Source organism: Micromys minutus (genome assembly GCF_963924665.1).
Source record: "Micromys minutus genome assembly, chromosome: 33".
Lineage (NCBI taxonomy): Eukaryota > Metazoa > Chordata > Mammalia > Rodentia > Muridae > Micromys > Micromys minutus.
This window is the reverse complement of record NC_137968.1, coordinates 10,203,876-10,348,054: the sequence shown is the minus strand read 5'-3', so window position 1 is coordinate 10,348,054 and position 144,179 is coordinate 10,203,876. Positions and strand designations below refer to the sequence as shown.

Here is a 144,179-nt window from a genome sequence, read left to right as displayed (position 1 = left end):
ATAATTAAACTAGGCAATCTCTACTGGTTTTCTGGGTTTACCAGAGAAAGGGAGTGGGGAGAGGATATAGAAAGGGACAGGGAGAAGAAAAAAAGGAAAAGGAGGAAGAAGAGGAGGAGGAGGAGAAGGAGAAGGAGAGGAAGGGGAAGAGGAAGCCTTTCTCATTCTCAAATACATGTTTTCACTCTTTTAACCCCAACTGCTCTCACCCAAAAAGGTATACTCTTAAAATAAACACATTCCTTAAACCACTACATAAAAGCTTACCTCCTGGTACATGGATCTAATCTATTTGAAGACTAATTTTCAGTTAATATTTTGGCTTAAGCATCCAAATCATGCCTGAATTTTTTTTTCAACACCAGCATTTGGAAACAAAGTGCCAGAGCAACAGCATTATACTAGGGTCACAACATCTCAAGTGTGTAAAACCATCCCATTGTGCTCCATGTATACACGCAATCATGATTTGTTAATGTATCATAAGATACCAAGAAAGAAAATATAGAATGAATCCTTAGGAAAGGTCTGTCCTGGAGTTCTAAAATTAAACCACAAGAGGGCGGGCTTGACTCAGTTCTGGAGTTCATGTCTTTCACACCTCTGGAAGGGACACAGACGCATAACAGATGGGAGTATAAATTAGTAAAAAGGAAAAAAACCGAAAAACTAACATGAGGTTTGTTTACAGAAATAATCAAAATGCTCACCGCACTTTGACTTGTGTTCAACCAGATAAAACGCTTTGTAACAGGAGCCTTAGACTCATATACAAATACACTCAAGAAATGTACAACCCTTGAAAATACCTTATAAAAGAGAGAATGACCAAAATATCAATGTCACCTATTTAATTAAATAAATAAATTGACTATTCGGCAAGCAGGATAGTTTGGTAGCAATCAACTTAAATATGATGTATTAATCAAAAAAAGAAAGAAAGAAAAGAAAAGAAAAGGATGTGACACCTAACTTATTCCAGATTGAAAGCAAGCAAAAATCACATCCAGACATAAGTGTACAAAATGAAAACAGGCTTATAGATAGGTGGAGTTTTCAATTATTTCTTATATCTAGTGTCATTAGAGAGCCTTATTTGCACCAGGCATGTCTAGAATAAAATGTGCATTAAATATTGTAGAGACATGACTTGCTTCAGTAAACTTGGCTGCATCTTTAATGTTATAAATCAATGTGAGTGTGACCCACGCAGGCTGCTCAGCACTGGGAAGAGGCTCAGCAGCCAAGGGCATACACACTTTTTGATCAGCTGCCACGGAGATCAAGGGTGTCATCTATCTGCACAAGCAGGGTAGAAGGGTTGAGATTCAAATACAGGCAAAGCACAGAGCTTGTTTCTGGACAGTTTGTGGTTCATCAGGACCAGAGTCACGGGGAAAATGTGAGGGTCGTACATTTTACTTCTTCGATATGGGAATTTCCAAAGGACCTTTGCACTCACCAGATTTCTGTCACTGTAACAAATAGCGGGATTTGGGAACAATTATTTTTTCTTATGTAGAGGAAGATGGTTTAGGAACAACATTTGGGAAAGTCGATTCTACTCACAGGTTTAGCCTTGAAACCCGCTATGGCAGGAGAATGCGGCAGAACCAGTCCCATCTATGTCATAGCTGGGAGGAAAAGCAGGACAGACCAGAAAAGACATGCAATCCCTTTAATGGCACCTAAAGACTTCCCACTGGAATATATGGATCTGTTTCACCCTCTTCCTAGACTTTGGCCTCTTGTTCCACTCCCAAGAACTTGATTATGATATTTTATGTGTGTTCTGGTATGAAGGTGATGTTTCCTCCTCTGGGATTGCAGGTTTAATTATTCATTCTCTGATTGGTGAGCTGTGGGGGGAAATCTTGTGGGTACATTTAGGAGATGCAGTCTAACTGGAGAATGGAAATAAAACTTGGGGAGTAGGGTTGGAGATGATAACCCACCTCTGGTGTCCATTCTCAGCCCCATAAAACTTCAAGAAATGAATATGACATGACCAGTTTATGCTCCCAACATGCCCTGCTTCCCTTGGCAGGACAGGCTATGGCCTCTGAATTGTGAGCCAAACTAGTCCTTCCTCCACTAAGTTGTTTCTGTTAGGCATTTGATCAAATCTCTGAGAAAGGCAACTCAAACAGTATACCTGGCTCTGCTCCTGTTTTTTTGAACTGAATTATTTTTGTGCTCTCCTAAAATTCTTGCAGAAGAGCTTGGGCAGTGAGGAGGGGGGCTGCTATGTGTTCGTTTCTACCTGGTCTATAAGAAACGCCCAGCTCTATCCTGTAGCAAGTGAGTGCACCAAGGAATATTGATCGAGATGATGTCGTATTGGGGGGAGGGGGATCCTCATGAAACTGTCTTCAAGGCACTGAGATTCTTATCCAGTTGTCAGTTCAGTAAATATTAGTTGATATCTACTGAAGGCCACAATGAAATGGAGGCCATGTAGAAAGTGAAAGACAGCTCTTGTTCTGTAGAAACCAGAGGTTTATGCTCACTACAATCAAGCAACCATAGAGAGGCAGCATACAAGAGTAATGAGGGAGCTTATAGATTGAGAGTGATGAACAAAGCAGATCCTGTATTATCCTGGGACAGAAGAAGAAGAGAAAAGTTCTTACAAAATGGGCCACATGAGAAACTGTGGATACTTAACCATTGCTGAGGACAAATAATAGCAGAGTCAAAGATGGCAGTTAGTGGCAACCAAGATCAATGAAATGCTATGACAATTCGCCCAAATGTTCCTAAATGTCCTCATGGTGATCAGATGATGTCAACACATCTCAAGTATGAAAATAGTGTAGCCAAACAGCTATTCTAAAGTGATTTCTCAAATCTTATTTTGGAGAACAGGTTGAAATTTTGTTATGGTACATTAACATCGATGCTAAGATACCTACAGGAATGGGTGGTGTAAGACTTGCATTGCGTGAACCTGTGATAGTGTTATGAAGATAATACACTACCGTATCGAGGGTAGGAAGGCAGCCATGCAATTACAGGAGCACATAAACCCTATTTTAGTTCATCAGTACACCAATTATGCAGAGTGTTTACTGGGATTGTGTTATAGAAGGAAAGAATGAGGGTGTGAAAGTTATGTGATTTATTAAAGACTCATACATAGCTAGCAAGGGGCAGAATCTAAAATCAGAGCTGAATTGCTCTGAATTTGAAATCAGGGGACCCTGAACCCTGACTCTCTGTAGCCCACTTTCTCTGGAAAATTTACTTGGTATCTAGCTTCCTACTTAGCAAAGATGCAGACAAAATTCAGAGACATGAATGCAAGTACCATTTAAACGTTCACCTCTCTGACTCCATTGCTGTTCAGCCATTGGGCAGCGTAGAGGACCAGAGCTAATCCACACAAGATTGGCAGCAGGAGGCAAAAGAAGTCATGTGGCCTGAAGCTCTCCGAGATTGCTTGATTTCCATTCCTATTAACTAGCAGTCTGAGCCACAGTATTTGGAATAATTAACTATATGTCTCTAAGGAATATGTCCATTCCTCCCCTCTGCCTTTCTCATAGAAGAATGAGTCTAGGAGAAAGGACAAAATATGTCCATAGAAATGAACCTTCTGTCTCATTTCCAACAGTGAGGCCATCTTTAATTTTTTCCTGCTCATTCTCCTACACCTTGATAATGTCATCGTTTTTATATGATTTCTGAGGATAAGGAGCTCTGAGGAACTTGTAATAAGCAATTACCCCAGGGATCAGCAAGTACAAGCCCCGTGATATTTACTTAAAATTCTCAATTTAGTGGATATGTCAAGGTCTTTATAAACAACGCTGACTTTTTCCACGTTAGCAAATTAGTACCGTGTCCAGAATAATCATTCCCACAAGGAGAATGACATGTCCTTATATCCCATCTTCATCACTGGTGACAAGTGCTTTTTCAAGCAATTTGTGAGATAAATTCTTAAGGTTGCATGGGAATAATGCCTAGGTTGCTTTGCCTTAAGATAACAAGCAATACAAAACGGAAAAATAATGAGAGCATGGTGTGAATGCTAAAAGAGAAAAGAGAGGGTCTATCCTGGAAGCGTGAAGTACAGGGGTATCTAAGTCCTTGTCTGCTTATGAAAGCATTTTACAAGACATGCAAAGGAACTTGAGAAAGCTTAGTGACCACACAGACATTTGGAGCTCTATCAAAGGAGCTACAGACAATAAAAAATCTAGGAACCAAGAATTTGAGTGTGCACATGGCGAGTGATTTTCTCAATAAACAAAAGACACCAGTGTAACATTTTAATCTAATAAAAAGAGAACTTCCCCAGAAAGTCTGCTTAGTTGTATTTCGTTTTATATCCGGAATGGTTAAAAGGAGCAATTTAAATAGCAATATTAAACCAATGCTTACGATAATATTATTCATGATAGCTAAAATAGTAGAAGCATTCAATTACCTATCTCTAGATAAATACATAGAAATATGGTGTGAACTGTGATGGCTTAGCTCACAGACATAAAAAGGAAAATAATTTTCTTATACATTAGACAATATAGATGGGTATTGAAGTAATATACCACTGAAATAAAATCAAACAAAATCAAACACAGAACAAATGCTATGTCCAATAGAAGAGGCAAGGCCACAGAGAGACAACAGAACAGATGCTTCTCTGGGGCTGGAGAAAAATCCACTGGTTACTGGGTTCAGAAATTTTTATTGGGGATGAAGAAAGTTTGGGATGTAGATAATAGCGGTGCTTACACACCACCGTGATTGTATATAAGACCACTCGAGTGTACGGTCTCGAGTGGCTGCTACATATTTTACCACAGTATTCTCTAGTAAGAAGTCTATCTAGTTTTAAACTAAAAACGCTTACAGTCTCCATACTGTGGTTATTGTGTGCACAGGACTCTGAACCACAACAAAATGAAGTATTACAAAAATTGTTTTCAAACAGCTCTCAATTAGTGGGCTCCTGAAGAATTTTCAAGAAACATAAATCCTCTTTCTGGGGAAAGCAGTATGAAGAAAACAAAAAAAAAAATGCTGTTATAGTAAATCTGGGGGCAAATTTTACTATATCCAGAAGCCCCATCACTTAGTTTGATTTGGGGGAGTCACTCATTTGCAACAACGCCACAGCTGTTCTTTCGGTTGATCAATTAAGGTCACCCTGGGCAACGCATCCCTTAGGCTCCTGCATTTGGAGACATAGTTCCCAGTGGTGGTAATATTTTGCGGGGAGGTCTGTAGAGTCTTTTGGCCTTGAGCAGGGGGTATGAAAAATATAAACCATGGCTGTAGGAACGGGGATAGAAGGCTATAACCCACCCTCGTTCTAGCTCAGTCTTTCTGCTCCTTGATCCACTGAGATGTGGGAAGTTCTAACCGTAAGCTTCTGCTGCTGTGACCTTCCCCACCAGGATAGACTTACACCATCTCAAACCAGGAGCCAAGTTCCCTGTGCTATTCCTGTTCGATCCTTTCTCATAGAGGTGAGAAAAGTACCAAATAGCTAAAGGAAGAGGATTCATCTCACTGACAGGTGATGTTCAAGTTTAGCTGACGTCCTCAAGAAACAAAGCAAAACAAACAGCTAACAAACCAAACAAAGTCACAGATGGGGTCACAGAACAAAAGGGACACCTGTCCTTATTCCCAAAGTGCATGCGTGAGCTCTGAGCTTTGCTATGCTGAGTCTTGCAGTCCACATCAGGCATGGGGAAGGAGAATAAAGTCAGAATAAATGATATGGCATCAAACACCATGGCTCATCTCATTCCAATATAACCCTGTTTAATAAGCTATTACATTCAACTTTAGGGCTATTTTGAGACTTTCCTACACACAGCTGTCTTCTCCCTGCCCCTCCCCCAAGGAAGACTTAATAATACGCTTTCTGTGTGAAAAGAGGATTTTGTTTTTTTTTTTTTTTTAATCCTGCTATAAATTGAAAAGGAACAACTAAAATTACACATGTTGAAATAATATAGGGAAGGCACTCCCCTTTATTACTGGTTACAAAGTTCTATTTTTACACTACTCTGTGGTGTGTAGTATTTTCTTCTGGTCTCTAAGACTGGTAGCATTTCTACAGAGTTCATACAAACTGGTATTTGTTAATCCTGGTTTTAAGAATTCGTCAAATGTAAAATAGTTTAAGTAATAATTTTCTTTTTCTCTAGCTTCCAACATATAAGCTGGTGTGTTCTTAGCAAATCAAGTAGTGAAAACATCTAAACACAAACTATTTCTATTGCATCTCTACTAAGTGTACTAAGATACAAGAGAGGCTATTGAGAAGTATTTTGAACTGTGTATTTTTTTTAACTTTTTCAATAAAAATTCCCTTAGAGTTTTCTAACTCTAAGCACCACAAAACTAAATGTCACATATAAGTTTGTCCAGTCAGGTGTCAGTACTTGAAGCATCCCCAACTCTACCGATGACAGTGTGTTTTATTCTGAGGGCATGGACTTTGTACCCCATAATCTAACAAATCTCACCTAACCGTTGAATTTTCCATGATGACATCTGCCTCATCAGGGCAACATTCCATTTTGACTGCCCTGAGGACACCACCGTCCGTTCTGTGTTTGATACTTCCCTTTCTAAGTTAAGACAAACACCACAGGGATGATGGCTAAGGACCACGTTTATCTGTTCATCATGTAGCCACTGCAGAGCCAACCTGCTTCCCTAGCACACTGTTAGGACCGACACCATTCACTGAAACTAAATGAGATAGATTACCAAAAGGCACAGCCAATCTTTCATAAACTTTACATTTCCATAACTACGATTATATGATGGTCTGGAAGCATTTGCTAGGACTTTTCTCTGTAACTGGGATTTTCAGTGATCTGATCAATAGTGCTGGTGGGTGGTATTGTCAAGTCACCAATATGCCAGTGTTGTTCTGTAAGATGATATAAAAAAAATGTTTGGTACAGACAGATTTTTATAGCAACATTTTAATTTTGATGGGTTTCTTGTATCTATTGCAAGTCACATTGAATTTCCATTTAGTGCAGAAATACAAAGGGTCTTTTTAAGGCAGTGTTATTTAAGTTAATAATTGTCTATATATTAGCAAACGCAATTAAGTAAATAAGACATATTTACTTTGCTATAGCAAACATGAGGAAATGGTGAAAAGGTGTACTCTATAATTTTCTAGTAAAAATAAATGGCTGTATTTGAAGCGCGAAAGATGGGCAAGAACTTCGAAGAAGACAACGAAAACAGAAATTCATCCCAGACAGACAACTAGAATGAATTAAAATGGCTAGCGAATACTGGGCGGGTGAATAAGAGAAAATGGAGATCAGATTACCAACAGCTTTACTAGGCTAAAGTATTATCAATAATGAAAGACCAAAGGAAGCTATGAGAACTTTGCAAGCCAGAATCAACAGGGCTGACAGAGGTTGGAATGAGGTGCTTGAGAAAGGGCAAGGAGACCATGAGATTAAGTATGAAGATTATGAAAATATAAAGGGAAAGACCAGGAGGTGTTATTTCATTTAAATAAAAATTTTCAAAAATAAAAATAAAAAATTTAAAAATTGAATTTTTAAAAGATACCAGCATCGCTAATTTAATAGAAATATTTAAATGTATTATTTCTGTAGTAATTCATGAAAATCATGGGCAGTTCTTACTGTAAGTGGCTGAGAACGCAAAAATGCCATTTTCATGACATAACAATTTGTTGATGTTCAGAAAGAGATACATTAAAACAAAAAGGCATGGCCATTATGCATTGAGCATCAGACCACTGGAAGCTGAGGTGAATCAAAAGTTTCTCTTGTAACAGTAGTGAGAGTCTAAGCTGATATGAAGAACATGTGGTCATTAGGGAAAAACTGCTACCAGCGAGGCTCAGGTTTGTCTTTGAACTTGAACTAATACATTTCAACATATGTTACTGACAAAGGGTTTGTAAGAAGATGGCAAATGGAGCTGTGTGTTCAGTGGTTAATTGTGCCCAATAAAATGCCTATAAGACATACCTAGAGAATAAACCACTCACTTCCCTGTGCCTTCAACTCCCCTTCTCTATAAAGCAATAACTGAGCTTGCAGCCTGAATGAATGTACAAGAGACCACAGAAAACGGAGAAGCGATCTGATAGGTGTGTGCACCGTTAAGTACCTATACATATTTATTAAATCAATATTTATGTAGTAACACCTATACCTATACATATTAAGGTACAACCGGCACAAGATAAAAAGCAGTCATTCTTTGAAATTTTCCAAAGGTGTGTAGCATGAATAAAGGAGAAGCTTTTAGAAAACCAACATGATAATTTAAAAAGGAGGGAGGACCCACACCATGTGGGATCTCCTTGACCACCTTGACTTAGACAAAGAATACTGTTCTTCCCTCAACCAGCTGGTCCAGGAATCCACATCTGGTCACAGCTGTGGCCAGGTGAGAATCTTTCTTTGTCTGCACTTACATGACATTCACCACTACTGGGAAAAAAAAGTGTGAGTGTAGGTGAGCCAACACATCTGCCTTGTCTGTATCAGAGAGTGTACCCTCATTTACAAAGGGGCACCACACATACAAAAAAAGTGAGTCTTGGTGGCCATATGGGTTCTTAGCCCAGAAATCTTGCTCTCCAGATCCATGCAAAGAAATTATCAGGAGACCTCGTCTCTTTTCTCATGTATTATTGAAGAGCCTACCCCATTCTGCATACACACAAAAATAATCATATTAGTCCAATTGGATTAGTTCAATGCATATCATTTGTAAAGCCCTTGGGGAGAAATGGTGGATACTTTCCTTTGTTTTGAGAAAATCTGATTGAAGCAGATCATACATATGTTTGCAAAGGATAAAGAACCAGATTAATTTAAATAGGGAAAGCTACAGGGAGCATTAGTCACAGGCATTATTTTGCTAACAAAGGCGACCAGAAAAAAAATTAAAATAAAAGTCATTGACGGGTAGCTATGATGCATTAAAATATAACCTAATTGACAGTCCTGACATAATAAATCCTAAAGTAAATTTATTTATAAAATCAAATTCTATTCTAGCATCTACTAATACTAAATCCCATGGTAAATTTAGTCATAAAATGAAGCTCTAATGTGAGAAAAATATAAAGCAGAATAAAATAAAGGATAAAATTAACCCAATGAATTATATAAAATATTCTGATTATCCTGGTATATCTTTTGTTTGCAAATTCTTCAAATTAAATCTTAAATTTTGTATTTGATATTAAGTTAACCTCTAAAAATAAAATATTGTTACCAAAGCTGTGTAAGAACTATAGAATATTTATTTGCTGAGTCATGATCCAAGTCTGACCTCTCCTACTACACAGAAATGTTTGTTATAATGCTTTTATTATAACTGCATTTGCTATTAAGTTAACCTCTAAAAATAAAATGTTGTTACCAAAGCTGTGTAAGAACTATAGAATATGTATTTGCTGAGTCATGATCCAAGTCTGACCTCTCCTACTATATAGAAATGTTTGTTATAATGCTTTTATAATAACTGCATTCATGGACATTTCAATAAAAGTATTATTTATCAAAGCTCCATGCCCCATTATACATTATCTTCCCCAAAATGCAGATAAAAAAGCTTTTCACCCTATTTAACCAGGAAATAAAATATTGCTATGTCTCAAGAGGGGAAGACAATGGATTTCCATCTACACTGAATGGCATTTTAAAAATCTCTGCTCCCTGTGCCTTCCAAATAAACATTGCTCACAACATGAAAGAAAGGGATCAGAGGGAAATAAAGGACTGAAGGGGGAAATTTGAGGCAGGGTGACAGGTTCATTAAAATGTGCAGAAAGCATCTCCAACTCCCTTGAGATGCTGCCTTCATGAAATCATCGCAGATAATGTGGGAAGAGTGGGCTGCGGCAGGGGCCTTAGATTGCGCCCAAGAAGTTGGTGATTATATCCTGGAAATGTGACCCCATGAAAGGCCAGCTTCTTTGTTGCTTAATAGAGTTCACAGAAAATGCTTGTCTCCAAAATGAGATTTCTCCCATATTCACTGTGCAGCGTGGGCGTCTTGACAGGATGAGAAGGGGGCCATTTCTCCTAATCAAGGGGGGCACGTGAACCCCTGGGGGTGGAAGATTTCAAGCAATCAAGAGCAACAGTTACAGAAAAAGCCATCATCTTCTGCTCCATTGTCAAGTGGGCATAAAGCAAGGGTGAGAGAGGCTTCTGGAACTTGGTACAATGAGGAATAATAGGTCAGATGGAGCCATTTGTCTTAGTAATCATCCCGTTGTAGTCACCAAGGATCTGGGAAGTATTCCCTGGATGCCCGGGTAGCCTATTTGTGTAGCATGTTTAACTCTTAATTAAAAATCCCCATTTTCTCATCCAGTTGGTTCAAAAATCATATGAATATTTTATTATGAAGCCACAATCAAGGGTTTCTAAATTGTATGGAATATAGTGTCTTGCCTTTTTACGCAGCTGAAGAATAGCAATACAGGTGAAACTAGCCAGCCCAAGGCTGCACCTTAAGAGGCCTTTGGAAAACCATCTCTAATACGGTTTCCAGTGGGGATATATCCCAAGCCTTGGGACCTCTGATTTAAATGTTGCTTACTTATACTTTTAAATAAAACTAAAATAGTAAAAAAATCAGACTTTGTAATTTCTTTACATTTGGTAAATTACATATTTGAATGTGTATGTACAACCATACACACACACACACACACACACACACACACACAAACACTCGCCAAGTAATAGAGCACCTTGCATTTATGAGGCCCTAACTTCAATTCCAAGCATGTGTGTTTGTGTGTGTGTGTGTGTGTGTGTGTGTGTGTGTGTGTCTGTGTGCATGTGTGTGTATAATACATGCATATGTGTACTCACTAATTACTAGATAGGTTAAATAGTTTTTAAGTTATATATTTATATTTATTTATATATTATATAAACAGTGGTTAGAATAGTACTTCAGTATTAATACCGGCTACATTTATAACAGGGTCAGTAAGTGTAGAATTTGAAGGAAGAATGAAAGGAGGCTATCTTTTTATTTGAATATTTCCCCCCAAAAAAATGTATTCATCAGGAGCACAGCTAAATAGTAGACTATTTACCTTGCATTTATGAGGCCCTAAATTCAATTCCAAGTGTGTGTGTGTGTGTGTGTGTGTGTGTGTAAAATAGATACATATGTCTATGTATTAGGCTAACTAATCTTTGAAATATGCTTTATCCATGGCGATCCCAGAGCTGGACTTGCCTAAGGCTGTAGAACACAATTAAATGGCAAACAAGCTAAATAAAAGTGATTGGAAGATGAATTTTTTTCAGTGAGGGCTCTACCATCCAATGGTACTCTGAAGCTAGGTAAGGCATGCTGAAAGACTGCCGGGAATGTCTGTCCCTTAAGGTAATCAGTGCATATTCTATGTTGTAGTTTGTGTGTGAAAGTTCACGTGCTAATGGCTCAGCCTCTGGCTTGACAGCAGTATCTGGGAAGTGATGGAACTCTTTAAGAAGTGGGGTTCAAATGCCCCTCTCTCTCAAGGATCACACATCTCTCTTTCTTTTGATGTGGCTTACTTTCTTCTGATGGCCTTGTCTTCTTCTAATCTTTATACCTAAGCCTATATTAAAATAAACTTACTAGTATCAAGAGAGAGAGAGAGAGAGAGAGAGAGAGAGAGAGAGAGGTACTCTCCTTGTGAGAGGTCTTAAGCTCTTACTACATGACCTCAAAAATAATTATGAGATGAAACACCTGTTCATCCTTCTTCCCTTCTTTCCTAGCCACCATGAAGTGAGCTCTATCCTGATCTCCTACTGTGATGTGCCTCATCACAGGAACAAGGAAATGGTACCAGCTTGCCAAGGCCTTAAGTTTCCAAACTGTAAGCAAAACCAACCCTTCCTGTTATCTCTCAGGTGTCTCCTTGCAGTAATACAAAGCAGAAAAACGTACTTTTGTCTCCCCCAAATATTTCTGAGGTGAAATTGAAAAGTGATCTCCAAATGATCCTTAACTCTGTTTATGATAAGCCAGTCTTATCAAGCTGTGAAAATCGGGACCCAATATTGTCATAATGATAACCGTTGTGGCTTCTAAATGTACTTAAAAAAGCTCCCCTATTTATAAGATTTCAGGGGAAAATACTGTGTTTCTTAAAGTAAACGTTCCACAATTGTAGCTACTAAAAGTCTATGCTAGACAGTTCAGAATGTAAGAACTGAGACCAACTCACTTCCTAGCCGTATTAGCTACTTCTTTTGTTGTATAGAAAATCCTGACAAAAAACAACTTAGAGGTAAAGGAATTCCAGACAGGATAGTCCTTCTTGGTAGGAAAGGCAGGCAAAGAAGGCTGGTCTACCAGTCAGGAAGCTGGCTGATATTTTACTGACAAACAAGAGGCAGAAAATGAACAGAAAGTAGAGAAAAAATCTGTTACACCTGAAAATTCACCACCTCCTAAAGGCTCAGCAACTTACCCAAATAGCATTTTCAAGTTGAGACCAGGAATTCAAATACTTGAACCTGTGAGGGACAATTCTCATTCAGATTACAATACTACTGTAAGACCTAACAAAACTCATACAACACTTGCAGAAAAGGCTAAGAGACTAAGTAAAACTATTTACGATTATGGTTTTACCTTGGTTGTTGTTATTTGTTTCTTTGTTTTTCCTTCTGACAATAATTCTGGACTTCATAAATCATCAGGTCAGAGAGCAGTCATTGGCTAAAGGTAGGCATTCCCTAGTTATCCCTCCGGTATTTCTCTTATTTCTCTGGCATTGACCTTAATCAACTTATTCCTTGTGTATTGGCCCTTAAATCAAGAAGGTTCTGGGTAGCAAATAGGTCATAAAGTATTATAAACTAAAGTCAGGCATCCAAGCATTGATATGATTCTCTAATTTCAAGAATCAAGTTCATCCAAAACACCATGTGCTGGTTCTAAAGAAGGCTAAATTGCCCCAAGTGTCTAAAGAATCCTTTTAAGGGAATCCATTATACTAATACCTGACAATTAGAAACTGAGTCTCATTTAACATGCCTGATGCCCTCACTTAAAGGCAATAATTACTAAAAGGAGCGAGTTGTGTGAACCTGTTCCCAGCAAGTAGGTTGATCCGACACCCCACTGGTTCTAATGCAACCCTCAGACAGAGCTTTTTACATTTAATGGTGAACAAATCATCCATTGTAAAAGCAGACTAAGGACTGTGGCTGTCAATCTTCTTTGCCAAACTGCTACATTTCCATTTCATAGAACATCCTGGAAATCTAAACCAAAGGAAGCAAGGCTCCCTAAAATCCCACAGCAAGAAGAAATCCAAAGAGAAAGGGAAGAATACAAGGAGCCCCATACTGAGCCCGTGGCAGGAAAATGCCCTGTAAGTCATCAGTCCCTCAAAGATTGACATCCAAATCCCAAAGGTGGGACTTTCTGTGCCCAGGGCAAGAATCTCAAGAGAATTAAGGTTAGGAGGGTTTTACAAACAAGGAGAGAATGGTACCCACAATATATGGGAAGCTTTACATCGCAAAGCAGGATGGGATGAAAGCTGAAGATACTGGAAGGGGTTATATCTGGTGACCTCACTGTGGAAATTTCCATCAGATGAATATGCCAACTGCATGTGATTATCTTTAATATTGGGCCAGGCAGCTTTCTAAACCAAGGCTTATGTTTTGCAGCTTTCTCCCCATATCTTCCCAATAACGAACTACAACCTATAGTCTTTCAATTTCACTAAATTTGACCCTCAGGGCAACAGATTCCAATGGACTGTGAACCATAAACCTGTTTTGTGAAGGCACAGAATTTCATAATCTGCATTACAATGTTTAAACCATCACTTTAGGAAGAATAACGTAAAGTAATAATCTCTTCCTTTTACATGAAACTAGAATTAAATAACCTATCAGAAAGTAGGTTTCTTTAAATATTTTCACCTTTTTCATTTATTATTTATTTTTTTAGTGAGACATAATATTATATAGGCTAACACTAAAGTTGCTATGTACCTGAAGATGACATGGAACTTCTGATTCTTTTTACTGTCTCGTCCTAAGTGTTGGAATCATGTGTTATACCATCGAGCTTAGTTTTTCCAACAGTGGGTCAACCCCAGGGATTTCTTTGCATAAAGCACTCAACTGAACTAAATAGCCTCTTAAAAATATTTATTATAATTACACAGTAAACCTATAAAGACTTTTAAGATTTTTTTTATGTCTGCAAGTACTCTATCTACATATGCAACTGCGTGCCAGAAGAAGGCATTGGGTCACATTGAAGCTTCATGTGACCGCTAGGAATCAAACTCAGAACCTCTGGAAGAGCAGCCAGTGCTCTTAACTGCTGAGCCATCTCTTCAACCTCCAAAGACAAGTGTTTATTTCTCCCCACTTATTCGTTTCTACTAATGGTTTTGGCCATTCAACTCGATGCTTTAAATGTATATTACATGTAATTTTTTGGGAAAAAAAGAATTTTGAAAAATTTAAAAAAAATCAGTTTCAATATTAAGAAAATGACTTAAAAGGCACTGAGAATTAAATAATAAACAGTATCTATAGCCAGCTTCCACCTCTCGTTCTGCTAATTAGAAGGGAATTTCTAGGACAGGAGTGTATCATACACCAGACCTGCACCTATAGGGACAGACCTGCCCATGTGGTTTAAACTTCAGACTTCTCAGGTTAAATCTGCTGACAATGACAAATTTTATAATGCCTTCACCTGACAAAGGGACTGTATTAGAACACATGAATAACTGCTACAGCACACACACACACACACACACAGAGAGAGAGAGAGAGAGAGAGAGAGAGAGAGAGAGAGAGAGAGAGAGAGAGAGAGAGAGAGAGCAAATTAGGAACAGGAACTTCACAAGAGCACATATTCAAGTATAAGATAGATTCTCGTCATTATTAGTCATGATACAGATGCAAAGAACCGTGTTCTGTCATTTCACAACACAGTCCACAGCATGTCCAACATGAAATCTAATGTCTCCCATAAAGACGAGGTGAACTCTCAGCTCCTGCAGGTGGAGATGGGGGTAAGAATATTGCAGAACACTGATGGCGGGATTTGCTAACCTTCTGTATTTGAGCTTTGCTGGAACCCCCATTTCTAGACATTTGTGCTTATAATCTCCAAATGATAGGTGAAACTTGTCTACTGTACTATTAGCAATGCCCACAGATTAAAAAATAATAAACCTTAATGTTCCTCTACAGTAGAAATGGTAAATTATAGTATATTTATATGAAGAAATCCTAATCAGCAATCTCTATGGATGAATAATATCTACATCCTTCCACATGAATTGATTCCACATGGCTCATATGGCAGCAGTGAGCCACAAAGAGTGTGCCTTTACCAGTTCCATTTCTTTAAACAGAGAAACGAATGTCTAGAGATATAAGTCAAAATAGTAGTTAATTTTGAAAAAAAAAAAAAAAAAAAAAAAAAAAAAAAAAAAACTTACCGGGAGAAGGCCAACAGAAAAGCTCTGTCTGCTGGTAAGAACTTTGTTTGGGAGGTGGTGGCATCCCTTCCTCATCTTGTCACACTTCAAAATTAGCAAACACCCAGCACAGTAAGTGAAATAACCCCTTTCATCAGAATGGGTTTTTAAAATTCAAAGCTATCTTCATATATGAGGTCCTGTCACTGTTGTGTGAGTCACCAGCTTTATCACTCATTAGCCAGAGCTTAAAATGTATCATCCATATGGGGGACTGTGTCTGATATTGTAAGACACAAAGAACAAAATACCTAAACACTGACTCAGCATATAGTTGTGCCCACGACACGACCTCATTCTCTTGTGTCCCAAGCATAGTAGTTTACCAAGTGCTCATGCCCTTACATCAGGAAAAGAAGGATTTTTGTGGCATGATTCTCATCCTCTTAGCACATTATGCCTTACACAAAGAGAAACATAATGACATTTGTGGAGGGAAAAAAAATCACAATTCTATCCCCAATTCTGAAGATAACAGGGAAGATTGTGCAGGAAGGACAGCAACCTAATCCCCAGTGATCGCCTTGGCTACTCCAAGAAGTAGATAAATTTACAAGTGAAAAAATAAACAAACATGCCAATTCCAAACCAATGTGTGCTTGGATTTCATCATGTCAAACATTAATACCTAATAGGAACTATGTGATAATTTAAGTGTATTCCTAAAGTTCAAGGGATTTGAACTTTTAATATAAGGTATCAATCTGAGAAACTATGGGAGAATCTATACAATAACCGTGAAGGTTAAAATAGGTGTTTCTGAAAATAAAATGGTATGCTTCCATTGATTAAAATATTGGTTTTATAAATGTATTATTTTCCTTTGAGCTAATGCCTTCTAATACATGTGACTATATCACTGGTTAAGCTTTTTATATTGGTGACATTTTCAAAAGCATATAAATATATTTTGTAAGACTAATCCTCTATAGCCCACAGGATTTTTACTGATTCCAAATGTAGTAATTTTTGTTTGACATTTAGGTGTTTTTTTTCTATTCTATTTCTATGTTGACCTTGCATTGATTTTTTCCAGGCTGGTCCTATTCTTAACACACATGTATCTTCCACTGAAAGTTTAATACAAACCCTTGAAACAAAATGGCAGTCTATAATCACCATTATATGAAATAATCAGCTTTAACTCAATCCTTCTACATCCTGGGCTAATTCTAGATGGAGATTGAACACCTGTGGGCTCCATCTAGAACAGACATCTAAGACAGACTTCTGGAAATGTAATGCTTCGGAGAGACACACTTCAGGCTCCTGAGACTGGGCTTTAAACTTTGCAAGAACAAATGAGATGATGTTTCTGCTTCAGAAAAGTTTAGGCATCAGATAGTACACAATGATGTGTGTGTGGAGTATGGGTGTGTATGCGTTTTATTTAATTCTAGTTTGTTTGTCTGTTTGAGAGGGGGAGGAGGGAGGAAGGGAGGGAGAGCAGAGAGAAGTCATAGAGTTGGGTTGATGGGGAGGATCTGGGAAAAGTTAGTGAAGGGCAGAACATGATCAGATTATATTGTATGAAAAATATTTTCAATAAGTAAAGAGCTTACAAGAATCTGAATAAGTATGTACGGATAACATGTCAGAGCTCTATGAACTGAATGCCTTGGGTAAAGAGTGCCAAAACCTTTACATTTCCAGGACGTGACCCTGAGGCTGGTGATGAAATCAAAGCAGTGTAAACTGAGTAGAAAAAAAGTGTGGGAGAAGACATCTACTCCCTCCCAGACACAAGGCTGGACTTCCTTACTACTCCTTCCCTCCAACCCACAGACTGACAGCTCTCGGGATCTGGACCATCTCAGTACCAGCCTGTGCTCACTAGCCATTTGTCTGAACACTTTTGTTTACAAGAGTTCCAGGGCACAGGACCACTGGAGCACACGCTCCTTCAGGTGTCACACCTGGGTCTGGGTGGTAAAGCTCATAGTCCCAGACACTTGATTCAAGCTCATCTCTGGATCCATGGCTTGCACAAGTCTTTTGCAGCTGAGAAAGTCTGGAAAAATGGCATAGTGTTGAACACCAATTACCTTCAAATGGTAATGCAAAGACATTTCATTATTCCAGCTCGCTTCCTGGGGTGGTTTGGATAAGAAAACTCCCTTCCATAGGTTCATGCATTTCAGTGCTTACGAATAATGCTATTTGAAAGTAGGATTAGGAGGCATGGCCTTATTGGCATAGGTGTGCCTTTGTTGGAGGAAGTTGTCACTGGAGGTCCCAAAAAGCCCAAGCCAGGTTCAGTGCCCTTACTCCATGTCCCCCTCTCTCCCATATCCCTTGCCTGGGAGCCAAGATAATGGGATGAATCGCTCAGCTAAGGTTCCAGTGATGTGTGTGCTGCCATGCTTCCTGACATAACACAATAGGCCTCTGGAAGTGTAAGCCCCCAACCCCAGTCAATTGCGAGTGTGTGTGTGTGTGTGTGTGTGTGTGTGAGAGAGAGAGAGAGAGAGAGAGAGAGAGAGAGAGAGAGAGAGAGAGAGAGAGAGAATGTATGTGTTTGTGTGTGTGAGAGGGTGGGGGAGGTAGGGAAAGAGAGAAGAGGGAGAAAGGGAGCGTAAGAGTGAGAGAGCTCACTGGATCCGCAGCTGGAAAACAGCTGGAAGACAAATTTAAGAGATACGAGGAAAATTCACTTTATCTTATAGGCTAATAATGAAACTATAAGAATCCTCAACTGTGATAATGTGATGATCATATTAACTCTACTCATAAAATTATATGTTGATACTTACAACACACTGTGTGTTTTGATACATGGCTATTGGGATATTCATGTGGACTATATACAGTACACTTAAGTATAAAACCTATTTGGATTTAAATTCCTATTGGGCAATGAACTGTCACTTTTAGTTGGTAACTGGAGCTTTTTCTGATGAAATCACATTTGTTTTTTGTGTGCACAGTAGACAGCTGGTATTGACTCAAACGTTAATTAAGTGAGAAACTAAATGTAAAGAATTTACCATTTGGTGCACAGGTAGCAACGACTATTAGCATTTTTAGTGAGATTCACTGTCATCATTGGCAGTGTTCAATCAAAGTCCAAGCTTTATTTCAAGATGCATCAAGAATTTGTCTGAAAATACATGTACTAAGACCCCATCTAAATATTCTAATTCAGTGTCTCTGCAGCAAGCCTCTATATTTACTTCAGTTTCCAGGATAACTTGGACACACAGTCACAGTCAAGAACACTTTATTAAATGCTACTGTTCGACTCATTACGATAAGCTTTGCTGAAGAAGCACAGCAGCTGAGCTGGATGTGGTCATTTCTCCACTTCAGCATTGACCATCCTTGAGGGAGTAGGAACAGTGTCCCCGTGCAAAGGAAATGATCATAAAAGGCCTGGTTCACAATCAAAGAGAATGATACACAAAACGAATTCTGATGGAGGGGAACCAGACAAAGGGATCAAAAGTGACAATATTACATAGCCCACATTTCAAGCACTCGGAGGAGTTAAAGGTCATGATGTTGCAGTCAGTTAAAAACTAACACACAAGGAAGAAAAAAAAAATCAGTGACTATGTGGGTGATCAGAGAAACAGCTGGTGAGTGGGGAAGGGTAGCAGAGACGAACTGGAGGCTCCCAGAGCTGTAAGGCAAGGCAGGTGGTCAAAAGCTGAGGCAGGGCAGTGGGAGTCAGGTGATCTGCAAGTAAGGAGACCAGGTACCAGGTACCAGCATAAGGGAGAGCTTGATTCCAAGGCAATCTTCAGTTCCTGGAAGGAAGTTCTTACAGCCTTCCTGCTGTAGCAGAAACCATTCTAGGCCTGCAGGTGGAAGGAAGAAAATGCATGAAAATGGAGAAGGCAAAGCTAATGATATGAGAGCAGGAATCGTATGAGGTCTCTGTCAAAATGTAGACGCCTATGCCAAGACGCAAAGCCACAAAGGAATCATAGCTAATGCTCAAACAGAAGCCTATAAGCAAGAAAGCATAATTCATGCCTAAAATATATCTCCATAGTGTATATTGTAGGAAAAAAAATGGAAACATTAACTACATTCATGATTTCATCTGTGCGTTTTGGTGAAATGGCAAAACGACTGAATTTTTTTGATTGTCAAGCCCAAAACAGAGTCCTTAGTGGCCATATGATCTAGTAAAGGCAACAAGGATAAGATATATCCCCATCTGAACATGATGCAGAAGTCTGAAGATATAGTTAATACTAGGTTACCGGGAAGACGTTTCACTGAAAGTAAAGCATTAAATAGCTCACCAGAGATAACAAGGACATAATTAGATCCCCTTTGGATAAATATCAATGGTGGGGTCGGAACACAATGATTGTGGAGACGTAGTTCAGTGGGGCTTCCATATGTGTTGCACAGTAGAGAAGAATGGGGAGTACAGACCGAAGACAAAGGAACACACATGGCAGACCTCATTAAAATGCAGAGTATTAAATGAAAAAGAAGGGACATGAAGTTAGATGAAAAGGTGGCAGGAGGGAGCCTAAGAGAATAAAGCAGGAGGAGGGGGTGATTATGACTGAAATTCGGTGTATACAGCATATTAAGTTGTCAAGGAATAAATAAAATTCTGCAATGGAGAATAAAAAGTTAAATATACATGGATTTTAAGTAGCATACATAAATTCAAACATACACATATCATGCAAGCTGGAGCAATATAATTAAAAATAAACTGGTTTAAAAACTTCAGAGTATAGGATATAGACAAAAAATTTCTGAGTAGAGCCTATTTCTGAGTGAAATCTCTGGCACAGGCAGTAGGCCCAAGATTGACAAATGGAATTACATTAAATTATAAAACTTAAAAGCAACAAAAGAAAAAAAAAACTATCAATAGAATAAAGAGAAAGAGAGAATAAATTGTCTGCCTTACCTCAGGCAGGAGATTGACATTTAGACTTTACAAAGAACAGCAGAAATTAAACAACAAACAAAACTTCCAATCAATAAAAGGGCCAGTTGTCAGAACAGATAGTTCTCCAAAGAAAAACTACAAACAGCTAGTGAGCATGCTCAAAGGTGTCCTGTAAAGATAACCATCAAACAAATGCAAATTCAAATGATTTTAAGATCTTGTCACATCCCAGCAAAAATGGCCACCACCAAGAAAATAGCAACAAATGATGCTGTGGCTACAGGAAGAAAAGAACCCTTATCTCTGTGGATGGATGTATAAACTTTGCAGCCACTATGCAACTCAAAGTGGAGGGTTCTCCAAAATCTAATAACTGAACTGACATATAACAGAGCTTTATCTCTCCTGGGCATACACCCAAAGGGCTATATGACCTGTCACGGAGATACTTGCATAACCATGTTTGTTGCTATTCCTTCAAAGTAGCAAGTACATATTCACAATGGAATCTTATCTAACCACAAAGAAAAGGAATTTTTGGTAAAAACTAAATGGAACTGGAAAATGTTGTATCAATCAATCAGTCAATCAATCAATTGATGTAACCAGGGCTAAGAAAGACAGATACTGCCTTTTCCCCACATATATGTGGAACATAGCCCCAAGCTGTTAAATGTGCATATCCAGGTGAATGCAGACATGGATACAGGATGGAAATCTATAAAGGGACCCAAATGACTGGGGACATGTGAAGCTTCAAGGGAGGGAGAGGAAGTCACCATAACAAGGCAGAGGGTTAAAGGACAGAACAGGAAAAGAAAAGACAAGGAAATAAAGGGGAACTGGGGAAGGACTAAGCAAAATGAAAGACATGTGGAAACCCATTACTTTGGAAGCAAATCTTAAAAATAAGAATATTCAAGGAAGTAAGTTAGTTGGCACGTGCTGCTTGGAGTTTGAGCTGATGAACAAGTCTAGCCACGAGTAACCCCTTCCATAATTGCATTCTTTCCGTTTTAGTGGAGGTAGTCTATGCTGGGAAAAGGACTTCTGCTCAGTCTTGCTGTGTTATTTGCTAATCTGAAATAAGTATCTTGGCTAGCATTTCTATTCTCACTTTAATTCCATGTTAAATGAAATGGTGGTGCATCGATGAGTTCTACTGATAATTTCTCTCATCGAATAATATACCAAGTCTCTTAAATGTAAAAAAAAAAAAAAAAAAAAAAAAAAGTCGGTTTGGACCAATGATGTAGAAAATACAGGGGAGTTATTTCTGTCATCACTTACACCGCTGCCTGCTCTGAGTCCAACTCTACCATCATCTCTGCCACCTCCATTCCCTCTCCTCTGTCTCTACCACCTGAGGACCACCACCACTCCCAGCACATTTGAAACCTCCACCATCACCTCTTCTACGTCCTCCCCCAACTTTGCCACCATCATTAAATGGCTGTAGTGGTGGTTGGAGTCGGTGTAAGTGTGGTGATCAACGGGATGAGTGATGTGCTGATGGCTAGGGTTGCAATAGCAACAATGAAGGGACTAGTTTCAAGTATTGGACACATGAGTGGTTTACCTACTAAGGTAAAGCGAGAGATAAGAGATAAGAAGGATGACTCTGCTGGTCCTAGGTTAAAACAGACAAGAACATTAGAATACCAGAACAGGAATTGGCTGCAGTACTTCCTTCTGTCACTATAACTTCCATACCCTGCCTATCTGCAGTTCTCTACGTGGATTGTGCAGTCCTGTGTTTGCCTCTATGGTTTTGTATTTAGCAATACACCATCAGCCAGCAGAACCTTCTCTCTCTAATCCCAACCATATAACCTCTCGTTCTTCTGCAGAGATTCAGAATTTGATTTATTCTGGAAACCTTTGCGAGTCCTCACTTCTTCTAAGAGAAGGGTGATGTTCTTTGGACTTTGAAATCAGTGCCCAGGGTCTTTCCCAGCATTTTCCCAGACTCTATTTTAGTTATTACGTCTCCAAAAAAAAAAAAAAAAAAAAAAAAAAAAAAAAAAAAAAAAAAAAAAGTCAAAAGTTCCTAGACTGCATAATGCTTTCACTTATTCATTCAAAAAAAAAAAAAAAAAAAAAAACTAAAATACAACTATTAATAATAACATTTTTGGCCTTAAAAATCATTTCACTTTTAATGAGTGCATGCACCACCCATTCTCAAGATGGGTTCCCACCTGTGGCTTGCACAGACAAATGACAACCGGCCCTCCCCCTAGAGAAGATCCTGCAGTAGGAAGGCTTTTGTTTGTGAGCAAGAGCCTCCCTGACATTTTTTTATTCAAGTTACAACTCCTTCCTGAGCCTGCCTTCTCCATTTCGAAAATGTATCATCGTTAAGAAAAAGCCAGTCCTGTGTCTGGGGTCCACTGAGGAGCTTCCTGATTTGAAGGCACAGGCAGACTTTGACTGTTTGTTCTTTCTTCACATGGAATAGGATGCAAGCAGTTAGGGCCAGAATTCAGGGAAGGGAGTGATTACTGTTTGCTACAGGAATAAGGAGCGCCGCTTTCCAATTCTCCTTGCCCTAGGTGTGGGTTACAGGTTCATTTTTATTCAGGTGTAGAGCCTCTTGATTTATGTCACTAATAAGTATGGTCTTTGTGTTGCAGCCAGTGTGAGCTGCTCAGAATACATGATGTGCCAGGTTGTAAATTGATAACCATATGTTGTAGAAAGAGACAACCCTGCGAATCAAATAAGTAATATATGGCCCAGCTTCAGGGTGCACAGCCCAGTCATAGTGGTCACTGCATCTTAACTGGGTCCGAATCACCTCTTCAGTCTGCTCTTGATGTTTCTAAGAGCCAGTACTCTGTGGTCTTTCAACCTCAGCTTAAGATTCAAACTGAACAGGACCGGTCCAAAGGCAGCCATCTTTCCCTTTTAACTGCAGCAGATGCCAGAAGCCAGTAACCTGGGCCCAGCTGGTCCTTGGGAAACTCCATGTTACCACGATCTGATCCCTAACCTCCATCCTCTCATAACATTATTTTTTAGAAACTACCAAAGGTAGGTTTGGAATCCCAGTATAAATGAGTCTAAGTAAGAAGATGGTGAGTTCCAGATTAATCTGAGCCACACAGCAAAACTATGTCTCAAAATCAAAAAAAAAAAAAAAAAAAAAAAAAAATCTATTGAACATTTTCATGTCAACGAATGGTAGGAAAGGTTTGACCTACTGATTTGTTTGGTAAATGGAAATGTTTGGAACGCAGACACATGTATTTGTTTTTCTATCATCTATGGCCACTTTCACATTTTAATCAAATCTTAGCATCTGGGGCAGAGACAGATTGGCCCATCGGTCCTAAAATGTCTATCATCCCACGTCTTTACAGAAAAGGTTTGCCAAGCCCTACTTTAACCTATAGAAATAGAGATTCAATCCTACCCGATAGGGCTCTACTTCAGTGAGATATAGTAATAGTTAAAGCACATAAATTCTTAAGGTGGGGTATAAAGCCATGTAGGAGCATGTAGGAGAAGTGCTTGATGCAAGCTTTGAGACAGTAGGGGTTCTACATGTAGCACTCACTACTCTCTAGAATATCGGTGTGTTCTACATAAAAGCCATCTTGTTGCGAAGGCAGAATTCTTTTAGGACATAAAATACTTGAGGGAGACTCTGATGTATATGTCTGGGCCACCATTCCAAAGCAGTAAAGAGATCTCCATCAGTAGGAACAAAATTAAGATCAATTATAATGGTCAAGATATTATAAAGTTAAGATATCCAAATAGCTCAGACTATTATCCAGCTCCCAAGAAATGTGATTCCAAGTTGGGACTCTGTATAAATAAAACAGCAACTCTGAATCTGGTGATTGGCCCGAGAGGCTAGCTTTTAAAATTGGCTGTAACTAGAAAGTCTGTATAATGCATATTACTCTTTAAAATCTTTTCAGAATTTATTGTCAATTTTAATACCAAAGCCAGGCCTAAAATATGACATTAATACTCCTTTGGCTTTTCTTTTATCACACATACCTAAATATATAAAGGCACACTACAAACACATGAGAACATACAACCTGTAAACAAATACATGTATCCAAACACATACATAGCCTACACACACACACACACACACACACACATCTTTGGCAAATATACAATTAAATCTAATGCATGCATGCTTACAAATTAGTCATTATTGAAGCTGGCTAGCTCGTTCTACTAAAGTATTGATTCAGTTGGCCATGGAGACTTCCCATGGAACTCTGTAAATTAAGCAAACACTTGATACCATCGCTGAGCTCATAAGAAATAGCAATAATATTTTCTGGCTTCCTCTGAGTTACCAGAGATAGAGGGGATGGAACTAAGGTATTTGCTATCCTGACCTTAGAGGTTCCATATGCTAACAGATATAAGAATACTCAAAATTCTACAGCTTACAGGATAGTTATTGGCTCTTCCATGAACGGAAGCACAGATTTGTGAATGAAAAATTAGTTTTCTCCAAGGAAGATACAAACAGGGTAGGTTCCATGCCCAGCAGTAGATGGCCAACACAAAATGAAGTCAGTGGCATCTTTAGAGGTTTTTTGTCTCATAATGTTGAGCCAGGGCATTTTCTGTTTTCTTTTTTAACTTGTGCATCCTTTGTGTATATATTATGGCTTTTAGTTTTGTGATTTTGAGGAATTCCTGTGTGAATATATGTGTTTCTGAGATCTATATGTGTTTCCTGTGCCTTTTCCTGTTTGTTTCGTCCTAGTCTGATTTGCTTGTTTTGTTTTTGCTTATAGTATTTTATTATTACTCCTTAGTTGCCTATTTTCTCCCCCAAGGAGAGACAAAATAGATGTGAATTCAGATGGGAGGGGATTCACGGAAGAACTAGGAAGGAGAGGAAAGATCATAACAAGAATATATTGTATTTAAAATATCTGCTTTCTATGATAAAATCTATTACTATATATCTACATTTTATGTAAAATCCTATTTCCTATAATAAAAACCAACCAAGATAGATGACAAAGTTCTTGATGCAGATGAGCTGGATGGAAAGGGTAAAAATAATATCTTAGATCTGCAAAGCGCTGGAGTGATTTCAACATATCTCCAGGGGTTTCGTCTTACTGACATCCATAACTCCCTTTAAGCCTCAGCTACTCTACCATGGTCCTCCATAATTTTTGCAGAGATTACGACTGTGCTAGCTTCAGGAACAGGCACCTTCCCAGGAATTTCAGGAAGACCTCTGCTCTCAGATAACATGGTATCCCATTTTAAGACACACTGAGGGAATCGGTTTTCATAACCTACCTACTGTATTGGAGAGAAAATAATAAAGTATATTAGGATTGTCTGAAGGTTGTTCTATGATTGGAAACTATGATGCAAGAATTTACTGCATGAGAGGGTCACGTAGGCAATGTGACACAGATACAACCATTTCTTTCTGTCCCAGGCACTGTGCAAGGTAGCAGAGACAGGACACAAAGAAAAAGAAATGCCTAATGGTAAAAACTCCCAAACATTTTTTTTAATTTCTCAATTCTTAGCCTCTGTATAAATTGAGTATCCAAATTAGTCACAGGAGAAGTGTACTAAATTTCTAAACATGCTGCCAGGCAGTAGCGGCCCCGGGGAGGCTGAGGCAGGGGGGTCTCTTTCAGTTCAAGCATGACAGACAGGGCCCCACAGAGAAACCCTTTCTTGGAAAACTAAAGAGTTTAAACTTTTAATTTGCACATTTTGAAGCCATGGCACTAGCTGAGCCTCCTTTACAATGGTTTACTTTCAGAAATTTAATCCAAGTAGGCACTTGCCCGGATCTCCCTCATATTTGGCATCGGTGTCACCTGTGGTGGCCTTGCATCTGTCTCTATCTCTGTCACACTGAGAAGGGAACTGGCTTTCTGCAGCATGCAACACTTTCTGAACAATTTTTATAACTATGGTTAACCTGCCAAATAACGTCCTGAGCACGACCTTTGACCTCCACGGATGCAGCACCTTGGCCACCACCATCATCTCCTGTATGTATAATGTAGAAACTCGCACAGCCAACATTAAAATTAACTGTGGGAAACTTTAAGCATTCCCACTAAAATCAGGGACTCGACAAGGCTGCCTACTCTCCCCCTACCTATTCAACATAGTACTGGAAGTCCTGGCTGGAGCAATTAGACAACAAAAGGAAAGGATACAAATTGGAAAGGAAGAAGTAAAAACATCACTATTTGCAGATGACATGATACTGTACTTAAGTAACCCCAAAAATAATACCAGAAAACTCCTACAGCTGATAGACAAGTTCAGCAAAGTGGCTGGATATAACATTAACTCAAACAAATCAGTAGCCTTCCTCTATGCAAAGGACAAACATGTGGAGAAAGAAATTAGGGGAAAGATACCCTTCACAGTAGTCACAAAAACTATGAAATACCTAGGTGTGACTCTAACTAAGCAAGTGAAGGACCTGTATGACAAGAACTTCAAACCTCTACAGAAGGAAATTAAGGAAGATCTCAGAAAATGGAAAGATCTCCCATGCTCATAGATTGGAAAGATCAACATCTTAAAAATGGCCATCCTACCAAAAGCAATCTACAGATTCAATGCTATCACCATCAAAATTCCAACCCAGATCTTCATTGAGTTGGAAAGAGCAATGTACAATTTCATCTGGAATAACAAAGGAACTAGAATAGCAAAATCCATCCTCAACAACAAGAAAACATCCACGGGAATCACTATCCCTGACCTCAAGCTATATTACAGGCAATTGTGCTAAAAACTGCATGGTACTGGTACAGAGATAGGCACATAGAATAGAATAGAAGATCCAGAAATGAACCCTCACATATGTGGTCACCTGATTTTTAACAAAGGAGCTGTAAACATTCAATGGAAAAAGGACAGCCTATTCAAAAAATGGTGTTGGTCCAACTGGCACTCAGCATGCAGAAGAATGAAAATAGACCCTTTCTTATCTCCTTGTACAAAGCTCAAGTGTAAGTGGATCAAAGATCTCCACATTAAACCAGGTACATTGAAACTATTAGATGAGAAAGTAGGGAAAACCTTAGAACACATAGGCACAGGGGAAAATTTCCTGAACAAAACACCAATGGCTCAAGCTCTAAGGTCAAAGATTGGCAAATGGGACTTAATGAGATTGCAAAGTTTCTTTAAGGTTAAGGACACTGTCAAGAAAACAAAACGGCAGCCAACAGAGTGGGAGAAGATCTTTACCAACCCCACATCAGATAGAGGCCTAATATCCAAGGTATACAAAGAACTCAAGAAGCTAGACACCAGAGAACCAAACAACCCTATTAAAAAATGGGGTACAGAGCTAAATAAAAAGTTCTCAATTGAGGAATAGCAAATGGCTGAGAAGCATCTAAGGAAGTGCTCAACATCATTAGCCATCAGGGAAATGCAAATTAAAACAACCCTGAGATTCCACCTTACACCAGTCAGATTGGCCAAGATCAAAAATTCAGATGACAGCAGATGCTGGCAAGGATGTGGAGAAAGAGGAACATTTCTCCACTGTTGGTGGGGTTGTAAACTCGTACAACCACTCTGGAAATCAGTCTGGCTATTCCTCAGAAAATTGGACATAGTACCACCTGAAGACCCAGTTATTCCACTTCTGGGCATATACCCCAGAGATGCTACAACATACAACAAAGATACATGTACCACAATGTTCATAGCAGCTCTATTTATAATAGCCAGAAGCTGGAAAGAACCCAGATGTCCTTCAGTAGATGAATGGATACAAAAAATGTGGTATAGTTACACAATGGAGTACTACTCAGCTTTCAGAAGCAATGACTTTACGAAATTCTTAAGAAAATGGATGCATCTAGAGAATATCATCCTGAGTGAGATAACCCAGTCACAAAAAGCAGACATAATATGCAGTCACTGATAATGGGATACTAACCCCAGAAAGCTCTGAACACTCCAGAAACAACTCACAGACTATATGAAGTTCAAGAAAAGAAAAAGAAAAAAGAAAGAAAACCATTATGCTTAATCCTTACACACCAAGAAAAACTTTGACTAATTCCAGGTTACATCCTGTTTTACATGTAATTTATGCTCATTGTAACTAGTAAGATCTTAATGCACACTATCAAACCTTAAAAAAAAAAAAAAACAAGCACTGACAAAAATGTATTTGTATACTTTTATGCAAAAAATGCATAAAATTTGTATATTTATCTTTGTTTTTTAAAGTAAAGTTGTTTTAAAAAGTGATTAAAATTAAATAGCACCACTAAAAGCAATGTTTTTCAACAATGTGATATTTTTAAATAAAAAAAAAATCAGCTCTCAAGTCATATAACAAAATTTTGCGGAAAGCAAGTTCATAAGATGCCAAAAAACAATTGATACACAAAAAATATTCACAGATAGTTATTGAGTTAGTTACATCACAAAATTCTGTCACAACATAATTATATCGTGGTGTCTTCTAATGAACTTTGTCACAGTGTACAGGCAGCACACTGTGATAAATTGCCCATTGTCTTTTCTTCACAAGAATGATAAATAGCTCACTATTTAAACAGCCATACATAGAATTTAAATACTAAGAAGAACAGCTAGTAGTGCATAAAGGAATGAGGTATTTCCTTTTAGTTTTAAAGTATGATTTGAAACAATTGTGCCAACTTATTAAAAAGATAAATGGATCAAAATGCCTCATAAGAAGAAAAATGTTACTGGATACTTAAAATGATATGTTTGTCTTGGTATAAATTATTTGTGTGTGTATGTATGTATATGCATGTGGTATTAATATTAAAACATATTTTAAGCATTTAAAAAAAAGAAACTCGCTAGTGTTCTGACTCGTCCCTCAACAGTCACCTCAGTGCACGACTAGCCTTCCATGTCCTGCATAAAATTATTAAAGACAATTCCAATTTGATGAGAGTCTGTTTCTCCTTTACATGAAACTACCACACTGTCTACACCCACCTTTTTGCCCAAAACTTCACAGGATGGCCAAATACGATAACAGGAAACAGTTACAATTACATGGCAGAACCAATGATCAATAATGGAGTTTCATATTTAAACACAGTTCTCAAGTATTGATTCCCAGTCTGGCTGAGTCTCTTCTGGACTCCAGATTCCAGCTCAAATTTCCTTTTCTGAGTTTGACTATTCTTTCACATATTGTACAAACAAACTAATCATGTCTCCTAACCCCATCCCGACCATCATATCTAAGGAAGCTGCCTATGGAATCGTTCAGTTGTTCAGGCCAAATAGTCTGACATTGTTGACTCTTTCTCCCCATAGACCTTTTTATGCAAACCACTGGTAAATCCTGTCAGCTTGACATCTAACCAGTCTGAAATGTTTTCATGTCTTATTCCTGTTAGCCTCTGAGCTCATGACTACATCTCCAGTTCTAAGAACGTTAAGATACTTACTGGCTAAGATGGCTGCTCTTTCCATTAGTGTTGGAGTTTTAGAAGGCAGGAATGATAACTGTTCTGTGCTTTGCTGAATTTCTAGCCAATGGCCTACCATGTAATAGTCACTCAACAAAACCTGACTCTGACGCCTTCCATGGTACCACCTTTCTGACAAAATATTTGATATTATATTTAATGACAATACATCTCTCTTTTTTACTCTTCCTCCAAACCCTACAAAATTCCACTCTCAAATCTGTGGCCTTATTTTTTTTAATTGGAGGAGCCACCTTTTTTATTAAAAAATTTTCAACAGTATTCTTAGGTGTAGGGATATCACAAAAGACTATTTATGGATATTTGTGCCTTCACATATAAAATGAGGCAAATTAAACAATCCATAATATTTATAATAGCCAGATGCTGGAAAGAACCCAGATGTCATTCAACAGAGTATGGATTCAGAAATTGTGGTACATAAACACAATGGAGTACTACTCAGCTATAAAAACAAGGAGTTCATGGAATTTCTAAGCAAATGGATGAAACTTGAAGCTATCATCCTGTGTGAGGTAACCCAGTCACAAAAGAAAACTCATAATATGTATTCACTTATAAGCAGAGACTAGCACCCATCCACCCCCAAAAAAAGAGCTTGGAATACCCAAGAAACAATCCACAGAACTTACAAAGCTCAAAGAGAAGGAAGACCAGAATGTGGATGCCTCAGTTCTTTTTAAAATGAAGAACAAAACAGGGGAGGAAATACAAGGTTTAATAGAGAAGCAGGGATTGAAGAAAAGATCTACAGAGACTGCCTCACCTGGTGAACCACCCCATATGCAGCCACCAAACCCAAGCACTATTGTGATGCTAAGAAGTGTTTCCTGGCAGGAACCAGACATGGATGTCTCCTCAGAGGCTCTCCCAGAGTCATACAGATACAGATGAGGATGCTTCAGCTAACCATCAGACTGAAAACCACGGGGACCCCAATGAAAGAGCTAGAGAAAGAACTGAAGGAGCTGAAAGGTTTGCAACCTCATGGGAGGAACAACATCATCATCAGCCAAGGCACTGAGGTGGAGAGGGTGATTGGGAGAAGGAGCACCTTCATGGAAGCAAGTTGAGGGGGAGGGAGGAGGGGAGTAGGGGGGAAGGGCATAGCATTTGAAATGTAAATACGGAGAATATCCAATAAAATTGAAAAAAAGGCATAAATTCCCTACCCATGCCCCCCCCCAAATCAGCAATTATAGATACATGCAGAGCTGATTTAAATTATAAAATATTCCTTTTCAACTCAACCCAATGTGCGATGTCCACGGGGCTTCCTTTTCTTGTTATGTCTGATACTATACCTGCTGTCCCTGTTCACAGGACACTTTCATTTCTGTTGCTTCCTTACAGCTGGAGGTCTGTAGACTGAGAAGTTATGAGATTTTTTTTCAACCTTACCCTGTATCTCATTTCAGTTGACATATCCATTATGAATAAAGCATATTATCTAATGCTTGAAGTTTTTATAATCTAATCATAGTGCATACCAGGAAGTGTCCAAAATGTTATTTTAACTAATATTGATTGCTATATATGTGACTTAAGGAATTCTAACACCATTTTTTCAGTCCCTGTGAGAGTGTCATAAGATGCTAGCCTAACGTACCTTTACGAGAACTTCTGCCAATTTACACACTATGAGGGATAACTTATGAGCCAATTTGAGTGCACTTGGAGTCATCTAGGAAACAGACACCTGACCAAGTCCATGCGATAGTTTCCAGAAACATTTAACTAAGGAGAGACTTACCCTGAATATGAGCAGCGCCTTTTTATGGGCTGGGTTGCAAAACCTAATGAAAAGGAGAAAGCGATCTGACAACAAGCGCTCATGTCTCTGCTTGCTAGCTGCCGTCACAGTGTCACCAGCCACCTAGCGTGCTTATCCATGTGCTCGCTCTGTTATTCTGGTACCTTCTCAAAACATGAGCCCAAACACATCCTCCCTTCTTTGAGTTTTCTCCTTGGGTATTTTATCATAGGAATGCGTCCTGAAAAGACCCAAACTACCCCCTTCTCACTACAAGAGCTCTATTTCTCCTACTTGTGTATTACGCTGAATGCATGAGTGCCTCCAGAAAGCTGCTGGAGAAAGGAGGTGCAGAGGACAATTGTAAAGGTTTAACTACCAGTTAGCATCCTCGTACAGACAAGGGAACTTCTACACATTCCCACCTATAGGTGGGATGCTATAGGAATTCAGTGGCTGCTGAGAAGAGAATCAGTTTCTCCCCCAGATGACCTCCTACATAGATTCTCCAATCTCAAGTGGTCAGCCCTAGACATACATATAAACAACACTAAATTGACTTAGGGCATATACACATGTACACACACATATATATATTCTATATAATATATTTGTATATATGCATTAATAATAATAAAGAAGAGACCATGAATTGGAGAGAGACAGACAGGACAGGAGTGGCCAGCTACTGTGCTCATGTGTGAAATGTTCCAAAATTAAAGTTAAATAAAAATAATTTAGCTCCAAGTTGGGTGATACGGATTTGTTATATCCTCAGTTTCAAAAGACATTTTAATATCTATGCACTACACTTCGAAGGAATGAGGAACAATACTCCTGTTGGGAACCAATCCTTCCTGAATCCACAGCATAATCAGCCCTGTGCCCATTCTGCTGAAAAGCACCTGGACCACGATTTCTCTTCTTATCTTTTCATCTCTAGTCTGGATGGTCTGGTCTGCAGTTGCTTATGAGCACACATGCGCCTCCCCAATCCTTCACACTGGGGCTTGCACCCCACCTCTCACACCCAATGTACCATACATTTTCAAGGTTTCAATTTTCTGTATAAGAATATGGTGATATTTCCTTCCAAGCAGGTAGAATCTATGTTATAAGGGCCGAGCTGGTTCGTTTAAAACCAAGCACCTGAATTTCTATTGTACTGTTCTTCTAGCTCCACAGAGATACATAAAGGACTCCCAGGCAGTTCAAGGGACACGATATCTGATGCAGACACTCCGGAAGTCTGGAATGTAGACAGAGGAAACCGAATTCCAAGGGCACAGTACCAAGAGAACCTAAACCAATGAAAAGCAAATTAAAAAAAAAAAAAAAAAATACAGGACAACCAACAATTTTAATCAAAAGCCATAGTGGGAACTTGCGTCCATCTATTAAAAGCCAATAGAAGCTTAAATTCAAAGGTCGGAACCTGAACAGAAGTGGAGGGGATGGGGGCAAAGTGCATTTATTAGTGTCAAGAAAGGGAAAGAAATTGAGGGAGGGAGGGAGGGAGGGAGAGAGTGAGAGAGAGGGAGGGAGGGAGGGAGGGAGGGAGGGAGGGAGGGAGAGAAAGAGGGAGGGAGGGAGAGTGAGAGGGAGGGAGGGAGGGAGGAAGAGAGGGAGGGAGGGAGGGAGGAAGGGAGGAAGGGAGGGAGGGAGGGAGGTTGGGAGGGAGGGAGGAGAGGGCAGGTAAGTGGTGTAGGGGGCGTTATCCAGGGAAGTAGGGGAGGAGATAGGCCTTTCTTGCAAACTGTGTCCTGCCAGGAAACAAATACAATGTATAAAATCAGGAAGAAATTGGCCTGGAAGTATTTAACCTGCTGTGGCATCCCCTACCTCATGGGAAGAAGAGCTAGTTCTGAATCGTTCTAGAAGACTTGGACTTTTTTTTAATGGACTCCCTGGAACTGCATTTTTGAGGAAAGCAAAGATCCTTCTAACGGCTCTCTTCAAAATCTCCCCTTTCCAGACGAGCAGGTGGAGAAGTTGATGCTTAGTTCTGTGTCTGCGCTAACAAATTAAAACGCTCTTTCTCTCCAGCCTCCCGAGAGAAAACCAGCTTCTTCGAAAACCAGCACAAATTCTGTCTGCGTCTCACTAGCTGTCCAAGAACGTGTTATTTTTGTTGCCAATCCTATTGTCCCCTAAGAGCCAGAAAGGAAATGGCTATGTTTGCCTCCAGATCAGAAATCAGAACAGCTAGACAGACATCTTGCTTGGGGGAGGTGGGCAAGGCAGTTGATGAACTTGGAAAGGGCTTACAGATGCATAAATGTTTGCCCCCAGTTGGGAGTGCTGTCTCCTTAAGTGAACCCAAGCAACCTTGGATGGTGAGAAGAATTTTTCCAAGGGCAGGCTGTTCTAAAGGCCCCCTTAGGTCCATGCTGCGGTTTCCAGGGTTTTAAATCTCCAGCTGCAAGATCGGAATACCCCTGCCTCAGGCCCACGGTCACTACCCCCCCCCCATGTTGGCCCTGCAATACAGACAACCCATCTCCCGCCCTAGATGGGGCTCCCCCAACTGGTGGGAAACGGAGGCACTGCAGTGCGACACCCTGCCAGGAGCTGAATCTGAAGCCCAAGCTCATGAGCCACACAGGCCCTGGTGACAGCGGCCTGACGTTGGGTTTGTGAGCCCCAGAATAGGACCCTGGGGGCAATCGGGTCTCTGGTCGCCAGCGTCTTTGCGCCCCCACCTACCCGTACAGAGTCTCCGGCCTCCAGCGCCTGTCCCCACGTGTTCCGAAGCCCCGGGTGTTGCGCCGCGCTGGCTCCAGAAGCCAAGAGGCCGAGGGGACCGGAGCGCGCTGGCGGCTGCCGCACCACGTGTGCTAACCGGGCTGGCGCGGGCGGAGCGGGTCAGGGCTGGCTCCTCCAGCCCCAGCGCAAACCCGTTGCCAAGTGCCGTGTCGCCAGCCGGCGGCCCAGACAAGCAGAAGCCTCTAGGGCATTCGGGGACTCTGTCTGGACAGCGCAATGGACATGGTCTGTAAAGGAAACGGTAAGATGCACGCTTTGGTGTCAATGTCTGCGGGCACCGCAACCAATTCCTTGGGTTCATTGAGGGCAGAGAGGACTGCTGACACCAAAATGTCCCCTTCCATTGAAGGAGGCACCCAGGGTGCTCTGGACAAACTCAAGGAGGTCATGGGAAATTGAACACAAGGGTGAGACACCAAGGTGAAAATAGCCCCGTCTGATTGGTTATTGAAAGGATCTAACTGGAATCCGAAACACTCAGGTTGGCTAGACCAGCATGTTGGCCATCATTTTTGCATGTCCCTTGCCTGGTGTTTCTCAGAAGCCAGGCTTAGAAATGGCGCCTTTAGAAAGGGAAGGTTCAGTAAAGAGGTGTCTCCAAAAGGCCTCCAGGGGATGGATTGTTCCCAAGTCTGCAGTCTTCCTAGGGAATGTTTCATAAAGATTATCCGAGGTGGAAAGATTAATAAGGATTTCATTGTTGTGTTATCGAAGAGGTTGAACATCTCATAATGGGTTGTGTAAACAGCTTACAACATATAATGGAGTTGTAGAAACAACCAAACGAAGGAATATGGAACCTGAAATTGGTGCGAGAGGAGACGCCTAAAATTTCAAATGAAGGAGGCACTTGGGAGAACTCTTCTTCTCTGGTGTGTTTTCATCTTCTCTGGTGTGGTGGAACAAATTGAGAGGTTCTCCTGCTGGTTTTCAGTGACCACAGAGCACGGTAATTCAACTCCTAAAAGTCTTTCCAAAAAAGAGCCAAACTTGAACCCAGTGCAGTTCAGAATCTGCATTTTAGGTTCTGCTGTAGCATTTCCTTCCAGTTCAGTGTTGGGTCAGGTGAGTTGGGGCAATGGTGTCTTTCCTACCGCCAAAGGAAACCCCTGGGGCAAAAGAAACTAAACAGGCTGTCCCAAAATTTCTCCATGTGGCATTTGAGAGAATAGTACATTTATCTCTTGGAAAGCAGCATATTACTATAATGCATATTTCGGTTACTTTTAAATACAAATCCATGTAAAGCACACTGTTCAGCACTTTATGTTGTGTTTCATGAACTTGTTGTGGACTTTATACTTTCCGTCCTTAGGGTAATATCTTGATAAAACTAAACAACCAGATATATTAAGTGTGCCACTCTGAAAACCATTGGATTCCAATTCCATATTTATTTATCTATTTTTCTGTGCACATGCATGTGTACTTGTGTGCATGTGTTTCCTGGGACCTGTGTAGAGTTCCTAGGGTCACTTTTAGGAGTTGGCTCTTATCTTCTACCTTATGGGTTTGTGGGTGCAGCTTTGGTTAGTGGGCTTAGAGGCATGCAACTGTATCTGCTGAAACATATAACAATCCCCAGGCTTTGATTTTGTAGAGGAACAACTGAGGCTGATCAAAAAAGTCAAAAGGGGTGTGAATAATTGGCCAATGGCAAGTTTCAATCCAGCATGCCATGAAGTCTAGACGTGGGACTTGTGTTGATTTCTGTGAGTGAGTGATTTTACCAAGTAGGAGTGAGTGTTGGGCTTCACTACATTGTTAGAGAAGAATGACTAAGGAACAGCATGAGGGTAAGCCCTGAGATGATGGTGTGTTGGTGATCTTGACTGTCACAGTTTCACACACCTACACACATGACAAAATGTCAGATCTTTAGACACACTACAAATGTCTGTTTCCTGATGATGTCGTGCTATAGCTCTAGAAAATATAGTTGCTGGGGGGAGGGGACTGGATGAAAGGTACATGGGGCCTCTTCCTGTTCAACTTCCTATGAAATTATAACTATTTCACAATAAAAGCCTTTCCTTAAGGTCATTTTACAAGTAGACAAAATTCTTAAAAAAATGCCTATTTTTATAAATCCAAGCAGTAACAAAATGTCACACACACACACACACACATGCACACACATACACACACACAAACATACACACACTATGGCATTTACTACATACTTAAAATATTTATGATATAAACTAATGTTTGTATACTTCTTTACTGGTGTTTTTCAAGACCAACTTTTGTATATAAGCTGTTGAATTATAGCATACACATTTTTTTGGTCTTAGTACTCATACAGGATACCAGCATAGCATAATTCAACAGTATCTTAGCAGTTTATTCAGTGGTTGGGGGAATTTTTTTTCTTCATCTTGGGGACATAGAGAGCAAATAATCTCAGAAATTATTCCTGTGTTAAATTAACAGCCCCACACTCCCAGAAATAAGTCTCAGTCTGAAAATATATTTACAAATGCCTTGGCCATTTAGATAGGCTCTTCTCTGAGTAGGTCATAATTTAACTCATTTATTTTAATCTACATTCTGCCGCACAGCTGGTTACTTGTGCTCAAGTACCATAGGTCTATCTTCTGACATCTTCCACGGGCAAATCTCCTGAGCCTGCCTCAATCTCAGAATTCTTTCTGCCTTCCAGGATGTTCCTCCACCTTTCATTCCTCCTTTTCATATATGGCATATTGTTTTGTTTTGCTTTGATTTGCTTTTGCTTTTTTTTTTTTTTTTTTTTTTTTTTTTTTTTTTTTTTTTTTTTTTGACATGTAAGATATCCATACAGGCACAAAGTATTCTCTCTCCAAATCTATAATTTTCCTTTTATCCTCACCAAGCATTCTCTGTGCTTTGGGCACCTGACCACACAGCCACCTCTGTAAAGAAATGGTAGGATAGAGTATATTTTCTGCAGAAAGAAACTGTGCTCATAAATGCTTCCCGTTTTACAAAGACATCAGGAATATAAATTGAATTTGGATTTTCAGACCTGTACTTTTCAAAAGTCTCTACTTTTAAGGTTGACAACCAATGGAAGAAGCCTGACAGTATACTGATGTAATTTTAAAGCAGTCCTATAGACTAAGTTCTTAGCAATTCTAGACAAGTCTCCATTATAGGCATAGGGAATACGGGACTCTGAGAGTGTCAGTTTTACTGGTGTAATTATTTCTATTACATTGTATTATCATTTCTATGATTTCTAAATATAAGCTACTGTATATGCTTAATATTAGTTAAATATATTGTGTTTTATTCAACTTTATATATGTACTAAAACACACAAAATACCAGGTTTTATATGTTATGATTGTAGAAAATGCATATATAACTTTTTTAAAGATTCATCTGAGGGTCACCTAAAATCATCTGTGTACCTCCAGTTGTACAGTTGGCATGCTGGAAAAAAACACAGCTTGAGACATGCTCTAAGGAATGAGAGCGAGAGAAACCTCTCAACACACAACAACAGGAGAATGCATTGATACGAAGGCACACAACTGACTCCTAACCATTTTTCAACTGTTCCTGCAAGCAGCCTGGTTGTAACTGGAAGAGTTCTGTGCTAGAGCAGCTCTTTCCAGCAATAGAAAAAAAAAGTGAGAATCTTTATACTGAAATTAACTCAGAACTCACACAATCACAGTATATCTACTGGCACCCAGTCAGAAGTTCTCAGTAATAGTATCGAGTGAATCTTTCCAGATGCTTTACTGTAGCGTATGCTTCCCACATGTCCCAAGATAACTGTCTGTAAGCCAGCTTCATGTCCCAAACGTATATACTTCATTTAAAAACCAGGAAGACATTCACTTGGAAAAGATTGAAGTTAACATCTTTATAAAGATCGAGAGTACTTGTTTTAGAAATCAAAATTTCTAGCTTTATCAGGCCTGGCACATTCTGGTGAGGGTGCAGGCTTTTCTGCTGAGGGGGCCTATGTTGTTCTGCAGATGGTACACTGACCACAAGATCACCTGTATTGACTGCCTTGAACAAAAGTGTCTAAGCTTTGTGATGTATGCCCTATATCACCTTTCAGATGGCCTATTCCCATTCCATCTTTAGATATAGGAGTAAAAATAAAGTGAGTTACTTATGGCCCAGACTTTTCTTTGAACCAAAGCTGAGCTCTAAGCACCAATGCATTTCTTTTCTAAGTGTTCAGAATGCACTGCTGTGTTGTTCAGCTACAATGTTAAATATTTAAAACATTTAAACACCACAGGTAAATATTTAAATTAGAATGTAAACAAAAATCAAATATGTAGAGTATTCGAATATTACTAAAATAAACAAATTTAAGGCTTTACAGTTCTAGAAGCTCTCGCTTCTGTAGTTTAGGAAACAGAAAAATTAGATGTTTTCTTTCTGTCTGATTTTTTTAAAGGTGTAGGGAGGTGTCTTTTTTCTTCTCCGAGGTTCTTTAGATGTTCACAGTGGTGCCATAGTTCTGTTCTGTTGGTTAGAGATGCTACTATAAAGCCCGGCCACATTATTTGGCTGTCAAATGAACTAAGTGCTTCCACAGGAGAGTCCAGTCTAAGTCTTACTTCCCACTTATAAGCTCTGTTCTGCAGCTTTTACTTTTGGAGTTACTTTATTACCTTCAAATATAATTAAAATGAACAGCGTTTTTGTTGTTTGTTTCTTAATATTTCTGCAAGACAGAGTTAAAATTCATTTCTAATCTCCTTGACACTCTGAAATTAAGTGTTACTGTATCACGTGTTTCTGAAATCAAAGCTCTGGACTTTTCAATTATTCACAGTTATATTAGTAGTTATAACATTTGTTATCATAATGTTTAGCTCAAATATTTAATCAGCTAAACACTGCTATTGGTTTAACAATTGGTAATAGAATTAAGTAGATAATGTAAAGTAACGATATCTTGAATGGTCCTTTAAGCTAAGATAGAGAAGGAAAAGACAATAATTAGTTATCTATTTTTCAAAAGATATAAATATACAAGATATGAATTCAATCTCAAAACAGAACATTCTATCTTATTCCCCAAAGAAAATGATGAACCTTTGATGATCCAACCAAAGACAGTTTCTTGAGTTAAAACCATAAAAATCATGTTAGGTTCAATCTACTAATAGTGCATTTTCTTTCCCTGGGGCAAAATGACATAATTTTGTAGTATGAATGAAGAGACTGGTAGAGGGTGATATTAACCAGTCTTTCCTCTACGTTCTTGGTTTAACTTGTGCCCAGGGAAACCCAATTTGTAATTTCATCAATTTCACATCATTAATACACATTAAACTAACTTAGAAGGAGCAGAATAATGGTCTGAGTGAGTAGGTGCTATTAAAGCCAATGACATTTTAATGTATTTATTAAAATGATGCATGCCTTTGAAAGAGCCATTATGTTTCCATACAATAGCGAGGGATAGACCTGTAAACTTTATATCATCTAGATGAACATTATTCCATATTTATTTGGTTCCTGGCATATTAAAAAGAAAGGTGGCTACTACAAAGTTATTTCTTTTTTTATTCATTTCCTTTATATTCTGAGATTACAATATAATTACATCATTTGTTTTTCCCTCCCTGCCCCAAGCAATCCTGTGAGCCCCTTCTTGTTCTCTTTCAAATTCATGGCTTGTTTTCTCACTAGTCATTGTTACACACACACACACACACACACACACACACACACACACACACGTACTCTTAAATACATAAATACAACCTTCTCAGTCTGTATAATTTTACTTGTATATATATTTCAAGACCAATCATTCATTATTGGCTAATCAAATAGAGTCCTCTTCCCTGGGAAGAGCTTTCTCCCTTCCTTAGTTGCCTATAGTTCTTCATGTTAGGTTAAAGATTGGGATGTTTATTGATGTTGTCCTTGTTTAGCTCAAGATATGGCAGTCATGTTGGTGAGACGGGTGAAGTTTGTAACATTCTTAACAGACGCAAACACCAAACTCTCTGATCCTCTTGCTTTCTGTTTTTTTATACAGTCTTTTCACCTTCTCCTCTGTAATGATCCCTAAAATTCCCTTATCTGAGCAAACAACGCTCCCTCTAAAAGCTAAAGACCACATAACAAAAATCACAGTGCCAGGCATGAGAAGTCTTCTTTTGAATTGTTTGATCAGGATTGTTCAAGAAAGCCTGCAAAACATTATAAGTATTGCTATTGCCCTTGGTTTTCTCACCCCTCTAGAGCAGGCAAGATAAGTTCCTATTGATGAAGACACCATGTATTTCAGATACAGGACCCAGAGGGTCTTGAGCTGAAACTGACCTTTATACTCCTACATGAGGAATAGCTTTCATGGTGCCAGAGGGCATCAGGTATGCTTCCAAAGTAGGGAGGCAACCAACTGTTCTACACATCTACAATGCTTATGAAGCATAACAACCACCATCATGGTATGATAACATAAAGAAAGTTTATAATAGTGACACAAATATCCTGGAAGTAACCAACAACTCTCTAATTGGAAGTAGAACTCACCCAACAAGGAGAAAACCACTCCTGGTGCTGGAAAACCTAGGAAAGCTAATCAAGTCCTGGATCTTTATAGATTACCCACAAATGCCACTTTACCAAACCAACACAGTCCTTAACTACATTCTAAATATTTGTCCTTATACACACAGATAACTGTAGTCCACAGCCCACATTGAGGAAACGACTCTTTGCAACGGATGGAGCCTTCTACAGAAAACCATAACCAATCAAAACGCAGAGTTTTGGAATCCAGTTCAAACACATATATCTACAGAACAGCTCACACCTAAGTCTATTTTTTTTTATTACTGAAAATATTTTAATTGCACAATACATTCTGATCATGGCTTCTTCCCATTGCTCATCTCAGGTTATCCCCACCTCCTCACTAACCCACATTCTTTGTTTAATGGGTTTTGTTTTGTGTTTGTGTGTATGTGTTTCTTGTTGGTTTTTTTTTGTTGTTGTTGTTGTTGTTGTCTTTTGTTTGTCATTCTGGTTTCTTTGTTTGTCTTTATTTTCTAAGTTTATATCTTAACTCTAACCTAAGGAAATGGTTCTAGTAGCTGCTGTAGTGTCTTGGGTGTTCTATCCATGGTGCTGAATTGCTCTCTTTGGTTGAGACACCTCCCACACCTGCTACAAAAGTGAACAATGAAGAAGGGAAGACTGGTGTTTCTCTTGATCAACAACATTCTTTAAAAAATGAATATATGGCCAGAAGATGGTGCTGCATACCTTTAATCCCAGAACTCGGGAGGCAGAGGCAGGGTGAACTCTGAGTTTAAGGACAACCTGGTCACAGAGTGTGTTCCAGGACCACCAAAACTACACAGAAAAACAAAAGCCTGTCTAGAACCAAACAAAAGCCGTAATTGGAATTTAGAAATTCATGTGTTCTACAATTTTTTACTTAGCATAGAAAAAGATGTAAAAAACATAATTAATTTTTGTAATTGAGAAATCTGAAGGGGGAACAGAAAGCATAGGTTTTTAGCCTAATGTTGCAACTTGGTAATTTCATATTATCACTCTTACTATTCCTTTCTTTACAAAACTGTAATAAGACAGCAATAGTCACTGACTTCTGTTCATTTACCATCCAGTTTGTTTTGAGAGGCAAAGTCAGAAGCTTTCTAATAGTGAACCACAACTTGAATTAATCTTTATACACCTATAAAATGCTTACAATCAATTTAAGATTAATTCAGTGAGACACTGAGAATTACAAATTACTTTAACACATGGTGCATGCTACCAAGGCACTAAAAGTTGCTGCACAGATAGCAAAAATAAAATAACACCATAAAGCAGTCTATAACACTAAAACCACATCAGGGAGGACCTGAGTCAGTTTGGTATTTTCATTATTATCTTATTCCCTAACTCAGTTATTAACAACACACAGTGATGACAACCTGTTAGTTGCATGAATTAGACTCTGAATGAAAGAATTCTTGCAGAACTGAAAGACAGTTTTTTTCCCAACCTTTTACTCTGAGATAGTGTCTGTCTTTGTCTCTGAGATGAGTTTCCTGTATGTAGCAAAATGCTGGATTTTGTTTATGTATCCAGCCTGATAGCCTATGTCTCTTTATTGGGGAGTTGAGTCCATTTATGTTAATAGATATCAAGGAATAGTTGTTTCTGTTTCCTGCTATTATGCTTTTGTAGGTTGAGTTGTGTCTGTGTCTTTTTCTTCTTTTGGTTTTCTTGCTTAGGAGTTTTCTTGTTTTTACTAGGATGTAGTTACAACCACTCTGGAAATTAGTCTGGTGAGACCTCAGAAAATTGGACATAGTACTACCTGAAGACCCAGCTATTCCACTTCTGGGCATATACCCCAGAGACACTTTAATATACAACAAAGATACATGTACCACAATGTTCATAGCAGCTCTATTTATAATAGCCAGAAGCTGGAAATAACCCAGATGTCCTTCATTAGATGAATGGATACAAAAATTGTGGTACATTTACACAATGGAATACTACTCAGCCACCAGAAACAATGACTTAACCAAATTCTTAAGAAAATGGCTGCATCTAGAGAATATCATCCTGAGTGAGATAACCCAGTCACAAAAGAACAGACATAATATGCAGTCACTGATAGTGGGATGCTAACCCCAGAGACTCAGACTGCCCCAGAAACAACTCACAGACTGTGTGAAGTTCAAGAAAAAAAAGAAAAGAAAACAAAACAAAAATAAAAAAAAGAAAAGAAAAGTCATGCTCAATCCTTACACACCAAGAACACATTGACAAATTCCGGGTTACACCCTGTTTTACATGTACTTTTTGCTCATTGTAAAAAAAAAAAAAAAAAAAAGAAAAGAAAAAAAAAAGCCAAGCACTGACACAATTGTATCTGTATACATTTATGCAAAAATGTTTAAATTTTTTATCTTTGTTTTTTAAAATAAAGTTTTAAAAAAAGAAAGAAAGAACTGAAAGACAGTGGCACTGATCACATGGCGGTAGCTTCCAGGTATCAATTAGCAAGTTAGAGACTTGATATCTGCTATTCTCAATGTATTGAAATATTTAGAGCAAAGAAAGCCCATCTGTTAGTGTGCATTCAATGATACATATGTGCTGTGCTTTCTCTATATGATTCCTTTAATAGTTACGTAACTTTTGTCTTTATTTTCTTCAAACATGGGGCATTAATTTACTTGCTTAAATAACCAAACAACTAAATAAGAATCAAAATTTTTTAATGGCTAATTTTGAGCTTTTAAGCAACTATTATCCCCAAATCGCAGCTAACTTTAACATCTAAGTGCTTTCTTGATTTTCATATCACTGTCTAAATTAAAGCTCTTCAAAAATCTATTTCTTGTGATTTGTTCATGGCAAGCTTCTTCTGCATAAATACAATCCCTTTCCTAGATATCTGGAGTTACATGGAAAAATAGAGAAAGAAAATGACATTATGGGAAATAAATAATTCTCAGTACTCTCTGTTAACAATGTTTGCTGATACGCCACTGGAGGAATAATTCTCCTGTATTGTAATATATAATCTCTCCTGTAGCTATGGCACGATGTCCAGTCACAGACTGAGGAAAAAGTTCTGCAAACTTTCCAACAAGCTCTCTATCAAACAATTGAAAACGGTGACCAATTCTGACTTACATATTAAACTCGTTTGCATAAATGTCATGAATAAACTCTACCAATATTTTTTGTTTTCTGAATGTGACTGATATTTTGTCTTTATGTTACATTTTTTTGAGATAAAAACTTGTAAATTTAGCATCACTCTTGAGCTTGCCCAATCACTCTTTTAATCATCAATAAAATGTGTCCAAAAAACTCACCAATCAACTTAAGCTAAAAGAATAGCAATTTTATGATAAAAGAGTACTGGAAGAAGGAATCTTCAAAGAGTTACAAGCTTGTCATTCATAAATAGGTCTCTGGCATCAGTTAAGGAATGCAACACTGAAAAAAATTAACTGGTGTGAATACTGATAAAACAGTACATTTCTCTCATTGCAAAAGAAAAAAGACAGTCTGGTTTTCTTTGGTGAAATAAGGATGGACCTAGAGAGTAGATAAAGTCACTGATTTATGTGCTTAGTTATCCTGTATGTGAATAAATATCCACAGAGACTTGTAATAGATAAACAGACAGAAGGTGGTGGTGGAGGAGGTGGTGGAGGAGGTGGAGGTGGTAGTGGTGGTGGTACTGAAGGTAGTGAAGGTGGTGGAGGTGGTGGAGGTGGTGGAAGTGGTGGTGGTGGAGGTGATGGTGGTGGAGGTGGTGGTGGTGGAGGTGGTGGTGGAGGTGGTGGAGGTGGTGGTGGTGGAGGTGGTGGTGGAGGTGGTGGAGGTGGTGGTGGAGGTGGTGGTGGAGGTGGTGGTGGTGGAGGGGGTGGTGGTGGAGGTGGTGGTGGAGGTGGTGGTGGTGGTGGTGGTGGTGGAGGTGGTGGTGGTGGAGTTGATGGTGGAGGTGGTGGTGGTGGTGGTGGAGGTGGAGGTGATGGTGGTGGTGGTGGTGGTGAAGGTGGTGGAGGTGGAGGTGGTGGAGGTGGTGGAGGTGGTGGAGGTGGTGGAGGTGGTGGAGGTGGAGGTGGTGGTGGTGGAGTTGATGGTGGAGGTGGAGGTGGTGGAGGTGGTGGAAGTGATGAAAGTGGTGGTGGAGGTGATGGTGATGATGGTGGTGGTGGTGGTGGAGGTGGTGGTAGAGGTGGTGGTGGTGATGGTGGTGGAGGTGGTGGTGGAGGTGGTGGTGGAGGTGGTGGTGGTGGAGGTGGTGGTGGTGGAGGTGGTGGTGGAGGTGGTGGTAGAGGTGGTGGTGGTGATGGTGGTGGTGGTGGTGGAGGTGGTGGTGAAGGTGGTGGTGGAGGTGGTGGAGGTGGTGGTGGTGGTGGTGGTGGAGGTGGTGGAGGTGGTGGTGGTGGTGGAGGTGGTGGAGGTGGTGGTGGTGGTGGAGGTGGTGGTGGTGGAGGTGGTGGTGGAGGTGGTGGAGGTGGTGGAGGTGGTGGTGGAGGTGGTGGTGGAGGTGGTGGTGGTGGTGGTGGTGGTGGAGGTGGTGGTGGTGGAGGTGGTGGTGGAGGTGGTGGTGGTGGTGGTGGAGGTGGTGGAGGTGGTGGAGGTGGAGGTGGTGGTGATAGTGATAGTGGTGGTGCTGGTGGTTCAATCACATGCTCTAAAAGGCTTAGTGTAATTTTGTTGTCCAAGGATCACATGTAAGGAGAGGAAAATGAACATTAGTCATATGAACACTAAGAAACGGAAGCTAAGAAACTCAAACCCTAAAATTTCGAAGTAAAATAGCGTTGCTTAATATTTCATGGTAACACAAAAGTCAGGTGTCTGCTTTGGTTTGTTTGTTTGTTTCTTATTATGTCATGGCGTTAACTTTTCCCCGGCATTCTTCATCATACGCTATCGTCTACATTTCACTGCTCTTAGAAACTGATTTTCTTACAGCTGTTACACATGTCAATGACAAATTTTGCACACCAGAGGGGGGGAAATGGTTTAAAAAAAATGATTCAAAAATCTGTTCTCGGCTTTAACGCACATGTAAAGTAAGTAATCATGTGATCTTCATAAATATGCCTCATATAAATGAGACTGATAGCAACATGATAAGGAATTTCTAACTTGATTTACACCCATCACATGACTGGTTTTGCTGAGAAGCTTCCTCCGAGCATCAGTGTGCCAGAGCAAGCAGAAACGCAAACGGAGAACTCACCATTAGTCATCTGCTCGAACAAAGAAGTCCCAGAAATCAATACGGATTTCTCTGCTTTCCAACTAAAGAGGAGACCGAGCCACCCAACCTTTGGATTCTTTAAGACGAGTCTCCGTTCCTTGTCCCAGAACTAAAACTTTTATTTTTTGTGTGAGAGGATCTCGCTATCTAGTCTCAGCTGGTCTGGAACCAGACAATGCAGAACCTGCTGGACTTGGACTCCCAGAGATCCACCTGTCCCCACCTCCCAAGTACTAAAATAATAGCCACTCACTACCACTCCTAGCAGATGAAATAGTAATTCCTATATGACTTCTCTTTCTTAATAGGTAAGTTTGCTTGTGGTCATGGGTAAGAAATATTTGCTTTGATAGGGGTCATTATCTATCAAAGATTGGCCATAGTGTCACAAGAAGTTTAAAGAAAATAGGTGAACTGGGCATTGTTTTGTGAAATGTTGCTGGTGTTTCAAAGTTTAGTTTTGAAGTTAGGAGTCCGCGGAAAATGCAAATTTTCAAATTGAGCAATTAAACAACGAAGAACTTACTGCCTGATTTTTCTCAGAAAAAAAAATTTACAAATGATAGGAATTACCATTTATTTCAAAATGTCATTATGGTAGAAAGCAGCTTCGCTTCCCTCAAATTACACAAGATGTCTTCTGTCATCTTCACTGTGATTGCCTTCGCTCTGACTGACAGGAAAGAGCTGCACATAGTCATTTCCACATGGAGATTGAAAGCCTCTGGGGGCGGGGCTTCGGTTAGTGTCTTCTATTCTGAGTTTATTTGAGGTCCTATGGTTTTGTATTGCAAGTGCTGTTAGAGAAAGTAACTGGGAACTAATTATCAGTTTAAAAGTCATTTCTTGTAAATAAAAATTATCTGTCTTGAAGTTGTACAAACCAGGTGTTTCTGCAGCATTCGAGAGTTTATGCATGTTTTCTTAGTTTGGAATTAGCATAGTTTAGGATTCATCTCTGTTCCAAACTGGACTATCTGTTCTATATTTTATACTTACTTAATTGTCTACTGTTTATATTTTGGAAAATACTTAATAAGAATCTAATAGTATACTTTAGAACCTATGGGAGACTCCTGAAACAAAACTGGATTAAATACATTTATAGGGTTCAGTGCTACTTAGCATCAGGAAGACCCAGCATTTAGCCTCAACAAAGAGGAAAAGCTTTTGAGCAATGAATGCCTTCAGACAACAGTAAGACCTATGTTTTCTCATACACTCAGGAATGGATTCTGAAGTGATGGAGATTACTGTCACTGCATTACGACATCTCTGACAATAGAGTCATTGAGTTTTCTCTGTGCTTCATTCCTCCATCCACTGGGTACCACAACCTCATGAGTCACAAGAGCACAATAAGAAACAATTGCAGAAAAATGTTTCTACTGTGGAAAACAACCAAGAGCTGTCCATAAGAATCAATTAGAATCACATAGTAGACCCCAAGTCTTTCTAGTCTTTAGCCAGGGCATGAGCTACTGCCTACGAAAGAATTCTCTCTCTCCACAGCCGTAGAATTCCATTGGAACTTTTTTTTTCTGTACCTAAATCAGCTACAGATAATATAGGTACAACTTTCTGGCAAAACACTAAATGGCACTTCAAGACTAAGAAACCATTCCTGCTATACAGTATGTCGGATAAAATACATAGGGGTATAAATTTATCTGTCTTTAATAAGGAGACACAAGATGTCCTACCTAAGTGTTGATGTATTTGGAGTCAGGTCTTAAAAAGCATTTTTTCTTTTCTTTTTTAAAAGTTGAAGGAGTGTTAAATTGTAGTTCTCTAGATCTTAATGTTCTGCAACTAATTATAATAAAGTCATTCGGGTTATCATTCTCCCCTTGTCTCTGAGGCCCATCTTAGTCCGTAGTTTGGAAGTCATTACATTGAAGGTAGTTTCAATGCACAGGGGCGAAAATGAGGCTGAACTGTGGCTTCAAGGTTACAAAGAAAATCCAAAAGATGATGCCCATTCAAAGTTCTAAATGGTGCCTGACACACAGTCCTTATTTATCTCAAGATAGTCCTAACACTTGTTCTTTATCTGATTAGTTTTGACATTAAAATATCCACTAGCTTTAACAAGGATATGAAAAAAATTTATGTCCTGTAATTATATTGATTTTTGGCTTACTTGTGCTTTCATGAGTGTGATGATGCTTGTGTGGAACGCACAAGACCTATGGGCATTATCTCTCTTTCTAATATGCGGATCCAGGGATAGAACTTGGGTTGTCAGGCTTGGCAGCAAGAGCCTTTATCTACTGAGCCATCTCCCCAGCCAGATTTGTTGTTCTGAAATGCAGATTAACTCAAAGTTTTGCTGGAACATAATGTGTATTTCTTTGTAACTGTTTCCAAAATAATGAATGGAATTGGAAGTTATTAAGATCATGTAGACAATATAAATGTTTTTCTACGACATATACTATAAGACTTAAATGTTTTTAATAAATGACCACTTCCAAAATTATCTTTTTAAGTACTAGGTTTACATGTTCCTAATTCCTTAAAAAATCCATTCCATCTCAAGTGCTATGGCCACTGTTCAGTTTAATAAGGAAATGGCTAAGTCATTTTTAATCACCACGCAACTTTTATACATCAGTGGAACTGGGAAACTTGGCATAAAAAAAAAAAAAAAAAAAAAAAAAAAAAAAAAAAAAAAACTCCTTGATGTTGTATTCTTGAAGTGGAATTGCACAGATAGTTTTAATACTTGGACACAAGATTCCAAGTTGCCCAACCACCGTTTATGAAATGTACAACAGACTTAAAAGTTTGATGTTATTGTAGTCTTTCCAATGATGACAGACTATGTCATGAGCATTGTATCACTCTGGAAAGAGCTTTTCTTAAGATGATCAATGTGAGGTGCAATGTGTGTGGAAGTGGGAAGGAGAAGGTTATTTCAACATTCAGCTTTATTGGCTTCGCCACTAAGGTCTTACTCATTATCCAAATTGTACACATCATGGAAAAACCTAATTTAATGAAAAAAGTATTTGCCACCTTATTCTTAAGCTGCATGCTCTGTTTTTACACCCACATGATTGGCTTTCTTATAAATGTTCTGCTAAAGGAGCTAAAGCAATCATCTCTTTTAGTTTCTGTAGAGGAGGAGGCTACACTCTTCATTTTTATAAGTGAATATTGATAAAGTAGCCATAAACCTTCCTGTGCACAGCCACTAAGTTATAGCCCCGAATCAGCTACATGTTCTTTCGAGAATTATAAATCCTGCTTCACTCAGAAAAAAAAACAAAAACAAAAACAAAAACATAAGTGCTATAAACCCTCCCAAAGTTGACAGGATTTCAACTTTATTTCCTACTTTTACATTTTTTAAAGTTCATGAAACACATAGAGCAAGCCTATTTTAAAACTTCTCAAAGGCAACTCTTAAATTATTTTAGGGGGAAGTATTTTTGGCCTAATTCACAGAGTAAAAACTAAAACTCTGGTGGATCTTAGGACCCTCTGGAGCACTTGCCAAGAAAGCCTTCTGCTCTGCTCAGTAACTCTCATTCCACCCAGGAATGGAGTGAATGGTAGAAGCTGTCCATCCTGCTCATGGCACATACCTGAACAAGTGCCCATAGCTTCCTGTGCCTGTGCATACACATTCCTTCTCTTTCTAATGGCATACATGAATAATGAATAAGAAGCTTATGAAATATGCACTCAGAGAGATTTCTGTTTTTAGACTTTACCACTCACTCCCATAAGTAGGAGACAGATTTTGCTAATATAACAGTCCCAGATTTAATATGATTTAACATATAGTTTTCTTCATACAAATTTACTCCACTCTGCCAAAAAAAAAAAGGAATTAATCTGAAGAAATAAAACCAGGATCACACATTGAAGTGATATTTTCATGTCTCCTTGCCCTACAATAAATTGGGAAGACCAAATAATATTCACTAGAAAACAGTCTGAGAGATGGTGTTAATCTTTTAAAAAGAATATGCCAACTTTTGCACTTAGAATACAAAGAGGAGAAATTCTGTGCTAAAGTTTCTTCCTCTCCCTTACTCGTCTTTTTTTTTCTATTTTTCTCTTTCTTTCTTATTGTCATTTCAAATTATATACCATGCATGCAAAAAGCAGAAAGAGAAGGGGGCAGGGAAAGAGAGAATAATAGAAATAGAAGGGAAGGAATAATGGTGTTGGTGAAAACATATTCTGGAAGAATTGAAACATGAGTTCAATCTTAACCATGTTGTACCTCAGTGATGGAGAAAGCTATGTTATGGAAGTGAAGTATCCTTTTAGACTTCATTCAGTTCTATTAGCAAGATCAAATTTTAAGTAATTTTACAGAGTTTTTATAATTAAATAATTTGGGGAAACATCATCCTAAGAGGTGAGCTAGTACGCACAGAACATTTAAACTGAATTAACATTAAGTGTGTAGTTTTGTAAAATTTTAAAGAATAATGTAGTCTCATTTTCATCATTTTTCCTTCAGGTAGAACTTAACCTGTTTGACGCACAGTTTTGATGCTGTTATTGATAACTTCTTATACATGTATTGGCCATAGCTTCTGACAGAATAATAAAAGAGAGGGCTAGTCTCTGCATAATAAAATGAATATATTTGTGTTCTCAGACTTTTATTACTATTACTAATTCTTTTTCATTTTAATTACGCCTTTGTCTTTACCTTTAAATTTAAAATAATTCTCATAGTGATGATAAATGTCCAACATTGACTAAAGATTAAAGTGCTATATTACACACACAAATGAATTTCACAGTTTAAATTCATAGCTATGAAAGGGTCGCTGAATACTACTTGCACAATTACAATTGTCATAAAGCTTCAGGGATGTGTTTAAGCTAACAAACAAATGCCTAAATAGAAACTCAGAAGTCAACTAGTGTGTTCTTCGATGTCTTAAATAAAACCTGCTGGCTGCCTGCCATTTTTCTGGAGCAAATGGGAAAAGAAAACTCTAGAGAAAAGAGAGACAATGAAAAATAGATTATACTATGATGTGTGTCTCTACATTTCTCCACGACAGCCCAGACACTAAATGATACGGCACTTGTGTAAAACTCACAGAATATTAAATCAGAAATGATGTTTCCCTCTTGAGATCCAGTGCTTTGGTAGACATGACACCCTATAAATGTAATCTGGTCAATCAGATTTTATAGGTTTTTTTTAATGCCAACATCTATAAAAATTTCCAGTCTCACAAATCAGTTGCTTTATAGAACTAAACACATCAGAAAAATAAGTCTTTAATCCTACCTCTTGTAACATTTTTGCTGTTTCAGTGGTCTTTTGTTGACACAAAATATGTGCAAAAATCATATGTGCAAAATATCATAACAAAAGTTAAGAAAAATTCAAGTAAAGTTTCCGAGATTGGGTTACAGGTCCAAAATGTTTTTACTATTGATCTTCTGTTGGACTGTAGGTTTGGAAATAAAATATTTACCATTCAGTGTGGCCTTGCCTCAGTCTGAAACCCATTCATCCTGTAGTCTTCTAAAACATATTCATATTTGGCAGAAATGGCCTGAAAGAGAAGGATACTAGTTTGCTATTTTTAAATTATACCATGAAAATGAAGGGGTTTTGATTTTACTTTTCTTGTTGTAAAATTATAGGTTGATACTCTCCTCTAAACCAGACCTTAACCTCTATTTTCCTAGTGTGTTTACATACAGACAAAATTACATTATTCTGGGTTTAGGTTTTAGAGAAATCATGGGAGGACAATGAAAATATAGTTAAAACATCTTACAACATTCCTTAAATAACCCATTAAGTTCACCATAGTCATTTTTCTTTTAAAGTTAGAAAAGATCTTTATTTTTCTTTAAATACTAGATAATATTGGTATATATACCTAGAACCCTAATATTCAAGTCAGGTCTCAAAAGGCTTGAAATACATAGCATGTGGTGGGACAGGTCATAACATACACACAACTCATTACCAGCTTTAGCTGAGAGCCTCCACTACAAAAATCTATGGCTTTTTGTTTCTAACTCCATTCCCTTTCTACCTCTCTCCCGGCCTTCTTCCAACTTGAACTATTTAATGTCTCTTCCTCCTTTTCTACCACATTTTCCACCACTTTTCCATCCTCCTCACCCTGGTCCTTCTTCCTTCTTTCTCAAGGCAAAATTCTGCTGTCTTGCCAAAAAGCCCATTAGCCTCCATGAAATCAAAGGCCTATGGGGTCAGGCCAGGTCTCACTCAAAGTCGCCTGGCAATCAGGAAAACTCCCAGAATGAACTTGAATTTTAGAGCTCGAAAATAAAGTGAAGTTATTTTTACCAGAGTCATCATTTTCTGCAAACAATTTCAACACTCAGGACCTCCTTTTCCTTATCAGATGTAGATTGTAACCTTAAGTGTTAGATGGATAAGCATTTGTTTAGCCTAGCATGGTTTTTATCAACAAATGACTGCTTTGATATCAATACTTCAAATAATGACTCTTCAAGGCATTTATTAAAGAAAATTACCAAGACTAAGGAAGTTTGTATAAACTGCACACCCTCGAAATACATCTAAGAGAGCTTAAACGGCATGCTATATCTTCTCAGCCTTTGTGGTGTGAAATAATTCATTTTATACTAAAGTTAACACCCTTTTATGTATACCAAGTACAGAAAAAACCTACCTACACTAGCTTCTGCTATATTGCCGTTACCTTTGCCCAGTACTGCATTTACCAACCAATTCTGCCATTCAAAAAATATATACAAGCAAAATGAGCAAAGTCCACACTGTTCCTTATTATTTTTTAACTATTCGAATGTTTTATAGACTAGGAAATAGATGTGCTAAAATGCTTTGTTTGGGATAACTCTAAGGGAACAAAGAAAGAAGCACAAAGTTTGTTTTAAGATTTTGTTTATTCATCTATTTTATGAAGGTAGAGAGGTCTGCGGTATTGCTTTAAGATGTGACTTCTCAAATTTTCGTCTAATGCTTCCAAGTTAATAGTAGTGACATAATCTTTATAGTTTTTGAAGGAGTATGAGTCATGTAAACCAATTTCAGTAATCTTGAATATCTATCCAAGATAGTCCAAAGAACTACATCTCCTTTGTCTTTGATGTAAGTGACAATTGGTTTGACATAAAAGTTGAGATGTTCTCATACACAAACCAATTCCAGAGAAAATAAGGTATTTAACATTAAATCGGATGATACGGTAAAAGGTAAAACCCACTAAAATTAAGAAGGCATGCCAGGAGAGAAAGAACACCTTGTGGTCTGTTGCTTTTCCCAAAGTACACAAGGTCTGCAAAGTTATCCAATTGGTTAACTCAGCCCTGATATTAGAGAAAATGCTGTATTTTAAATATCGAATTTTTAGACTTTGAATAAAGCTTTGGCCCTCAATTGAGAGGAGTCTTGTTTCCCAGGGGACATTTGGGGATTGGGAGGCATGTTTAGCTTGTCACTCTTTAACTGAGTTGGGGGGGGGGGGGGGTCAGTGGTTGCTAATGAGAGGAAGCTGGAAACTCTAAATATCCTCCAAAATGGAGAAGAAGAACAGGCTCACAAACAGGTATTATTAAGCTCGGTGAATTTATCGAGCTGAGATGCAGAACCCGGGAATGAAGCCACGGCGTTTCAAAGAACGTGCTGTGTTGCCGGATTTTCCGCTCCTGATCCCATTCGGTCCTTGTTGCTGGCACAGAGGTCTACACAGTCCTATGCCAGCCACATTGAGATTCATCTTTTAGACAAGTTGCTCATGGCTCCTATTTACAGAGTGTGCTATAGTTACTCGATTCCTAGTGGGAATTTCACATGCTTTGGAAACTTAGCAAGAAGCATGCAAGTTCTCAGTAAAGGGAATTTGTGGAGAAGAAAAGTTGAGCAGCAGGCATCTTACTTCTCCCCCCGCCACACACACACACACACACACTTCAAATTCCTTTAGTGGATCCAAAATTAGAAGCTCGAATAAAACTCGTTTGTCTTTTAAATAGATGGATTGGGGGAGAATTGGTACAGAGCCTTCGGCAGATGAAATCCTCACTGCCTCATGGTCGCTTATTTGAAAGTACGATGGAGTGTGAAGAGGCTGTACCAGCTGGAGGAATTGCTTAGAAAATTTAAAACATGAGAAAAAGTTTCACAGACATGTGGGTGCTTATAAGTAAGCTGACACAGGCTGAAGACTCCAACTACTCATCACAAAGTCTCTGACTTTTCTTCCTGTATCAGTTAGATTGTTTGGAAGAAGACTGGGGCTTGTCATCTTTAAACTAATCTGTCTCTTTTATATCCCGTCAAAATAAAAAATATAAATTCCTCTAAACTCACAAAACAGATTTTTACCCATTTAAAACCTTTGGTCATGGTAAAATCTATTAGGAAACTCTACAAATTGACCATCTTTCCTTCAACTGATTATTATTAGTGCTTGGAGTGTGTTGTCCTAGATGAATTAAACTGTGTTCATATCACATTTTTACTATTCTTATTAATAATATCTTATTGATGATAATAGTGATGCTTAGATATATGCCACATGTGAGTCATTTGGTTTTTGCTATTATATAATATTATTTTACCTTATGTGTGTGCCTATATGTGGAATCCAGAGGAAAAAAAACCCCAGGTCATGTTCATCATACCTAAATATCATCTCTCATGGGCCCAGAGCTCACCAACTATCCTAGTTTAACTGCTTAGTGAGCCCATGGAAATATATTCTCATTTGAGACAGAAAATAAACATAATATAGAGAATTGAGGAGACAGATCTCACCCTGACTTGCCATCTCCCAGCCTAGCACTAGTAGAAAACATTTATTAAAGGTAAAAACATTTTTCCAAAATGTCTATAAAGAAGATCTACTAGAGATAATTTGGTGGGAGGCTTGCCTGGCACACACTAGACTACGCTGGACTAGAAACCAGGTCTGACTGAGTGTACCCATGACCCTACTAGTCAGTAGATGGAGGAAATTCAAAAGTTCATGGTCATTCTCAACTTCTTATCAAGTTCCCAGCCAGCCTGAACTATTTGAGACACTCTCTGAAAATGTTTATCTAATACAAATGTCTTTCAAACCTAACCAAACTGTCTTCTTACTTTCTAATGTACATAAAAAAAAAAAAAAAAAAAAGTTAGTTCTGGCTTATTTATACGTAGAATGAATGTAGGAAAATAACTATACATTTTTTTTTATTAAAATAAGCCAATTCAAGTGGGTAATTGCCCACATGTGTCTCACAATCAGGTTTGTGTTGTAGTCATTCCTCGGTGCTATCTGGGTAATTGGCTATTTGGTTTAAAACATTCGGATCTCTAAAATGCGGCCTTCTTCAGGCAACATTCATATTTCTACACAGTGCATGTAGCTGGGATGTTTATCACTAGCCATTTCTAAAAACAGATTTTTGAGAAATTATTTGAATGAGCTATGCATTTTAAATCAAATTAATAATCGTAAATATGTATTTTGGGCTTTCTCAGGCTCACACAATCCAACAGATTGTTCCTGATTACCAATGCAAAAGAGGGGCGAGATTTGGAAAGGAAAAAGAAACCTAAGTGAAAGACAGAAATAGAAGGGCCGGGTGGCTGCTAGAATGGAGACAGTTAAAGCAGCAAGCAGAACTCCAGCAGGTCTGTGGTCCGCTTGTGATGGGCAAATTTGTTTTTGTTCTCTATGTGCAGTAGGAAAAAAAAATGCAAATTGGACCAGTGTGAGATACAGGGCTTCTTTTGCCTAAGCATCCTGGATTACTTGCTGGAAAAGAATAAAATAAATAAGCCCAGGCAGGAAAATGCAACAAAAGGTAGACACTTTGAAAACCCCTTGCTCACATGGAGAACTTGAATGGCCTAATGTCAAAAAGAAGTCTCACAGATACTAATGCAGAGAAGAGGTAGCAGGTTGTACTGATGCTTGCAATTGCCTACAGGAATTAGGCAGACAGGAAATATAGCTGACTTTTGTTCCCTACTGTCAAACTAGAAGCCCTTAAGCAGACTTAAAGGGACACCACAGTTCAGAAAGTAAATATAAGCTCATCTGCACCATTAAGAGAGCCAGATCTAATGGGAACTATGGAGTGAGCACATTTCTTTTCCTCTTACCAGCAACCTAAGGCTAAAAACCACAAGTGTTTTGGGTTGACCTTGAGGTCAGCAAAATGCTCTGTGTGGGAGAGGCTGCTTAGCAAACGTTAAACTATTAGACTGAACAGATAGCAAGTAAGGTTATGCTGGGAATTGAACTTAAATCCTTGAGGTTTGAGCCTTACAAAGGTGAGGTGTTTTACCACTGGGCTATAACTCCAGCACTGTAAGTCTTAGGGAAGTTTCTTATATACTCAGTTCCATAAGCCTGTAATCCCAGCTACTTACGAGGTGAGACAGGAAGACCAGGACTTAAAGCCCAGGCAACAAAACAAGGTTTTCCTCTCAAAAAGCACAAACTGGAGTCTCAGGTTGGAGTGTAGACAAGTAAAACACACTGGTTCATGTGTGCTGGCGTTGATCCTTTTGTAATGATTTACTATTTGTTTTTATGCATTGTTCATTGGTGTTTGGTCTGTGTGAGGGTGCTGGATGCCGTGGAACGGGAGTTATTGGCAGTTGTAAGGTGTCATGTGGGCTCTGGGAACTGAACCCAAGTGAAAGAACCTCCGTGTTGATTTACTGTCCAAATAAAGAGAAGTGTCTGACCTACTTGAGCAGAAAGGGTCTGTCTTAACTTCAATTATTTGTTGCAATTAAAGGGTTGCTACATACGAGTACATGTGTTTGTTTGCTGGCCTGTTTTTCTGAAATAGGTCCTCATATAGCTCAGGCAGGCCTGGAAACCAAAGCAGAGGATGATCCTAGCCTTACATTCTGTGGGCTAGGGTTACAGGAATGCACCACTACCTCTGTGTGGGCCTTTGATATTTCTTTTTCTTCTTTCTTTTGTTTTCTTTTTTGGTGTGGCCAGGAACCATAAGGAGAGCCTTGGACACGTTAGGCAAGGGCTCAGCTACATCCTCAACATTCTGAGAAATTTGAAACACTGGTTCTGATGGCATTATTTCTGCCAGACTAATTTCTCTTACAGTAGATGGTTTCCCTTTGAGTCACTGTGAATGGAAAGGCTTCGTCTTTGTGGAAACAGGTTTGACGATCCCAAAGAAATAAGATAGAATTAAAAAAAAAATAGGGTAAACAGGTAAATTTCCTAGTTTAGTGCTTTAACTTGAAAGTAGGATGAAATAAGCCCCTCCCCCCAAGTTGGTTTTGATCACAATGCTTACCACAAGAATACAAAGCAAGCTAACACAGAACTTGGTACTGAGAGTAGGGAGCTAGGCTAGGCTGGTGACAAACTTGACCACGTTGTTTTGGGGGAAGGGTGGTAGAAGGGTTTGGAACCTTGGGGATGAAAGAGCAAGGTTTCTTGAGGATGCTGACCAACAGTCACTCATCACAGAGACATTAAATCTACACTGCAAACAGCACCAAAGGACGCCATGGTAGGCTACTCATTTCTTGAAATGTGCTCCAGTACCTCAAAGAGGGATGAGGAATGGACCTTACATGGAACAACGACTGAATAAAGAATGAACACTAAGGCAGCTTCTTCCAGTCGTATTAGACTAGAGGAAAATTTGTAATACATATATATATAAAGGGGGAAACGACCCCTCATTTAAAAACTAATACCATTCAAAATTCCTTGCATCCCATTTGAGAGTTCACATAAAATAGATGTGTTTAAAATTATTGCGCATAAAATTCCATCAACAAATAAACAAGCCTTAGAAAGATGCGAACTACTGGCCAGGTTTGTTCATCTCTTAGAAGGGCTGCTGCACTTCAATCATGTGGACGCTCCCCAGCTGGCAAGAAAACAGCGTGGCTCAAAGGTTCCGAATTGAAAAGCCTCACACAGCTCTCTAGGCAAGAAGTTTGGCAGTGGTGCTGGAAAACCACAAAGGCAGATTTCCCGATATTTATCATATGATTTGTATTCGACAGCCATTTCTAGTTTCAGCGATAACAGCGCAGGAAGAGAATGCTTGAGCCAGAAGTTGCGTACTGAACACACCACAAAAGGTCTGCTGGCAGACTTTCTTACTAACCATTAAAACAGACGATTCACTTCTGTGCAAGTACACAACCAGGAAACCCTCGGTTTTATTTAAAGGATAGCCATAATCTTGCTGATTTAAAAAAAAAAAATAGCATTTGTGCTTAAAGCTCCTGTGCTTAAAACACCCCCTTCATATTACTTTAATGATGGAGAGAAATAATACTCCTAGAGCCACTGGCAAATGAAATGAAGGTGCATGTTTCTGAATGCTACTTTTAATATTTATAGAAACAGCAATGCCCCATGGAAAGGGGATTTAAAAGATTCAGCCAAGAACTTTTTTAAGGTGGAATTTTCATATGCTTACGACTTTTAGCTTCAAAAATTAATAAAAACACATTTTAGCCTAATAAATTTTCCTTTTGTCATGTTCCTATGTGAATTCATTCTGGGTTTATTTTGAAATATAGTTGGAAATGGGTCTCTATGGGCCAAATGGTCATGTGTTTATCCTATGTTAAAATCATTATAATTTAATATTTAATTTACATTATCACAGGAACAAGACAAAATAGAAAATTAGCTGACCAGCCCACAGTGTGGCTTAGAGCTTGAATACCACTCACTGTTCCCTCTGTTCTCCATGGCCACATAGCAGTCCAAAAATTGCTGGGATCCCAAACAAAGGAGCAATATGAAATTAAGAAACTGCACTTGTTTCTATGATTATAATAGTAAATTGATTGAGTTTCTTCCAGTAACAAAGGCTCAACTCATACCTTTGGAATAAATAAAAATCACATTGACAAAAAGACTTGGACTCAAAATATAAGATTTGTACTTAGTAAGAGGATCACTGTGAGCCAATTCCTAGACAAGGGTCTAAACTTAGTACTCACTATTGGCTTCATCTTCATTGTATTTAAAGATGAAGAGCCCTCTCCTTTTAGGACAATGTCTTTCAAATATCCAATTCTGCATAATAAGAAGGCAACAAACAAATGAATAACCCAGAAGATCCTTCACTTTGTTTATTGCCTATTTCTTTCATTTCATGGTCTGTTTCTATAAAGGAATTTCGAACGTAGAGGTTTGTGGATAAGAAGACTACTGACATGAGAGTAGGTGGGCAGAAATAAAAATAGTAATTTAGATTCGAAATCCCCAGGTGCTTCCGAAGGGAATCACAAGCACACTGACTTTAGAACATCCACAGTCTATATTTAGCATCCCAAGCATTGAGAAACTCGCTGCTCTCAAAGACTATTTACAGTAGACTCGTAATGTGAGATTTTCTAACAGTCCCTGCCCTAGTAACTACTGCTTTATTTTTCCAAGTTTCAAAATAGGTCTACTGAAGTAATACATTATACATATACATATATATGTATATGTATATATACACACATTTAGCTGAGTTTATTATAACAAAGATATAGCAATATAAATATGTGAATATTTAAAAATTTAAATGCTAAAGTTTAAGAAAATAAACCCTTGTCTAGAACTGTGTTCTATTTTAATACTGAAATTCTAATAAGAGATAGAAGAAAAGAGGAGGAAAAGCCATAACAAGGAATCAGGGGAATAGTTTTTTTCAAAGCATATTCTTTGAATGCTCACCCAAGAGAATTGAACCCATTAAAAATGAAGCTAAGATTAATATTTTATAATCCATAAGATAAAAATCTATGTACTTTCTGAGGCAGAAGCTTTTCAAGTTTGCCAATTTGGAAATCATTATTTTCACTTGCTTACTTAAAAATTCTTTTGAATTGTTCTTCAACTCATGTGAGAAGCCCGGAAGCAAACCTAGCTTCTGATTATCATATCTTGCAAGTGGCTTTATTTTTCTGTTGGAGTATACAACCATGCAACAAGATAGATGGTATTTTTAAGCCAAGAAATCATTCTTTCCTATCTTGTTCTCAGGACAAGGACAAGCTCCCTGACTTGAGCAAGTGTGACTGTCTACTGAATCTATGTGAGGAGCAAGAGAATTAATTAGATAAGGACAGTGGAGACGTTGTAAGGAGAGCTCTGGGGAGCAGAGGCTTTGTGAAGGCACAAAAATATTGTGGCAGCACTAGATGGGAGGGAGGCATATGCATACACATTTTTCTTCAGGTCCCTGGAAAGCACTGAAGGGATTTGTTTGGGCCTGATGGTGTCAAGGTGGATTGGAGACTGGGGTTGATCAGATGTGCACCTTAAAAAAACTTTTTGGGCCACTATTTAAGAATCTACTCTAGTGGACCAGTCTAGCAGGCCAGGGGAACACTAGGCAAAGAAAGAGATACAGAGAAATGTAGAATTTGAAAATAATTAGCAGGTAAGAAAGATAGGACAACTCTTCGTAGAAGTGTAAAAGACAAAAGGGTTAACAGAGTCAGCAAGGTCCCCAGGTTTGCATGGTGAAACTGGTTAGTGCATCAGAGAATGCAGAAGTAAAATCCACCTGCAGAGCAAGTGTTATATATTTAGAAATAGAGTTCCTGTGTGGGCAATTTTGGGACATATATAAGCTGAGATATCCAAGTGGACTGTAGGAAATATAGTAGATATATGTATTTATCGAATTTATAGATGATCTACGTACAAATCATAATTGAAGCAGTTGAAAAGAAAAGCATTACCCAGGAAGGAAAGGTAAGAAAATGAAATAAATTAAGTAAATAAATTAAATTTAGGGAATAGGTAAAATAAAGGAAAGGTAAGAAATAAAATGGCCATGCCAGTGTTTGAAGGGTGGGCTATGTAAGCAGGCACTGAAAGGTAGGAGAGACTCAGAAGAGGATGGATAGATTTGAAAAAAAGGAGTAGTGCTTACTCTGAAGGCTGATCAGAAGTCAAGATTCTGGTCGAAACTAGCCATTAGAGTAATAGCTGCACAGAGGCCATCTAGGACTTAGGGCAAGAGCTGCCAGTTAAAAATGGTGAGTACTTATGGAGTGACATAGGATGACAGTTCCAGATAATATAGCCAGTTAACCATTCCTCCAAAGCATGCTGATAAGGGAGAGAGTCAGTAGTACTCAGAATCAGGCAAAGAGAGATGTGTGTTGATGTAATTTTTAAGGACAGTGAGAGCTAACATCAGCCCACCCCCAACTGCATGAGAATGCTATCCTGGGGAATCTCTTCAGCTCTTTGTTAGAGTGGTTCCAATGATGCTCATACACGCCTAGGTATAATTATCCTACCTTAAAGACAACAGACTACATTTCCAGGGAGTTCTAAGGGCTCATTGGATAATTTCCCTTAGGAGACATGAAAGGACAGAATTCAGTTTTCAGGTGTAGGGCGTGCCCTTATAAAGGGGTAACAAAACTAACAGAATGGGAAAACAGAGATAGGAGAGAGACTGGCAAACTCATAAGATTGGAAATAGGAGATGAAAAGTTCCTCTGTACCTTCTATTTTGTTTATCAGCCAAGGACTTAGAGCATCTACTCAGCATGAGGCAGCAATAGCAGGGTAGTAGGTTTGACTCATGGGGAAGGTTTCAACGAAGGCCAAGGTGAACAAGAACTAACATGCTAACACTGACTACAGATCACAAAATTATTGCCACATATCCCGCCAGCAGCTAGAAATCGAGAACAAACAGTACTATTCATTAGTGGGACCATGGGGGTCCTTCTGTACAGATTCAGGTCACAGTAGAGGTGGGCATATTAAGTCTATCTAAGATAGCTCTGGAAGCTGGGGTGCTGACTACATATTAGAGACACAGAAGACCTTGGAAACCATCCAAACAGGTGAGGGCATGGGAAGCTGGGAAGATCTACTGAGTTCACATCTCTTTTCACCTTCTTCAAAAATGGAATATGAGTCTATGTAATCAGTCAGGCAAATAGGAAATGAATTGCATTCAAACTATTAAAAGAAAGAGATGAAACTTATTGTGGGTTTTGGTGCTTGTACTAGCCTGTACTCTCTACTTAACATTTCTATGGAACTAAATCAGCTTTAAGAGACATCAGCTTAATAGCATCAAGCCTATCAATTTTTATAGGAATAGTAGACACATGAGAATAGGTGAAGTAGGAGCTCTCTGAAGACTGTTGGCCATCACGATCCTCTTAAGATTTTTAAAGGATATTAATTAGCAAAAGCTGACTGAGATGCTACATGTTGTACTTGGTGCTATTTCTACTCAATCCAGACTGAGACAGATCCCCCTTTTTTCCCCAAAAGATTACCGGCAGTGCGTAGTGAGTGCTTCAAGTTGAACCCAAAGCTTCTGACTGCTTCAATCCATCTTAGTAGCAGATGTTTTCCAATGTAGATAGAAACAAGAAAAGGAAAGAGGTCAAAAGAGAAGGAATGGCCAGAAGCTGGAAAGAACTCAGATGTCCTTCAACAGAGAAATGATAGTATATTTAGTATATAGAAAATGTGGTACATTTACACAATGGTGTACTACTCAGCTATGACTTTATGAGATTCCTAGGCAGATGGATGGAATTAGAGACTATCATCCTGAGTGAGGTAACCCAGTCACAAAAGTATACACATGGTGTGCACTCACTGATAAGGGGATACTAACCCCCAAAAGCTCTGAATACCCAATACCCGAGAGACAATTCACAGACATTATGAAGCTCAAAAAGAAGGAAGGCCAAAATAGGGATGCCTCAGTCCTTCTTAGAAAAGAGAACAAAACACTCACGGGAGAAAATGAAAGGTCAAATAGAGGAACAGGGATTGAAGAAAAGATCACTCAGAAGCCACCTCACCTTGGGACCCACCACATATGCAGCCACCAAATCCAAGCACTATAGTTGATCCCAAGAAGTACTTACTGGCAGAAACCAGATAGAGATGCCTCCTCAGGGGCTATGTTAGAGTCATATAGATACAGCTGAGCATGCTTGCAGCTAACCATCAGACTGAACTCAGGGACTCCAATGAGGGTGCTAAAGAAAGGACCTAAGGAGCTGAAAGGAGTTGCAACCTCATGGAAAGAGCAACATTATAAACCAACCAAATCCTCCAAAACTCCCATGGACTAAAACCCCAACCTTTGTGCACACATTGAGAGACCTATTGATCCAATTGCATACGTAGCTAAAGATAGCAGTGTCTGGCATCAGTGTGAGAAGAGGCTTTTGATCCAGGAAGGACATGTTTTCCCAATGTAGAGGAATGCCAAGGCAATGGGGTAGACAGGGTGATTAGGAGGTAGTGCACCTTTGTGAAGGCAAATGGAGGGGGAGGGGGACAGGAGCAGGGTGTGGGGGGGAAGGGATAACATCTCAAATGTAAATACAGAGTATCTAAAAGAAAAAGACAGAAGGAATGGAAAGGGGGATAAAGGGACAGAAGGGGAGAGGAAAGGAAGAAAAGATGGGGGAAGAAAAGTGGAGAGAAGAGAAAGGAGGACTGGGGGAGGGAAGAGGAAGGGGAGGAGAAAGAGGAAACTAAGGAAATAAAGGGAACTCTCAAGAAGCCAGAATGATCGTCAAACCTGTTTGTTCTTCCAAACTCATTTCAAAACGTACCCCTAGTAGCTTCAGATCCCAGTCTGACTTAAAATTCTGACAAGCCCCTTTGGCATCTCTGTGATACAATGCAAACTTCCGGAATGGTAAGAGTCGCCGCTTTGCCCTCACCTCTGTTAGACCCTAAAGAACAGGAGACAGTAGCTCAGAGTCAGAACAGCAACACCTCAGATAGATGAAAGAATGGACCAGTGATGGCTGCCCGGCCTGGCCATTCCCCATCCCTTCTGTTTAACCACGTTTAATCTGCCTTTGTTGCAAATGGCTTATCAACCACTTCCCCGATGTGAAATCCACTTCCCTTCTTAGGGTGTAACAACCCATGTAGGCAAACATTTTCCCCTTTGGCAAAAATGAAGATCTTAAAGATGAGGCAAATGTAAAAGACTCAGACCAGGGGCAGCCATGGTAGGTAGTTAGGTTACTTTGATCCAAGCAAGAAAAGATGTCAAGGAAACTCTAACCACATGCCGGGCATAAATACTAGACTTGTCTAATCCTTCTAACAGTATTACAAGCTAATTACTATTATTAAGTCTATTTTATAGGTGTGAAAATGAAGCATCGAGCACTTTAATTCCCTCAAACACATTAACTGATACAACTGGGTCTTCCTTTACAACTAACCTGCCCTTACAGCTGAGTCCTAGGAGTCCTTAAACAACTTCAGTGGGATGGTACAGTCAGAACGAGGCAGACAACTGACTTCGGTTCAGTGCTGTAGCTGTGAGCCTCAGGCCCTTGTATCTTTCATTTCCTATTCACCACACACCTCTGGGCAGACTAGGAAACTCATTTCCCTCCCACCGTCTCTTGAAGGATCATCACCAGGAGGCCAACCAGTAGCTGGGCTTCTTAATAAAACAGCAGACACAGGTGTTTTCCTCCCAGCCCCTAATTCAAGGTCATTTCTCCAATCCTAGTTTTTACTAACTCTCCACCAGGCAGCTCTTCCTAAAATTTTATCTACTACAGCTGTTACCAGGATGGGGGGTGGGGAGGGATGTGGGAAGCCATGATAAAGAGGCACGCGTGTGGGCCCTATCTCAGATCACTTCCCAGTCAGAGGACAACAGGAGGTGAGTAACTTCTTGGGAAGCAAATAGCATTCCAGTCCTTGGTAGGTCATCAAAACAGCCAGGTAGAATGGTATTCACAGATCCCCAAATGCCACAGGGTACTTAGAATCTTATTACCATTGTTATGCTGTTTTGATGTACACTAAATAAGCCTGAAGTACAAAAGAAAAACGATGCTAACAGAAAGACCATGGGGATCATAGATATTAGGCCAATGAAATGAGCAATTTTAGTCTTTCATCTGCCAAGTGTGTTGATGACGTCATCTCGATATCTGTAAAACCAACACAGACGTCATCTCTTTCAAAGACAATTTTTTTCTTTGATTAAATGGTTTTCCAGAAGCGACTAATAAAAGACACGTGGAGAGGATGAGGCAACACGGACTCCCAGATTCTAGGTGTATTTTCTTCCTGATTTTTCCGGCAGTAGTCTGGGGGAAGAGATAGGTCACAGCAAAGCTGTGTTTACTCACTGGGTCACAGGATGAGAGCAACGAAGAAAACTGGTTGGTAACAATGGCACTGCAGGTTTCGGGAATGAAAGCAGCAATCAGGATTACCCTCGGCCCTACCCCTTTTGAGGCTTCCTCGTACTGCTCTCCCGGAAAGCACCTCCAAGCTCTTACCCCCTTCGCTATTCTCCTTGGCCCGCAAACAGCTCCGTAACTCCCCCCGGCTTCTGCAGCCTCTGTCAGAGCACTTAGACACTAGGGGCGCTCGGTTCTGTTTTGCAAGAAGGCTCTGGTCTTTTGAGTAGAAATTTCAAAATCAGACTATCGTCTAGCAGGAGAGAACAAAATAAGGCAGACTTATTTTGAAAAGGGTGTTTACTAGAATGGCGGGGAAAGTATCAAGTCATATACATAAATTCTATCATGCAAAACAAATACTGTTAATGAGATCTAGCTATCCGTGTGCTTCCTGAGAAGATATTATAAATGCCTCCTCTAATCCTGGACTGATCTGGGTGCTAAACCAATCCTCAGGACCCCCAGACAAAGCACCTGACAGATGTGAGAAGTACCTGGACCTCTTCCTCTCATCTCCTTTCTAGGAAGCGTTGTTGCTGGGTCAGAGGACTCTCTCCTGCCTTTCTTATACCTTCAGGTTCAGATGCTTCCTTTTCAGGCCCAGAATTCAACATCTGGACTAAGGCCTTCCGGTGCCACCTCCCAGACCACTTCCTGTGCCCTTTCAGTGCAGCACTGAGGCCCACGGATTGTCTAGTCATCGGAAGCAGTTCATTAGGAAAATGGCCAGACTCGGCCTTCTCCCACCTGGATGCCCAGCTTTCTACTCATCCGTCCCAGGCATCTAATTGTCAATCATCTTAATCCATTTTCCCAATTGGTGTACGGCTGTCTGTCCCACTCTGCGTGGCCACTTTGTTTAATACGGTCACCATTCCTATGTTTTGGCTAGTTCCTTTACCCTATTCTTACAAATGGACAAAAGGCCACAGACATCAGATACCATGATATGAGAAACAACCTCACATCTGATCCCTCATTAGATAGACAGAAATAATACATCCTTCATGCCTCAAAGTCCCCAGGCCCAAACCTCTCTGCCCCTTCATCTGGACTTCACCTAATTTCTCTCCCTCACTTAGAAGCATCTATAACTGAAAACTCATTAGCAGAGCCCAGATAATTGGCACACACCAATCCCAGTGAGTGTTCATGGCACACTGCCTCAAGTTACCCGCTCCCCTCTGTCCCAAGGACCCTCTGGACTCCCTCCTCAGGGAGTGATCTTGCATAATTCTAGTCATCCCAGTTTACAGCATCTAGATACCTTCACCACAGCTTAACAATAACGCACGTACAATCAGAGGAGGGTGGATCACTCACATAAAGCTCTTACAGGAAAACAGGCAGCTCTCTCCCTGGTAAGAAAAATATGGGTCTCCACCCCACCACCAAAAAAATAAAAAAATAAAAAAATAAAGAAGAAGAAGAAAAAAAAAATCCCAGGATGCCCCAGAAAGCAGTTTCTTTTCTTCATGACGTGTTGTAAAGCAAGTCAGCTGTTCCTTGTTGCTGTGCAGATCAGCCAACATCGGGTCACTGAGAGCCGGCAACGCTTGCTCGTACAGCTGATAGGATTAGGAGACCCTGCTTTGTCAGCCCTGACTGAGTCCCAGACAGCCCCAGCATACGCAGGTGAGACACTGGGGAAGAGCATGTGTGGGACTCTGAGTGCGTGATAGAAATGCTTCTCTTTGGCAGTAGATCTGTATTGTCTTTTCTGTGAAGTTTCCAGTCGGGGGGAGTGGGGTCTCTCTGAATAAAAACCTGTTCTCTATCATTTATCTGACAGCATCAGTCGGCCACTGACAGGTCACAGATGTTTTGGCAGGACATATATGAGATCATATTGTGTGGAAGGGCTCTGATGATGTGACATTCTCTCTGCATATTAAAAGTATAGATCATTTGACTACAAATTTCACAGGAGGAATTCCTAGATTTCGGAACTAAATACACTGACTTTGCTTTGCTTCCAGTCCATAGTACTTTATGTTCTATATCCAGACTTGGATACGTATATTATTTAAAATCTTTAAGGGTTCGAGCCTTCCAAAGCAATCTATGTTTTCTAAAAATCTTGGGTTTTTTTTTTTTTCCTTCCTTGAGAAAATGCCACAAAATTACAAACCAAGACAATAAAGTCTTTAAGTATAAAATTAAACAGCCGCATAGTAACTGCCAGATGAAAGATGAATACCTTAAACTCCATTAGATTACGTCTGTTTGATGCTGTAATCCAAAGGTTACATGGCTCCTAATGACATGAGAGACACAGGAACGAATTGTAGGCGACATCGATAACGATTATTTGTAAAGCCTGACTTTTAGAACGACAGAAAAACGGGCTCGGGTTCCAAAAGTACTGGGCTAAGAGGCATCTGAACAGTAAACCAGCAGCCTTTTCCTCAGTAAGGTTGCTATGGTGACAGCAAGGCTACCACACAGCCTCCCAGTGCCTGCCCTTCTGCAGTAAAAAGCTTTCACTGAACACATGTTGGATTTTTTTTTAGGCACACATCCCATCACTAAATACAAGGACAGCTTTATCTGAGTCATTTGAGAAACACAAGCTGCATCTATGTTCTTCCCCCTGTACCTGTTGACCCTATATGGGGTTGTGGGATTCATTAACTTGGCAGTTATGCCTTGATGGATGCTACCATAGAAAAGGAATTGTGCCGGGCCATACCTAGAATCCATGATGAAGAGGGGAGTTCTGACGTAGCATCATAACAGCACTCCTAGGACAGGCATAGGTGACCTGCAGGAAGTTTCGTGGTAGAAGCTGTCTAAAATTAAACTTCCTCTGATTAAAGGAGGGCAGCTGGGTCGAGTGTGAGAATTGTAAACAGGGCGTCAGCACTGTGCAAAAGTCTAGAGGGAAAAGAACATGAAATCTCCAGGGAATTTAAGACTGCAGTTTGAACAACAGCTGTGTGTGTGTGTGTGTGTGTGTGTGTGTGTGTGTGTGTGTAGGGAGGGAGGGCAGCAGGCGGAGGGGATGTGGGGTGGGCAGGGAACACCTGTAGAGAAGCAGGAAGAGATGCAATCAGGTCTTGACAAGGCTCGGTGCCATCTTGGGAGCTTTCGATACTACCAGCAGGGAAACGGGGAGTTATTCCGGAGCTCCGTGGAGAAGCATAGTTTGACTTAGCTCTGCTTAACAGAGGGCTTTAGGTCAAACACTTTCCTGGCAGCGTGCTTACTTCACCAACACAAGACCCTCCCTTTCTATCTCCTGCACCACCACAGACAAACAAGCAATTAGAAAGACCAAACAATCAAACCAAGCAAAATCAACTGGAGCTGTAAGCAATTTGTTTTCTGTAAAAGCTTTTTCTAAAACAAAACCAAAAAAAAAAAAAAAAAAAAACCTTAATTGGTTAGGAAAAAAGATGGTAAGCCTAGCAACAGAACGTCATTGGCCTGATTTGGAAATAACTCAGAGCAATCAGACTCCAAATGAAGACACCAAGTGATAGGAAGGATGGATGCTGGACAAGGGGGTCATATTCAAGTCCAGCTAACCAGGAAAGAACAGGCTAAGGCTTCAATCACTGTAAATGGTGCTGTTGGAAAGCAAAAGACTGGGTTGGGAAACAAGACAGGAACACTGTCTGATCTCAGCAGCTCTGTGGACAGTTTCTGCTGTTAAGGTCCCTAACAACCAGTTTTCAGTTGTTCTCAGGGAATGCAGAACTCCATAGTTCATTCCTATCTTATAATTTACAAAACTGGGCACATAGTTTTAGAAATAATAAATTCTGTCCATACTCTTAGGCTGGTCCGTGGTTAAAAGAGTTACCGGTTTAGAAAAGATGAACTAGTCACCTCTTCTGCTCCAGAAAAATCCCAAGATTATGTCTCTGTTAAGTAGATCCAAGGGGGAATAAGGATTTGTAGAATATAATCTCTTGGGGTTTTAGGAAGCCAACAAATGGATTCCACTAATCTTTCATCTTTCGGATGTCTGAACTCGGTGCATTCCTGGTTTTTGGAGTTGGTATTCAAAGGAATGTAAGCCAGATGGTGGAATTTGAGCTACATTATCTAGAAGCACAATCCTTGCACGTAAGATCCTGGGTGTCAGCATGAGGCAAGTGACTGCTCTCACCACTACCTAGAATATTCTCTACCCGAGGAAAGGCTGTGTAAGTCATAAATGTTGAAAGCCTATCACCAAATAGAACTTGAGCAGAGAACAGTAAGGCTGTCAACCATTCTGTCCTCGGAGACATTTTGAGCTGTTTAGACCTGAGTTTTGCAAAGCACCACAAATGCTTTTATCTGCCTGTCCTGTCAAAAAGATAACTTCAGATGTTGGGCCAGCTGGACCTGACCTCGCTGCCAGCTGTCGAGAGAATACAGCTGTTTGGTTGTCTTCTTTTATCCCTCCCAGCTACCCTTCCGATGATGATGTGTATTCTTATCCCTCCCGTTAACAACGGCCAACCTGAAGGGTCTCAGCTTGAAGGAAGCGCTGTGCTGTTTCCTCTACCGAATATTCCAGGGCCTTCTTCACTATGTAGTCAGGCAGCAGTTAGAGAGCTGGGAATGAGTCTGCCTGCTGTGTCCCCTGATGTCAGCTGTGTTTCCCTGCCACCCTAGGCTTTCTGACACAACCCCCTCCAAGTAGAACCGCAGTCTTGAACTTCCTGAAACCCAGATGCTATATCAATACTGTGGCGCAGGCTCGACTGGGGTTCGGAAAGACCCAACCTTACCGCCACCACCCTCGGTTGAGGTTATCCTAGAGACTCAGATGTTTACTTAAAACCTAGAGGTCACAGGGGGGCAGCGAGTGGGGGGCGGGGCTACTTTCCCTCTTTCTCCTTCTTGGCTGTGTGATGTCGCAGCTTTTCTCGGGGCCTCTCCATTCGATTGTCACCCCCCTGCCAATCCTGGACCAGGGGACACCTCTGGGCTGGCAATACTGCGACTAAGCCTCCGCCTGCCCGCAGTGGGTCGGGCTAGGCTTGGAAGGGAGGGGCGTTGAGAGCGGGGACGTGGCGGGTGACCTGGTGGGTGCTGAGCTCCGAGGTGCCAGGCAGCTCTCTTCCGGGCCGCAGGTGAAGGCAAGCGACCAGGAGGCGCCTCCCGAGCGGCCACGGGCGGTGGCCCTACGTGCCCGGCGGGGCGGGGCGGCGGGCGCGCCCTCGGAGCCAGCTCGACCGCGGGCGGGGACGCGGCGAGCCTGCCGCAGAGGCTGCACGCAGCCTCGGACTCAGTGCTGTCTCCTCCGTCGCTCGGTGCTCACAGGTGCCTCCTCCTGGACGGCGGCGGCGGCGGTGGCGGTGGCGCAGGGAGCCGGCAGGCAGCGGCGAGATGGGGCCCCTCCGAGAGAGCAAGGTAAGGGTCCGGAGGTGCTTCAGTAAGGTGGCGCAGCTTGCCAGGTGAGAGATGGACCCTGGCGTTCAGAGTCCAAGCAATGAGTGGTGCTGAGGAGAGCAGAGATACAGAGGGTCATCCTACGGTGATGGGATGTGGCAGATGGGGTGGTGGTACTACAGGAAGAGATTTGGGGGATTAATATGAGGATTTAGAAGATTGACTTTGGAGGGGTTAATCCTAGCTCCTGAAGCTGCGTGGAGCTTTTAGCTGGTGTCATGCGTGTGTGTACTCTGCGAAAGGAATTTGGTGTATTTGTGACTGAGAGAGGGAGACTGCAGCCGGACGGTGACCCAGCTCACGAGTCTGCAGTGTGTCAGGCAGAGTGGCTGGCGTGGGATACCTGCTGAGTGACTGACTGATGGGCTAGGTAGATCCAGAGGCTGGGTGTGGCTTACAGCCCCAGGATGGCACAGATGCCTGAGCCAAATTCCAGGCTGCGAGGGGTTTTCCCTGTGGAGGCCTCTCAGAGGTGCTCATTTTGGCCTTGACCCTTCCCCTGGTAAGCTTAGGAAATAAACAGGAGGTCATGTTGGGAAATGACATTTGCTACTTTAGCCAAAGCCCTCTTTCAGTTACGGAGGTTGGAAGAAGCTGTGAAATTTTTGCTGGGGGTGGAGGGGGAGGAAACCTCTTCCCGGGGATGCGGCTCAATACTCCCTAGTAGTGGCGACTCTGAAGGCGTTCTGTATGGAGTTCTCTCTTCTAGATAATGTTCAGCTTTCACCTCTTTCAACCTCAGTTTCTCAATCTGCACAGAAGTGCTTCTGTGGGTGTCTATGTTGCAGATTTCGGTTTAAGGATCCATTAAATGATCCATTAAATGGTGGAGACAAAACTTATTTGTTTATAACATTTATTGGGGGAGGAGTGCCAAGGCATGTGTGGATGTCCTTGCAAGAGTTCTCTTCTACCACGTGAGTCCCGACTGAACTCAGGTAGGCTGGCTTGGATATAAGCATCTTTACCTACTAAGCCATCTCGGATGTCAAGAAAAGGGATTTTTAAATGGAAAACATTGTCAAAATACAGTTCTTATGCATTTTTTAAACTAAAGCATGGTAAGGTCTTAAAATGCATTTCTAAACAGAGAATTTTTTTTTTCCTCCTGGTTGTCCTTTTGGAAAAGCAAAAGCTAGATGTGATGTAAAAGGTGGAGCCATTTTCCTGGGTATTGGATGTGTTTGCTTTTCTGTTGGCAGCAAGCCTTGTGTACCAGGATATTAATGAATAATTAAGAGGCTGTCCAGAAGAGGAGGGGTTTTAAAGATAAGTGTGTGTGATCCATTAGAAAAGAATGGTTCTAGGTATACAGATCTAGTGTGTGAAGAGACAGAAAAACAGATGTGAAGTTGTTAGCTAATTTGGGGATAACACAAGAGTCTAAAGGGAAGGAAAAACCAGCAGTAAGCTTAGACACACCGCGAGAGCCTCTGAGAAGCCCTGGCTTGAGTGTGATAGAAAGGCAGGTGAGGCTGGAATGGCTTAGAGGTGTGGGGTGGCATTTATGCTGATGGGTGGCTTCTGTGTGTGTGTGTGTGTGTGTGTGTATGTGTATGTGTGTATGTGTGTGTGTACGTGTGTGTATATGTGTGTGCGTGTGTGTGTGTGCATGTGTGTATGTGTGTGTCTATGTGTGTGCGTGCGTGTGTGTGTGTGTGTCTGTATTGTGTGCGTGCGTGTGTGTGTGTGCATGTGTGTGTGTGCGTGTGTGTATGTGCGTGTCTGTATGTGTGTGTGCGTGTGTGTGTGCGTGGGTGTATGTGCGTGTCTGTATGTGCGTGTCTGTATGTATATGTGCGTGTGTGTGGGGGGGGGGGTGAACCTGCACTGGTGATATTCACAGGCTCAAAAGGGAGCGTCGTTCAAACGCTGGGTTGCAGATGGCCGGACGGTTCACTGAGGGCTCAGTACTCAGATATGACCTCTTAGGAACTGAGGCTTGCAAGGGCAGAGAGAAAATGACTGTTTTCTTCTGGCTTTCCAATTTGGAGAAGGAGCAGAGAGTGCAGCGTCAGGAGAAGGAGAGTTCCAGGAGCCGGATCCCCCGGTTGATTCTGCGGCCCCACCTGCCTCGGCAGCAGCAGCAGCAGCAGAACAAGGTTTCCCCAACCTCCGAGTCTCCCTTTTCGGAGGAAGAAAGTAGAGAGTTCAACCCCAGCAGCTCTGGACGCTCAGCGAGGACGATTAGCAGCAACAGTTTCTGCTCAGGTACATTAACGCTGTGAGCCACTGTGGCAAGAAAGATGGGGTCTTTCAGCTAGAATCAGGCTGCTATCCCCAAGACGCTCGCACTGCCCCTTTCTGGCTGTTGTAAGCTGCCAACACGGTTCAGCCCAGTTAAATATCTATGGTTCAGCCCAGTTAAATTTCTTACCATTTAGAATGTAACATTCAACTTCTTTCTATAATTTTTAAAGGTGTATTCTTTTATGAAATCTACAAATTATATTAGTTTGGGTTTCATACTAGCAGTATCTAAAATTATGCACTCTCGGTTATGAGCTACCCCAAATAAAATAACTTCTAACAAATGAAATAAAGGTCAAGGAGGACTGTACTGCAGGTCTGGCCCTGTGGGGTGAAACCGAGGCTTATTACCAGCCAGACCTGATTCCCAGGATGGGCCGGAATCCCAGACTTACACTTAGATGGTATGGGATCTTGATTGGGTTGCTTAAGTCTGGTGAATCTCAGTCGTTATAGCTATTAAATGGGACAATAAATACTGGTTAAGGATTCCTTATCTGAAATGATTGGGAACCAAAATGTTTGCAGTTTTAGAGTTTTTAAATTTTGGAGTAGTATTGTATGTGTGAGAATGTGTATGTGTGTGTATAATATGTGTGTATGTGTGTACATATATATCATACATATGTATGTTATGTATATGTATGTCTATAGACATGTATGAATATATACACATGTACATATGCTCTCACACACACACACACATATATATATGCATATATATATATATATATATATATATATATATATATACACATACATATTTGTATGTAACCTTTGGTAATCATTTTCCTACTCATGGGCCATGGCTTTATGTCAGTGCTCAAAAGCTCCACATATGTAGCATCTGGGATTTGGGTTATTTGTATTATGGGATGTCTAACTATACCTTTTTTGAAGAGTTGCTGGAAAACTCATAGGGATCATTTACCTAAGTGTTCCCCTAGTACAGCAATGCAGTTTGGGGGTCTTTGATATCATGGTTCTTAATGTCATGGACTCTTCAGCACATAACTAAGTTTTTTTTGTTTTTTTATTATTTTTTTTATTTTTGTCAGAAATATCTTTTAAGGACACAGATCTTTTCATAGTTCCTCAAATGCCACTGGTACTAGGGGACAGCCCCTGTGATACTGAAGCATGTGTTACAAAGACATGTGGGTTTATTGTTTGTTTATTTAAGAAGTACTAGGACTTTGGGTAAATTTTAAAGGACTGTCTTATGGTTATAAAGGATGTTGTGGAATACCCAAAGTTATCCAACTGACCAGGGAAACGATTGTGACATAGGTGAGTGACCTGAATGCTATGAGCAAGGTTCTAGCTTAGCTCTGCACATCAGTCTGTTCCCTTCAGAGCAGAAGCAAGTGTTCAGAACACTCCAGACATACAGACATTCACAAAAGTTGTAGTTCAGATATGTAGCTGCCTGCTATTTCAATGTTTCTCCTCTATGAATCCTCAAAACTCGTTGGATTCATTCTGAAAACCGCTATCACAGCGTTATACTCTGAAATGAATTCCCTTCCATTGAAATCTCAGGCATAGCTACTTAGTCCTCTCCTGGGGTGAAGAGCATGACTGGAAGCTGCTGGACCCATGGTTGTTTATTTTAACACCACTGTGGAGTTTGGCATTCACTCTGAATGAGTGTGCATAGGGCATGATTTCCAGCTTTGTGTATACAGCTGGGCTCCACACGTATTCCCAATAGCCTTTGCACATATTAGCATTCTCTGTGACTGACTTCAAGGTGAGTATTTGTCAGAAGATAAGGAGTTCCTTAAAATAACTATATAATACAATATAAATATATATTTATATGTAGTAAAACAATTATATAGTTATGTATATATAGTATACATACAATGCTGTATATATAAAGCAATATATAACTATATAGTCAAAACAAGTATGTATTTAACTATATATAACTATATACAGTTATATATGTTACATAAATATATAACCTTAGTTATACATATGCACTATATAAATATATATATAACTATATGTATGCAGTTATATATAGTTGTATAGTTATAAATATAAATATGTAGTTATTAATAGTTTTATACATAGTTGTTTTGACTACATATAGTCATATATAACTGTATATAACAAATATATTATAAAATATAAAGGCAAACAAATAAAACTATTAATTTTGATTGAGTCAGTTTCTGTTAGACCCATTTCCAGAATTACCCCTTCTTCCCCAAAGACCTGTCTCTCATGAAGACCATAACAGTAGACATGAAAATCGAAATGGGATATTGATTCTTCTGCCATTAACTAGCTGAGAATCGAGTGGTACACACATATAATTATGGGTGTCTACAAACCAGCCTTTCGATCCTTGGCCTTGCCCTTCACCTCCTTCATCTTCTTCCACTCCCTCTTCTCTGTCCAGCTTCCTGTGCTGGCAATCCCCCAAGGTTTGGGTCTGATGCCTTCCCCGGTCTTCCTTTCCTTTCCTGCAGAGCATTGATGAGCTCTACAAAGCTTCTGAGGGCTGCTCTGACCGAAATTGACAGCAGCCAGGCCTTTGGGAGATGTTAATGATGTTTAGGAGGTCAGTCCGCTGGTGGAAAATAAATGGGTCTGGTTCTGTGGGGAGCAGTAATGCTGCAGGCAGTGAGGTAGAGAATGGAAACCATGTCCAGCCATCAGGGGGAATAGCTGGTGTTAGCCTAGACACTGGAAAATCCAGGCCATAGTCTGGCCTCCCTAGTCAGAGCTGCTAAACTAGACAACCAAAGACAAATGTTGACAGAGCTTTGAAACTGCCATTAGCTGCCGAAATGAAACCATCGGGACACATAGCAGTGTTCAGCCACCAGAGCTTCCAGGCTTGAATGAACCTCTCAACATTAGTATTTGTTTGATCAGAGTTCTTGCATTCAGTACTGCGGAGGGACCATGGGAAGTTGAAAGAAATTCTAATTTTTAGAACTGAAAATTTAGAGGAAGGTGTTACTTAAAACATTCTTCCTGAGGCTCTAATTTGGAAATTCTCTTTTATTTTTCCCAAATTTTGTATCAAAGGCCTTACTTGCAAATAGCATTATCTGTTCTAAAATATCCAAATTTTGAAAGATAATAAACATGAAAGATAATACATCTAGATATTGCTGAAGTTACTTAATATAAAAATTACCCCTTCTTTTCATAAACTGGCATTCCTATTGTTTGTATAAAACCAAATATTTTTATAGCAGATGGTCTTTGTTCTTTGACAGAACCAAGAGTACTATCTTACTGTTTCCTGTGCTCCTGCTACGTGTTTCTCTGCTAATTTTGTTGATCAGTAAAATTAAAAGCCAGGCACCATTTCCAAAGTGACCTCCTTTACCTAGGGTCTCTTTTTCCACCCAGACTCCACCACATTCCTTCTTTCCTCCCAGGGGAGTGTTGGTAAAGGAGCATTTAATGACTAGATAAGATTACGCTAATTTGTATGTTGGGTGTATCTAATTTTGGAGGGAACGAGTTATGCATGACATTTCACCAATCATTTGGGGCGTGTCTTTTCTCTGAGTGGCTGCTTGTGGGTGGGTGGGGTCTCCGAATATGAGCCCATTGTTTGCATTGCATCAGTGTGGGCACCATCTCTAGAGCTAATCTAGAGTAGACCCTTCAGAACAGTTCCTGGACTCTTGGCTTTCTGTAGATCATACTCAGGATGGAAGTACCATTAATACTGTTAGTATGACTATTACTGCTTTCATGTGCCTCTATTCAAGCCAGTGTTTGTTCCATTTAGAACTTGGTTTGGGCATAACATCACCATTTCTCTGCCCAGGCCATCTTCCTTGTTTCTAATGTGCCCACAAGAACTGGTAAAGCCCATAATGGCAATTTGTGTTTTGGGGGTGCCATATGCCTATGGCCTCTAGGCTTCTGTTTTTTTTTCTCTCTCTCTTTTTGAGGGTGCTGGTAGTAGGTGCTTTTATTAATTTATTTAAAATCTTCCTTTAAGTTCTTTCCTTTTTGAAGTTTTTGAGATTATAACATATGTCCTCATTTACCCCTTTTTGTTTCCTCCCTCCAAACCCTCCCATATTCTTCTCCTTGCTCTTCTTCAAGGTCATGGCTTTTATTTATTATTATTATTATTATTATTATTATTATTATTATTATTATTATTATTATTATTGCAACGAGGAGGCACGACTGTGGCTTTTTGTTTGATCGACTTTCGTTGTTATCATCTTGGTTGTTAACCACCCTGGCCATCATTAGGCATGCTGGTGACTTAGGTACACATGAGGAGCAGCCATCAGTCAGCTGCCACAGTTAGCAGCCTGCTGTGCATTCCTCCTGGCTTAGTTGGGGCAATAATTACCTTTTAGAACGGGAGGCAGATGGACTGGTGAGGTTTAAGCTGGTTCTCCACGGGGCGCCTTGTAAACATGACAGGTGGAACAGATTAGGCACACAGAACACTGGTTGTTTTATGAGAGACTAGTAATTTCTCAGAATTATCTCTGCTGTGCACATGGGGCTGAGATACATGAGCAAGTTTGAGTTCTGTTAAAGAAAGCATGCACCGGAGAGTGAAAACTCAGACATACTTTGCCATCTGACCTCAGGTGAGGTGTTTGCAGAAGGTATTTGAGTTTTTTCAGAGGCTCTGGTGAAATCTTTGACTGGTACTAGCCTGGAGGCCATTGTTGTTGCTGTTTGTGGTAGAACAATTAAAGCAAATCATAACCTGACTAACCCTGCCGCGGCGTGACGACGCCTTCAGAAATTTGCCAGGCCCTGCCAAACAGAAATATTTCTGCTTTGCTTTTGGCTGGCTTGAGGAAACTTACTATCTGGATAGAGTGAACCTTTGAACATTGGTGATTAGAATTGAAATGGATTGCTTCAAGTGACAAGGACCACAGTACCAAGTTATACCAGCAGTGGATGACTGCCAACCGGCTGAAAACTGAAAAACAAACACCCCAAGAACAGAAGACCACTGGAACAGGTCTGGGGCCTAGGAACCATGGCATAATATACATTTCAAAGACATAAGTTCCTCAGCCACATAAGTGTAAGTCTGGTGGGATAGATTGTAAGGGCTGGGTATATAGGCAGTGTTTCTTTGGACAGATTGTTACAGACAGCAAAGGATAAGAAACTTTTGTCATTCAAATCTTCAAAAATCTTTAGCAATGGGAACTGATGAATGTAACCATACTGAAGGAGATGAACCACATCTAAGGGTAAAACACCCTCTTCGACCTGAATGACCTGTCCATTCTAAAGCCCTCACCAGTATGTTATTTATCTGTTTGGAAGTTCCCAGTGAAACTTTACTTGTTTAAAATGGAGACATTGGAGATCCCACCTAAACCTCTTATCCTGGAGTTTTCGAGGCTGGGAGTCTGCATTTTACAGGATTACTGGATTATTCTAACGTGTGCCAAAGTCTCAGCCTCAGAAGTTTCTAGTCTGTGTCATGTGGGTGGAGGCATACAATCACAGTATGAAATACACAGATAGTCAAAGATGGTGGAGCTGGTGACTACTGGCCATGGGGCAAAAGAAGTGTCTGAGTATCCCCATGAACTGCAGCTTCTGACTCTGTGCAGACAAACTTCACATCCAGTCTTATCAGTAATATTTATGTTTATGTAATGGGTTTCACTTGTAGCCAGATGGTAGAAAAATAATGGTGAGGAGACAGGATTTTTTTTTTACTTTATTTCCTCAGAAAACCTCTGACTTTACTTCAAGATACGAATGGCTTGTCGCACGCAGCACACCTAGAACAAAGCCTGTGAATTCCGGGGCTAGAGTGAAAGAAGTCAAGGAAAAGAAACTGATGGTTGTGTGTATTAGGAAAACCACCACTTTAGATGATTCTGACAACTCAGATTTATTCAGTAGGCATTTAGTAGGTGTTTGCTAAAGATGAGGAGTTGTGCTAAGCCAACAAGAATGAACGAAACACAGCAAGGTTTAGAAAGACTATTCATTTTATTGCCTTAACTAGAATGCCTAAACAGTAGGACAACAAAACCCTTGGGTGGGATCCCTTACTGTTCCCTTTACTTGCCCATTTAATGTCCCTGTCCCTTTTACCCATATCTACACACACTCCTGGCCTGAATTTGAGCCTGTTCCCCCACTTACTGTCAACTTTGGCCTCTCATATCTCCTAAGTCCAGCGTTTTAAAGAAGTAGCATTGGCTAGCATGGTGTACTGAATAAACACAAACTTTAGCATCCGCAGAGCTCACTGCAGGCATGAAATAAGCTGGGAAGTAGCTCCAACTAGATCAAGCCAAAGCTTGATGTGCAAGATCAAGTGTCCATACAGGAACCAGATGAATGACACAGACTGACAAAAGACACTGGCGGGGACTTGGAAACAAGATGGCACGTGCGATACATCCATAAGCATCTAGAATCTTAATAATACAGCTTTATAATTAGTTCTGTAGGACAGAGAGTATGTGTCAAGAGCCAGCTATGGCTCATGGGCTGCTAGTTTGCAGTTCTCAAGTATGTGGCAAAACCAGTGAAGGGTTTTCAGCATGAGGGGGTCCTGGCCAGTTTTCTAATTTACAAAGCTCTGTTTCTGTGGTGGACAGTGGATAGAAAGAGTATGAGATGATGGTAAAAAGGTTGCCTGGCTTTGTAGCCACTGTCACAGTACAAGAGATGATGAATGAATCAAAGGCTAGACATGAACTCTGGAAACACAACCACGGTAAATAGGTCGTAGATGCCAGTTGCATGTGGAAGGGGAAGATCTCTCGATTTCTACTAAATGAACACAACAGAATAGCAGAATCGGGAAGCAAGAAAGAAGACAAGTTTTAATTGTTCAGGTTAGGCTCCATTGCATTTAAGAAACAAACAGAACCCCTTGACATGGTTTGAAAACAGCAACAGCTGAAGTCCGTAGATGGGTGTGTGAAGAATGAAGTTTCGAGGACTGTGAATACTACACCATCCAGGGAAACAGGAAGAAAAGGAAAGCAAGAAGTCACCTTGCCCAGTAAAAAGAAGGACCAATGATAGTGGTGGCTCTAGTCCCACAAGGAGGAGATGTTACAGAGGAAAAGGACAGGGAAGTTCAGATGCAAAAGGAAGATTAGAAAAGGGTTCAGTTTCCAGAACCCACATCAGGCAACTCAAAATTACCAATAATTCTAGCTCAAGGGAACTCAACACCCTCATATATACAATCTTGTATGATACAAAACATAAAACTTAAAATATAAACTTTTATTTTAAAAAAGTAAACCTTAAACCACTGTGTTAAATAGTAATCCAAAAGAAGACATCAATGATGTCAGGATTATAAACCAAAATTAAAGTAGAAAATTGTTGGGAGGTTAAGACCTGAGAGAAGACTGATACATAGAGAAAGTATAGACAGTTGCTCCAAAGCTTAAATGGGGTGAGACCAAATAAAACATTTGTAATAATATTGGGTCATCATCAGGTGATATGTACTTGATAAAGGTTTTGGACCTCAAAGGAAGAGAGACACTAAAAAAAAAAAAAAAAAAAAAAAAAAAGTAGTGATATGCATAAGGCTGAAATTGTGTATAAGGGCATTACCAGATAGCTATTCCCAACCAGAATCTGAAACTTAACCGTTGTTTATGTACAACTTCCAAAAATATTCAAAACCTAAAATACTTCTGGACTCATGCATCTTGGAAATGATACACTTAGGCTGCAGTGGGAAGTCCTGGTCAGCAATGCAGAGCCTAGGTTACTTTCCAGTGCTACATTTCTAATGGGTGACTCCCTAGGACTCTCTATGCAGAAGCAGTATAGACCTCTGTAGTGTGCCCAATCCATAAGCAGTAAATAATCTGAGAACAGGAGTAGGGAAGAATTATCACCAACTTGAGAAGGTCTGTTGATAGGGGGACCAATTGTAGTTATCGTTGAAGTAAAACTCAGTGTCCACGCTAATAATTTGACAACTTAGTCTGCCATTCCTGTGTTGGGGAGTGCGGTGTCTCCAAACACCAGGGGAAATAGGCTCCACAAAGAAGTCACACTCACTGTGACTTCTGTAGGTAGCTGGGAGAGAGAGAAATTCAGAAAATGCTTCCCTCAAACCTTGGCATGTAAACGTGTGGATGCTGTGTAAGAGTTTGAGAAGCAGATAGTGGTATGACAGAAAGGGAAACTGATGCATGTAAAAGCCCCTATGTGTATGTATGTAAAAGTCTTTAAAGTGCTCAGCCTATGGAAGGAACTGAAGAATACTGAATTCCCTAATCCTTTCTGCTCAGTCTGCACAAGCCTGCACAAAGCCAGCCAGCAGCTCAGAAGACAAGTCTCAAATTGTTCGGCTATATGTGTCCCGGGCTGACTTGACATCAGCTACCTTCATACTTCACCTTCAAGGGCTTTATTCAGAGAAAATTCCATCTTCAAGCTACCAAATTGGAGACAGAGATCAAGTGGACACAGTTGCTAGGCATGCTTCTGGCTATGGTGACTTTCCTGATTCTCAGGCGAACTAGTTGCTTCAAAGCTCACCTGCTGTTCTACTGGCTTATGTCCTCTTTCAAAAGTAAAACCCAGCCCTCTCTCTACAGGAGAAAACAGCCTCTGACTGGATAGAGCTCAGACACTGGTAGGTCAGCAACCTTGTCTGGGAGTCTCTTCAGGGTGGTTGCTTTGGCTCCTAAAGAAGGTCTGTGGTTTATCTTCACAGTGAACCCAAACCACTTGGCAGTGTATGTCTGAACTCAGTCTGAGACCTGGGCTACACTCACCCCATTCCACCAGAGCCTACTCCCTCGTCTTTGGCCTCCTCCTGTGGATTTCTCTGAGTTCTTTCCCTTCAATCACTGACTGAATCATTCCTCTGTCTTCTGTGTGGTTGCCTGTGTAGCTGGGATTCCCACCAACACTAACTAGCCTGACACCCAGAATTCTAGAAGGCCCAGAGAATCTTCTAGATCTTGGGGTGAGAGAATTCTTAAGTTCAGTTTAAGAAAAAGAATTCTAACTTAATTGAAAAATTGATGATAAGCACCCCTTATTAAATGTGGAAGGGCACCTATCAGAGTAGATATGGTTTCGTTTCCAAGATTCATTTTGTTTTGCTTCTTAGCAGGCTGTGCTCATGTGCTGGGTAACCATGTGGAGAGCATGCAGTGTAGGAGACGCACTGTTCTAATCGCTGAGTTGGAGCAGTTACAATGCTAGTGGGGGCCAGCAGGTGCGTGCTACCCAGCACCTGCAATTGCAATCGCTTGTCAATGTGCAAAAATCAATCGCTTTCATTTGTCCCAGTGTACGATGACTCAATAGTCTAAAGACGATCTTTTATCAAAGTCATTCCATAGACACACATTTTGTATCTAAAGCTAACTCCCACAATTCCGAGTTTTGCTTTATGACTGTCAGGAAATAGACTACTTAGGACCATGTATCTTTCTTTCTTCCTTCTTCTTTTTTGCTTTTTCCTCTTTGTTTTTTTTTTTTTTAAAGGTAAGCTGGTTGTGTGCCTCAGTAGTAGAGAATCTGAGCAAGGCCTGACTTTGGTCCCCTATCTCTAGCACAAACCAACATAAGCATATATTAAGGCTGGAAAGACAGCATAATGGTTAAGAGCACTTGCTGCTCTTCCATAGGCCCCAACATGGATTCCAAGCACCACATCTATAACTCCTCATGGACACAACATAATTAAAAATAAAGTAAAATAATCTTTAACAAAAGTAAATATGATACATATCATATTGTCTAAAACCATTATTTTTCCCAAATATTTGAAGTCTCAAATATTTCAAATGATGCCCTACACAAAGAACACTCCAGTTTTTTTCTCTTTTCTTCTGGTTTATACCTTGCATTATTTTGACCACCTCTGTCCTCAGATAATTGGTATGAGAAGAACTAGAAAGTGGGGGTCAGGGGGGCTGTACATTGCTACAGTAGTTTACTGAGATACAGGCAAGCCCAGAAAGGTTTAGAGTTCCTTAAGTATTGAGTTCTAAAGGCTGGAAACTGGGTTCTTGGTCCAACTTTGACTCGAACGAGCCATGAGCCAGAAACAGTAAACAAACCAACAAAGCTAAAAAGAAAAGAAATTCAGAAAGATCTGATACTACCTAAACAATAGTTCTCAACTTGTGAGTCCCAGCCCCTCTAGGGTTGAGCTACCTTTTCACAGGATTCCCCAAAGACCATTGAAAAACACAGGGACTTATGTCACAATTCACAACAGTAGCAAAATTATAGTTACGAAGTAGCAAAAAGAGTGACTTTATGGCTGGGGACCACCACAAGATAGGGAACTGTATTAAAGTGTTGTTCATTAGGAAGGTTGAGCACCACTGGCTTAAAACTTCTGTGTTAGCTGGATTCAGAATTTCCCCTACCAGGCTCACCTACATCTCCAGTTTTGTAGTTTAAGTCCCTTCTCCCCCAGAACATCTAGGTAAATGTATTCCTCTTACTATATTAAATGTTTTGCTCTGATATTTTCCCTCCAGACTCCCTTTCTAGGGACAGGTTAAGCAACATGAGTCTTGTGAGGGAAACCAAGTCACAGGCCCCTCTTTCGCATAATGCCTCTGGTCTTCCAGCTGAGAAATTAAACAAACTTTTTCCTGTGCACGCTCCTGTCCTGGCCAGTACTCCACCCAGGGACTTTTAAGGGAGAACTCAGGGCTCCAAAGTAGCCCAGAAATCCTGGGAATGTTTAGTTGTAAGATGATTACTTTTGTCTCTAAGAAACAAGGGAAGCATCCATTAAATAATTATCCCAATCTCCACTTGTTCTGGGAAACACTGGCTCCCTGGATGAGGGTGAGGTGCTCATCAGAGTTACTTAGACAAGCATGTCTATCAGCATTAAGAGAAAACAGTCTCCCCGGCTCCACTATTCTGCAGCTGCTCCACCATTCCACTGCGTTTCTTCACAGCCGTGTGTCACCAGCACTGTGTGAGCGGACACCCTGGCAAGCATCCCAGCGATGCTCTACGCGCTGTCTTCCACACACAGTCTTCCTCCTGGGCTTTTGTACCCCTCCGTTCCCTGTGACTTGTAGATAATGTCTCCAACCAGCAGAAAAGGAGTGATGACACAGCATTCTTCTCAAAGCAGGAACCTTGCAGCATGCAAGTGAAAATCTTTCTGTCTCCTTTCTGTCTCTCTTTCTGTTTCTCTTTCTCTCTTTCTGTTTCTCTTCCCTCCCACCCCCACCCCAAGCGCAGTCCCTTTTATCCTCTCTCAACTCCACCTCCTCAGTTGCGTGGCTGCAGTTCATAGGTCCGCATCATCTGTCGTGTCATGGGTGCGCCTGCGTAGATCACACGGTGGGAGTGGCTAATCTTGGGGGCAGGAGGAAGTCAGGTGCTAGTCACAAGACTAGGCCTGAGTCCCAAGCGCCATCTTTGGACTGCCACCACACCCGCTCTCCACACCTGTGGACCTCCTGCTACTGTCAGGTTACGCCATACCTGACTTACCCCAGGGTAGTCTGTCTTTGTGTGCCTGGCCTGTGCAGTGTGGTAATCTTGAGTCCATCCTGTATGCTGTATCACTCCCCCGTGTCTGGTCCACATCTCAGTTCCGTCTGGAATCCATCCCTCAATTGTACCGCAGCAAAGTCAGAATTTTTATTTCACTGTTGACATACTCAGAAACTCGTTTTTCTTCATCCAGGGAAAATATGGAATATAGCTTTGTTTCTTATCATCATTGTCATGTTTTTCATTATTTTTCTAAATGTATCTTAAACACATTCGCCTTTCTCATTTTTTTTTTTTAATATGACCATCCCAATCAAACCACCGTTGCTCCTTGTCTATATTGCACTCAGAGCCTCTAAATGGGTATTTGCCTCTAACCTTTCATTCCTAAAGCAGGCAGGCAGCCTACTGTTGAAGGAACCTTTGGTCTTGCCTATCTGGATTTAGACCACAGCTTTACCCGCTCACTAATTACAAGCTTGGGAAGGTACCACTCTTGTCCATGCCTAGGAATCCTGATGACAATAGTGACCCTTTGAGGGGGACATCGAATTCCATTAATAAAGATGTGTTAAGTGCTTAAAACAGTACTTGAGGCTTACTATCAAGATGTGTTATCACCAAATAAGCCTGTTCTTCATTAGCACAAAGAAGAATTTTGTCTCTCCATGCTCAGTGTGTTGGGATACTTGAAAGAGACTTAAGTATTCCTACAGCCTTGGGCTTCAGCCTTCCTTAAACCACAGTAGCATTCCTTGTTCCCCATCAGCTTCCAGTCACTATTCTTGAGGGGCCATACCTTTTATCAACTCAGAAGGGGGTTTTTTTTGTTTGTTTGTTTTGTTTTGCTTGTTTTTTTTAACTTATCAAATAGATTTATGTGTTAAATTCTCAATCCATAGTCCAGCCACATAATAAGCTTACCACCAGTTGACAAAGATATAAACCGCCCTCCTAGATAAGATAAATTGACCTATAAAAATCCATCCCTAGAAAGTATACATATCTACCCATGGCTACTTAGAGCCACATGGACAGAGATGGTTCATCCTCATTTCAGAAGGGTTTTTGTCACTCATGTTTGCTTTTCTTGGAGTTTTTTGACCTATCTATTCTCTGATATGTTTCATTTTGTTTTTCCCTCCTTTTATTTTTTTAATCATTTACTATTTTTTTATTCATATCGAATTTTTATGTATTTACATTTCAAATGTTATCCCCTTTCCCAGTTCCCTTTTCTCTTCTCTTCCATTCTCCTCCCCTACTTTCTTTTTCTTTCTTCCTTTTCATTTTTATTTTCTTTCCATCTTCAACTCAAATGATCTCTTTTGGATCTTTCTGTGACCAGCTAGCTAATGAGGCTCATCCCCATTAGATAATGCTTCAGTGTGCTTCATTAATAGTACATCATACTCCCAAGGACCCTCTTTACATAGTTTCCGAGTTACTTGTGCAATGTCCCTCCTCACTAGCACAGTGTGAACTCTTTAAGGGAAAGCTCTGAGTACTGGGCATCATGGCATCTTATAGACTACCAGGCCCACCAGAAAATTAGCAGTCATTATCAGAGAGGATGGGTGGGCAGAGGACGCTATTATTTCTCAACACTGAACACAAGATAATATAATTATACTTTGTATTATTCGAAAGCAAAATCGGTGGAGCCTTATACACTTATGATTTGGGGTGAATAAATAAAGGTCTAGTAAAACACACTGCCAAAGTATATGCTTCCTGCATAAATCACCCCATGGGTTGAGGCAGGAACACTGCCTTCACAGAAATGTGGAAACATTTCTTGCCTCAAATTTTTGTGGTCTGCTTATTATGGGGTGACTGCTTTGACTGTTTTTAATATGCACATTTTGAAAACTGCTGATGTTTCCTTTCAGAACAAGCTTGAAAAGAAAGGGAAAGAAAAGGAAAGGGTGTATTTTAAAGATACATCTTCTTTCATACAACAAACACCAAGTCAACACTTGATCTCTGTAACTAAAAAATTCTCTTCTCAGAGCTCCAGTTCCTATACATAATAATTATATCCTATAATTGTTAGAATTATAGGGTAGACATGAGCATGCTACTTTATTTCTTCCCCTTTGTTTCTCAGTATATGCTGTGTGGTGAGAGTCCACAGGGTCCCTATTAATCATGAATTTTATCTTTGATATTTTATATGCATTTATCAAACTGCCTTCAGAACTACAGTATTTAGAGCAATTTTATCAGCAGTGTCTGGCACATGGTAGGTTTTCAATCATTGTTGAGTGGATGTCAGCCAACTGATTCCATGTGAGAATAAAGCAAACTCCATATTATTTTAAGGAAAGCCTCCTTACAATGGCAGTGATTCCCTTTCAACTTCCGCAACCGAAGCCGCAGCAACATCCAAACATACTTGAATGTCTCAAGGCATTTGGATACAGAAAGCATGTTTTCTTCTGTCTGACGTTAAGTGTGTCTTCTGGAATTATTTAGTTCAACACTCTGCAAGGCAAAGGAGCTCTGAGATCATATATATTAAAACAAAGGCCAGAAGGTTTGGAGATGTGCTTCGTATGCTTTCACAGAGTGCTTTATTTATAATCTCTGGGAGCTGCTGGAGAGCTGTTATTATTGCTTTGGCTTAGTTTATTTTGATTTGATTTGGTTTGGTATGTTTCTTTGTTTGTTTGTTTGTTTGTTTGCTTGCTTGTTTGCTTGTTTTTTTTTTGAGACAGCTTTTCCCTGTGTAGCCCTGGCTGCCCTGGAACTTAATTTGTAAACCAGTCTGGCCTCAGATTTAGAGATTCAGCTGTTAATGTCTCTCAATTGCTGGAATTAAAGGCCTGCACTACCATCTCTACATCTGAGAGCTGGTGTTTTAATGTTGTAAAATTCTAACGATTCTATATAATTGGTACTAGGACACTTAAGTGAGGAAGGCTTGGCCATCATAACTACTATCAAGTGTGTTTGGCAACATTGGTTGCTAGGCATACTCTTAAATATCAGGACATTTTATATTACATATCTACACACACACATGTAAACATTTTGGTGATAGTAAGACTTTAGAAGTACAAATTAGCTTGCCAAAATATTCACTTCTTTTAAATTTCTATGTAAAAGTACTGGAAACATTAAAATAACTGTTTTCCTAAAAATATAATAAAATAATCGTTACTATCTAACTTTGACAGAGAAATTTGTAATGAATTCTGAATAGGTTAAATAAAATGAAAAATGAAACTATAATAATCTAGATAATAGTGTGGCTCTTAATTTAGTTGATTTTCCCCAGCGGAGAAGTTAGGGGAAGGACTGGAAGAGCTGAAGGGGTGTCCAACAACATTGGAAAAACAACAATATCAATCAACCAGATCCCCCCAAAACTCCCATGGACTAAACCACCAACCAAAGAGCACACATGGAGGGACCCATGGCTCCAGCTGCATATGTAGCAGGGGATTGTCTGGCATCAATGGGAGGAGAGGCTCTTGGTTCTGTGAAGGTTTGATGCCCCAGTATAGGAGAATGCCAGGTTGGTGAGGTGGGAGTGGATGGGTGGGAGGTTGGGTGGGGGAGTACCCTCATTGAAGTAGGGGGAAGGTTTGTAGAGGGACAACCTAGAAAGCGGATAACATCTAAAATGTAAAGTTAAAATGTAAAATCCAATAGAAAGAGAGAGAGAAATAAAAAGATACTTTAAGCATGTATAAAGATTATAGAAAGGTGCTTGGTGTGATGTTGCAAGTTTTTAATCCCAGCACTTGGGAGGGAGAGACAGGTGAATCTCTGGTAGTTTGGGGTCACCCTGGTCTACAAAACAAATCCATGACAGACAGGCTCTGTTACACGGGGGAAATATGGTCTCAAAAATTATTGAAAAAAAAAAAAAAAAAAACACAAATGAACATTTAGAGAGACTTGGCAAAATGGGAAATATTTGAATATTCCAAAGATTATGAAGGTAAAAGTTTGAAATAGTGAGTTAATGGCATATATATTTTTTAATTGAACAACTTTATTTTAAAAAACAAAGATAAATGTACGAATTTTAAGCGTTTTTGCGTAAATGGCATATATATTAAATGCCAAATACAAACTTTAAGGAAGTCTGAATACTGAAATAGAAAAGATACGAAGGAGGCACGGGCTGTGTACAGAAAGCCTACAACAGTATGAAATTCATGATGCTTTACTGACAAATGAAATACCAATATCAAACCGTCATGTGTAATCATTAATGTGAGAAATTATAAGCAAAAGAATATTGTCAGGAATTCAGCAAGATACTAGAGTACAGAGATATAAATTATCTCAAAGTTTATAAAGACTGCAGTAATTCTGTTTAGACATACTTTCTACATGCTAATCAGATTTGGCTGAAAATATATCTGTAAGATGCAAAAACAATTTTAACAATAATCACAAAAATGGAAGCTTAAAATAAGCTATAAAATGGAAATGGTCTTTAAAAACCCATCTTATCTATTTTGAATAGACTTAAAAATAATGAACTTAATAAACTAGAATTCAAATTGTTGCTAGTAAGCCACCCCACACAATGTAGATGAGCCTGGTTAAAGTGTTCCAATAACGCTTTATTTTTTTATAAGCACTCAGAACATTTGTCCTGCAGGCTAAAGTTACCACTGATTTAACTGTGTATTGTGGAAGATGGACATTAGCTTTAAAATGTTGCTTAGATGTAGGGACAGTTTTGTGTGTGGCAAGAATACTTCACAGGGAGTCCTTTCCTTTGACTTTGCTTGGGGCACCCTGGACTTGGTAGACAAGTGTCACATCCCCAGCATCTTTGCATCCCTTGGGTCCTCAAAGGATGATGCATATTGACTGGCAGCATGGTACTAATGATTCCAAATGGGTACATTTGGGGAATGCCTGTTCTTACTGTAAATTTTAGTCATCTATGACCTCTTTCCTTAAGGTTATTGCCTAACTCAATCATTTCATTACAAGTCGCATAAAAGCAATTTTCCATTATTCTGCCCACTTCCTTTAGCCAAAATGCTTTTATAATAAGAAAAAGAAGCTCCCAAAGGATTTTCGGGTCCACTGAAGAAAATTTAGCTTATATTGTTTGCTTTTTACAGTCAGTATGGCTGATGATTCTTTCCTTTTAATGGACAGTTTTTGTTTGAGTCACTGTCCATGTAGACCAAGCTGGGCTCAGACTTGCTGTGTAGGCAAGTATGACCTTAGCTTTCTGACCCTCCTGCCTCCAACTTCTAAATGCTAGGATCCCAGACTTTCACCATCAGAGCTGGTTGATGCCATGCTATAGATCAAATCCAGGGCTTTGCACATCCTAGATAAGCTCTGAGCTACATACTCCAAGACCTTAATGAACAGTTTCCCACAGCACCCCTTCCAGAGATTTTCAGAGTTTCTGAGGAATAAAGAAGATCATTCTCTGCTTATTTTCTTTCTGACTGTGTGAAAATTAATGCACAGATTTTTCTGTATGATCATTATCGCTCATTTCTGTTCATTACTCTTTTTTCATTTACCCATCCTTGGCTAAAGGGGCCTATTTTGTTAATATTCCAAAGCTACTGTCTTGCTAAGCTATCAGTATCCAGGTGAAAAGCTGTTAAGCATAGTAATAAGCCTCTCTATTAATAATTATTAATTTTTTATAAACAACTAGCAAGTAAAGCATATTTGCTGTTATGGTTTTTAATCTAAGTAATCAAATAGGCAAAATGGTTCTTTTTTTTTGGCTAGGTGACAATTACCATTTTTTATTATTTATTCACTCATACGTACTGAGTCCTAATCTTAGAATTGTCAAGTTCAATTAAAGTTTTAACATCATCAGATGATTTTCTAAATTTCTTTAATTTTTTAAATTCCCACGGCACACTTAAAATGAGATTAAAATTACTTTATAAAATAAATAAACATACATTTTCTATGCAGGTAGGCAGCCATATAATTTTAACTGTAGCTCCCAGTTCCCCCCAGCTATCTTCACTGGCCTTAAGGACGTTTTCTCTCAATCAACAGTGCAGAAACTACTCTATGGGTGTTTCTTTCTCTGTTACCAGCCTTATATAAACAGCAACTTCCACGGATTCCTGGGACTCTCAGTATTTTTCCCCTGCTCTTAATTCCATTTGGATAGATGCTAGACAACTGACCAATCACACCACCACCACCAACAACAACAATAACAACAACAATAACAATTCCAGAAGTACCTTGGTAGTTCTCCTGCCTTGGCATTGGTTTGTTTAGGGCTTTTTTTTTTTTTTTTTTTTTTTTTTTTTTTTTTTTTTTGCTTGCTTTAGCTTGATTTGATTTTTTTTGAAACAAGGTCTCTCTGTATAGCTCTGGCTGTCCTGAAACTCACTATGTAAACCAGGCTCAACTTAATCTCAGATATCCACCTGCCTGTACCTCTACCTCCAGACTGCTGGGATTTAAAGCATGTGCCACCATTGCCTGGCCCCTGACTTAGCCTGTGAAGTGCTCTAATTTTAGGTATGTGACACCAAGATTGGTACACCCATTTCTTAATATATAAATTAAACAGAAAATTTAAATTATTCCGCCTCATTGTAGCTGGTGATCACTTAGGTATACTCTTAATCAGACTTGCTTTTACCTAGTTTCTAACAGTGGCCATCCTGGACCTATCTAGTAGGAATTCAAATCATAGACCCCCGATGGAAATTACCCCATACCTTTAAATGAATCGCATTGTGTAAAGTGGTTCTTTAAAATACAGGAGCTAAGCTTGTTAGTTTTTATTGCCAACCTGCCACGACCTAGAGTTACGTGGGAAGACTGAATGTCAGCTGAAGGTTACCTGGGTCATATTGGCCTGGGAACATTTTCTTGATTGCTAATCCACATAGGAAGCCCCAGACAACTATACCATTCCTAAGCAGGCGGTGCTGAGTTGTATAAGACAGCCAGCTGAACATGAGCCACTGAGTGAATCAGGAAGCAGTCTTCTTCCATATCTTCTGTTTGGTTTCCTTTGTTGACTCCCTTCATGACCCACTGACTTGGAAGGGTAGCTAAAATAAACCCTTCCCTCCTCTGAATTGTTCTTGCCCATAGTTTTTTATCAAGTGCTCTAGAATAGGTATACCTACTATGAATCAAAGAAATGTAAACATTCAGCTGCATAGTGTGTGTTTTCAATTCCTTCCCTCCAACAATCGTCCACAGCCTCTTCTGAAGCCTCACTTGATCTATGACTGGCATTCTGAATAATTTTACACAATCAAAACTTTTATGTGTACATTAACATGTGCATGCATGTGTAAGGATTTCTTCAGTTTCCTGCTCAGAAATACTCCCCTCGTTTCTGTTATTTAGAAGTTTTTACCATTAATAATTTCTTCATATTAATGAAAGCAATAAACATTCCAGTTATAAATACATGATTGTCACTTTATTGATTATGCAGGCAAGTTTAGCTGTCAGTAGCAGTGGGAAAGAGAAGGCTCACTCCCATTTAATAAGTATAGTAGACCTAGTAACTAATGTCTTATTAAAGATTTATTTTTATGTGTACCTACATATATATAGTATATACACATATGTACCGTGTATGCCTGGTACCCACAGAGATCGGAAGAAGGCATCAGATCTCCTAGAACTAGAGCTACAGAGTACTATGAATTGTTGTGTAGGTGCTAGGAATAGAACCTAGGTCCTTTCCAAGAGCAGCAAGTGTTCTTAACCATTGAGCCACCTCTCTAGCCCCCGATAAGTATATATCTCTTTAATGTATACTGGATCTTAATGTCAGGTCACAACTGTAGGATTGAATATAAACCCAAAGGTCAGCAGCTTGGCTTTGCTGTTCTTAGAATATGGCTGTAATTGACAACTGAGAGTATTTTGTACAGAATTTTGAAAGTATAACCTTCTCCCAAACTGGTAAGAGCAGACAAATCGCCCCAACATGGCTTGACAGGATGATCTTTCCTTCAGGGCTGCACAAAGGAAATCCCTCAGGTAACATTGGTAACCAGGTGATTCTTTGGCACGAGAAGTTCTCAGTCTATCCCGACCGTAACAAAAGTGTTAGATCTGTTCTCTCAGGGTTACATTCCTTAGTAAGTGCGGGTTCCACTAGAAAAATCAGGCAGATAGTGCAGGCCACTGTGAGAACTTATTGATCTTTTACATGTGTGTTTGCATTTACTTCTCATTGAGACAACATATGCAGATGTGGTGATATACACAAATTCCCTTTGGCTTTTTTGGAAAGTGAATCAGGTTGCAGAGTAGCCCAAATAATGAGCCCCTCCAGTGCCAAAATTTGATACATACTTGTTAGGAAAACCCCTATCTCCTATGGCTGTTGTTTTCCCAACCATGGTAGATAGTGATAAAATGTTTTTAGGAGGTACCCAGAGTCCAAGATTGACTTATATATTTATCTTCTCCATCCCTTCTCCTGGAGTTAGGCTGTAAAGGCTGTAAATGCAAACTCCAGGTGAAAAAAATTGTTACTGCATCTCCCATAGTGCCCCAAGTGCCAAATCCTAAATTTTACCTAGATCACAGATAGCACTTAATCCCAGCAGCTGGTGAAGTCACAAGTATTAAAAATGATGCTCTGCTATACACTTTTTTTTACTCCAGAAGAATGTCATAGAACCAAGCAAAACATGTTTGTTTCCTATTCATTTAAAACATAATTTCAAAGGCTTTTCTAGACACTCATTTTTCAACTAAAAAAAAACAACTTAATTTTATCTCATTGATTCTGTGTACTTTCAAGAAAAAAATTAAAAAGACATTCTAAGGCATAGTTTTTTATTTATCTGGATACAGTAACTTTTTTAGAAGAAATTGGTGGGTCTGATTCACAAATAAATCATTGCAAAGGCAGTAGGCAATTTTGAGTGCTTGGACTACATTCATTTAGAGTTTATCTGCACTGGAGTGAGAAAAGTTTCTCTTGGGCAATGTACAGATAGATGTTTTAATTGTTGGAGTCTGACCCAGTAAGCAGATTTGCACCCTGAGAGGAGCTCTGAAACAAGGTCATGCAGATGGGGGAGGGAAGAAGGCATGGGTGGGACTCGATGGGACAGTCATAGCCCAGAAAGGGGCTCACCTCTGGAACACAGGACCAAAAGTCAGTAGCAACTAAGGAAGGTTGTAGCACATTTGCACACACAGTGCGCTAACTACTGTTCACTGCTAGAAACAAACAGTGGAGATTCCCATGAAAAGTAAACTTTGGTGTCCAAAAGTTCAAACAATAAAAAGCAGTAAATAATACATTGTCTTGCAGTGCCAAGTTAATTTTATTCCAGGAACTAGGGTATTTCATAATAAAAATGAAGTAGAAAGCAGAAATGAAGCAATGGCAACCCCTTTTTAGAGAAAGCCTAGGCATGGTTCATGCAGTTCTTGGATTTAATTTAGCCCAACTTCTGTTCTGTACTAAGTTCAGCTATGGAAACCCAGGATAGCCTATGGTAGATGGCCCATCACTCTGGGTACTTTAATTCTCATAAAAACTCAACAGTTCTACAATTATTAGTGGTGTCCATCAATTTACAATCTTTTGCTAAATTGGCAAAGCAATTTTGAAATCAATACTTTGTAAAAAAGGGTCCAGTAATAAAAAAAAATCTACTATTTGGCTGAGTATATATATGTTAAATTAACATCCATTTGGCCCTAAATTCTTGTGCAATTCTCAGAGCCTAAGTGAATGAATCAGACATCCTAAATACTTTAATAAATACAAAAAACATTTATAAGAGAAAACAATGGGATTTCTGTTGCACGGTAGGCCTCTTCAGGAATCACCATGTAACGTACACATTGGCTCAATACAATGAACCACCTTAGTTATATTTAGCTATAAAGAAACTTAGTATTTATTTGTCCCGTTTACTACAGGTAGGAGTGGATCTGTTTGGACTATTTTAGCTGGGTATATGTGCTTATAAGATAACATCTTTCTGCTTCTTTGAACTTCTAAAAGACGCTCACTGGAAATTCTACTAACCAGACGATGGGCCATGTGATCATAAAGCTTAGGCAATGTCAGTAATATTTACGTAATTTTATTTTCCCAACACAGTTCAGAAAAGTGCATGCTAATTGCCTTGAGTTTTTCTTCTGAATGTTAAATTATTTACCCCATTCAAGCGCCTGCGGTCAGCAAGACACAGCGTCACACGTGTTTAGTCACAGTGTTTAGGAGACAGGGGAAGATGGATTTCCATGTGTTCCAGGACATCCAGGGAAACCTAGTGAGACTTTGTCTCAACCACAAAAACAGACAAACAGAACTCAAAACTAAAGTCTGTGGACAAATATGAACCAAGATTATACCATATAAAATATTCAAGTAGACATATGCCTTGAATAAAATAATGTATGTGACAGAAATCTTTATGATGTAAAGGATTATAATGTATATGACTGGCTGGTTTTGTGTCAACTTCATACAAGCTAGTGCAATTGGGGAGGAAAAGGCCTCTGTTGAGAAAATGCTTCCATGAGATCCAGCTGTGAAGCATTTTCTCAATTAGTGATCAGTGCATTGTGGGTGGTGCCATCCCTGGCTGATAGAAAAGCAGGCTGACAAAAAGTGCTTAGTGGCAGGAACTAGATATGGATACCTCCTCAGAGGCTCTGCCAGAGTCATACAGATACAGTTGAGGATGCTTGCAGCTAACCATCAGACTGAACACAGGGACCCCAATGAAAGAGCTAGAGAAAGAACTGAAGGAGCTGAAACCCCATGGGAAGAACATTATCAGTCAACCAAACTCTCCAGAACTCCCAGAGACTAAAACACCAACCAGTGAGCACACATGGAGAGACCCATGGCTCTAGTTGCATATGTAGCAGAAGATAGCATTGTCTGGCATCAATGGGAGAAGAGGCCTTTGGTCCAGTGGATGTGTGTTTTCCCAGTGTGGGGGAACGCCAAGGCACTGAGGTAGAGAGGATGGTTGGGAGAGGGAGCACCTTCATGGAAACAAGGGGAGTGGGAGGGAGGGAGGGAGTGGGGGGAAAGGGGTTAATATTTGAAATGTAAATGCAGAGAATACCCAATTAAAATTTAATTAAAAACGAAGAGAAAGAAAGAAAGAAAGGAAAGAAGGAAAGAAGGAAAGGAGGGAGGGAGGAGAGAGGGAGCAGGGAGGAAGGAAGGAAAGGAAGAAGGAAGAAATGAAGGAAGAAAGAAAGAAAGAGAGAGAAAGAAAAGAAAGAAAGGAAGGAAGGAAGGAAGGAAGGAAGGAGGAAGAAAGAAAGAAAGAAAGAAAGAAAGAAAGAAAGAAAGAAAGAAAGAGAAAGAAAACAGACTGAGCAAGCCAGTAAGCAGCACCCTTCCATGGCTCCTGCATCTGCTTCTGCCTCTAGGACCTTGAACTGTTTGAGTTCCTGTCCTAATTTCCTTCAATAACGAAAAGCAATATGGAAGTGTAATCCAACTAAACCCTTTCCTCCCAACTTTCTCATTGGTCATGGTGTTTTGTCACAGAAAACTCTAAGGTGGTATATCTTTAAAGTGTTTCCTTAAGATAATATTTTATTTGCAAATGTGAGTCTGGGAAAACAAAACAAAACAAAACAAAACAAAAACAAAAAAACAAAAAAAAAACAAAAAAAAAAAAAGAAGGCTTCTAATAGGAGAGTCATGCCTAGTGTATTTGGGTCCTACAAGCGACTCATTCATGAGCGTGTGAAATCTGCATAGCTGGCGTCCCTGTGCCATGACTCAGAACTCATGGACTTCTGTCTCCTAGATGACACAGGTTGTCCCAGCAGCCAGTCAGTATCCCCTGTGAAGACTCCCTCAGACACAGGACACAGTCCCGTTGGATTTTGCCCTGGAAGCAATGAAGACTATCCCAGGAAGAAATGCAGAATTGGGATGGCCGGTGAAGGGGGTATTCAGTCGGCTCGTTATAAAAAAGAATCCAAGGGAGGCATCATAAAGCCAGGTAAGTACCCTTACTATTCATATTTTAAAATGTATTTCTTTTGTTTCTTGAGATTAATATAATTATATGAGATTACATATAATTAAATACATGTATATATGTATAATTAATTATATGTAATTAAATATGAGATTACAATATAGTTAAATTTCTGTTTTCCTTTCCTTGTCCCAAACCCTCTCTTATATGTCTCTTTGCTCCTTTTCAAATTAATGGCTTTTTATTTCATTAACTGTTTTTATATACATATATGTGTCTATATACATACATCTAAATATATCTGCTTAGTCTGTATAATATTATATGTATATATGTTTTCAGGGATAACCATTTGGTATTGGATAATGAATTGGTTTGTTGTTCATTCAAGGAGACGTAGTGTAGTAAGAGAAATTTTTATCTGAACCCTGCCTATCAAATCAGAAATGACTTGCACCCAGGAACCTTTCTAAAGAATGTAGCATGTAAAATTTAATGCAATAGTTGCTAGTAATTAAGTAAAGTATGTAACCATCATAGAAAAGGTTTGTTTTTGTATGTATGTTTGTTTGATCTGGTTTATTAAGATGTGTGAATCCTGATTTAATGACCTTTGAGCAAAGGTATCGCTGGAGACAAAACTTCTGATTTCCTTGCTCATAGGCACAAATCTTTTCTTGATCTTTTTAACTTGTATTTTCTCAGCCAACTACAGTCTTGAACATCACTGTGAGAGCCCCTGCTGCTTTTAGATGGAGCCCAACTCTGTACAGTAAATTCCTTGTACTAGAAAAATGGCCTGCGTTGTCTCTGACCTTTGGGCTGAGTAAGCCCATCCGTCTCATAAATATAAAGAGAGGAAATCCAGGAAGCAAGGCCCTTGGATAACTCTTACAATGAATAAAATGCAGAGACATGGGTTGTTAAAGCTCGGGAGGTCCTGCTCTCGGGTTAAAATAAAGCTGTCTGTTATCCACAGCCCCCTAAGACCCTTAGCCAAAGCTGACTTTCAGCTCTAGATGTATGTTCTACTTTTTTAAAGAGGCAACTCATTAAAACCAATACCAGATTACAAAAATAGCAAGCAATTAGTGGCTATCACGGTGGGGGTCGGGGACTCTTTAAAATTAAGTAACCAAAGCCCATCTAATTTTAGGCCCATTGCTCTAGATTTGGGAACATTGCTGTTCCTACCTCAAAAAGTAGTCCCTGAAATGGTCTGAGGTCAGTAACATAAGGAACGAATAATGGTCACTGGGATTGTGATGTGACCCGGGCAGAGAACCTGCCAGGGGATCAGGATGGGCTTGGAAAGGTGAATAAGGAAGCAAACAAACCTGCTCTTTGCCAACAGAGCCCTGAGGTGCCCTCGGCAGGAAAACCCTTCTGGAAACTTCCGAGAGGCCATCTGTCATTTTGGCTTCTATTGTTTACTAACCATGCAGATTTAACTAAAAGTTGCATCAAAGAATGAAGCAAAGCATTCCCAGGGTACCGTCAAATGATGAATCTTACTTTCTGGTCTTTCTTTCATGCCTGTTCCGAAAACCACTGGAGGATGCGTCTGTGTCCATCATGAGCTAAGTGTCCAGTCAAGGCTTCGGTGGGAAAAGGATTGTGTTCTTTGTAAAAGGAGTTCAGAGGGAAGGGAATATGAAGGTGATAATCATGTGTGACCCCATTTTGAGGGAGTTTGTAATTCAAGGCAGAGCACAGGATGATAAATGTAATGACAAACCAAAAAGAAAGGAGTGGATGCCTTCTTCCCAGGTGGCTTTCTAAAGAATCAGGTGGTTACACTCACTACCCCCTCTCATCCACCCACACATACCCTATACCTGTTGTAGCGTGCGGTCAGGATTTTAAACCATTTTACCCAGAAGTAAAAGTCCTACTTGGTTTGCTTCAAGTCCATTCAAATATTGCAGAGCCCCTTGTGGTTGCTGATTCATTACTTGGAGAATATCTTAACCCCAAGAGGAAGAATTCCACTGTCACTATTTTACAAATTGAAGTACTAGAATCTTTGTGCACAGATTGATTAGAAGATGGGGAGTGGGCAAAATTACACAATTTAAACAAACAGGAATAATAAGAGGAAAAACCACTAGAGGCCACTGAAGGGTTAAGAGTGGTCAGGGCCAAGACATCTACCCAGAAGCTGAAATGTTGAAATCTGCATTTGAAAGATGCCGCTGTATCTCCTTAGCCCAGGCATCAGATATCACCAGCTACTGAAATTAGAGACTTGGTTGGCTGAACTATAATAACCTCAAAACAATGGCCCAGGATTGGTTACTTCTAGAAGAAAAAAAAAAAAAAAGAAAGAAAGAAAGAAAGAAAGAAAGAAAGAAAGAAAGAAAGAGATTTCCCACATCCAAGAGGCATTTGCTAGAAAACCCGAAAAAAGTACCAACTAGGTTAGTGATCACTCTTTCTTTACACAGTGTGTTTCTTATTGTTTCTACTTCAGGATTAGTTCAGTGAAGTGAAATTACTATTTGGCTACTTACCAGAATCCATTCTTACAACCTCTGCTGCCAGAGCACCAGCCCAGACCTGAAAGTTAGCATACCAGGTACATCTCCAGGTGTAGCTCCAGGTGTAGCTCCAGGTGTAGCTCCAGGTGTAGCTCCAGGTGTAGCTCCAGCTGTAGCTCCAGGTGCAATTCCAGGTGCAAGCCCAAGTGCAGTTCTAGGTGCAGCTCTTCCTGTTGCCTCTTTGGAATTGGAATTCCTTTTTAGTATGTAGGTGGGTCTTGAACTCACTGCATTCTTTTTGCCTCAGCCTCCCAAGTGCCAAGACTCCAAGCATCAGCCACCACCTTGGGTTTATAACTGCCATCTGGTTGTGTTGTGTTTGTTTTTGTTTGTTTGTTTGTTTTTAAAATAGGAATGATTACATAGTTTTCCATCTCCCAACTGCTCCCAGATCTTCTTCACCTGCTCTTGCATTCAGACCCACACTCTTTCTTTCTCTCATTAGAAAACAAAGAGGCATCTAAAAAAAAAAAAAAAAAAAAAAAAAAAAAAAACAATAAAATAAAGAAATAAAAGCGAACTAGAACAGTACAAAATGAACAAGGAAAACAGAAGAAAACCAGTTAAAGAAAATGTGCAAAAAACAAAAATAGATGAAGAGGCACACACACATTTGCACACACAGAAATTCAATTAAAAAAAAAAGCAAAACCAACTGGAAACCAAAATATATACACAAAGACCCTCCAAACGTGCCATTGAGTTCATTTTGTGTTGGTCATCTACGGCAGGGCATGGGGCCTGCTATCAAGAGTCGTTTGTATCCCGGTGACGGCTGTAGAAAACTATTTCTTTTCTTTGTGAGAGTTACCAGTTGTAGATAATTTCTGGGTTAGAGATTGGGGCATCTATCTAATTCTCCTCTCAGCTGAGACCTCATGTGGCTTAGACCTGTGTGGGCTCATGCTGCCACAGTCTGTAAGTTTATATGTTTTAGGGGCCAGTTGTCTTTAGAAGGGTTTATTTCCTTGGTGTCTTCTATCCTTTCAGGGTCTGAGCAGAGCGGGTTTGATAAAAATATTTAGTGTTACAGCTTGGAGGGGAAGCAGATATTATTTAGGACTGAGTATTATAAGGTCTCTCTCTTTGAACTCTGTAAGTCTCTGTATTTGTTCCATTTATTGTAAGCAGGAGCTTTCCTGATGACGGCCGAGGGAGATGATCATCTATGAATATAGCAGAATATTATTAGGAATCATTTTACGGCCACATTCTTTTATCAGAATAGAAGTATTTGGTTTTTCCCTAAGCAGTGCTGGGAATGGGTTCCATCTCGTGGAGTGGGCCATTAAGCCAATCAGACATTGGTTGGTTGCTCCCTTAGCTTTGTGCCACCATTGTACCAGCTCACCTTGCAGACAGGTCTCCAGTGTAGATTGGAGGATTTGTAGCTGGGTTGCCATTTACATTTCTTTTTTGGTGGTCTTGAGAATGTCTTCCAGCACCACAAACACTAGTCTGTATGGGTGAAGGCTCTACATGGACACTAGCTCAACTTTCCACTCTTTGTACTCTTTTGCATGGAGTTATTTCCTCACATCTTGTCAGCTATAAGCAAAAGACTGCAGCAGCAAAATATAACCTCAAGCACAGACTAAAATCTGTTTCTGACATTGAAATAGATAAGGGGAAATACGTCAAGTTGAATGTACTTTGGGGATTACACAGCATTCTGAAATATGGCTGATTACTAGTGTCTTGGTTAGGGTTTTACTGCTGTGTACAGATACCATGACCAAGGCAAGTCTTATAAGAACAACATTTAATTGGGGATGGCTTACAGGTTCAGAGGTTCAGTCCACTATCATCAAGGCAGGAACATGGCAGCATCCAGGCAGCCATGGTGCAGGCAGAGCTGAGAGTTCTACATCTTCATCTGAAGGCTGCTAGTGAAAGACTGGTTTCAAGGCAGTTAGGATGAGGGTCTTATAGCCCACACGCACAGTGACACACCTACTCCAACAGGGCCACACCTTCTAATAGTGCCACTCCCTGGGTCAAGCATATATAAACCATTACAGCCAATAATACTAATGGAAAGAAAAGCTGAGAGTTTTACTAAATACTCACTGTCCTGACAAAATTCCAAGATCTTAGCTTAATTAATTTTAACATTGGTACAAAAAAATTGATGTTCCTATTCTATATTTTGCAGTTAGGAACAATAAAATAAAAAAATGTCTAGTAACTCATCCTAGGTCACAGAGCTAATAAATGGGTTTTGAATGGGGTAACTATACCCCTTACTTTTAACCATTAGAGAAGTTGTAAGATCTGCCTCCAAAAATGTAATTTTAGATAGAGTGGAGCAGTGTGAAAATTTCACAAAGATATATTGGTATAAGATATAAATATATATGTATATTATATATAAACATATATTATTTATACATTTCTAAAATTCCTTATTATTTTACATTATCTGATATATCTGATATATCCTATATCTGATTATATCAATATAGGTAAAAGGTAATCACTAGCTGATGACCAGTTATTTTCAGAAGGTTGAACATAAGCAGTTTTGAAGCAAACCAGTATAATTAATGAAGAAGATAGGATGTAAACCAGCCACAGAGATTAAAGAAATGCCAAGGTCCTAAGTTATTTTCACTTAATTATGAGTGAAGCCATTCTGTACAGAATTAGCTGCTATGACTATTATACACACATATATGTATACATATATATAGAGAGAGAATCAAATACAAGGAATACAAAGACATCTATCTGATACATATATATACACATGCACACACACACATACATATATACACATACATGTAATCCAGCCACAGAGATAAACACTTAAGTGTGCTCATTACATCCATGTTTGGTGGGAGAGCGAGAGAAAGAGAGAATGAGAAGTAAATGTGAATGTGAGAATGGTTGGTGATGTAATTCAGTCTACCATTTTCTAGATGTCCTGCTTGGTTTATACTGCCAAATTAATATGACCTAAAGTCACCTGGGAAGAGGGAACCTTCTTCCCAGAGTAAGAATTGCCTGGATCAGATTGGGATGTGTCAATGTCTGTGAGAGTTTACCTTTATTCATGACTTATATGGGAAGGGTGACTTAGCCCACTCTGGGTGGTAATATCCATAGGCTGGTGGGACTGGGATACATAAGAAAGCCAGCTCAGCATGAGCCAGAGAGCAAGCCAGTAAGTCACATCCTCCATGGCTTCTGTTCCAGGTTCCTGACCTACTTTCCTGAATGCTAGACTGTTACCTAGAATTAAAAACACAACAAGCCTTTCTTTCTCCTAAGTTGCTTTTGGACAAATATTTTATTACAACAAAACAAAGCTGGAACATTAGACAGGACCTCTACCTAATTTCTAGGATTCTTAAAGGGAGATCATTACTTTGTCCAAGAGAGTATTTGAAGTTATTATAAAATGGGACTCTGAAGTTCTCATGCTGAGATAAAATGTTCACACAGAATACAGCAGATAATGCTTTGTTGTAGATCATTTCATAAAATCCCAGCAGGGCCTAAACAGCAGCATCAAACATGGATGTAATGAGCACACTTAAGTGTTTATCTCTGCGGCTGGTTTACATATTTACTCTCACGCCTTTCTCCCATCTGTGCCTTTGATGACGTACTCAGTCAAAATAATGGCGCCAAATGGACCTTAATGGGCTACCCCTAAGAATTAATGAATCATAATCCTCCTCTAGAAGACAACTGCTGTCCAAACCCAGTCTCCTGGGATTTATTGCATGGCCAATGTTCGCAGTCACTGAGTTGGGGTCTGCCAGATGCTCACTACATACTCTAATGCATCGAAGAAACCACGCAGGTCTCTCATACTTGGAGGAAGCCACAGCCGTCTACACCCACCACTGAGCTTATTTTTCAGTCCTCAGCGTGACAGACATAAACTTGGAAACATCTTTCATATGCATACTTGTAAACCAAGAGCTATAATCATGTATGTGTGTGTGTTAGGTTGGGCTTTGTATTTCCACCAATAAGTGGAGAAACAGTTATTGAAGAGTGTGTCTGCAGAAGAATAGAAATACTTAAGGATTTCCAGTTCTTGCCTGCTTGGTAAAAAATACATAGTTATAATGGTTTGGAGCCAGTCCCGCATCCTGTGGTAACAAGAGCGGAGGAGTGTGTTATCAGTCAAAATTCTCTAAAGAAATACCCTGATGCAATGCACTAATTTACATATACGTGTGTGTGTTTACGTACATGTATATATATGTATATATGTGTGTGTGTATATATACATATATATATACATGTGTGTGTATATATACATATATATACATGTGTATGTATATATATATATATATATATTATAGTGGCTTACAGGCTCTAATCTGAGTAGCCCAACAATAGCTGTCCTGATGCAAAAGCCAATAATCTAGTACTTGTTCTATGCACAAGACTAGATGTCTCAGTAGCCCTGGTCTGGTGCTGGAATCCCAAGGAAGTCCTAGAGAGCTGCCAGTTTTCCGCCGAGGTTGGAATCTTTAAACGGTAGGTTTTAACACAAGTAAAGGAATGGCTCACGATTGATGCACTTGACAGTGAGGGTGAGGCTAAGCAGACAAAAAGAAAAGGCTTCCTTCTACTGTTATGGTGGCCCAGAGTGAGTATGGATCTGACCGATAATGATCCAGGCTTAGGATAGATGTTCCATCTCAACCCAACAAAGAAAAGCCCCTCACAGGTGTGCCTAGCTGCTTGGGTTTCAGTTAATCCCAGACGTAGTCATGTTGACAGCGAAAACTAGTCATCACAGGTCACATTACCCAAAATCCAGAGAGAGGGTAGTTAGAGGCTCCTTGTGAAGGTACTGTGGGCTTGGATAGAGGTACCAGTGACCTCAGTCTATTGTTTTTCTTCACAAGTGCATTTGTTGTGTAGTGTTCAGTTATGCTAGTACAGTGGTTTACAAAAATTTATGTGTTTAGCAACACAGTTTGTTACCTTGGGAAAATCAGGTAGTAAAATTATTCTACCACATGACCTGAATCAGGGCATTACTAATAGTCAACAGTAAATAGTTTTCATGGTACCAACCAGGGGTTAGCTTCTGAAACATGGCTATAATATGTTCAGCAGGATCTTTGTAGCATTTCATAGAGGTGACTACCCTACATGAGACTTTAAAGAGGGAGGGGTCCTCAGCTTATCACTAAGAAGAGGTTTCTGCTAGACCTAGATTTGCACCCTGGCTATACATCCACTAGCTTGACCGTTCCCTTGATGCACATCTCTGAGCTATTTTCAAAGTGCTGTCAGCATTCTCATTAAGTGAATAGAAAAGAGGAGAGAAGGATGTGCTGTGTGCTCTCATGTTACCCAACTTAAAGGTGAGGATGTAGAGGAAACATAGGGGCCTACTGAGGTAAGTTTCAGTTGTGAGGAAGTAAAACAAGGCTAGTGTCCTAGGAAAGGCAGATGTCATGAGATTAAGCACTGTGGCTGTCCTGTCCAGCTCAGAGTCTTGCATGAGTGGCTGACAGAATAGTGAGCGAGGAAAGAGTCCAGTAGGTGAAGTCTGTTGTCAGAGTGATGGGTGGCCGTGTCAGGGCTCAAGAGAGATGTTCGATTTATGTGCTTGAGGTTTCTCGTGTAGCTCGCGGAGCTTGAGTTACCTGGGAGTGTAACTGAACAGAGTATAAAACTCAGATGGCTAAGAGCAGGATGGATGAAGAGGAATCAGACTAGCACAGCATAGATGACTTAGCTCAAGGCTCTCGTTTTCTTAACAGCACTGGATATGCCAGCTCCAGTGAGTTTGGGATATATGGAGTCAGTTTTTATGCTGTCTTATTGATTTAGATATAAGACCTTACATATAACATATCATATATATATATATATATATATATATATATATATATATATATATATATATATATATATATATATATATAATTTTTAGACAGGGTCTTGTTATATAGCCCTAGCTGACCTGGGACTTTGTACATAGTTTGGGCTAATCTTGGTCTCACAAAGATGTGCTTGCCTTTGACTCACAAGTGCTTGTGTGTCCCACCATCCCAACTACTTATGTTTAAGAGTTTTCCTCGGTTATTTTACTCTCTTGGGCTACCTTTTTACTTTTTCAGGTCAAATTATTATCTTTGCTTTGACCTAATTTCTCTTAAGTTAGAGCAATTTCGAATCCATGCCTTGCACTTCCTCTCATAGGTCGTTTATATGAGCCTACACTTATTGTGATGGTGAAGGTTTTTATTAACCCCAAGTACACTGATTAAACTCATATGTCTTTGTCTATTGCAGAATAGCAGCTAGGTGTCTGGGCGATTCAGACTGAAAGGCAGCTAAGCTAAGCTAAACTCTTTAACTTCCTTGAGTGGTCATACTACCTGCCATGGGACATACCAGGCAGAGGGAAGGGACATACCAGGCAGAGGTATGGGAGGTGCCTGGTCATCTTGGATAAAATAAAGAGGGGCCATGTGCCATTTCTAATTATAACCCAGGACTATTTAGTCACATGGGCACCTGTTACCATAGAAGAAGGGACTGTAGAAGGGACTATAGATATGGCATTAGTAAATAGTCAATAAGTTGTCATAGTGTCCCTGAATAGCAGAAGGACAGCTGGCTTTTCTCTTATCCTGTAGGTATCTGAGTATTCCTTCACTACCAAGAGCTATTCAATGCCTGAGATAGCACAGCAAGAGGTGTAGGGTTGCATGGTCCCAACACCAAATCACTTGCTGCCTTGCTTACAACTGATCCTTAAAATGAGTGGGATATCATTCCTTAGGAATAATTAGAAAATGACCTTCTCACCTAAGCATGAGCTGAACAGGGACAGCAATAGCATGCCAAAGTAGATGGTGAAAGACCCCAGAGCTTCAACCCTACATGAGGGACTATAGGTAACTAAGGAATACTGAAAAGAGATAGATCATCTTTCCTAGGAAAGTGCATACAAACTGGCCATTCAAAACCAGACCGTCATCTCCAAAAGCATACAAAAAAGTAATATTAGACAGACCAAACAGGTTATACTTAGAAATATGTGTGAACACACACACATGCACACTCACTCACATACACAACACCACCACTACAACAAAAACAACAGCGATAATTAATGGAAAAGAAGCCATGGATTTGAAAGAGAACAAAGAGAGCTATGGGAGGATCTGGAAAGAGGAAGAAAAATGATGTGATTACATTATAACCTCAACAGCCAAGCAAAAGGAAGTGGGTTTTTAAATATTTAACACCCAAGACTCTCATGTTATTTGAAGAAACCCCATCAGATGAGCTCTGAGATTGGCCTGAGCCAGCACAGACATGAACCATTTCAGACTGACATGTGGTTTTCAAATGGCACTTTCTGTTCAAAGAAAGTAATTATGAGGATCTGCAATAAGAGGCTTGGGGAAGGCTCAGTATACAAAGAGTCCTGCTTCTTTGAGAGATAATTGTGAAAGGAGGTACTCTATATTTAGATGTTGAAGTAGGTGATCCAGGTCACCCTTGAGCAGGTCAGAGAGGGCCAGCAGAAGGGAGATGATAACGTCAAAAAATGTTCTCTTTTCCCCAGTTATGATAATGAATACTTAGCTTTTCCTTGGTGCTACGGGGTTCATAAATGATGGGAGGCATGTGGCAGAGAAAATACAGCGCCTAAGCCCCACGTGACTCTGGCAGGCAAGTATACAGCCTCCATCTTTGCAATTGTCAATGTCAGCGTCAGACAGAATGCTATGCGACAGTGGAAACCCTTGCCTGACAAACCGTCTTTGCTCAGTAGGTAAGCACTTCCATTGCAATCCAGAAAACAAGAGAAGTTTACAAATTACAACTTGCAGGCATTTGAATACTCCCCTCCCTTTGGGTTTCTGTTATCCGTAGTGTCTTGTTAGGAGTCTTCCTGATCTCAGGGAATACTCTGATGGAAGTGTCTATTTCTAGAAAGCCCCTGTTTGGAAAGCGCTCCTACAGTTGTTCCAGAGAGCTCTGGATTTTATTTTCTCCTTCTCGGAACAACAGAGCTCCCTGCTCTTCTCTGCCTGGCAGCGGGATGAAGTGACCTGCATACTTAACTAGCCGCAATTCATGAAGAAAGAGCCCAAGCTTTCTCCTCAAAATGTTCCATGCTTGCCATCGGATTTAAAGCACCGTATGTGTTTGGTGTCATTTCTGGCTTTATTCACTTGGGCATTGTAATCACAGTGTGGAATACAGTTGCTTGCTTTGTGCTAGTGTTACCAGAGATTAGCTATGCCGGTTGTGCAAGCGTTTGGTTCCATTTGACAATTTGGTATTTCTGCAAATGCTTTGTGTCCATTCACAAGGGCGACGCTTTCATTTGAAATGCTGCAGTCACCAGGGAGAAGGCTCAGTGCTCTTCCCTGATAGGCCACTTCTCCCTCTGCCTCCTGTTGCTATGGTGCCCAGCAGAGTAACTTCCTTGCCCTACACATGTAGGAGGCTCCGTCTCCATGGATACCCCACTCTGAGATTGTACTCTACTGAGAGATGAGCTGCACATACTCTATTTCTGCAAAAGACATACCCCAGCCTGTGGCGGAAGGCTGCTTTCAGAGGCAGTGTTTGCCATGAAAGTCTATGGAGCCTACTTTCTTAGTAAGTACTGTTAGTCACAGTAAGTAAATGGTTATATTGAATCACAGTGGATATGCTCTGTGTGTGTGTGTGTGTGTGTGTGTGTGTGTGTGTGAAGTTAATTGTAATAGGATAAAAATATATAATAACAAATTTGAACTCTGCCATTTAGGTATTCTGAATGCAGTGTCAATAACTAAAGTTTTTTTTTTCTTTAATACCTACATGTGGCATTAATGGCCTAAATGGGAAATGTTTCAATGACTTCATCTTTTGGTGACTTTGTGTATGTGAATCAATGCCAAAAACTTAAGTTCAAAATGACTCTGGATGATTATATTTGAACACGTTCTCTTTACTCTGAGCATTGCATGGTGCATTTGGAAATAGTCTGCATGACATTAGGAGTGTCTGAGCTATGGGAATAGGCAGGCATGACTACAATTAACGCTAATTGGCACCTCCCACAGTTTGCTGTGGGCCTCTGTGTAGGCTGAGATGTGATGCATTTATTATCAAGAGAGAGAGAGAGTCAGCTTCTGTGATTAGTGAAAGATGCCCATGTCTGCTGTTTATCTATGAAAAATATTCAGGGCACGCCTGTGTGACCTACTTTAATCTACTTTTCTTCCATGGTACCCAGTAGAAATTCAGAAACTCTTCGTGGGTTGGAGTATAGATTTTTTTTATTTGTGTTGTCTGAGTTGCTCTTTACTGTACATTCCAACAGTGTAAAGGTTGAGTTCTCACTGTTGTAAAACATGGGAGTCATCTTAACGTGCCTTTCATCTGCAAGGCAAATGATTAATGCCTGTGGTGTTAAAATTATTAGCAGAAACATTAGAATTTCTATATACATGTTACTCTGACTCTAGTATTAAAGCTTAAAAATTAAGATTTTTAAAATGTCTTCAATAGGCATGTGGCATATGCCTTCAAATCAAAAACAAAAATGGGCCATGAAGTATACAATGCTGATATTGAGTAAAAGAGAGAGAGAGAGAGAGAGAGAGAGAGAGAGAGAGAGAGAGAGAGAGAACTGAACATTGTGCTAGATTACAAAGTTATTTTGTTTCTCATTATTCATGGCCACTTGAGCAGAGGACATACTATTTGGTATCATGTTTTCCAGCAGTCAGTCATACAGTGGTTGTTGGCCCAAATGGCAGACCATCCTACTCTTGAGAGCAGGAATGTACTGGTGACTATTATGTTCCCAACCTGTCACATGGGTCAAGCTTTAGGTCAAATATTGTGTATTTTATTTTATAAACACCATTTTCATCAGTTGAAACAGAAATCTGTACATCTGTATCTAATGGATTTTTCTTTCTTTTTTGATTTTTGAAAATAAGGTGTGTGGGGGGTATGTGCATGTAGTGTGTGAAGGTGTGAGTATGTGATATGTGATGGTGTGTATGGTGTCTATATGGTATGTCTGTGAGTTTGAGTGTGTGTGTACATCTGTGTGCATGTATGTGTATGGTATGTGTGTCTGTGTGTACTGTGTGTATGGTATGTTGTATGTATGTGTGTGTGTGTGTACTGTGTGTATGGTATGTTGTATGTATATGTGTGTGTGTACTGTGTGTATGGTATGTTGTATGTATGTGTGTGTGTGTACTGTGTGTATGGTATGTAGTATGTGTGTGTGTGTGTGTACTGTGTGTATAGTATGTCGTATGTATGTGTGTGTGTACACTGTGTGTATGGTATGTTTTATGTATGTGTGTGTGTACTGTGTATATGGTATGTTGTATGTATGTGTGTATGTGTACTGTGTGTATGGTATGTAGTATGTATGTGTGTGTGCATACTGTGTGTATGGTATGTAGTATGTATGTGTGTGTATGTGTGTGTACTGTATATGGTATGTAGTATGTGTGTGTGTGTTTTAATTTGACTTCAAAATGTCATTGTCTTTACCTAAAATGGGCAGATAAAAACATTGTCAATCAACTAAGGTTCTTTTCAAAAATGATACCATGTGGCATCCCCTAAATATTAGTGGCATTGTGTAAGGTTCCTGTAAGAGTATTCATCATCAGTGTGACAGCACAGAGCAGTCAAGAGCGGATTTAGATAGCAGCTGGAACAGTTTTTCAGCCTATCAACTGTTCTAAGAATCTACATGCACTCGGCATCTTGAAGGGAGTCGTGAGTTTCAGTGTACCAGAGAAGGTGACTATCCCAAAGTGAACCATTTTGGCTTTCTGTCCACTTCAAAGATGTCGCTTTGTATTTTGTTAGATAGTTACACATGCATAACGGAACGCTGTCCATTTAGCTGTGTTGCTGGTCCCAGCGGCTTTTGAAGCTTTTACAGAGCGGAGGGGTGGGGAACGAAGCTAAGCCACGGCACAGTTCTAGTTCATATTAGTGCAACGAATTGAATATGTAACAATTAACATCCGGGCTCGAGTCTCTTCATCTCACTTTCTGAAATTTTTCCATTCATGGTTAGTGGAGTGGATAAAGTACTTTAAAGAAGGAACCATTGCAGTAGGTTGACTGGTCAGGGGATGGTGAGGGAGAAGGGGACAGGAAATGACAGATTAGTATGTATAGAAACAGGCCCCATGCTGGTAGATTTTCTTTTGCGCTAATTCTGTATGACATTGAATTAAAAAGTAAATAAATAAATAAATGGAATGAAAATAGAAATGCACATATGCACGGAGCCTGCTGGTGCTTTTTTTTTTAAAGCACATGAAGAGCTGACCTAGATTGTACTTTGCAACTCTATTTTCATTTTGTCGTTTTCGTTTCTGCTTTTTCTCTCTGGCATATTCTCTGTCTTCCATCTGTTTTGCCCTGGGTTGAATGTGATGTGTGTAAAAAGGACTATATCACCAGTCTGCTTAAATAGAAAATGGGTTGGGGTGGAGGCTCTAAAGATTACGAACTCGGGAGCAATGTAGGTCCACACACCCCACCTACCTTTTGCTGAGCATAATTTTCTATGTACATTACTCAGATTATCTAGTAAGAATAAGCCTCTTTTCTAATGTTCCAAGACAATTAAAGCTTTAACATCATCCCTACTAACAAAGCAGGTTTTAGTTTTATTTTACAGATCTAAAAAATAGCACCCTTATTTTTCCCATTGATGCTACGCATGCATATGTATGTGCCTGGGCAGCTTGTCGCAGTTTGTATGTTAGGTGTTTGGATTGCTGCCACATCATTAGTTGACCCCCCCGGGAGCATTAGCCAGTCTTATTTAACAGTTCCGTATGCTGAGTCCTTTTCCAACAGTGGAACTTGTGGCTGTTCAAGTGGAGGGGTGTTCCCTTGGCTGGTGCAGTGGTGACATTGTTCATGGAAACCAGATAGTCCTGAGTCTGGTTTCTTATGCTCACTTCAGCTACTAAGATAAGCAGCTCCACAGGTCCCTTCCAGGAAGATCTGATTTCTGCTGAAGACTAGGAGCAGGCCCGACCAATCTTGAGCTGTGGGTGCTACGCCAGAACCTGATACTGGTTTACAGCCTGACATCCAATGCTTTTCTTCCTGAGCAGCAGTAGCCGTGAGGCATCCCAGACATAAGCATAGAAGAGAGTTCATAAAGAGAGATGCTTGGAGGGTCTACAGAGTATACCACTGTCTCCATGCTGCCCAACCCAAAGCTGCAGCCCCTTAAGGGGCTAGCCTGTACCTTGAGAGTTGGTTAGGGCTCTGCATTTCTACCATCAGCTTCTGCCACCATACAACAGAGCTGAGCCCAGCTCCACACTAGTGTTGCCCACTAAAATGTTATGATTTATTCAGGTCTCTGGATTATGTTTAAACGAATGTGAGCTAGAGCACATGACAGTTACCTGTTTCCATTTGAAGAAGTGCCACCACGAACACCTGCCTTCTCTTCCTGTATTCCAGTCTCTGCTTCACAGCAGCAATTACCATTATACCAAGATGTGTGTGTGGGGTGTGTGTGTGTGTGTGTGTGTGTGTGTGTGTGTGTGATTTTTTCACACTTAAGATAATTTTGCCACCTTGAACACATATTCTTGAAGAATATGGAATGCAAAGGTACGTTTTTAAAACCCTAGAGCAATGTTTTCTCTACCTTTCCATTCTCTTTCTCTGCCCAACACCTTGCACTTAGTAGGTCTTCAAGGGATGCTTGTGAATAGGCATGGTTGAGCCTAGGGGGTCTTCCTGTGCCCCTAGATGGCAAGGTAGTAGTGACTGGCTCCAGGTGGCTCGGTTCTTTGTTTTACCTTGTTTTACCTCTTCAGGGTGCTTGTAAATGTAAGGCACACAAGTGTCACAGAAGTTCTGATTGCTTAGGGGTATTTTCTTGCTGGCATTTCCAGACCCTCCTTACCTTCTTTTTGCTACCATGCCAAAGTTCTCCAGTGTCCATAAAGAAAGTAGCTCTCATTGTTTGTAGGGCTCTGCTTTTCTGTTCTCTCTCTCTCTCTCTCTTTCTCTCTCTCTCTCTCTCTCTCTCTCTCTCTCTCTCTCTCTCTCTCTCTCTCCCTCCCTCCCTGCCTCCCTCCCTCCCTCCCTCCCTCCCTCCTCCTTCTCCTCCTCTTCCTCCTCCTCCTCCTCCTCCTCCTCCTTCTTCTTCTTCTTCTGCTCTCTCTCTCTCTCTCTCTCTCTCTCTCTCTCTCTCTCTCTCTCTCTCTCTCTCTCTCCATAAAACATCATGGGGTGGAGAAGGAAGGGGCAGAGAGAGCAAAGAACATTCAGTACACTTGAATTGAAAAGTTAGTTTGTACAGGGGGTGGGACGGATTAGCTGGGCAGGGAAAGTCTTGGCCTGAGTGTATGTACTCTGTGCCAGCTGTCACTCAGAGTGAGAACCTTGGGACAGTTCCATGAAAACAGTCCATAGACATGCAGAGCTAATCTACTTGCGAGTACCCTTCCTTTTCTTTAAAAGCTGTACATCTCATTAGAACAAGCAGAAAGCCCTTTCGGAGGGAAGGAAGGAGCAAAGTGGAGTGCCCAGAAGCTTGAGACTCTTCAGGGCTCGAGAGTAGGGATGGGTTTTAGTTGATAGACAGTGATGGAGAGCACAGAACTGGAGCCCATTGCTGGACATAGACTACCTTCCTTTCCTTGTCTACACCCAAGCTCCAGAGGAGAGCAGGAGTATAGCACAGCATCCCGGGAGATAGACTACCTTCCTTGCCTTGTCTACACCCAAGCTCCAGAGGAGAGCAGGAGTATAGCACAGCATCCCGGGCACATGTTTTTGCAGAACGGTAGTTTCTTCTTGGTTCTCCTGGAGGTGGGAAGAGGAAAGGAAAGAGCCCATGTAGCATTGCTGACCAAACATATCATGGCTCCCAACCTTATTTCCCATCATTTATTGTACCTGACATCACCCTCACCCACTGAGACAGTGTAATCTTTAGCACTGTGACAGCACCATACTGTGACCAGGCATCACAGGGTGTGAGAGAGGTGTCACTCACTTTACCTGCCCTGTACTTACTTTCCTTTGAGCCCTTTGATTAATCTAGAAGCTCTCTGGTAGTACTCAGGCTCTCCCCTTAAGATATTTCTACATGACTTCACTATCCAATATCTTTTTTTTTCTGTTTAAGGTGTCACAAGGCAACCACCTAGTTAACTAGCATTTCTTCATCCGTTGGCTCCCATACTCTGTAATTCATTTTATTTTTTATTGGATGTCACAGGGATAAATCCAGCATGGATCTCTAACTATCTCAAGCCATTCAGACTGTATTATTGCATTTTTTTCCTTTTAGTTCCTCGGGCTGTTAGTTACTCAGGCTGTATGCCAGATAGGTGTTTGCATTTGCTGACTGAAATTCTTTCCATTTTGTTGGGTTTTCTGCCCTTTGCTTGGGTAGGGTTCATACATATTTCCTTTTGACTATTCCTTTATGTAGGCTGAAGTGCAGCCAAGTGTGCCGTACAAGACAAAAGTATTTATGTAATGTTTAATTTTTTTTTCTATTAAATCCTTTTATTCACCTGGAATTTTACACAATTGTTGCACTAGGAAGTGAGTCTGTAAACATACAAACTCTGAGAGAAGAGGGCTTACACTCATCTCATTCTCTTCCAACATGTCCTCTGTTTTCTAACTGTAACCATTGACCTGATTTCTGCCCAGCCCCAGACGAGCCCCCACTCCAGACCAGGTAGCCACATTTCTTCCTAAGGCATACCACAACCTCATTCACAGATGGCCTTCAGTATGACCTGCGTCTCTCTTTCAAAATCATGGCTTTCCCCGTTTACATGCCTCAATACAATATTTCCATTTTGACTACAGTTTTTCTCGACTGAATGCTGTATTCCATCCAAATAAAGGACTGTGAGGCCTGCACACCTGCCTTGCTTCCCTTCTTCCATGTTTCAGTTTGCACTGTTCCTGTTCCTTGAGCTCAGGCCCGTTCCCATATTGCTTTCTGCTTCATGCTCCATGCCCATCCCAGATAGCACCTGTCCCTGCTGCAGAGCCGCCCGCCCTCACTCAGCAAGAATTTCTTCCTCTGCTGTATCTTTTGTGCCCTGGACGTGTGTGTGTGTGTTTGTGTGTGTGTATGTGTGTGTGTATGTCTTAGCCAGGATTTCTATTGGTTGTGACGAAATACCATGACCCAAAAGGATGCTGGAGAGCAAAGGGTTTATTTGGCTTACATTTCCACATCACAGGTCATCACCACCGGAAGTCAGGACAGGAACTCAAGCAGGGCAGGAATCTGGAAGCAGGAGCTGATGTAGAGGCTATGTAGGGGTGCTGCTTACTGGCTTGTTTCCCATGGTGCTCTCTGCCTGCTTTCTTATAGAACCCAGGAGTACCACTGTAGGGTAGGCACCATCTCCCACAGTGGGCTGGTCCCTCCCCTGCTGGTCACTAATGAGAAAATGCCTTACAGCTGGGTCTCATGGAGGAATTTCCTCAAACTTCTTCCTTGATGACACTTGTGTCACGCTGACCCCACAAACCCAGCCAGCACAGCGTGCTCCATTCACCATGCCCCCTAGCTACTTTACTGGAAGCTCTGCCAGTTCCCTGAGATCCTGAGTGCTGGAACTGTGTTCTCCAGGTAGCTACCCCACACAGAGCCCTAGAGTGCACAAGACATGGCGCATGCTGAAAGGTTATCTCCCGGGCATCCAGCTGTTACATCCTTGTGACATTTGATGACCAGCTCCCAAACTGGGAAGAATTCAGACTCAGACAAGTCAGTCGGCTCCAACTTGAGGAGACTCATCACCCCTCAGAACTTCTGGTCCCTCGTCCTTTCTCTTTCTAGGAATAGAAGGATTTGAGGGAACAGCAGAGCTGGGGTCCTTGAGCAAGAAGGCTCTGAGGACATGCAGCTTAAAGTTGCGTTGTTATCCAGCAATGACATCTGTTGTCACTTATCCCTCCCAGCCCTGTGGCACTTTAGTCTGCTGTCACTACTGTGCCTTCTTCATGTCATCAATTAAGCACGTTAAACAGGATAAGGACGAGGATGCAGCGGGCGGGGTGACAAACGGCCAGAGATTTCCCTCGAGGTTGATGGGCAGTTCATTAGTCAGGCCTCTCTGGGTACCGAAGCGTGCTATCACCCAGAGCATGTGGCAGCTTCGTTTGTCGGAGTATCTTCAATGGTTGTATCAAACGTCTACTGAGTTCCAGACATGTGCTTTATATGACAGTCTTAACCCCGTCGGGATAAAAAGGAGTGTTTTCTGTATGTGGCTCTCAGAGTATGGGGAGCTATTGCAGGCTTTTAATTAATTAATTAATTAATTAATTAATTAATTAATTTATCTATTTATTTTTGTGTTCATATGGGACCTTTTCTATAATTTATGGTGTTCAACACCAATGTCAACAGCGGGTGATTTTTTTTTCTCACAATATGTCCCTTCATCTACAACTTGCATATTTCTGTCCCATTTCCAACCTGCCAGAACTCTGTAGTTATACAAAAGCTGGTAGTGTCCCTGAAAGAGATCCTGTCCCTCAGCATTATCAGACCCCCTCCCCCACCACTCAGTGAAGCATTGCTTGTGTTTGCTGCATTTCGGGCACCATGCTTGTCTCTGGGGATGCAGTGGGGAATAAGACACAGGCCTTCCCAGCCACAGGCCAATACCCTTAGCAGAGTCTTCAGAGTCGGATAAGATGGATAGAGGTAAACAGAGGATTGAAATGTTCTAAATAACATCAACCTGTCAATTCAAGCTAAGGGAACATGTGGTGGGGGAGATTTTTAGCTTGGTCATCATCTCTCCCAGGAGACATCACTGAATTCTGACAATGAAGGAATATTTACTGCTGTGAAAATTGTCCTTAGACACTGGGAAGTGATAGTGAGTAAGCTCATGGACACGTGTGTTAAAGCATGTCCACAATAACCATGCAACGTGACTAAACTTGTGAGACTAAGGCCATAAAGGAGGGACACCCACTCTCTCCTTGAATCAGGCAAAGGTCAAAGGTCAGCTGAGACTGGAAGAACAGGTAGCAGTTAGACAAACCTGAAGGAAAAGAAAATAATTCTAGCAGAAGGGACAGCAGGTGTGACAGCCTGGCATCATAGAGCACACTAAGGTCAGTGAACTTTGTCTCCCTTGTGTCTTCCACGACACAGGTGACCCAGAAGAGCTTAAGGAGGGGACTGTCTAAAGAGATTTGTGCTCTGGAACAGAATACAGGACAAATTATTGGGGGCCACAGCCAACCGTTGGGTGTAGCCTGGAAATTGCAAGTAGAAAGTAGGGGTTTCAGCCAAACAGCTTGGGGATCCTGTTGAGGAGCAGGAAGGAAGGAGAGTAGGAGCCAGAGGTGTCAAGGACAGCATAAAAAAACACACAGAATCAACAAACATGGACCCATGGGGGTCACTGATACCAAACTGAAAATCAGGGAAGCTTATACAGGTCTGTGTCTATGTCCTATTAATGTAGCTTGGTGTTCCTGTCGGACTCCTAACAGAGGAAGCGGGGCTGTGTCTGACACCTTGGCCTGCTCCTGGGACCCTTCTTCTCATAGCAGATTGCCTGGTCCAGTCTTCATCTGGGGGCAGGCTCCTAATCTGCTTGCAACTTGATATGCTATGTTTGGTTGATATTCCGGGGAGATCTGCCCTCTTCTGAAGGGAAATGCAGGAAGGGTGGGTGGGGTGGAAGGTGTGAGGATGAGGGGACTGTGGTAGAGCACAAAGGATGGGAAGAAGGAAGCAGGTCAACATCTAACTGATGGCTTTATGTAGTGACACGTGGAAACTAAGACACTGCGTACTGTACCAGCTCACCATAAATGGTGGAAAAGAAGAAAGTTTCATAGGGAAATCTCCATCAGCAGTTGAGAAGGACAAGGACTTCAGGTCAGAGATGGAGATACTACAGGTGACACACTGCCGCAGGGGCTCCTCTCACCATACTAGTTTTTTTAAAAAGCCCTTATCGAATCGTTGTTCCAGTACTGATAATTCATCTAAAAACATATTTATAATATGTTGTCCTGTCTGAGAATGTAGCATCATCTTTCTTCTATGAGAATTCCTAGGGAAGCTGTTTAGCAGGAGACCTACTAAGCGTGGCTCCATGTGGACCCACACCCTGATGATGGTGATGAATATAAAGAATCCTTACTGTGCAATTAGATGTTTAATGCCCGCAGTAATCCCAAGCAAAAGGAATTCTTTAATTACATCATTGGAATGATAAAACAGGCAGAACATAATGAGTTTAAGCAATTGCCTGAGGTCACACCATCCTTAGATGGAAGAACAGAAAGATGACCCCGAACCTGCTGGCTAGATCACACTCAAGCAGAGTGGGTTGACAGTTGCATGGAACACAGTCAGTGTGCGTCATTACTCTGCCAAGTGAGACTCATTAACATTTCACATTTGGGATGTAAAAATGTGTCAAAAAAAAACAACTCCCAAAATATATACTCTAGTGGATAACTATATTGGAAATAGCAGTCAAACCGTCTGTCCCATTCTGTGAGAGGCAGCCTCTGAGAAAACTGTCCTGAAAATCATCTCAGGCAAGGAGTGCCCGGGAGCAGTGTCTCTGCTGTTTCTGTACCTGGAGGGCTCATCAGTACAGAGCCTGTCCCACCTGTAAGTCTTAAGTTCACACGTGAGTCAGAGACATGTTTCCAGGTGATGTCATTGCATCCTCCAAGAACCACACAGTAATTAGGCCGATCATGGATGACTTTTAGAGCAGAGGCGCATCTGAAATAGGTTCAGTCACTGGCTGACCTGCTCTGCAGGAGTTATGTAACTCTCCAAAGGCATGTTGGCACAGCATCGACTTCAGCTCAGGGACACTCCCACGCCATTATCTTCCCTTTGTCTTCCACTACTCTAAAGCAGGTCAGGTGTTTTCTAAAAGACCTTTAAATGGTAGCCTTCTCTTCTCATAAAATCAAACCAAAGAAACAGGGCCTACATTTGAAACTCGGGTATTTCCCTCACTTTCCAACCCAAGGCTTGGTCTGAGAAGGAGCATTATACTCTGAGGTGTCATGGTCCATGGCACATAACCTGCTTCCCTCTTCATCTCCCTGGGACCAGGGTTTTCGTCTTCAGAGAGACTGTGTGCACAACCCAGTAACTTAGTTACTTTCTCACATCCACTGCCTTGTCTCTCTGTGAAAGCAAGAAGTAGAGTTGTGGAAACACCAACAAAAACCACCAGGGCATGCAGAACCGATTGATAATTTGGGACCAAGCAGAGTAGGCAGTATCATAAAAGACAGTATGACCATAGCCATGTTGTACCTAAAAATTGGGACAGAGTAGAGCATAGCTTCTAGCTGGTGGTAGTGGTGTTCTGCTTCATTTTGATTTTGATTTTGTTTTCTGAATTCTTTGGCCTCTGTAATGAGATGGAAGTAAGTATAAGGACAGGTGCTCTGTAGAATATTTCTCTTTACCTATGGCTCTGTCATATGTATGGATTTGTTCAGGACTTTGATGGGAATGAGTTGCATTCCTGGAGATGAAATAAATATCAGATTGAAGAAGCTAGGAGTTGGGGTGCATCTGTATTGATAAAGTGCTTACTCAGAATAAATAAAGTGCTAGGTTTGCTCCATAGCACCGCATCAAACAGGGTATGGTGGAACACACCTATCATCCAGGAAGGTAAGAAGTAGAAGGAGATGGGTTAGAAGTCCAAGATCATCCTCAGTTACATTCCAAGTTTAAGGTCAACCTGAGCTACATGAGACTCTGTCTCAAAGAACAAAATAAAACAAAAGAATAAAAAACTAAATAACAAATCTATTTCACTTTCTCATCAATAAGAGAGTGAAGTAATAAAGTTTCATATGGATTGTACAATAAAACATTAAGTAGGAATAAAATGAAATTATTAGTAAATTTATTGGGAGAGTTTTCTTATTGTCCCCAGAGACTATGGTTCAACCGATCTGTGCCTCTGTGATTCATAATAAAGAAATAGGTTTTAAGATACAGAGAGAATAATCAAATGCCACTCTTCTCTAGGAAAATGACATGTTTAGTGTCCACAAAGCAATGTGAACTGATGCTTTGCCTCTCTGTTTCCTATCCTGCCTGTCAGCTATTCGCTTTATGGGTAATGACCACTAAGGTCACTATCAGAACACTATTAGAGGCGGTAGTATAGGGAAGTCAGACACATCTTTTGTTTGGTGCTCATTCATGGGACAAAGGTGTTCACATGTTTCCTTAGAGAAGAGACGAGGAAGGAGCTGTGTCAAGGAAGGACAACTCCTAATGTTCTCAGTCACAGACTTGGGGTCCCAAGACTCAGGAAAAGTTTTAAGCTCACCTCTCTCCAAGTTACCTTTGTGGCCTTGGGAGTGTCATCTCTTCTCATGTCACCGTTTCCATAGTTGGCTCCTTCTCCTCATGTCTGTCTCTCTGTTCTAGGTGCAATCATCTCCAATAGTCCTGACAGTCTCAAGAGCTGGGTAGTTCTGTATTCCTCCTGCTTGATGTAACTAGTCCTTTAATCAGAAGTAGTCTGTGTTGCTCAATTTGGGAGTCCATACTTATAAAATTTGTCTCTTCCTGCAACAAAGACCAGGTAGATGATGTTTGTTAGGCACAAAAAGAACTGCAGGGCATAAAAAATTTGAATTAGTGATATCTCTACCTTGTTGAACTCTTGGTTTCCAGGAGGTACTCATGGACCACAGACTCCTCCAGAAGGCTTTGCTAAATAGGTCTTAATTAAGTTTCTCACAACAGTGACAAGTTTAATCAACCAATACAGTTAAAATCTAAGGATTCACACAATTGCTCAGACTCTAAAGACAAAAGAAGGTCTCCTTACTGTCCTTTGTCAGAATGTCTGTAGTTTATTTCTTCATGTGTCTGTTCTGAATTCTCCTTTTCCACTCATATGCCATGACATCTTCACCCCACCTGAGTTCCTGTGCCGCATCCTTCCCCTGGTTCTGCTTCCGTCCAGGTTGGGATTGAGATGTGATTCAGAGAGGGTGATTATAAAAAAGAGAATCAAGACACTAGCAATCCTGTGAAATAGACACCATTTTGTTAACATACACAGCTTACATGGCCCCTAGAACTCAGCATGACACACCCTATGGTAGGAATGAATGTAAGGCATAGAGAGGTTACAGACTTTTCTCAAAGCCACATAGCTTCATGAAGATTGGACATACAAGTGATAAGAAGACTGAAAGGACATAAAGAGGTAGGAACCAGAACCTGGCTGAGCCTAGTGTTATAATACTAGTACATTCAATAGTATGAGGCTGCACAGTGATGCTCTGGGGATGTCAAGGGTATAAGCCAGTGTGAAACTCCACTGTTTGATGGCGTATGAACTGGAGAGCTCTCACCACTGCTGTGAATGTTGAAATGGAGGTTGAGTGTGTACAGTCGACTGAGTTAGACCCTGGACATTAGTGACCAGTAGAGACAAAGATGAGGAGAGACATTTAAGGCCGTTAGACTTCAAAGTTGCTTTGTAAATGAACTTAAGTATGGAAATGAGAAGCTATTTCAGAATCCTAGTGGATGCTTTGGCAGGGAGTTATAAATCTTTTTTTTTCCACTTTTTTAAAATTGGATATTCTCTGCATTTACATTTCAGATGTTATCCCTTTTCCCCAATCCCATTCCCCCTCCCATTGCCTTCATGAAGGTACTCTCTCTCTCAACCACCCTCTTCCACCTCAGCACCTTGGCATTCCCCTACTCTGGGAAATCAAACCTTCACTGGAACAAAGTCCTCTTCTCCCATTGATGTTAGACAATGTCATCCTCTGCTACATATGCACTTGGGGCCATGGGTCTCTCCATGCAAACTCATTGGTTGGTGTTTTAGTCCCTGGGAGCTGTGGTGGGTTTGGTTAGTTGATCATTTTGTTCCCATGGGGTTACAGACCCTTTCAGTTCCTTCATACCTTTCTCTAGCTCCTTCATTGAGGTCCCCATGTTTAGTATGATGGTTATCTGCAAGCATCCTCCTCTGTATCAGTATGGCTCTGGCACAGCCTCTAAGAAGGTATCTATGTCAGGTTCCTGCCAGAAGTACTACTTGGCATCAGAATCTTAAATCTTATGCTGCCTTATTTCCAGCAAGTGGGAGTTTTTTAGTCATTCAGATTTAGCAATCCAATCTGGTTATACCCTGTCTTCACACAAGAAGAGTGGATGAAGAGGTGTAAAACAGAAAGAAATGTATCCATCTATTTTTTTCCTATCTTGTATTATAGACTGAAAGTCTTGGCCCTGCCCTGAATTTTATTGTTGTCAGCATCTTGTTCACATTCTTCTCTCCTACTCCCTCCTTGCCTTCCTCCATCCCTGCCCCTGACATGACATTCTGTTTCCACTCAATACTGCCACCTCTGCGCTCCTCCTCCTGATTTAGATCCTCCTGCCAGACGTGCAGAGCTCCCATCTCATTTTGGTAAACACTAGATGAACACGTCTTAAATAGAAGCAACATCCTTTCCAGCTTTGTTAAAGGGCAAGAGACTCTGCTCAGCAAACTGAGAGATGAAAAATAGGAGTTACTAACCACAGTGTGTGGAACTCTTCCAATAGCAGTGTGAGTGGGTCAACTCCTGGAGCTCATCTGCCATCTATCCTGTCTCCAACATGAGAGACCATAGAGCCCTATGTGAGGGTCCTATTTTTCCTGCTCAGTATCTCTGCCATAGGTACATGGGCCACATCAAAGGAAAGATTGGTTTACAAACCAATAAAATGTAAGGCCCTTCTTTTAAAATGGACCACGAGGGCCTTAAACCATGGGTCAATTGCAAAGTGTCTACTAACTTTGCATCCCAAGTATTTTTGTGAATTTGCCTGTTTGAAGAACGTTTGTGTGTGTGTGTGTGTGTGTGTTCTCTGTGGAATCTTGAACATCTACCCCCTTTCTACCTTAGTTTATTTACCTATAAAATGAGGGTGAATATAGGAATACTATTACTAAACAGTTGTGGAAATTCATGTGAAATTTACTAAGAAATGACAGAAATGCCAGGTATATAGCAAACACTCAATACATTTTCATTATTATTTCAGTAAAACCACAATCATAGTACAAGAATGAAAAGACATTGCAGACAATATCATGCCTGCCCCGAGAAAGCTCCACAATACGTTCTGTACTAAACTCATACAGTTTTCATAATCACTTGCTATCAAAGGTAGTTTCTTCTGGAAACATTCAATTAATAGCTCCTAAAACTAAGCAAAACTGTCTGGTGTGTATATACGTGTATGTACAGTTTCTAAAGATGGAAAATTCTCAGCTAACCTGTCCACAGGCTGCTACTCCGAGAAGCTACAGAGTCCCCATTGGGCCTGAATCCTGCTTTCAGAAAAATTCAAGGAAAGTGCTAGCAGGGAAAAATCCAGAGAAAGTTACTATGGCAACCAGAAACCTGGCCAGGTGGCTTTCAAGGTCTAAGAATGGAAGTCAGGAGGTATCCAAAAATAGTCTCTAAAAGCCACAGGTCATGGGCATCTCCACCCAGTTCATCCCCTTATCTTTGCTGTCTCAGCTACTTGTTCTTGTCTGATATTCGGGCGATACACCTGCTGAAAGAGAGTGAATGAGAAAATTCTAAACAAGACAAAGTGAGGGAAAAGTGAACACTTTCTTACCAAAGTCACTTCCTCCCCCTCCCCTTTCCCTCCCCTCCCCTACCCCTCCCCTTCCCCTTCCCCATCCCTTCCCTTCCCCATCCCTTCCCCTCCCCTACCCCTCCTCTTTCCCTCCCCTCCCCTTCCCCTCCCCCTCCTCTTCCCCTCCCCTGCCATCCCCTCCTCTCCCTTCCCCTTCCCTTCGCCATCCCTTCCCCTCCCCTCCCCCTACTCTTCCCCTCCCCTCCCCTTCCCCTCCCTCTCTTCCCTCTCCCTTTCCCTATCTCTCCATCCTCTTAAAGGTTAAGGTTAATATGGTATTTACTTAGCAAATGTTTGTCTGCCATTTGTCCTGCCATATGTAGGAAAGATAAGGATTTCCACCTTGTATGGCTGAACATGAGTTTGTACATAGAACGTGCTTGACATACTCATTAAAACCCATATTGCCAATGATTACTGTACTTTAGCATTCATGATCCTCAATCAACAGAGCTTAGCGAGTATGCATTTTCCTGGACAACACCCTTAGATATTCCAGTTCTGGAGGCGTAAGAGGAAGTGGTATAGAAATGTGCCTTTGTAGTGGCTGTCGTAACTGCCACAACTGTCATAATTTCATCTTAAAATTCTTCTAGGAATTTAATGAGATCGGCCAGAGAAACAAGTGTATGAATTCCTATGATCAAGTGAACTCACTGAATATTAGTTATGTTTATGTGTGAGGTCCCTAGGATGACCTTGAACCTTGGCTTCAGCCTTGAGTTATTGACAGTGTCAACCCATGCCCCTCCCCACTACAAAAGCAGCTTTATGGCACCTGTCTCTGTTTTGTAGGGTCTGTGTTATCATGAGAAATAAAGTATTGGAGAAAGGTGTATGGAACACTTCCTGGTACATAACATTTGCTTCTAATGATAGAAAACAAATGTAAAAGAGTATTATTTATTCATCTTATTAAAACATGCCATATTTCAAAGATTTTTTTTTACTATATAAGGAGGAAGCCATAGCCTACGTGATAGTGTGTTAAGTGTGAATGCCAAATAGTATATAGCAAAATGTTCCATTTCAGAAGGAATTTTAATCCTCACAGAATAAAAATAGTGTTTAATACTTATTTAGAGATTATGCTGTGTTTGCTAAGCATATGCCTAAGCTGTCTGTTAGGTATATATTAATGGCTTATGATAAGCCTGTGATGTTGCTGTAAGGAAACTGAAGCAAAAAGGGGTAGAGTAATTCTCCTAAGATCCCCATAGAGAATGCAGAGGTAACATGTGACATGGTACTTAGGTTCTGTGGTACAGCTGCTCTGTAGAAACACAAAGTAGCCATGATGAGCTACTATGTCTGCAGCAACGCCCAGTGGCACATGCTAAAGAAGACGGTTGGGTGCTTCTTCTTCCTGAGGTTTTTACTGCCATCTAATAAGTAAATAGCCAGTCAAGGTCTGTAGCCCTTTCCTTATTTTGTTTATAAGATTAGCTTTCATAGAGGAATAGGGATTGAAGAAAAGATCATTCAGAGGCTGCCTCACCCAGGGATCTACCCCATATGCAGCCACCAAACCCAAGCACTATTGCTGATGCCAAGAAGTACGTACTGGCAGGAACTAGATAAAGATGCCTCCTCAGGGGCTCAACCAGAGTCATACAGATGCAGCTGAGCATGCTTGGTGATAACCAGCGGACTGAACACAGGAACCCCAATGAGGGTGCTAAAGAAAGGACTGAAGGAGCTGAAAGGGGTTGCAACCTCATGGGAAGAACAACATTATCAAGCAACCAAACCCTCCACAACTCCCATAGACTAAAACACCAATCACTGAGCGCACTTTGAGAGATCTATTGATCCAGTTGTATATGTAGCTGAAGACAGCAGTGTCTGGCATCAATGTGAGAAGAGGCCTTTGGTCCAGGGAGGGCAAATTTTCCCAATGTAGGGGAATGCCAAGGCACTGGGGTGCAGAGGGTGATCAGGAGGGAGTGCACCTTTGTGAAGATAAGTGGAGGGGGGATGGGAGAATGGGGGGAGGGAAGAACATTTAAAATGTAAATACAGAGAGTATCTAATAAAAATCCTACATACTAAGTTACATAAAAGAATAAGATTAGCTTACTCAGCCAGGCTCAATAGCACACGTCTGTAGTCCGAGGATGCACTGAGATGAGAAAGTCAACTGAGTTCAGGAGTTCAAGGCTACCCTAAACAACACAGTAAGACCCCAACTAAAATTAAATTAAAACCTCAAAAAAAGTTCATTGATATTATATCATGCTCACTAAATTATAATTTTTGTAAAACGTCTTGTGTATGTGTGAGTATATGTGTATGTGTGTGTATATATGTGCATGTGTATGTGTGTGTGTGTGTGCCTGTGTGTGTGTATATATGTGTGCAGGTATACATGTATGGCTGTCTTTGTGGAGTTGATTCTCTCTACTTCTACTTGGGTTCTAGGATTCAAGCTCACATTACTAGTCCTGTGAAGCTTCTTCAAGCCTATATACCAAGTACCTTTATCCACTAAGCTATCTGACAAGCCCCTAAATTATAAATATTGTAAAAATAAATAATCATCAGCTGAAGTAGGTGGGAAGTAGCCTATGCATAATTTCACTACCATATTAATCAAATGGTTTTGAGTGCAGCTGCAGCTGAAAGTATTGGCTAATCATTTGCAGATGTGCAGAAGATAAGATAGAATGTACTAGAACAAAAAGACCTTAGGCTCTGAAAATATGTAACAGTCAATATATTGAGTTTCGGTAGCAATAAAATGTTAAACCAACGTAATCCTTTAGCCTGAAGACCTAATGACAAGAGATCAAAGACATTTTAGATATTTATTAAAATTCTGGATTTTTAGTAATGATCTCTTTCTGTTCAAGAATTTCTATTTCTATGCAGGCGGTTATTTCAACTCATGATGTTTTGCATGTGTTTCCAAGTAATAATTTCACATTTGACAATAATACCTTGTGCCTGGAGTCTATAACTGCATGATATATTTCTGAAACTTCCCCATCTTTGTCACTTAGCAACCAACCTGATGATCTGATAGCAAACAAAGCCAGGGAAATGAGATGTCAGGAATGATGTGTTACCAGGTCACACAACCAATCACTTGTCTTTGAGACTGCCAAGAGCTGAGGGTACTATGCAGAAATAACTATTAAGTTTCTAGAACTTTGAAAGTAATGTCACCATTAGAGCGTTTCTCCCATGCATAAAGAATTGCTGGGTCTGGGTCTCAGTAGAATGTTGTTCTAATCTGTCAAAAGCGGGGAAAGGAAAGTTATTGCTCTGCTAGCAGGTCATTCATGGTCCAAAGGAAGCTGGCATCCTGATGGGGTCCTGGAAGCTTGAAAAAGGAGCTTTCTCAGAATTGCTATGATCCACTGGTCCTGCTGGTGGAACTAATCAATCCTTTCAGAATCTACACAGCTGGGACCCAACTCTGGATGCTTGTTGTTGTGAATACTTCTTGCTAATTTCTATACCAGAATGTCTATTAATCTCCTTGCTTCCTTCTCTGCCCTGGCATAGATGAAGTACAGATGTATTTTGAAGACTTGATCCTACACTTGATCAACTTCCCATAAACCTAGGGCCAACCTTCTCCCATTTCTTCCTTACTGCAGTGAAATCAATGTCTACCTTACCTTACAAAATTGCCAAGACCGGATGACAGAAAGTACCTCATGCGTTAGCTGATGATCTCAGAGGCACTAAATAGTCATTGTGGTGATAATCATTCACTGTTGGTGAGAAATGAAAGGACTTAGATCATTCTTTGTTCCGTCAGTTCAGAAATGGACCTGGCTCTGGGTTCTGGACTAATACAACCCATAAATTACGTTGAGCAAGAAAGTCAAACAGAATGTACCTAGATTGAGTGTCCAAATGTATGTTCAATTCATACATCTTGAAACATTCTATCTTATTGCTTCTATTGCTCTGTTGCCTCTGCTCCCTCCCCTTCACCTCCCTAGAAAACCAATGGAAATAATCCCATTATTGATACGAGGCTACTATGTGCTTCTTATTAGAATGGGTTTTCATGATTCCAATGCACGACAGTCTCACACCCAACTGGCACATCTTCCCAAAATGCCATGTACCTTTATAAACTAGCAATCCCACCTTGAAGTTCCAATGCCCAGCGTCTACATCCCATTCTCGCCTCAATTTTCCGTTTTGGTTGAGTCTGTCCCTAAATACGCACACATACATTTAAACTGCTGTCATAGAAGGTCCCGTCTGTAATCGGACACTGTTGTTTCAAGCCACTCCTGGAGCCCGTGTTCTTGACTGCTGCTGACTGGCCGACTCTAAGGCAGAGCTGCCAAGTTCAACTCTCAGAAGCTGCCTGCAACAGCTCCAAGATAAATGCTGGGAAAACAAAGTTGCCCCATCAGGATGCTTCCTTTTACTTACACTTTGGTTGGTGTGAGCTGTTGGTGAGAGACACCCAGAGGGATCTGGCCTGCCTTGCCCTGCCTGGGCTACTGTTTATACTCTCTGCAGGCGATTGGCTCTTTGAGTAACCATCTGCCTACCCTCCTGTTCCAGCGTGTTTATGAAATGGTGTCTTGGACTTGTGCTTGCTCTTCTCTACCCGGAGGAAAGCACAAAGCTTTTGGAAGCTCTGGAATCTTGGCACTTGCAGGGTTAGAGCTTGCAGCTCAGGGAGCTGGGACCTGGGACGCAGGGCCCTGGTCACCTATCCCTTCAAGCTTCCCTCTCACTCTCTCCTTTCTCTCTCCTGTTGTTTTTCAGGCAGTGAAGCAGATTTTAGCTCCTCCAGCAGCACAGGCAGCATCTCAGCCCCTGAGGTCCACATGTCCACGACAGGAAACAAGCGAGCCTCTTTCTCACGCAAGTAGGCACTGACTCCTGCTCTGTAATAATGAAGCTTTATGCAAGTGACTTTCTGTCCATAAGGTTCTGTGCAAGCGCCTGGATCCTGAGTTTGGTGTTGGGAGTGAGGTTTACTGTTAAGTCTTCCAGTGATTTGCACCTGGTGGTTTCCTTACTTCACCCCCTGTCCTCCTGTAGCTGAGCCTGCTCTCCCTGCCCCCACTGTTTCTCATGCAGACCTTAGCTCTGTGCCCTCCTCCCTCCATTCCACACTCTATTCCTTACTTTGCAGCCAGCCTGCTCCTTACAACCCTATCTTATTCTAGTCACCTGCAAAGCCTCTAACTTCCTTCATATAAAGGAGACATTTACTAGAGAAGAAATGAACAAAAGAAGTGTAAAGTTCATAGATGTGGTAGCCCACTGCCGAGGCTGGATGTGTGCCTTCTGAAGTCCGGCTGCCTTGCCTTACACTGCTAAGACTGTCCAGAGGCTGCATGACCCTGAACAAGGGGCTTTGTTTCTCTCTACTTCCACCTCTCATTTGCAAATAGAATTATCATGATACCTATCTTGGAGGGTTTCTGGTTAGGGCTGTGCTTGTGGTAAGCATTATAAATTCTTCACCATTAACATTGGTTGAATTGGTGGCAGAGGATTATGGGAAAATGCAGGCTAGTGTTCATATTTAGTGGGGGAAATTATAAGCTCAGTATCTTCTAACCATTAACAGTGCCATTATTCTTCAATAATATATATATATATATATATATATATATATATATATATGTGTGTGTGTGTGTGTGTGTATACACACACACACATACACACACACTCACACTCACATACACACACACACACACACACACACACATATATATATGTATGCATACACACAAATCACTGTGAAATACTTAATTTAATGTGTACATATTTATATTATATATAATACATTTTGTATATATTATATATGTGCATATATATGTATGTGTGTATGTGTATATATATATATACATATAATAAGACAGGGACCATATAGAGAGTGCAATGGGGCATTGTTCTGTTTCTGATGGGCTAGTTCCAACACACCTCAGTGACAAAGTGAGCCCCATTAGGGGCCTGAAGAGGAGTGGTAGAGATATCTCATCACCACCTAGGGAACATCTTATGACTTTATGAAGTCATATTATTGTCCTGGGCCATGCATTCAAAAATGATCTTGAGGATTACTAGTATATATTTTTTAATATCTTTCCAATTTCCACAAGCTTAAAGTTTGGTAACACAGTGCAAACATTTCCTGTCTCTCCTGGAGACTGATAAAGGAAAGTAAGATGACCTCAGTGCACAGTTCCGTGTTAGCAGTTAATCATATAGACAAAGCTATCAGAAATAATGGGGTCCACAGTGAGTAAGCCTTATTGCTCTACCAACCCCTTTACTCTTTGTGTGTAAAGTGCCTCCTGGACTCCAGGGGAGGCATGTAAACATTCTTAGTAGACATGCATCTCCCCTAGAAGTAAGCATGTTCTCATGGTGAAAGGTGCCAAAGAAAATTGAGCCCCATAGGTCATTTTATTAAGCAAGTCAAAAGAACTCGGGTTTGCAGTTAGATGTCAATAACACAGAAAAAAAAAAAAAAAAACATTCTGGGTTGAAATTCAGGATTTTTTTTTTTTGAAGTGTAATCAAAACTTGATATAGTAAATATAAAACAATTTGTACAAATCAGATATTCTAGATTTTTTTTTTTTGCAAGGAGGGGAGCTGTTTATGGTTGTCTGGTTTCTATATATTCATTGGTGCATTAATTCATGTGCACCCAGTGAGTGTTGCTAGAGCCCATGTCCTGGAACTCAAATTATCAGAAAACTTGAGCTACCTCAAGTGGTGCTGTAAACTGAGCCCAGGCCATCTACAAGAGCACAGGTGTCAATGAAAGGGGTGGGATTTGAGGGAAGGGTGGATTTGTTGAAAAGATTTTGACAGGTTTAAAAAAAGAAAGCTGTAGAGACCTGCAAATCAACCACCTCATTGTTATCCAATTCTGATGGTATCTGAAGATGTCTCTCTGCCTTTTTAAAAACTATTAAAGCATTAATCTGTCTAGAAATTATAGAATGAAGAACAAGGTGTGGGTTGTTCGGGACTGGCATCAAACATACCATTATTAATGAGGCGAACTATTCTATGTTTGGTTCCTGTTTAGGAAAACAGAAATAAAGGTAATATCGCTGAATTAAGTGAGCTAGTATTGGTAACTAATTGTATCACAAGAGTCTAGAACTTGGTTTTTTAAAAAAACAGGATAAGTATATTTTTAAAAGAAAATAAACATGATGCTTCTGCTACTGAACTGCAGAGCAAAGTGCCCCAAGGCCGCTGGCCTAAATGACACACAACATCTCATTTGCCACGTTAGGGGTTTTCAGATCAAGGTTTGGTAGGATTGGTGTTTTCTGAGACCCTTGGCTTGTCTTGAAGATGCCTGACCTCCCTGTCTCCTTACAGCACCATCTCTCTGTACATATCTGTGTCCAAATTATCCCTTATTATAATATCAGCTAGGTTGAATGAGGGCCTAGTACGGCACTAATTTAAACCTAATTACCTCCACAAAGGTCTTGTCTACAGATTCAGTCATATCTGAAGTCTGGGGAAGTAGGCCCCAGCATGAAATTGGGATACTGACAGTGACAAAGTCAAGTTCACAGACACAACAGTGGACAATGATGATGATGATGATGATGATGAAGAAGAAACAGTGGATGGCGGTGGGGACGTTAGCTGAAGTCAAGGGCCGTTGGCTAGGGATCATAGTGATTAATATTTGTTCTTTTACATGACTCTGTTCAAGTGTTCAGAGGTGCAGGGTGAACAGAATTTTTTCTTTTCTATGACTACATTGTTCTTCCTACTAGACCAGAGAATTTAGGGTGCGTGTAGGGGGCAAGCATTGGGCTCTTGCTTCTCTGTGGTCATGACAAACATGGAAATCCAACTTCTCCTTGGAAAATGATGGCGGTCACCGGTGATGTTTATGTCCATATTTGCTAACATTTGAACTGAAATAAATAAAAGGAGGAAAAGTAATAGTTTAAACATGAAAAGGAGATTAATTAGCTCTTAAGACATATGACATTCATGTCCTGAAACACATAAGAAGACTTATTATGTGTTTTATAAGACGAGTAATGTTTTATAGCTTGGGGAGTCTTTGCTTTCTTCCATGTATCAGATAAGCTCCCGTGAAATCACCTAATTTAATGCTTGTTATGAGCCTACACCTCACTGCTCTGTTGCAAGATAGATGGGCAAATGCCCAGGTGGGTTGTCCAGAGAACAACTCTATCCAGAGGACAATCTCATAAACTTGTTTACGGGACCAAAGGAATGTGTCCCATTTTGATAAAGTGGGAAACATCACTGTTCAGAAGTTTTAAATCTTCTGGGTTTGAATTCCAGCTCAGCTGCATACTCTTATATTTCTCATCCATGAGCCTCAGTGGTCCACGGGTAAATGAAAAGCAATGGTCTCTTCAGGCCAACAGGACGAAGCCAAGTACTCACAAAGTATCTGGAACAGTACCAGCACCACAGAAGCCACAGAGAATAAAATTCCCCGGTCAAAGTTATGAATAATTCTACATAGTTTCTCATCTCTTGCAAGGGCTAACCCTCCATATTTTCTTGTAATCACATTGGGAAATACACACACCAGTGCCAGGCTTGGAAGTGAAGCATAGAAAAGAAGCCCCAAGCCAGAGTACATGTTCCTTTGAGCAACTCATGAAGTTCCTCCTACACTTGGGTTGTTAAAAGTAGGCTTGTCACCAAGCCATCAGCCCATCTGTTCCATATAAAGTGTCTCCTTCCTTGTGAAAGGGAGACTCAGTCTGTTTGAATGATTTCAAGAGGAAAGAACTTGTAAGTTTAGAATTTGGTGGGCTCGTGAGTGTGCAGTGCCTCTGGTTGACAGGGCATGGAGATTGCCTTTGAATTTGAATTAGTGACTGCAGGTACTGAGCCCACAGACACCAACAGGCACTAAGACTCACACTGGTTTCTCACTGGCTGCAGCAATGAGACACAGCCTGACCTATAACTACAGAGAAGGTGCTCAGAGGACAGTGCTGCTGCAGGAGAATCTTCATTTTAATTTCTTTGTAATGCCAAGCAATACTCCTGACAGAACGTGCTATCCTGCTGAAGTAATATCAACATTCTCTAGATGGTTTTCAACTCTACTGGATATCAAATCCCTGGAACCAGATTAACAGGAAAAAATCTAACAAACTGATCCTGTAATGCTAGCCTAGAGCTGAGTGGCATGAAGTTTCTGGAATAAACCTGTATAGCTGTCTACTTTGACTTGAAACAAAGACAGGTCTCATGCAGTGCAGATTGGTCCTCAAATTTGTTATATGGTCAAAGATGATTTTAAACTACCTTCTTCCTCCAAAGTTCTAGTGCTACAGGAGTGTACCACTTCTGGCTAGTTTTTCAACCTATTCTGCAAGGAAGAAGGACGTTTGTATGGTGTGTGTGTGTATGTGTGTGTGTGTGTGTGTGTGTGTGTGTGTGTGTGTGTGTGTGTGTGTGTGTGTGTATGATGTGAGAGAGAGTGTGTCTGTGTGATGGGTAGTGTCTGTGTAGGTGCATGTGTCTGTGTTTGTCTATACATAAAGCAGATTTCCTAAATCTTTAGTAAATAGCAATGCCAAGACTCACATCCTGTTAATTAATTTCAGCAATCAGGCTAGTCAATAAAAGTTACAGGCTCAAAAGTATAAAGATGAAAGCAAGCACACATCCTCCAGGAAGCTACTGGTGTATGGGTGTATTTAGGAGGATGGGTTGGGAGAAATGATGACTTGGACCTGTGCAGCACCTTAAGGAATCTAACCTTTTCTCTGTAGACAGTAGGAAGGCATGAAAGGTCTTGGAGGAAGGCAATAGTCTTCTAACTCCTCACTAGAAAGGCATCAGCATTCTGCCGGAGGGAGCAAAACTAGATAGAAACTGTTTGAAAGAACAAGGAGAGAAAATATCAAGGTTAAAAAAAATGCTGCACATGTGGATCACATCAGTGGCCAACTTCCCCAGTCTACTCTAGGAATCTGATTTCCTTAGGAATAACCAGCTTTAGGAAGGGCTAGGAACAATACCTTGGCACCTCCAGCCATAGGACTCTAATTAGCACCTGTGATGCTCTTTCAGCAGAGGTCCTCATGGGCGAAGTAATGGAACATCATCCCACAAGTCTGGCAGCAGCCCACCATCCCCAAGGGAAAAAGATCTAGTGTCTGTGCTGTGCAGGAATCCACTGAGCCCCAGTAACATACACCCTACCTACTCCCCTTCTTCTCCAAGTAGCAGCAACTCCGGCTCCTACAAAGGAAGCGATTGTAGTCCAGTCATGAGGTAAGTCTCCATTGGCCCCCTAATTGCATGCTTTTAACTTTGTCCACTTTGGGACTTTTCTTTAAAGGTGACAAAAATTATGTAATTCCTGATTCCCTACTTTAATCTTTAACAGGACCCTTCTTTTTCCACTGTTAGCTAATCCTTTAAGGGTGGATGCAGAAAGAACACAAACCACCACAAGCTAAAACACCTGACAGTCCAAACAGTTACTGGATGGGGAGGGAAAATGCCACGGAGGCAAGAGCTGTTCTCTTTTCTTAGCCACAGGGAGGAACTGCAAGACGTTTGTTCCTTAAATGCGTATTCAGTAGCAGGGTCTGTGCTTCCACGCTGAGAATAAAGTGGTGAACAGAAATGGCCCTCAGGCTCAGTGCCAAAGAAGGATCTAACTATCTGATAACAAGAACAAATCTAGATTATTCTACAGCTATCTGTTGCTATGAGTATGAATGGGCAAAAGATAAGGCAGGAGGCCAATTCTGGATGGTATAATCAGAGAGGCCACACTAACAAAATAAAACTGAAGTGATAACTGAACAGTGACTAGGGAGTTAATAGGAGGTGGAAGGGAGTGGGAAGAAGGAAGGAATGGTATATCCAGAGGAGGGCTGGGAGGGTTGGGAAATGAGCATGGGCCATATTGAGCAGAGTGGAGGCATGGGGGACAAGCAGCGTGGGGGGTTGAATTGAGTCCAGAGTGAGGGGAGAACCTGGCATCCCTCCACATCCCTGTTCTTCTCTGGCATCCCGACTGCCATCAGTCAGCTTTCTTACAGCCGGGATGCCCAGGCTCAGCCAGGCCTGAGAAGGGCCAAGTTTCCAACCGGGCTGTGTTTGCAGAACACTGAGTGCTTCTCCACAAAACACAGGAAAGAGTGGAGTGGCCTTGTTCTTTCTGAACAAGGAATTTTCCATTTCCATCAAATCAGCACACATATACTGGCAGTGACTTCAGAAACATTTGGATTCACCTAATAATAATCAAGATCTTTATATGGGAAAATTATGAGGAAAATTAGGTCACTTTGCTCTGTCAATCCCTCCTGATCCCCCTTCCTAGCCTACACTGTTCTTTTGTTTTACTTTGAAAGAATTTTTAATTTTTAATTGGATATATTTTATTCACATTTCAAATGACATCCCCTTTCCCAGATTCCCCTCCATACATCCTCTCCCTGTTTCTATGAGGTTGTTTACCCACCCACACACCCACCCTCTCCCATCTCCCTGCCCTGAAATCCCCCTACACAGCTAGCTTGAATGTATCTGGTTTTATGTGCAGGTCCTTGATCCACATGGACTTTAGCTTTGTATAGGGCAATAAGAATAGATGAATTTGCATTCTTCTACATGCTGGCTACCAGTTAGACCAGCACCATTTATTTAAAATGCCATCTTTTCCCCCCACCTGATGGTTTTAGCTCCTTTGTCAAAGATTAAGTGACCATAAGTATGTGGGTTCATTTGTGGGTCTTCAATTCTATTCCATTGATCTACTTTCCTGTCTCTGAACCAATACCATACAATTTTTGTCACTATTGCTCTGTAATCAACTTGAGGTCAGGGATGGTGATTTCCCCAGAAGTTCTTTTATTGTTGAGAATAGTTTTTGCTATTGTTGTTGGTTTGTTTTTTTTTTTTTTTTTTTTTTTTTTTTTTTTTTTTTTTTTTTTTGTTATTCCAAATGAATTTGCAAATTGCTCTTTCCAACTCTATGAAGAATTAAGTTGGAATTTTGATGGGGATTGCATTGAATCTGTAGATTGCTTTTGGCAAGATGGCAATTCTTATTCTATCAATCCTGCCAATTCATGAGCCTGGGAGAACTTTCCATCTTCTGAAATCTTCTTCAATTGCTTTCTTAAGAGACTTGATATTCATGACATACAGATCATTCACTTGCCTGGTTGGAGTCACACCAAGGTGTCTTATATTATTTGGGACTGCATGTCGTGTCCCTAATTTCTTTCTCAGCCTGTTTATCCTTTGAGTAGAGGAAGGCTACTGATTCGTTGAGTTAATTAATTTTGTATCCAGCCACTTTGTTGAAGTTGTTTATTAGCTGTAGGAGTTCTCTGGTGGAATTTTTGCAGAAACTAAAGTATACTATTATATCCTCTGCAAATAGTAATATTTTGACTTATTATTTTCTAATGTGTATTCCATTGATGTCTTTTTGTTGTCTAATTGCTCTGGTTAGGATTACTTCAATTACTATATTGAATAGGTTGAGGGAGAGTGGGCAGTCTAGTCCCTGATTTTAGTGGGTTTGCTTCAAGTTTCTCACCATTTAGTTTAATTTTGGCTACTGGTTTGCTATATATTGCTTTTGCTATGTTTAGGTGTGCACTTTGAATTTCTGATCTTCCCAAGATGTTTAACATGAAGAGGTATTAAATTTTGTAAAATGTGTTTTCAGCATCTAATGAAGTATTCATGTGCTATTTTTTCATTGAGTTTGTTTATATAGTGGATCATGTTGATGGATTTCCATATATTAAACTATCCCTCTACCTATGAGATGAAGCCTACTTGATTGTGATGAATAATCGTTTTGATCTGTTCTTAGATTCTGTTTTTGAGAATTTTATTATTTTTTTAATCTACATTCATAGGGGAAATTGGTCTGACATTTTCTTTTTTCGTTGGGTTTTGTGTGGTTTAGGTGTGCATGAAATTGTGGCTTTATAGAAGAAATTGGATAGTGTTCCCTCTGTTTCTATTTTGTGGAATAGTTTGGAGAGTATTGCTATTAGGTCTTCTATGAAGGTCTGATAGAATTCTGCACTAAACCCATCTGGTCTTGGGCTTTTTTTGGTTGAGAAACTTTTGATGACTGCTTCTATTTCTTTAGGAGTTATGGCACTGATGGTTTATCTGATCCCAATTTAACTTTGGTACCTGGTATTTGTCTAGAAAATTGTTCATTTCATCCATATTTTTCAGTTTTGTAGTAGGATCTAATGATTTTTTGAATTTCCTCAGTTTCTGTTGTTATATCTCTTTTTTCATCTCTGATTTTATTAATTTGAATACTTTCTCTGTGCCTTCTAGTCTGACTAAGGGTTTATCTATCTTGTTAATTTTTTCAAAGAACTAGCTCCTGTTTTTGTTTGTTTGTTTGTTTTTGTTTGTTTGTGTGTGTGTTTTATTCTTTGTATAATTCTTTTTGTTTCTACTTAGTGGATTTCAGCTCCAAGATTGATTATTTCCTGCTCTCTATTCCTCTTGGGTGTATCTGCTTCTTTTTGTTCTATCTACAGCTTTTAGGTGTGCTATCAAGCTACTAGTATCTGCTCTCTCCAGTTTCTTTTTGGAGGCACTCAGACCTATGAGTTTTCCTATTGCCACTGCTTTCATTGTGTCCCATAAGCCTGGGTAGGTTTTGACTTCATTTTCATTAAAACCTAAAAAGTCTTTGATTTTTTAAAATTTCTTCTTTGGCCAAGTTATCATTGAGTAGAGCAGTATTCAACTTCCATATGTATGTGGGCTTTCTGTCTTTTTTTGTTGTTATTGAAGACCAGTCTTAGTCTATGGTGATCTGACAGGATTCATGGGATTATTTCAATCTTTTTTATCTGTTGAGGCCTGTTTTGTGATGGATTATATGATCAATTTAGAAAAAGATACCATGAGGTGCTGAGAAGAAGGTATATTCTTTGTTTTAGGATGAAATGTCCTATAGATGTCTGTTAAATCCATTTTGTTCATAACTTTTGTTAGTTTCATTGTGTCTCTGTTTATTGTCTGTTTTAGTGTATGCTTTGAGCTTTAGTAAGGTTTCTTTTATGAGTGTAGGTGCCCTTGCATTTGGAGCATAGCTATTCAGCATTGAGATTTCATCTTGGTAGATTTTTCCTTAGATGAATATGAAATGCCCTTATCTTTTTTGGTAACTTTTGGTTGAAAGTCAATTTTATTTGATATTAGAAAGGCTACTCTAGCTAGTTTCTTAGGACCATTTGCTTGGAAAATTGTTTTCCAGTTTTTCACTCTGAGGTAGTAGTGTCTGCCTTTGTCACGGAGATGAGTTTCCTGTATGCAGCAAAATGTTGTGTTCTTTCTATGTATCGAGTCTCTTATTCTATGTCTTTTTAATCTAAAATTGAGCCCATTGAGAACATTGAGAGAGATATTAAGGACCAATGATTTTTTTTTTTTTTTCTGGTATTTTTGTTGTTAGAGGTGGCTGTCTTTTTTGTGTTAGTTGAAAGAAAATTTCTTTTTTGCTATTTTAAGGGTCTAGTTTTCCTCTTTGCGTTGGAGTTTTTCATTTATTGTTCTTTGTAAGTCGGCCTGAATTTTTTAAAAAGATATTATGTAAATTTGGTTTTGTTATCGAATATCTTGGTTTCTCCATCTATGTTAATTGTTGGATATAGTAGCCTAGCCTAGCCTAGGCCAGCATTTGTGTTCTCTTAAAGTCTGTATGACATCTGCCCAGGGTCTTCTAGCTTTCATAGTCTCTGTTAAGAAGTTTGGTGTGATTCTGATAGGGCTGCCTTCATAGGTTACTTGACTTTTTTCCATTACTGCTTTTAATATTCTTTCTTTGTTTTGTGCATTTGGTGTTTTTACTATTATGTGGGTGGAGGAATTTCTTTTCTGGTCCAATCTATTTTGAGTTCTGTAGGCTTCTTGTATGCTTATGAGCATCTCACGCATTAAGTTAGGGAACTTTTCTTCTACAATTTTGTTGAAGATATTTATTGGCAGTTTAAGTTGGGAATCTTTGCTCTCTTCCGTGCCTATAGGTTTGATCTTCTCATTGTGTTCTGGATTTCCTGCACTGTTCTTTAATATACTAACAGCATATTAATCTGAGCTGATAACCCACACCCACAGATGACCATGTGCTACCTCATATGTTCCTAAGCCTTAGAATGCAGAAACATCCTTCCACAAACACACATATACCTCAGTCATAGATTGGCTTATAAACACAAGCAAGACAGTCATTCAGTTCTGAAGAGTGAGTCTGAAATGGAGACATTATGGACAAGTTCTGGGGAGGACTCATTTATGGGTTGGAGATTCCTCTTTATTGGACCTTCGCAGAGAAGAAAGTGATCTAGAGAGCTCTCTAGCGCTCTTTTAATATTTGGATTGGTATATGTTAATAGAATAAAATAATGTTTTCATTGAAACTTTAATACATGTATACTCAGATCATATTTACTCTTCATTTCTTTCAATTTCCAATAGTTCTGATATCTGATGAAAAATATTAATCCTATCACAAAAATTCTATGCTCTTTATGTCTTAATTACTTCCCAATTTGATAGGGGTGTGCACAGACATCCAGTATATTAATATCCTCTTCTTTCCATAGGAAAGAAAACAGACAGGGCTGGAGAGATGGCTCAGTGGTTAAAAGCACTGTCTTCTCTTCCAGAGGACTCGGGGTTCAATTCCCAGCACTCAAGTAGCAGCTAACAAATGTTTGTAGTTTCAGTTCCAGGAGAATCTGTCTCCCTCAGACAGACAGACACGCAAGCAAAACATCCCAATACACAAAAATAGCAATAAATATTTTTAAAAAGAAAAGAAAACAGGCAAAACGTAACATCTTACTGCTTGAATTATTTCAGGAGGTCTGGACGATATATGTCTTGTGGAGAAAATCATGGTGTCAAACCCCCAAATCCAGAACAGTATTTGACTCCTCTGCAGCAGAAAGAGGTCACAGTGAGGCACCTGAAGACCAAGCTGAAGGAGTCTGAACGCCGACTCCATGACAGGTAAAATTGGGTTTCCCACACTGGGAGGTTTAACACAAGTCCTTCTTCACAGAAAGTGACCCAGGAGCCAAGACTATACTGAAGAATAAAATACAAACCAATTTTATTAAACTTCTTAGTCTTCTGATTCACTTCCTAATTGTTTTGCTTTTGCTGTTGCTCATGGTAGCTAGTAGGTTAGAGGAGATCCTTTCTCCTGGGTGTGGTCAGCTTTGCCATAATGAATTGGGTGTGTACATGACTATTTATAAATGGCAGAAACATTTGCAAGAACAATCTTTGTCCAGCAGAGCAGGTCACAGTGGCCCCATCCAGCCTCGATAATCTCTGGAGACAGTGGATATGTCACCTGTAACTTCTGCCAGCTATATCCATACTGACAGAAGAGCTTCGTTATTCTTGGACTGATGTTTAGACGTAAGAGAAAAAGTAAACAATAAAACAGAAGGCAAAACAACAACAACAAAAATTATTTGATAAGAGCAAGCCAGATTTTTTTGCTTCATGGTTCCCTCTTGGGACAAAGTGACAATCAGACATACTAGCTGTAACTAGGAAGCTGTGCTCTTAGCAGGCATAGCATTTGCATTCTCTGGGACCTTTCCCATCCTCCTCCCCTGTTGCCACAGGCAGGGTGCTGTGAAGAATCCTTTACCTTGACCGGTAAATTGTGCACAGTCAGTGCAGGCAGGGAGTTTTCATCTTCCTAATGAATTTGACTTTTACCTTGTTGAAAGAGATTTGAGACCCAAACTCAAGTCTGGGGTTAACTTTGTGGACTACTGTGATTTATGAAAAGTCCAGGGGAATGTTTTGAGCACTTGTAAGAGAAGGCATAAGAAAGCAATTAAACTTGATAAACTAGGGAAGCCTAAACTTAAAGCAGCGACACTATTTGCCCTCAGATACATGAAGATTCAAAGTGCTTGATCTTTGTATTCACAAGTATCCTGAGGATATATATTTACACTGACTTTGAAGAAATATTATAGAAACATTTCTGGATAAAGTTTTCAAAATAGGTTATTGCAAACAGTAAGGCCTCTCCTAGTCACCTGAGCATATTGCAGATTGATTATCCTCTTCTCTGAGATGAGGAAGACTAAGAAACTTTTACAAAGCTCTTCTTGAACATATAACATTTTATATTTATGTTTTTAAAAGTATCATAGGAATATAGTAACAGTTATACAAGGCTATAACTTGATTTTTTTTTTAGTTTCTCTTTAATCAGTAATTAAAAGTGAAACAAACTTTCCTTCACAACCGTTCAGTAACTACAGAGAAACTAATAGTATAATGGAAAATACGAAGTTTGGTATAGAGGACAATGCTAAGGAAGTACTTAGTGCATTCCCTATTCCACAGCGAACATTCACAAAGGAAACAATGGCAGCCATTTTGATTCTGGTTACTATTATTAGCTTAGCTGTTTTAACAATTAGAGGGGAAGTACCCTGGCTAATACTTGCCAAAACAAAACACACACACACACACACACACACACACACACACACAAATCTGAACCGTTTCATTTCGTGTGGAAAAGCGTGTTCTGTGGCTGCTGCCGATGGGTAGCTATTTCAGAGTCGACTGTGTTTGTAACTGTGCCTGCCTTTCCTGTAGGGAATCTGAAATCATGGAGCTCAAGAACCAGCTGGCTCGAATGAGGGAAGACTGGATTGAGGAGGAGTGCCACAGAGTGGAGGCTCAGTTAGCGCTCAAGGAAGCCCGGAAAGAGATTAAACAACTCAAGCAGGTCATTGAGACCATGCGGAGCAGCTTGGCCGATAAAGATAAAGGCATTCAGAAGTACTTTGTGGACATAAACATCCAAAACAAGAAACTGGAGTCTCTCCTTCAAAGCATGGAGCTGGCGCATAATAGTTCCCTGAGGGACGAGCTGTGTCTTGACTTTTCCTTTGACTCCCCGGAGAAAAGCTTACCCCTAAGCAGCACATTTGACAAGATGGCAGACGGGTTGTCTCTGGAAGAACAGGTAACAGAGGAAGGTGCTGACAGCGAGCTTCTGCTGGGAGACAGCATGGCCCAGGGCACAGATCTGTTAGATGAGTCGGTGACAGCTACCAGCACGGAATCCGGTGACCTGGAGTTTGTTCATTCCACTCCGGGGCCACAAGCCCTCAAGGCTCTCCCCTGGGTGAGCCCGGAAGGGGGCGCTGTGGTGGTAGAGCAAGCGGTGCAGACCGATGTGGTGCCCTTCAGCCCTGCCATCTCCGAGCTCCTTCAGAGCGTGCTCAAGCTGCAGGACTTCTGTGCCACAAGCTCAGCGTCCCCAGATGAATCTGGGGCTGACTCGGTGGAAAGCTTCTCAGAACCCATCTCTGCCTTAATGGTTGATTTAACTCCAACAAGTCCCAACTCCGCCATCCTTCTGTCTCCTGTGGAGATTCCATTCAGCAAGGGAGCTATGGAAGCCCGTGCAAATCGCCTCATGAGGGAGCTAGATTTTGCAGCCCACGCAGAGGAAAGGTTGGACAGCATCCTCTCAGTGTCTCACGGAGGTGTTGTGAGGCAGTACTGGAGCAGCAGTTTCCTGGTGGATTTACTAGCTGTGGCTGCCCCTGTGGTACCCACTGTTCTGTGGGCATTCAGTACTCAGAGAGGGGGTATAGATCCTGTCTACAACATCGGAGCCTTGCTTCGGGGCTGCTGTGTGGTGGCTCTACACTCGCTCCGCCGTACAGCTTTCCACATGAAAACCTAATTCGTTGTTACTGTGTGCCAACGTATCTCTGTGGCGTGAAGCCAGGTAGAGCAACAGTAGGCGGATCAGTGGAAGTCTCTAGTCTGTCATTCTTGCTCTTCGTGATTTGGTTTGCACTATAGTCAGTTGAAGCCCGTTGGCTGTTTCAACCAGAGGTATCTTCCAAGGCATGGAAACCTGATTCTGGTAGATGTCTCGCCAGAGTGGTGTAGAAAGCATGCTTGTGCCCCTGCCGTGTTGTCTGAGGTGCCCGTTATATACTAATGGTTCAGGAAGAGAAAATGCAGTTTGCACTTTCACCAAAGCCTCGCGAAGGCTGGCATGTTAGCTTCTTGCTTTGCTTTGTGCCGTTGTAAAACGTGTGATTGTTCCAGCTTCCCAATGGTCTTGTGCATAGCAGGGGACTGTAACCAAAAATAAAAATGTCCTTGTGTAATTGGTTCAAAGGAGACTTGAATAGTTCTTTATCGTCTTTCCTGAGGTTGATGACGTTTGAGTGTTTGATTTTTTTATTTAACTTAATGTAGCTCCAAAGTCTTAAAAGGCTTGTTTGCTCTTAAACCTGTCAGTTGATGATACTATGTAAATTTACAATGTACTAACTTATTTTTTTTGCATATTATGTATAGTGGTTTTTTGGAAATCGTTTGTACACACACACACTTCAGCATGAAAATAAAGATTAGTGTTTCCATTTAAATGTGTATGCCTCCTGTAATTGTGAACTGACTACTATACAAGACCGAATATATAGATCATTCTTTTTCAAAGAGATTGTATAAAAATAAAACCAGGCAGAGAAATGAGAAAGACAGAATAATTATTAAAAACAAAATGAAGGCCTGCAGAGATGCTCCTGTGGTAAGAGCAAAGGTTAACTACTCTGGGGGAGGACCTGAATTCTATTACCAGCACCTTCTGACCAAATACTGTGCAAACACTCACAAAGACCCTTCCCGTCCCCTCTCCTCTCTTCCCTTCCTCTCCTCCTCTCCCTTCTTTTCCTCTCTCCCTCTCTGTGTTACATACACTTAAAAATACTTAAACAAAAAAAGGTAAATATGTCTGACCTTTAAAAAGTATGATATAGAAAATCAGGGTAGCTGCATTTATCTTAAATCAGGTGTGCACCTGCTTGCACACATAATCAGCATGTTTGGACATGTTCCAGGAAAGGGGGGCGGCTTTTTTAAGTTTGCTAGATTGGCAGGAGAGGGAAATTCCACGAGTGGCATCTGTCATCCATCCTCCTCCTCTCTCAAGGAGAGGGTTTCGATGAATGGAGGCGGGAACCTGCCATGATGATTGAGAACTTGTTTTTTACTTCATAACTTGTGTTTTACCTCATAAACAGGGAGCTAAAAGCCACTGAGAGCAAAACTCCTCAAGATGTCAAGGTTCATCTTCAGAGCTAATAGTTTGAGTATCTGCCATGAAAGTACCTCTTCTACCTTGTAGAAATGGAAGTGATCTGGAAAGTAGCTTCTCGTCCCCGACTTTTTCCTCCATAGCATTTTCAATATGTGCTGACACGGTTTATTTGAACCTTTAACATTGTATTACCCATATTTCCTATTGATATGCTAGCTCTGTGAACAGGGCAAGGGTCTGTGTTTTGTCTTATGCATGGATGTCGAGAACTTAAGAGAACTGGCACATAGAGCCGAAAATCACTGTAGAATAGTTGATCCAACAGCCACTAACTGGGCTCTCACAAGACAAACAGCTATTCTACTGGATTGGCCACTAACAGGCAGGCAGGGTGCTTCTGTGCTTTGTCGGTGAAGAAAGGGTCCAGAGCTTTCTAACATTATTTTAAGCTGAAGTGTATGCTTTGACCCAAGAGAGACAAATAGGTAAAACGAAGAAAGATACCATTGAATAACATCATGAGTAAAAGGGATACATTAAGAACAACTCAAAGGTTTTCATCTTGAGCAGCTACATCAATGAGTACCATTTGCTGAAACTGAAGAGTTCAAGAGAATCAATTTTGGCTGAAAAAAAACGAAAAAAAAAAAAAAAAAAAATCCTGTGATGTCTACTAAAATAGCTGTGTAGAGATGCCAAGCAAAAGACTGTATATATGCATATGGTGATCTCAGGAACTGCCAAGGCCAGCTATAAAACTGGGGCTCCTTCATTCTGCATAGTATCTAAAAACACAGAACAGACGGAATCATCCAAGAAATGAGAAAGCAGGCCAAATACCAAGTCCTGTCTTACTCCTGCATTTAGACGTGAGTGAGGAATGAAAACCAGACACAGCCAGAGAGGAAGCTGCCCCAAAGACGGCAGAGATGATACTGGGAGAACAGGTATTGAGGAGAAACAGTGATTGGGTGCAGCGCTAAAACTCTGTGAAGGTGCATAATGTGAAAGCCATTGTGTGTTCACTGGCTTTGACAACAGTCTCAGTGTGTGCCAGCTCCCGGAATAGAAGCTTAGGGAGTGAATGGAAGCCCAGAACCTAGCCTGTCCGTGTCAGGACCACACTCCAAGGCCTAATTCTAGATGGATACCTAGTCCACTCACCTTGCCTCCTAAGGTCCCCCAAACCTTCTCCACCTGCACCAACCCCACAGATCCCAGGTATGGTTTCAACCGCTCAGATCCCTCACCAGCCTCGTCTAGTGAGTCCCCCCACCTGTTTCCTGTCCAAGATCTGGTTACAAAGCTCCTGCAGCAGAGGCAGGCTAGAATCTCACATCAGTCCAACAACCAATGAAAGTAGACCATGTAAGTCCAGGTCATATAACAAAAATACAAACAATGTAACCACCCCTGCCAAACCCACTATAGAAATGTCTCATAGAAGTGTTGGCCAATGAGAATTATATAAATGAACCACAGGACAGAGAATTTAAAAGGATAGTCAGAA

At 40.4% G+C, this 144,179-nt stretch overlaps 1 protein-coding gene across 2 annotated transcripts; it reads left to right on the top strand.

Annotated features, from left to right (window-relative positions):
• Positions 1-70,543: 70,543 nt before the first annotated feature.
• Positions 70,544-141,919, top strand: SYBU (syntabulin). 2 transcript variants are annotated; one of them, XM_080909370.1, is made up of 7 exons: positions 70,544-70,666; positions 72,700-72,916; positions 96,169-96,366; positions 127,318-127,420; positions 132,619-132,822; positions 138,421-138,570; positions 140,197-141,919. In XM_080909370.1, the coding sequence occupies exons 1-7, from the start codon at positions 70,643-70,645 to the stop codon at positions 141,296-141,298; spliced, it is 1,998 nt and encodes a 665-aa protein (XP_080765496.1). In that variant the 5' UTR covers positions 70,544-70,642; the 3' UTR covers positions 141,299-141,919. The 2 variants fall into 2 exon arrangements, with proteins under 2 accessions (XP_080765496.1, XP_080765495.1); XM_080909369.1 differs by having other exon boundaries at positions 70,556-70,666; positions 132,622-132,822.
• The last annotated feature ends 2,260 nt before the right edge of the window (positions 141,920-144,179 follow it).

Coding starts and splice junctions, on each gene's coding strand:
- SYBU (XM_080909370.1), top strand. CDS start 70,643: ATGGGGCCCCTCCGAGAGAGCAAG. Junction 96,367..127,317: donor GGGAGGCATCATAAAGCCAG/GTAAGTACCCTT, acceptor GTTGTTTTTCAG/GCAGTGAAGCAGATTTTAGC. Junction 132,823..138,420: donor GATTGTAGTCCAGTCATGAG/GTAAGTCTCCAT, acceptor GAATTATTTCAG/GAGGTCTGGACGATATATGT.